Here is a 119,189-nt window from a genome sequence, read left to right as displayed (position 1 = left end):
CGAACACCCTATACGAGACCCTATATAATACTCGATGTGACACGCCAAAACTTTATACCCCGGTATCTAAATACCCCTTAGTTGTTTGCCCTCACGGGTGACGGTAGGTTTGACGGTGTTAACTCTAGCGCGAAAGAACATTTATATTCTTGATTGTTGTTGTATTTTGACCCTATATTTTTCAACCCGTGCAACTTTGCCCCTTCCCTAGATCGCATAGAAGCAATCCCATGACCCTTTCACCCGCCGCTCACCGCAACAAGCCCCACAGTCACCACCTACCATGGCGTGCCTTACCGCCGCTCACCGCACTAGGCGTAGGAAGCCTCACGATTGTCGCAGGCCTCCACGCGCCTGGCCGCTGCCTCCTCTAAGGTTTTTGGGTGGTGACGGACTACAAGTACGAGATTCGATGGTGCTTGGAACTCTATCCATTTACTCAGGGATAACAATGAATCAATATTTCATAAATCATTTTCTTATACTCCCTTCGTTTCAAAATGTTTGACACCGTTGACTTTTTAGCACATATTTGACCGTTCGCCTTATTCAAAAAAATTTGTGAAATATGTAAAACTATATGTATACATGAAAGTATATTTAACAGTAAATCAAATGATATGAAAAGGATAAATAATTACTTAAAATTTTTTTGAATAAGACGAATGGTCAAACACGTACTAAAAAGTCAACGGTGTCAAACATTTTAAAATGGAGGGAGTATTTGTTTGTATTTACTAGGAAAAATGCCCGAACGTTGCAACGGGTGAAGGATATTTTAATCATGTTATTGTTATGCTAGAAAAATACACGTGCTTTGTTACGAGTAAAGGAACAGTTAGATGCTATAAAGTCTAGAGTTAACATGTATATAGTAATATTTCATGATAGATAAATTATTTATTAGGCTAATGATAATCACGATGGATAAAAAAACACACACTCTCTCTCAACCCTTGTGTGACAAACTGTGATATCATTGCACTGGGTAATGGTTAGGTGAATGAAATTTAACCTCAATGATTTATCGAAGCACCTTCATAGTTATCACAAATGCATATTTGTGCTTGGACAATTAATCCGCTCTACGTGTGTAGGATGTGAATGATGTCCCTAACACATGGTCCCAATGATTGTAGCATTGGAGAAACGGACGTCTGAGCAACGCACCTTTACGTATAAGTACAAAATGAATTTTTTGGGAGTTCATTAATTATTTTAAACTACATTTTTTATGACACTTTTATATTCTTTTTTCATAATTGATAATTGCTATAACATTGCATTGATTTATAATCACAATGCAACAGTACACTGCTATGCTCTAACCGGCAAAACCTGAACAGTGCCAGCCGTACCATGCCGTTCCTTTTTCTTTTGTAGAAAACCTCTTAGTGCATGATTAATTGAGTTTTATTATTACAAAAATTAAGAAAAAAATATCTAGTATTTTATATCAATTGTATATAGAAAGTTTTAAAAACGCGCTAACAGAAACCGAGATAGAAGGAACGGAGCCATGGTGTGAAGTTTCACACCATGCACATATTCAATTTTCATGTTTTTAAAAAATACCGGTTGGTTCACGTGTTTATACTGATTTTTTTATATAATATAATTATAAGATTTCAAAATCACTAAAAGTCTGTTGAAGAAAAAGGTGCAGAACTTTTGATTTTTTATTCATCGGATGTGCATGGTCCGTGCTAGTGGTTGAGAGAAAAAAAATTACGCGCAAATATGATTTGACAGAGGGAGGGAAAGTAGACTTATTCTAGGGCCTAGGTAAACATATATTTATATTGATTTTTGTGTACATAATTTAATTATTTTTAATTTTCGAATTAAAAACTGATTCATTATAAGATAAGATTTCATAATAAATTAAAATCTGTTGGAAAAAGAGAAAAAAAATCAAAGTCAAATATAATTTGACATGAGGGAGGCAAAGTAGACGTATTTTAAAGGGACAATTTGAACCATGCCACACAAATTTTGTGATATGCCACCCCGACCGATATGTCATTGACTTATGTGGGTCATACTAATAGGTGTAAAAATGAGAGGAAAGTGGAGTCGAACCAGGGTGGCCAAAATGAAAACGTTCTTCCCTCACCAAGTGGACAGACTACTACATGTGAGAAGTGAATACATGTAAAATATATATACCGTATCAAACGTGGTTGTGGAGTAGATAAAAAAAGCCCGATCGGGCTGTTAACCAGATTAAATCCGGATTTAGCATAGCGCTTGGTAATGACGTACGAAAAAAAACACCCGGAAACCTTACGTATTTTTTAATTAGCTATATATATATATACATATATATATATAGATTTAACTAAAATCCATGGGGCCCATATAACCAGACATCAAAGGTGGAGGCAAACGACTGATTCCTTTTAAAAAATAAAGGCAAAAATACAAACCCTAATAAGAGAGAGAGCAAAACAACAGTTTATGTTAAAAATAAAGGACAAATTTCCCCATCATCCTCCCCATGCGGGTACGGGAAGCGGGGGCACCCGTCAAGTTCCCCACGGCCCGTATCTGGCATCTACAAAGATAGAACCTCCATCAACGAGTGGAAAACTACAGTATTGCAATCAAATAAGGTGGTGGGCGATGGCACACGTTTTCAAACGGCTAAACAATGTGTTTTCTAGAAAGTTTATATTGAAAATACTATATTTTAAAAATTATATTAATTTATTTTTAAGTTTTTTAACTCATACTCTATCCGTAAAAAAAAAGCAACCTAGATGAGAGTTTAATATTACCTAGGACTACGAACCTGGACAACCATATGTCCATATCCAGATTCATTGTTTTAGGTGGTGTCAAATCACCAATTAGATTAGTTGTTTTACAGAGGAAGTACTTAATTAATCACACGTTAATCCATGTCTCGTTTTACGTGTAGGAAGGATTAATTCCAAAACCCACAGTAAAAGAACACAGTCTAATGAGACTCACTATCCTAATGAGGGCTAAAGTAAACCGGGCCAATTGGGCCCTATTGATTGGGCCGTGCCCAACCGTAGCACTAGCAGTAGGCTGCCTGAACCATCATCGCCGTCGTCGGCGACCGCCCGCTCGCTATCGAGGTCGCCGGCTCGCGCCGCCGCCGCCGCCGCCGCCATGCGAGAGCTTCCCTTCGCCGCCCGACGAGATGTATGTACGCTCCGTGAACCCATCCTCCTTCACTAATGCATTCCCCTACTCGATTGCTCTGCTGCATCCTTAGCCGTTGCTTCAGATCTGAAAAGCTAGGTCCATGTGCATTTGGCGTTCGATTCGTTGCATCCAGTCATGTTGGGGATTTGTGCGAGTCGTTTCGAATTCTCTCCTCTTCTCTGAATGCGTGAAGCTGTTGTTCGAAAAAAAAAAAACCCCAATATTTTGCTGGATGAATTGGAAGTTGGAATTGGTGTAGAGAACTATGGAGGCTATCACAAAAAGAAACTGGAATACAATTTTTTTTTTTGTAGTTCATTTTAGCACAGGTGGAAGATGCATGGCTTCTTGGTGAATGAAAGGCCACATAATGCTGACGAGCATCTTTCACCTAATCACCCTTGTTATTCTAAGCTAAGCTCGAATCTGTCGCTAGCACATTGTTGTGTACACCTGAAGCTGTTCAGCATTATTTAGCTACTTTTATTCTGAAATTGGTTAGATGTTATCTAAGCTTCCAGGCTCTTCCACCCTTCATGTTAAACGTTTTAAGCCTCCCGAAAAGCATGACGATGATCAGGATCGCTTTCCCGTTGTCGCTCCATTTCCCCGCAAACCCGTACGAGGCATCCTTGCAGCGTGCATCATGGTTCAGTAGCCTCTTGCAGCTGTAGCCAACCGAGAACCCCACATTTCCATATGCACTGCAACAATCAGAGCAGATGTTCAGTGATGATACTCATGTTAAAAAATAATCATGAGCTTTCTGCAGAATGCAGTGAATTTCAGTGGCTTGCCTGACGACTTCAAACAATATGCTGAAAACATTGAAATTAAGTGGATCTGTAGCCATCGAGTCCCGTTCTGTGATGCAAATTAGCATTACAAAGATAGCCAAATAAGACATATGTGAGAAGATCCAGTTCTCCAATAGCCCTTTTCTTTTGTTTATCTTCTCGGTCTTAGAATCCTCACCATCATGTCTGGGTAAAAACGAAGTGTAACCAGGGAGATACCTACATAAAAATTAGTCAAAGTATGTGTTAAGATTACATATTAAGAACAATTCCTCTCAATGATAACATATACTGGACTAACTGCTTTGTATGTAATATACTGTTGAGCCTGTAAGTGGTTCTTGAACTACTATAGTCCTCAACCAAATCTAGCACTGAGTCTGGCTTGTGGGATTGTGTGATTAAAAAATTCCTTTCTTAATAGGTAGGAGTACTATGGTAGGAAGCTTTCCTGTGTATTCTTAAAGATTATCTGATGTCCTTATGTTCCATTCTACTATATGCGACCTACCTATTAGTGAAGTACAATATATTTGAACGTTGCTGCACATATTCGAGAGAACCACTATAGGGCTATTATAAGTGAAGGAAGGCAAATGTGATGTCCATGATAAGGTAGTTAAATTATATAGTTTACTGACTAGAGCAATAAATACAGGAAGTTTTCTTACTTATGATCATTCTTATTTTGGGGAGAAGGTTTGAGAAGGGACTTACATCATGATGGTGTATAGGACTAGGATTGCTGAAGAGAGGTTTGACAGATCTGTAACAGATTCACCTGCATGCCTAGCATTGACCGACTGAAATAGAGCGGATACTATCTTTTGATAGTTGCTCATTCCATCCAAAGCTACCGAGCTCCACTCCAAAGAGAGGAACAATACGGTTTGCAGAATGATCAAGCTCACAACTGTTAAAGTCAAATAAACACTTTCCCTGGTACTCATAAGATGTTTATATCCAATGGCCTTTGGATATTCAAGAATGTAACGACAATCCTTTTTTCCGGTAATCTTCTCAAGTGACCACACCATTAATCTCAAGCATGGTGCAAATAATGTATTTCCTGCTAGTATCTGAGGAAGAATTAGCAATAGAAGAATGGAGTTCTTCTGAAAGATAATCATATTCTCATTTACTGGAGTGAAGCCACAATTTCCAACTGAGGAGATGGCTGTAAATACTGAGAATACGATGATCCCAATGCCTTTTCTCTTTAGAATTTTATGTGCACTTGGTACCAGGTTAAGGTAGAGGTAAATAAGTAGGGAGCCGCCTAAGTTTGTTATTAGAAGATATCCCATCACTACAAAACCTAAAAATTTAATCGTCTTGGGCTCTACATGTCCTCCATTTTCCATGCGGAGTTCAGAAAATGAAACTGTAACTTTTGTGCCCTGGGTGCTGGGACCAAATTTTGTGGAAGTAATAGACTCAATATCAATGCAAGGTGAGTGATCCCTTGTGCTGACTGACTCTTTTGTACCAAATTCGGCTCTCATAAAGTGAATGCCAAGCATTGAAGTGAATACCTCACCACCAATCAGCATTAAAATAGTCAAAACCCAGAGTTGAGCGCTTGAGAAATCCTCCATTTCAACAGTAGCCATGCTTGAAACAGTTGATGCAGATACGGAAGTAAATAGCACGTCCAAGTCTTTCAGAGTATTTGACTTGTCTCGTGGCTCGAGGACCTTTAGAGATCCATATCCAGCAAAGGAGATCAGGGCAAAGTAAGCTACATGGACAAAGAGTGGATTGTTTTGGTAGATGAACTGGAAGGAGTATTTTATAGACTTCTGTGCAGATTTGGTAAAAGAAGAGAACTTGCTAGCTGCAAATGTGCGGAAAGTTTGGAGTTTTTTGTGGGATACTACAAGACAATGATTCATTTTCTAACTATTTGTGTGGAGCTAAACAGCATGTATTGGGTGCTTCCTTATTTGCATCAATGTACTGATGTTTGTCCATTTATATAGGGAAAAAAATATTCTCCTCTCCAACTTATACTTGTGATGTTTCGTACATATAATCTCTGCTGTAGAACAAAAGCAATCAGCATCAAAGAGTTAGTGGTGAACTTACTGGACAACGATGACAGAAGAATCAAAGAGTGCTTTGGATTCCATATAGCTTATGTGAATGTAAATGAAGTGCTGAAGGATTTATTCTCTACTGCGATTGTGGCAAATAACAGTCTGTTCTGAAAAGATTATACAGGTTAGTGAAAAATGCAGAACAAAGAATTAGCACCCTGAATGCAATGATATTTCAGTATGTGCTTTTCATTAGGCTGCCTTCCGATGAAATATATGCTTTTTTTTTTGAGAATTACACAGTACAACGCTGACACTCACAACGCACGCACACTTATGCTTTCTTTGATCTGTGAGTTTCAGCATGTTGGACATGCACTGCTTTCAAGAGTTCGAATTCAGTTAGAAAGCTAATATGTTCTCAGCAACTGATCACTAGTGATGTACTTTTGCTTGACTACCCTAAAATTGTACCTTGAATATTGCACCTCATGCCATTTCAGGATGTGGGCATTATTGTTGTTAAGCCTCTACTTTAATATATTGTCTTGAATATATGGTTTCGAAGCATGAAATGAAAAGATATGAGTAAAAATTTCAATCAAACTACATTTTAAAATCTCTTTTCAAGTAAACAATTTCAGTGGTCAAAGCGGCATTTGTTGACTTTGAATTGAAAAAATTGACTTGTTTTTGATAGGAGGGAAATAGGGGAATTCTAGAACTGAACAGTCAATACATGAAATATTTTTTGCATAAGTTTTATTGGCGTTAGATCCAATTAGAGCATTAAATTTTACAAAATTGAATCGGTGAGATGATTTGGTCATAAACTCATAATGTACTGCAAGTCTGTTTTAGAGAGATACAATGCTATATGCGAGAAGAGGTTTACCTGTTCCATTTTACTCAGAGTAATTTATTCCATCTTAATATCTGTAACTATGCATATACAGTTGCAAGCGGTTACTCTTATGAAATATGGGTTTGAAAGCCTATTTTTGCTATCCTAATTGATACTCCCTCTGTTCTTTTATGTATGACGTTGGTTAGTTCAATTTTGAAATAATCAATGTCATATATTAAAGGACGGAAGTAGTATTAGAAACTACTAGAATCACGTCTTTGGTTACTAAGTAATATGCTAATATTTGTCTCCCTACAAACAGTGTTTTCTTTCCCTTTTTCTTGAAGGTAAAGTCTGACATTTTGTTCTGGAACACAAAATTAGCCCAATAAGCTTGGTGTATTGAAGAAGTTAAAGACAAGATCTACTGAACATATTTGAGCTATTCTATGATTGCTATTAATCTAGTTGGTTAGTGTTTGGCCAATGGATCATTCCAGATTAAATGCCTAATAAGACTTGTATGGTCCTTCTTATCTTATGCTGTTCTACAAGAGCGGTGCAAATACCAGTTGGCTTGCTTAAATTACTGGCTGAAGTGGTTATGGTCTAGATCTACTCTACGAGAACCTTTGAACTAGATTCTTGAGGCACCTCTTGAGAAAAGACGATGGTGTCTTTCTATTATTAGTCCAACAGAAGAATATTGAGCTTTCTGCATCCTATCTTTAAAGATTGTGAACATATGATCATTGCCATCCTTTAGACGATCATATCATCTTATTTTGTGTTTTATAAACACCATTTTTTGGCCCTTTTAGAAGATGAAAAAGATTCAGCTGGGAATACTTGGATAGGTTCAGAGAGATGTTGTGCATGAGGGTGAGCTCTTGATCCAAAGCCCAACCCCTGGCATAAGAGGGTGAAAAAAACCCTTGTAAAACATATTGAGAAGAACTTATGTCTGTGCCAAAAGTTTTAAAAGATTGATTGAGAGTTAGGTCAGGGTTAGCTGTAGAGTTTGTGCCCACCAAATCTAATACCACTATTTTTGCTAGCACCTTTTTGCTGGAAGTAGTATTCTCAACAGCTTACCCGAGTGCATTAGAACCTTCACCACCCCTCTGTTCCCAAGTACTATTTGTTACCATTGACTGGTTAGGTTATAATGAATGAAAGCTAATGTTTATGTTTAGGATGCAACACAATTTGATAACACAACATCTTTTTGAGTATTTATAATTTTTTTTTCCAAAATACAAGTGATCAAAGTTTAAATATGAATGGTGTCCGCTGACAAGTATTTGGGAACGGAGGGAGTACTATATTTTGGGAACTCTACTAGACCTATCTATGCTAACTTAGGCTCAGCAACGTTAAGCTCAATCTTGCATGGATTTCTAGCCTAGGCTGGACCTGATTCAATAGGACACTTGGACTGCCAGATCAGACCAGAGCTGGCGACCCTTCGGGATACTTTTGGACTGGCTTTCAGACCAGAGATGCGCCCATAGACAGTGGCTGGGATGGCTGGCATGCACCTCATCAGCCCGGGGTACGAGTCTCCTCAAGCACGCTCACCATTTCACCTTGTTTGATATGCTGGGATGAAATATATTGTTGCTTCTTTCTTAAAACCATTGACACCAAGCCCTTCCTTGGTGTCCATCTTTAAGCTGGACCCAAGTCTTGATCTGATCTGGTTACAATACATTGTTAGAACTGAATCCTGGACATCATCCTGGTCTTAGACTTCAGAGCTGAAATTCTTAGGGATAAACTATTCTCAGTAGTTTTGTCCTGGTAATTTTGAATCTATTTTAGTATTATATACTACATCACATAATCTATGAAGGATTCACCTGTATGGGTTCTGCCATCACAAGTACAGTAATTGTTGAAAATTTACTCAGTATGAAACATGGCATATGTTCTTAGACACCTCATTATTTATTTTTAGTAAACCTTGTTTTTGTCCATGAATTAACATTTTTTAGGGGTTGCTTAAATATCAGAGCCTATATTTTGTCAAATATGTAATTGCTTACCGCATTTTAGAGTAAACACAATGAAATAATCTTTGGATTTTCCTATTTACCTAATTCCTTCTTATTTTCTTTTAGATGTACACGATCTTTTCAAATACTGTACTTTATGTGGCTGATGTTATGTTTCCTTACGTGTTTTCATTTCATATGGCAATCATGCGCAGTCCACATGTTGGCACACTAGAATTTCTTTACTTTTCTTAGAACAAAGGACAAAGCATCCAATACGACCAAATCAGACCTTTTGGGGGCAAGAAGACTGATGGAATAGATTTAAGTCTTTAAGCTTCATCTGTTGAATGGATACAGAACAAATTCTTTCAAATGCTTTACACAGATGCTCTATATTGGCATATAGTCTCTATGGACACTAGGTTAAATATGACCAGTAGATTTGCATATCATTTCGTTTTCCATTCTGTGATGAGTGGATATAACAACTTCCCGCAAAACTCTTATCTTCATTATTTGCAGGGTAGCATTTACATTTTGGATATGCACTGCTGATGGACTCATCAATCCTGATGCTACGATATTGTTGATAGGCCTGTTGTTCAAAATACAGTGAATTATTCCACAAAATATTTGTGTTGTAAATCTGTTTCTTAGCTCGACAATGAATATTTTCTGAACAAAGTTACTGTTAGGGGGATGTGCATGCAAAAAAGTAAAATATTCAAACCATCATTCTGTATCATCAAGGTTTGTTCATGGATGAGTAGCTAGAAAGACTCGGTGTATTAGTGAACTTGAATTGTTTGAATGCATTGTTCCTATTAAGAGGCTCATCTTCCTTTATTAGTGTTTTAGTTTTGTACGCCTTCAAATTTTAGACAGGTAGCTATTGCTACTGGGTGACAACTGATGTTCCTTGCAACTGAAGAACAATGGTAGACAGGAACAGGTGTAGATGTTCCTTGCTGCCCCCTTATTGTATCAGCATCACAGAAATGTGAAAGATAAAATAGCTTGTTTCCTATACTATGCCCACCTGAGAGGCGAGTTAATGCGTCCTGGTAGCTCATTTCCTTTATTTTACAGTGTGTGACTAAGAAGATTAACATATCATGTTCTCGTTTTCATGTATAGGTGGTAACCATACAAGCTGTTGTTGAAGCATTTGCTAGTCTGCCTGATAATTCTATTGCCTTCAGAATTGATGATGACCACAAGTACGTCTTTAGATAATTTCCTCTCTGATGTGAATTGTGATGCTCAAGATGCAGAGAAGGCAGATTGTGCCAGACTCTCCTCTTCGGTCCATTCCAGGCTACTGTTTGCTGCTGATCGAGTGAATCAAATGGTGCTCAACGTGGTCTTGATATGGAGTGAATGGCCATAGAATCTAATTCCACAGATGGCAAGATCACATCCAAGCTTCTCGTATTCCACCAAGAAACTATTCCTGGGAGCAAATTCTGTGCCAGGTCAGTATGAAAGCAGCCTACATTGGCACGTGCCTCCCGGACATTTTTAGTACCGCACTGTTGCTACCTTTTTGTGTACACCTGATGACTTACAACCAGGGATTAAAAACTGTTATTTCTGTCAAAAGATGTACAAAAAATTCTACCCCTCTTCAGTTTGTATAAGCATTGGGCGTAGTTGAAAAAAGAACCCCAAAGTCTTCAAGTTTTGGCCAACAATTAGTCAAATTTTATTCCTGTTTAGTCTATAAAATTTATATTAATAAATTCGTATTTGAGAGTGTTTTTACACGATATTGGTTTTGTGGCCATTGAAAATATATTGTAAGAGAAATTAATGGTTAAAGTTTAATTTGAAGACTACACCAAATTAAAAAAAAACGTTCTATAAAATTGGACGGAGGGAGTAGCAAAATAGGGCAATACATTAGTAAGAACAACTGCAGACTTATTATCTTGTTTGTTTGATAAATGGTAAGCTTTCTTGCATGCTCATACCAATACTGCTGTGTAATGGATGGTCCCAACTCCCAAGTGATGTCACTAAGATTCAGGTTTTATGACCTGGTGTTTTCCCGATGCATCAACTACTGGTCTGATACTGGTAGAAGACACTATCTGTGATACTGCCATAGTGTACGTGAGCAAGAATGGTCAAAGTTGCAAGTTGATCTTACCTAGGCACCTAGTACACTCTACGAGATATGAAAATAATGCGCCTGCACATGCATGGACCATATGGTCCACATAGATGCAAGAATGACAATTTTCTAGAGGCAAATTGTGGTTGGGATAGATGAGGCAATGTTTTTTTGTGACAATCTGTAACTTAGATGGATCTCATCTGCAACTCAAAATTTGCCTCTAGAAATCAGATTCTGGTGTTATTTACCAGTGCTTAATTAGAACTGGAAGTTGAAATACTGAAATTCGGTTATTCATTAGAACAAATCTGTCATCTAGACCATAAAACTTTTACCTGAGCCAATTATGCACTTGATATGTACTACACTCTCTCTTACTGAAATTTCAGAAGAGAACATAACATCAAATTCCTTTACTAATTACTTCTGCTCGTACATAATATTGCAAGCACGAAGTTTCCAGCGTCTTGCGGTGAGCATATAATCTCAAAACTTTCTTCATCTGTTTAATCTGTTTCTTTAGTGTGAGAATCCTCTCCATTTTTTTTTATTCAAGCCACAGTTAAGAAGCATTCTAGTGATTACTCTTTATATGTTTCATCCGCTTAATTAAATGATCTCTTTGACCTCTCTATATATATTTCTTTGCTGCTACAGAATTGAAGAGCAGCCTGACGGTGCTACATCATGCAGTCGATTATTCGATCGACTAGGCAGCTGCGACGCTGAGGGAGAAGGGCAATGGCGCAGAGTGCGGCGAGGCCGAGTAGTCGTTGGCCTTGAGGGCTTCAGATCCACAGTTGTCTGCATGGTCGTCCATTAGCATCTGGTGGCACCTGCACTCGGAGCTGCAGAAGGCTTTCTCCCCCCTACAGGTTTGAGACATGCACAATGGCGTAAGTGGTTGCTCTACTTTTTCTCACTTTTGACAATTCCAATGTTTAACGAGTACTAGTAATATTGCAAAGCAATGTGTGACATCTAAAAATGTGATTGGTGAACTTGTTGTTTTAGTGATGATCCCATTCTACATTGAATATGTTTTGAATTGAGTTAGAAAGGGAGAATAAAATATGATCTGTTATTTATTGAAGCAACAGAGAAAAGTCTTCACTTTCACTCTTTAGGCTAGAGATTATCATGCTAATCACAGGAAAAAGAAGAAAACATAAGCACGGTTATGATGGATCCATGTTATATAACATTGTATATTGATCTGGTGTATGTCCACTAGTTATTTCTGATTGACTAGAGACTTATATACTATATACTTTTTACATGTATTGCAAGTTAGCTGTCTTCCATAAACAAAGCAACTTCACTATAATTAAAAAGCTACAAACTACATACTCTATTAATCTTTTAGGAAGACAAAACCGTAACATCCTCTTCAACCAAAAAGCTAGAAATAAAAAAAAATACTAGGTAAAACTTAGAAGGTAAAATGTATCATGTATGATATTTGGCATTTCCAATTGCTTTCTGGAAAGATAATGAACTTCTTATAACTATTTTTGAATTTTTTTCCCACCTATACTAAGGTGCTGTGTGCTTCGCAGTTAATGGCAGGTTCACGTTACCAATAAATACAAAAATATAATTAGAATTCCAAAATGAATGTTATAAGCTCCTGAAAATTTTAAGCAATATATAGAATAGTCCATAAAGTAGACCTTGGGTGCCAATAAGTATAATATTGTCAAAACAATATAGTACTATTTTCATCAAAATTTTGATATTTTTTATGATGCATGAAATTTTATTTACCTGTACATGTAGATGTCGAGCCCATCAAGCCTCTTGTCACACAGGAAGCACCGGCTCAAGAAGTCAGCCGCCGGCGCCGGCTCCTCCTCGTCGGCTTCCACAAGCCAGCCGCCGCCACCGTCGCCGAACCCAAAGTACACCCGCTTCCTCACGCTGCCGCTGGCGCCATCGACGCCGGCGACGTGCGTGATGACGCAAGTGTAGCTCTCAGAGAGCTCGGCCTCCTCTCTCGCGCGGCGCCGAGCCGCCGCGCCGATGGCGATCGGCTCGGCCTCGGTCGTCAGGCAGGCGTGGCTCATGGCCGCGACGATGCCAAGCCCAACGCCGGTGGCGCCGCCGTCGAAGCTGCGCCTCGGCCTCGGCTCGGGGGAGCTCACTGGCCCGAGGAAGGTGGAGAAGAGGTTGGCGAAGGACGACGATGCCGCCGTCAGCTTGGTGATGGAGCCGAGCCTCGCCGGCGGTGGTGCCTTCCGCTCGGTTGCCTGCTCAAGAAAGCTCATCGTGGAATACTAACTTCAGGTAAATTTCTTGTCCAAGTTCAGTTTTGATGAACACTAGCTAGTAATCGCTAAATTGTTCTTGTGTTCTATAGAGAGAGAGAGGAGAGAGAGAGAGATGCTTTAGTTATGTAGTTGTTCTTCACTCTCTCATCTCTCCTCTCCCCTTTGCAATTCTTGGAGCACTTGCTTTCTCACCGATTAAAAGAACACCAATGGTGAGGTTTATGGAGAGAGAGAGAAGAGAGAAGAGAGAGAGAGAGAGAGGAGGGAAGGAGAAGGTGGTGGCAACATTTTAAAGGAGCAAATGGGTGAGTGGGAGCTGGGAATTTGGGTTTGTTAGGGATTAAATTATTTAGTGGTGTTGCACATGTGGGAGCTCTTTCTGTGGAGGTTTTTATTTCTTGATATTTAGTGGAGAATATTCCACAATATTGATTATTTATCTTATGAAAATCAAGGACTTGTCCTTCTTTAAGTGCATCCGAAAATTCTTAAATTTTGCATAGATTAGATATGATCGGTTGATCGTTGTCTCTTTATGAGGTAAGACCGTAAGAGTATAATCCAGCGGTCTCCACCAAAACTTTGTAATGTATAGTTTTATTTTATGATTTTTTTTAAAAAAAACTAATTTATATGATTTGTAGTAGTTGAGTGTTGGTGATCAAATGTGATTGATGTACAAGGAAGGAGTACTGTAGCTTTGTCTGTTGAGCATTTGGATGTTTGTTATGGTAGATTGTCCGTGTACACCTATATATAATAAACATACAAACTTGCTTTTCGGCAGTTTCGCTGAAATTTTGTTTTGTTGCATGTTCATGGAATTTTTAGCTCTGCTATCTTTGCTTGCTTCTCTTGGGATGATACGATGGATATTGCTCATGCATACGGTTACCTGCATAAACTTGTTTGTTTGTTATTCAGATCATCAGATGCACACACGTACACACCCTTAATTTGCGAAATTTTAAGCGATGAAGCAACAAGAAAAGAGTTAGTTTGCAACATGATTATTAAAGCCAGTTTTTCTCTTTCTATTAAAGCATTTCGTTTTTTATTTTACCTGAATATTTCTTTCTTTTGACAAAATGGCTCGTGAACTTTCTAAAAGCACTAGGGCAAATTAGGAAAACATATCTTGGTGTGATCGATCCAATGTGGACGGCTCTCTCTGTTTCTGTGTCACGATCGTCATGAAAAGAATAGAGGAGGAAAGTTTATTGCACATTTGCATGTCACTTGCAAGTGTTGTCATCAAGCAGAAAGAAAAGGTAAATCCTAACGCTGTATATATTACAACCGGAACCCAACGCTTCAAAGTTGTAATCATCATGTATGTGCCAATTAAACAGTATTATACATGCTCCAATTAAACAGTTTAATTAAAGGCACTGATTAGAACCTTAAGATTTTTTTTGACAGATCTATGCAGGTCTTGAATTATTCTCTACAGGAAATTCATGTGTTCCAAACAAACTCTAACAATTAAGGTAGTATTCGATAAATGCGAGTGCTCATATATTTATAAATCAAGTATGGTAAAATTGTTTAGTGCTCATGTCAATTTAATTCTGTCATACTTAACTAGACATATTAGTGAGCCTAATTAAGAAATTATATTGCTTGGTGATATAAAATGTGCCACCCTTTTTTTTTTCGTACTTTTAGCACAACTCATCTGTCAATATCGTCCTCTTTTCTCATGGGCGGCAAGCACAATAAATCCATCCAAGACACGCATCATGCGTTCCCAATATTCCTGAAAACCAATGGTTGAGAAAACTGACCTGTGATATACTCCCTCCTTCCCCCAAATATTTGACGCCGTTGACTTTTCTAAACATGTTTGACCATTCGTCTTATTCAAAAACTTTTGTGAAATGTGTAAAACTATATGTATACATAATAGCATATTTAATAATAAATCAAATGATATGAAAAGAATTAATAATTACTTAATTTTTTTGAATAAGACGAACGGTCAAACATTTTTAAAAAAATCAACGGCGTCAAACATTTTGGGATGGTGTCAAACATTTTGGGATGGTGGGAGTAGTACATACATGGGTCACTGTTAAACCACCTTTAAATGCTTCCTTTCACTGGTGACCATTAGCCATATGGTACGTGAGGTTGATCTGAAAATGCGACATGTGTTTGCCTATATGTAGACAACCAACGACCATAGCTCGACAGAAATCATGGCCAGAGTAATTGATTTAATAAGCACAATCACCAACCCTAATCAGGTACCAAAAGAGACATCTGTGCTAGGATCTGAAGGACTTAAAAATTACTTGTAATGTTAATCAGGAGAAAACAAGTACTATTGTATTACAGCAACTGTTGATTGTGATACATCCACATTATGGGCTATGGCAGTGTAGATCGTATTAACAGTAAGTACAAGAATTGCATAGCATAGGGCAAATCTTTTGAAATAAGATATGTAGCTATAACTGTGTAAGAAATTAAAATTCTATAGAATCAGGTTTTACAAATTCCATATTATACATGAGAACATGATCAATATGTGGTAGTCAGCCAAGGCTGAAAATTAATACAGTATAACATCAATTGAGTTATAAACATTTCCATTTTGTTGGTTTGTTATGCAGTACACGTGCATTCAGGATTCAGCAGCAAAAGAGTGAACCAACATGCGCCTTGTACCACGCTCCAGCAAAGCTAAGACAGGAACAGAATAAAGATCGATGGTATACAACATCACAGAAAAGTTTTAACAAGTTTCGTGTAAACATACATTGCATTTCCACAGGTATTGATTCTTCGTGACCATCTGCCTTTGTTATGTTAGGTCTCATGAACTCGACAATGTAAGGGCCGGAGACCACCAACTGTCCATCACCTACAATATTCCCCTGTTTTTGTGGGGTTCACCTAGCATACAAACTCTAGGATAGCGTTCTTTGAGACCTGAAATTTGAAATTGCTATATACTTTTGTACTTAATTTGCTCCCATGGTGAAATATTTTTTTTCAAGATAAAGGAAGCTTTTATTTATCTTAGACGATTACATAAAGGTGATAGAATCATATTGAGAACACTTCACCTCTGTATAACTAGGATGCGCAAACCAACATGGTCAATAATTGGTTGCAAATATAACGTATTCTGACATAATTAAGCAAGCTGGAGAATTTCTATAAGTATATATGCACACATGATGCGTTTATTGAGAACACTTCACCTCTGTATAACTAAGATGCGCAAACCAACATGGTCAATAATTGGTTGTAAATATAACGTATTCTGACATAATTAAGCAAGCTGGAGAATTTCTATAAGTATATATGCACACATGATGCGTTTAAATGGAACAGAAACATTACAAGTTACTGACCGGCATGTTAAATCTATAAATGATATGCTTCATCAAATTGGCAACTTATCAAATGTGCAAAGCAAATGATTCCAGAAAGAAACAAATATGTTTTACCATCACTTTAATGATCAATGCCACTACTTCTCCCCTTGCTACGATGCTAAGACGATGCGATCAGGCCATAAAGAGGAGACAAATCAATGTCACTCGTTGAGCCAATAAGCACATTCAAATTATTCTTATCACCTTATACTAGTGGTAATAAAGCAGTAGCAAGCAGGAATAAAAAATATATTTCATCATAATATACTAGTGGTAATAAAGCGATAGCAAGCAGGAATAAAAAGATATTTCATTATAAGCTAGCCTAGCTACTCATAAACTAATTGAGGCAGAAATTTATTTAAAACTTATTTTCACCTCTCACCTTTCACTAGTGTGCTCTCTACATGGGAAGAGTTGTAATTTGACTACGTATAAATCTTTTTTCCATTAAATACTTTTTACGTCCGAAATTCTAGCATTATGCAGTCCTTGTCTGCAGGTGATGCACCCTAATTAAACCTAATACATGAGTGATCCCGATTTGTCTGTGAATGATATGTCCGTCCACAATTAAGCCTGCACATGATATGATAACCCTGAAAGCTCAATACATCATAATCTTAAGCGTACGCGTCTCTCCTGATGCAATTATGCTTAACTAACTCCCTAATAGCTGGCTAGGCTTGATCACAATTCTCTCTTTAGTGAGCTATATAGCTGGCAAGCCTGGCATCACAGCCCAATCTGCAGGTGTGCCTACCCTTTCAAAATGAAACGACAGATGCTATTAAATTCAGGCGAATAATCTGTCTCTTATATGCATGGATTGTGCAGCACAGTAGTGCATTATCATAAAAGTGACAGCTCCTGACGATTTTGCATTTGTTCGCCACAATCTTTCTGATGCGACATAAAAATGTACTAATTTGCTCTCCCAAACAAACAGATAAAACTTTCTTGAGACAACTTATTCCATCTGAATACCACTCCTTCATCCATGAATCATAGTGCTAGGGTATATCCAATTCTATACTATATTGCTATATTTTAGAAAGTGCTAGGGTATATCCAATTCTATACTATATTGCTATATTTTAGAACGAAGGGAGTACTTCTTTTGTTGGCTAAACCTGGTTGCAGCTGCACTGTAACTGCAGAGACACTACTGTGTGGTGTACACTGTACAGTGCACCAGTGGTTCAGTCACTGAAGTTCAGTGGAGCACCAACCAACTAACAGTGGCTAAATCTGTGGATGATACAGGTATAGTGCAATAGTACCATGTTAAATCTGCTTAGAAAGTTCAAAAGGATTTTTTTGGGACCTTTTCCACTGAAATGTTATCTGACTACGCGGACTAGGCTATTAGCCTATTAGCACTATCTATTTTGAATTCTTGTACCAACAAAAGTTCGTTAGGAATTTATTCTTCTGAGAGTCCAAAATCATATACTCCTTCCGTTTCTAAATATTTGACACCGTTGACTTTTTAGCACATGTTTGACCGTTCGTCTTATTCAAAACTTTTGTGAAATACGTAAAACTATATGTATACATATAAGTATATTTAACAATGAATCAAATGATAGGAAATAATAATTACTTAAACTTTTTGAATAAGACGAACGGCCAAACATATTTAAAAAAATTAACAGCGTCAAATATTTAGAAACGGAGGGAATATATATATATATTGACAATAATATTTACGGAACTCAAAACTATATGTTCTGTCTGGTTCCTGATTTCACATTTGGCTTTCTCCCAAAAGCCGGGTCAATAGTAATGTTGATCTGCCTCTAAAAAAAAATGTTTTGTCTAGCTACTGCCAAAATTTTGACTGTCTTTTTTATATCAGGTTGAAAGTGAGGTTCCGCTCAAACTGAGTACTCACTATCTGAGTCTTTTATATCAGCAGCTGCCTGATATTCTCCATCAGATATCGGAGAAACCCAAGAAGCGAGGAAAACACAAAACGCAAAATCCTGCACCCAAGTCCGGTGGATAATTTGAAATCCATACCTGATGCTCAGATTGGATGAAGAGGCGATCATGCATACATTCATCCGCGCCACCTTGTGCAGCCTACAGCAAGCAGATCTTTCTATGGCTTCAAGGTCCGGACAGCCAATGAGCAGCCATGGCGAGCGTATGCTGCCTCTGAACCCAGCACAGTATCTGCAGCGCCTGGGCCATTCGATCGAGCTTTCCGCCGCTATGCCGCGGCTTACCGGCGAGGCCCCCCGGAGAAGGACGGAGATTTGCCGGAGACTTGGGCCGGCCACCGGCGTGGCAATCCCTCGAACACCTTGGGTGCGTGCAGCCGTTGCTGTTGGGAATTGGGACTCAGACGACGACACGCCAGTAGGGAATACAGCGGCGGCGGGCTACTGACTACTAGTAGTGTCTCCGGCTAGCGCGGCGGCCGGCGGGCCCGGCGCCGACGACACCTCGCCGGCGGCCGGCCGGCCAACGCCCAGGGCGCATGCGCGAGAGAGAAGCAATTTCTTTAATATTTTCCTTTTTTTTTATTTTTTTTTGCACGCAGCTCGCATTCCCGTTTATGGGCTTCCTCGGCCCACATAATGTGAGGCCCTTGTTCAATGAGGTCGTCATGTTGTGGACCTCATCTCGGCCCATCTCAACCACTTACTACCCAAGCTACTCGTTAGAGACGAACTGGATTGGAAAAGGTGTCTTCGAAGAATATTGGAAGGAACTATGCCAGATTTGAGGCTTCAAATTTTATATATTTTTTAATCAATGGATATAGTCCCTTTTGAGTAAAATAAAAAAGGACAAAATCTAGAGACAAACTGTTGCAAAATTTAATTTTGGTGATTGTAACATAATGTAAATGTTCTGTAACTGAGTGTAAGTATTCTATAACCAAGTATAAATGCTCTCTATTTGAATGTAACTACAAATTGAATCTACAATAATCTTGATGCAAGATCTTACAATGAAAAATCGAAAGACATGAATCTAAAATTCTATCATATAAGTGAAATAGCAAAACCAATATCGGAAAAGGTGAAGTACAAGAGGCAAATCTTCACACGAATCTATGGCAAAAATCTGAGAATTTTATACTTCGAAAGTTTATACAAGGGGCTTAAACTACAAGCTAGCAAGGAGCTTAAACTACGAGCTAGCAACAAATTCCAGTGTAACAACAAATTTGTATGTATATATGAAAGAAGAAAAAAAGGAAAAGAAAAAATATCCCAACATCTTAATTTCCTAACTCTTACACTCTAATCAGTACAGCAAAATAAAAAATTACTAACTTAGCTAGCCATATATATCCCTTCATTAAATTAAGCTAAACCAATTTCTGCCAAAATTAATTCTACACACGCTCGAATTTTCCATGCATGCATCAGTTGGGTTAAATTATAATCTTCATGCTTAGCTCATTAACCACCAATCAATTTCGCCCATGCAATAGCTCACAGTACCATGCCACGTGGCACGCATGCAAGGCGCTGACCGTTGACCAAGAGGCGATCATTGGAGCTGCTTGATTTCGTATACGCGTGTGTATTGGGTTACGTTACGACCGGGTCTCGCCGGAGTTCGTCGTCGTCGTCGTCGACGGCGAGGGCTCGGCGGCGTCAGCGGCGGCGGCGGGGGTGGGGGTGGGGTCCGGAACCCTGATCTCCTCGATGCGCGCGATCGCCGTCTTGAGCTCCCACCTCTGGTCGACGTCGGCGTCGCAGCAGCCGAGGCCGACGTGGAGCAGCTTGAGCATGTCGTCCTCGGCGCCGGCGCCGGCGGCGGCCATGTCCTTGTCGAACACCTCGCCGGTGCGCTCCTCGCTGACGACGGAGCTGACCCAGCCGGCGAGGTCGGCGTTGTCCTGCCGCCCCTGGCGGAGGTAGTTCGCCGGGAACTTGCCGGTGAGCACCTCGAGGATGAGGATCCCGAGGCTCCACACGTCGCTCTTCTTCGACGGCTTGCCGGCCGCCGCCGCCGCGACGCACTCCGGCGCCTTGTACGCCACCATCACCTGCGCCGCCGCGCTCGCCGTGACCACCGGCACCAGCGCGTAGTCCGACAGCACCGCCTCCATGTCGCCGTCGAGCAGCACGTTCGACGACTTGAGGTGGCCGTGCGGCACCGTCAGCATCGGCAGCTCGTCGTACAGGTGCCCCAACCCCCTCGCCGTCCCCCTGATTATCCTCAGCCTCTTCCCCCAATCCAACTCCGATCCCCGATTCCCTGTTACAAAAATCTCACCTCAATTCATTATGCCAAAAAAGAGAAAAAAATCCAAGACAAGCGTTCAATTATAAGAAATGCCATCGATCGTACAAGCTATTTTGTTCCAGAAATACTATTATCACTAGTTATGATAAACGGTGCATTCAACGGTGCGGGATGAACAAAACTCTTACAATGATGATTTTTCTGGAACAAAGTCGCATGTACGATACTCTCTCCATTTCAGGTTATAAGATGTGCTTTAAGTTTAATTAAGTTTATAGAAAAAAGTAGTAGCATTTTCAACCCAAAACAAATTTATTATGAAAATATATTCAATTATTGATTTGATGACACTAATTTAATATTATAAATATTATACTATATTTGTCTATAAACTTAGTCAAACTTAAAATAGTTTGATTTTGACCAAAGTCAAAACGTACTTATCGATTTATGTAACTCGCACTTATCGATGATATTTCTTGGAATTAAATGCTTGTCGGTAAGACGAAATGGTGTTGCGAGATTGAGGAATGAATGGTTGGTTACCGTGGAGGAAATGGGCGAGGCTGCCATTGGTGATGTAGTCGGTGATGAGGAGCTTCTCGTCTTTCTTGTAGAGGTAGGCGACGACGGGGAGGAGGTTGGGGTGGGAGAGGCGGCCGAGGCGGCGCATGTGCTCGGAGAAGTCCTCGCGCCCGACGCCGTTCATGTCCTTGAACCGCTTCACCACCACGGCGGGGCGCTCCTGGAGCGTCGCCTTGTACGACGACCCGAAGTTGCCGCTGCCGAGCACCTCCGCCGACGCACGCAGCAGGTCCTCGATCTCGAACCGCTTCCGGCTCTCCTGGACGAACACCAGCCGCCCGTGCTCGTCCCGTCTCCCCCCTCGCTTCGCCGCCGCGCCGCCGCCGCCGCCAGAGGCCGACGTTCCAGCTGCGGCGGCGGTGGAGGCGGCGGCGGTGGCGGATCCACGGTTGATGTTCACGGCCGGCGCGGTGTGGAGCTTCGGGTTGGAGGGCGTCTGGTCGCCGCCGGGCTCGCCGGGCCCGGGGCGTCGCCGCCGCCGCTTCCGCCTCCTGCGGCCGATGACCCCCGTCGCGATCCCCGCCGCGGCGAGGATCACGCCGACGACGATGAGCACGACGGCGATGGTCATGAACGTCGACATGTTCGACGGCGAGGCGAGCTTGTCGCAGGGCGTGTCGAGCGGCTTGCCGCAGAGATACTCGTTACCTGATCAAACCCAAATCCAAATCCAAGATCAAGAATCGATCAATGGCGTGAATCGGAGGAGGAGGAAGAAGAAGACGTCGTGATCGATCGAGATCTGCGTACCTGAGAACATGCTGGCGTTGAAGCGGCTGAGGCCTTCGGGGATAGGGCCGGAGAGGTTGTTGCTGGAGACGTCGACGTAGCGGAGCTCCGGCTGGGAGAAGTCCGGCAATGGCCCGTTGAACTGGTTGTGCGCGAGCGACAGCTCGAGCAGCCGCGGCGAGGTGATGGAGCTGGGGATCGGGCCGGAGAGCTCGTTGGAGGAGAGGTGGAGCTTGCGGAGGCCGCGCATGGTGTGGAAGGTGCCGTCGGGGACGACGCCGGAGAAGCGGTTGCGGGAGAGGTAGAGCATCTTGAGCATGGCGAGCGCCGACACGTTGGGGAACGCGCCGGCGATGGCGTTGTTGGCGAGGCTGAGCACGCGGAGCCCCGGGAGCGCGGCGAGCAGGCCCAGGTCGGGCGCCGCGCCCGACAAGCCCAGCCGCTCCAGCTGCAGCCCCTGCACGCTGCCGTTCCCGTGGCACGACACGCCGAACCACTGCGACGCCTTGCCGCGGCACGGCACCGCCGGCGTGCCCCACGCTCGCAGCGGCCCCGGCGGCGCGCCGTCCGGCCCCCGCAGCGTCTCCCGGAACGCGATCAGCACGTCGCCCTCGGGCCCAGCGCCGCCGCCGCCGCCGCCGCCCGCCTCGCCACCGGCGGCGCCGGCGGCGGAGGCAGGCCCGCAAAGACACCAGGCGACGAGGGCGGCGGCGGCAGCGACGGCGATGAGGCCGGGCGGCCGAGGCCGCGCCATGGCGCTTCGGCTCGGCTCGGCGGGGCGGGGCGGTGGCCGGCGACGGTGACCGTGGCGCGACGCGGGGTGGGGGGAGAAGGCAGTGGGTGGCTATGCTTTTGCATGTGCATGGCTAGAGAAAGGGAGAGGGAGGGGGGAGAAAACGCGCGATCGCCGAGGGCTAAGAATAGTTTGTGTCACAGCCACTCTGCTCAGCACAGCATGGTGTGGCTAGATTAATTTTGGAGCTACAAACTAACCATTCAAATCTATGAATGGATAGTCTTATATTTTCTTCTTTGGATTACATGTAACACACACCACTGCACTCTCACATATCATACGCTCACGAATACATCCCTTAACACTTGTTTAAATAGAATAAGACCAATGGTAAATCTCTAGACTCACTAAAATCCTACAAAATATTAAAAGCGTAATCATGTCTGTGTGATATCCATAGGCATTAGGATATTAACCCTGGTAGATGAACTCATGTATCCATGGCTCATCACCACGCCATCGGTGTTTCCTCGGAGAGACATAATTTAGCCTTACTAAACTACTTCCTCCGCTTCACAATGTAAGTCATTCTAGCGTTTCTCACATTATGACTTACATTGTGAAGCGGAGGGAGTACTTGTTCAAATGCAGCTCGCAATATGCACATAAGTGTATATGCTAATATTGCAGAGCCCAGATGTAGAGGTACATGCAAAAATGTACCTGCGATTCTGCTGTACAGTGCAGAGAAACGCCCCAGAACAGCAGATTGCCAGACACTGAAGTACACAATGGCGCTGAGAAATGGTGATGCCAATGCAGGTAGCAATGTCTGCCACAAACCTACAGCATTTGATTAGAAAGCATCTTACAGTGCACACATATTTACAAGTACGGGGAAGGAAGAACGCCAAAGATTTTTGGCAGCCTGATTTAACCCTCCCTCACAAAGGGAACCTGCATCCTAGAGAGTTTGTTCATCACAGATCAGCTCATACCGACGACATTCTCGAATCCATTCTCCTTGATCAGATCAGTGAATTGGTTCAGGTAGCTCACAAGCCCACCTAGCGATTTGATCAGCTCATCACCTTTTTGGCGAGTGGTTTCCATAGAATCCGATGAGATAGCAAGGTTATGGTTCTCATTTTCGCCTGCCTCCTCTTTGAGTAGCATATGGATGTGCTGCGCGTTCTCTTGTAACTTGTTGGCCAGTTCACATGCATCGGTTTGGCTTTTCTTGCCCTCGTTGTTTGCTCCCGTTTCGCAGACTTCTAGACAAACATAACACAAAAACGGTGTCATCAAAAGATGTCAGGTGACTTGGAGGAAACATAAATAAACTGAACTAGCTAGCTGATAGTATGAAACAGAATTACACATGTAGCTAAGCATAGTATGGTGCTTTGTACACTCAATGAAGATAAAAGGGTCTTAGAGCAAACTAATACCCACTATTATATCGTAAACAAGGAAGACATTGTACCAAAGCCAAATTTATTGGTGAAGACATTATTATGTAGTCTTTTTACCATCCTTGGAAAGGTACCAATATGCACTAATAATATTTAAACTGGAACTCATATGTTGACCCTGCATAGCTGCATCATTCAGTAATTTGAATATGAAATAGCAGTTCCTGTTCACATACTATATCAAATTGGCTTCACATAGATCCTTTTGCCACAACCGTTTTGAAAATAACTACAAAATTCCAGATTTCAGAAGCTGAAACTAATATAACCAAGTATAGGCTTACTGCATTTTAACAAATCCTGCACCATTTATTTTAGAAAAGTAAACCATGCTCAGTTAAAACTTAAGAATGGGCCCATCGTGGCATTGAATTGAAATAACATCCCAGCACATGAAAATTAAGACTTGACTACCCAAAAAGTGTTTGCTAGCTCTATAAATCATAACGTGGTAAAAAACAATTTCCTGCACACTAGAACTATATTATATCTTAATATGAAACATATAATGTACCAAAGGTGCACTGAATCTGGATTGTGGGTCATCACCATCGAGGATGCATATAATCTCAACTGTCAACCAAGCCCAAGGAACAATAATCGTGCTGGACACGAGGAAATAAGAATGTCATTCTAGTCAGACTAGTGCCTGTAAAAGACTTTGTCATCTGCATTTCGTTAATGAAATGGGAGAGGAACCTCTCTTCCTCCAAAAAAATAAAACTGTATCATGAGATATTTTTGTCTCAATAACCCATAAACCACCTTAATTCCTGATCCTACATTTAGAGAAGTAAACCATATTCACTGGCAAAATTTCCACTGGCCAAATCATCTGATAGAGTATGAAGATGAACTAATCCTCAGTTAGGTATCACCAATTCACCATATCCCCTTATCTCTCCGAATTGCTTTCACATCGTATCCTTGCAATGCCACATGATTGCACTGCACTAAAACAAAATAACCATCTAATATGTGACATAAACCGCAGAGCTTTACTTCTTCACCATCAAGTATCAACAATGTATCGTCATCCGATTCGGCGCACATGGCTAGCATACCGGAATGTCCAGGCAGATGAACATGAAAAGCTAAAGGAGACAAGAAACATACCCAAATCATCAGAAGCAGCAGCATTTCCACCATCTGGTTGCGCGTCTTCGTCGTCGGCGTTGCCATCGTCTTCCACCTCCAACATTTCATTGCCATCCTCCTCCTCACCATCTTCTCCAACCTCACCTTCATCCTCTTCTCCAACCTCGCCGCGATCTCCATTTCCATCCTCTTCCCCAGCCTCAACTTCGTCGCCTTCTCCGACCTCAGCGGCGGCGGCGCTCTTTTCACCAATCTCAGCACCACCAGCACCGGCGGTGGCATCGGCGAGAAGCGCCTCCTCGACGAGGGTGAGAGCCTCCATGGCGCCGTAGACCTCGGCGTCGAAGTCGGCGGGGAGGCCGGCCTTCCTCCTGGCGGCGGCGCTCATCCGCCAGTACCCGCCCGCACCCCGCACCTCCCATCGGCGAACCACCCCGTACTCCGCGGCGAGCGCCTCCCACCGCCGCCTGCACTCGCTCGCCGCCCTCCCCCTCCCCCTCCCCCGCGCCGCCCTCCCCCGCGACGCGGCGAGGTTCTCGGCGACGATGGCCCACTTCTGGAAGGCGGAGACGGAGCGGGACCACCCGTCGTCGACGGCCGCGACCTCGGCCACGAGCGCGAGCGTCTCCGCGGGGGTCCACTCCGGCGCGCCGCCGGAGCGCGTGCGGCGCGGGCTGGGCGGCTCGGCGCCGCGTCTGAGCCTGGCGGCGGCGGCGGCGGCGGGCGGCGGGTCCGTGGCGGCCGGGAGCGCCTGCACCATGGTCGGCAGCCTCGGGACCCCGGTGGACGACGGCGACGGCGGCAACGCCGGGAGCGCCTGGATGATGCACGGCCACTCCGCGGCGTCCGGATCCATGGCCATGGCCGCCAGCTCGGTCGCCGCCGGCGCGCGCACTGACACTCTCCTCACTGGAAGGTAGGAGAAGGGGAGAAAAAAAGAAGATTTTTCCTTTTGCTGTATAAGGGTATTTTTCTGAGGGGAGCGTATCCTATGTACACAGGCCCTCGCGTGTACACACCATGTACACCAACTAAAAATTATCACAAAAAATTCTAGGAAAATTCATACATGTACTTTCAATAGTATTACATCTACGTGCAAAGTCGCATCTTCAAATTCATTCTACATAGAGAATAACAAAAAAGATAAAATTCTGACAAAATTGCAACCTTAAAACTGTCAGATTTTTTGTTTTTTTTGTTACGGCTAAAATATAATGAATTTGACGTTAAGATTTTAACCCTAGGTGTAACACAATTGAAAGTATGTGTATGATTTTTTCTAGATTTTTTGGTGACATTTTTTAGTTGGTGTGCACGTGTGTACACGTGAGGGCATGTGTGCATAGGATATGTTGCCTTTTCTGAGAGGAGGCGTGAGATGTGTCATTAGCGTATAATTAGTTAAATGTTAAATATTTTAATTTAAAAATAATTTAATATGATTTTTAAATAAACTTTTATATATTTTTTTTAAAATTACGGTGTGTGAAAATGAGATAGTTTTTCTTCAAATCAGTTGCTACTGAACGCAGTCTGGATGTGTTCGTTGTCCTTGGTTTCCAACTCCCCACTATACTCTTCTGCGCGCACGCTTTTTAAACTGCTAAACAGTGTATTTTTTTAAAAAAAATTATATACAAAAGTTGTTTAAAAAATTATATTGTTTTAAAAAATAGCTAATACTTAATTAATCACGCGCTACTGGACCGCTCTGTTTTCCATACGCGAGATATGGGTTCTCACCCCAGGCTGCCGCCTTAAGTACATCCTTGATCATGGTTAGCACAAACTGTCACATTATACTCGAGTATTTACATTTAGGGCATGTTTGGATCCCTAGCAAGTTTTTTCATAATGTCGCATCGAATGTTTGATACATGCATGAAGTAATAAATATAGAAAAAACTAATTACACATATTACGTGTAAATTGCAAGATGGATTTTTAAGTCTAATTACTCCATGATTTGATAATTTGGTGTTACAGTAAACATTTGTTAATGATGGATTAATTAGACTTAATAAATTTATCTCGTAGTTTACAGGTGGAATCTATAATTTGTTTTGTTATTAGACTACGTTTAATACTTTAAATGTGTGTCATATATCCGATGTGACACGGCAAAAATTTTTACCCCTATCTAAACACAGCCTTACATAATTTGATGCTTAACAATGATATCTTATTTAATTAGTTACATAATTTGATGCTACAAGAAGTTTTAAACGTGATTAAAAGTAGGACAACTTAATGCTTTAATTGACTAGAGTTCAGTCATGAGCAGTACTAAATAAATACATTTTTGTGGAGGAAAAAACAAAATTGTCATAAGTTTGCACCATACTTCATTAACTTCACCCCCACCATTAAACTCAATAATAACTCCCTAGTGCAAAAATTTATTGTTCCACAAATCATAACTGCGGAAGCAACCATAATTTATTGCCCTGCACAGTTGCATTAACTTCTTCTCCACACCATAATTTATATTTTAAACAAACCGCATTAAAATCGCATCACGATATGACTAAAAAGTCCAAAATTATTTTCTCTCTTATAGCTGCCGTGAAAATGACAGGAGAGGGAGGGCCCAAGGCCAAGCCAAAGCGGTGAAGGGGGGGCAATTTCCTCAATTTCTCGCATGTACGGGGGGCAAAACGGGAAATTTGCCCCCAAAGAGGAAAATGACACTAACGACTTGTTCCTCTCTCTCTTTCTTTTCCCACTTGGGGAGTCGTCGTCTCTGCTCTCCGGTCTCCAGAAAAGCAAAAGGGGAGGCGAAGCCAAGCCAAGCCAACCCAACCACACGCCAATCCACTCGGAATCCGCCTAGGGTTTCCTCCTCTTCCTCTTCCCCTCGCGGCTGCTGCTCGGCGGATTCTGCGGAGGAGGAGGAGGGCGGCGGGGGTTGGGGCTGCAAGCTGGTCCGATCAGCTTTTCCTGCTGCTGAGGTGAGCTTGACTGCATGAAGCTTTGGTGCGAATCGCCCGGGGGGGGGGGGGGGGGGGTTGGTTTGGTTGGAGGGGGGTTTCGGGCGAGGTGGGGGTATGGTTTTAGGGTCGTGAATTTGATGGGGGGTTTTGATGTCTTGGTTGCGGAATTTCATTTGGGAGGGATTGGGGGGGGGGGGGGGGGGGGGGGCGATCGGGTTGGGGAGGGTTTGGATATGAGGTTTCGTGTTGTTGTAGGAAGGAGGGTTAGGTCGTCGGTGTAGATTTTGCGTGGAATTGAGAAAGGTCTAGTAGTTTTTTAGTAGGGATTTTTATCTGTTAATGTCGAACATTTTGGGTTATTTCTCGCGGTCTATGTTACTGTGATTCTAAGCTAGAAGTGCATTTTGTGTTGTTTCTGCCTCAATTCACTAAGTTCAGCTTGTTTTGCAGGTAGCGGGAGCGACAACCAGGGCATTTCTTGTACAAGGATGAACAGCCTGCCCCGGCTCAAATAATATTTGCGGTTGGATTTATTTTTTTTCGACATGAACGGGCAGCCAAGGTTTCACGATATGATAGGCGGTGGTGGCAAGGGAATGCAAGATAATGAGATCAATGGCCTCTTCAACATGCCGTCTTACCATAAGTTTGTGGAGGGCTCCCAGATGTCTGTTGACAGCGCCGACGGCTTCAACATGGCCAACTACGTTGGGGGTTCCGTTGCCATGTCGGTGGACAACAGCAGCGTGGGCTCGAACGAGTCCCGCACGGTTATACTTAAGCACCCAGGCCTCCGTGATGCCCCGACGGCAAGCTATTCGGTTGGCAACAGTGTCTTCCGCCCCAACCGTGTGGCTGCGCACACGCTAAATGAGGATGCGTTAGCTCGTGTTTTGATGGATCCGAGCCATCCGACTGAGATCCTAAGTAATTATGAGGAATGGGCCATTGATTTGGGGAGGTTGGACATGGGGGTTCCTTTTGCCCAAGGGGCCTTTGGGAAGCTATACCGGGGAACATACAATGGAGAAGATGTTGCCATTAAGCTACTGGAGAAGCCTGAGAATGATCCAGAGAGAGCACAAGCATTGGAGCAACAATTTGTGCAAGAAGTTATGATGTTGTCTAGACTGAGGCACCCAAACATTGTGAGGTTTATAGGTGCATGTAGGAAGTCAATTGTGTGGTGCATCATTACTGAGTATGCTAAAGGTGGTTCAGTCCGGCAGTTCCTGGCAAGAAGGCAAAACAAGTCAGTGCCTTTGAGATTGGCTGTAAAACAGGCATTGGATATAGCCAGGGGGATGGCCTATGTACATGCTTTGGGATTTATCCACAGGGATCTGAAGTCAGATAACCTATTAATTGCCGCAGATAAATCCATTAAGATTGCTGACTTTGGAGTGGCTCGCATCGAAGTAAAAACTGAGGGTATGACACCAGAGACAGGAACCTACCGCTGGATGGCACCGTAAGTTATATATTCCCCTGTTTATTTTTTTCTCCCTGTGTTATTTGTATATGCCAACTCATGTATAGCTTATCACTTGCAAGGACTTCACTATAGAATGGTATCTGACTGTCTGTTTGTCAATAATCTGTTGCTGATTTTTTTTCCTGACTACATCTGTTGCTGACTTATTGCGGATGGTTTCACTTATAACTTCAGATATGTAGGATTATTGTATTTTACCAATATACCTGGATACCCCATTGTACACATCAATTTCTGCAATTTTCTGGAGTAGTTGAATTTTATGTAGACCTATTTGTGCATCTCATTCCAGATTTTTAGTGTTTTGTGGCATCCCAAATCAACTGAATCACACCAGAGGATTACACATGGCATAGTGAATTGATTAACCTTGTTACAACATTGATGAAGTAGGTCCGTTGTTTTCAATCTTCTTTCTGTATTTAATATGGCCCCCATTTAGTTCATACTGATGCACTGTTGAATTGGTTATAGTTACTTGCCATTAACAGAAAATAACATTAAGACTTTCCCTTTTTGCTTGAAATTTTCTTTTGTTATATGAAAAGAAAGGAGAGATAAGTGTTTGTCTTGCTGTTGACACACTAGTAGCAAGTTTCTTATGCAATCTTGAATTTCTAAACAAGAACCCAATATCAATATTACTCTACGCATTTAGTTGATGAGCTGGTTGGCTTATTTTGTTTTCAGGGAAATGATCCAGCACAGGCCTTATGATCATAAAGTTGATGTATATAGCTTTGGGATTGTCTTGTGGGAGCTTATAACTGGCATGCTCCCATTCACAAACATGACGGCTGTTCAGGCAGCTTTTGCTGTGGTGAACAAGGGTGCTCGGCCAGTGATCCCGCAGGACTGCCTGCCTGCTCTAAGCCACATCATGACTCTTTGTTGGGATGCGAACCCTGAAGTTCGCCCCGCATTTACTGATATCGTTTGTATGCTTGAGAGTGCAGAGATGGAGATTCTGAGCAATGTCCGTAAAGCACGCTTCCGCTGTTGCATCACTGAGCCCATGACAACCGACTGAAATTAAAGCAATGTAGATGATTACAACATGGATCGAGGGAGGAAGCAAGGGAGGATGAAGAAAGAGGCAATCTCAATGTATTCATTAGTACCAGCTCATAGGGTCTGTGTGCCCACAGAAGTTCCTAGGCTTTGAGCTTCTGTGTTATTCGATTCTATCTTGTGTGAGTTGCACAGCTCAAGTAATCTCTTCTGGAATATAGATGTTGCCTTGTATGTTAACAGGATCTAATGGAGCTTTCCTATGTTAATAACATCTGCTTGTTGGTGTAACCAAGCCTGCTCTGTTGATTTCTGAATGCCCCTGTTCTTGGTGTTGAATTACATATGGTCTTATATTTGTGGTGCAGTGTATGACAGCAACAGAGTTTTCGTCAACAGAGAGGTAATAAAGAAATTAGAAATTTTCATCTGAGCAATTATGTTGGTGGCTTCTGTTGGAAAATCATACAATTGTTGAGCTGTGTAGTGGCTTGTGTTGCTGTTTTTGACAGTAGGCACAAGATTTCAGCCACAAGATCACGAGTCAAGACAGATTTGTACCAACACAACTGTGATGGTGACATGCTGCTGCTTCCATCCCCCGACTCTTGAGCTGTTTGATTTGTTTTCTTTTAGGAGACAAGACTGTTTCATTTACTTTGCAACTATACAATTAAATAGTTCTTTGATTACGTCAATCAACGGGAGATGTTATGCGGATGCACGTTCTATAAAACAAATGCAATTTAAATGGAGGATAAGTCAGATTTTTTTTTTTTTTGGGAAAGGATTGTTCTATTTTCCCCGCACAACGTGGCAAATTGCCAGATCGATTCTGTTTGCACACGTTTATGAAGTTACATTTCTTGGGGAAAAAACAGCACGTTATGGCGCCAAAGCATACCACCACCACTGAAACCACATGCCGCTGCCAAAACAACAATCATACAAGCGAAACCATGTCCCAAATCCATCAAAAACAGTTTCAAAGATACATGACATTTTGACATTAGGTTGTACAAGTATAAATGACAAGACCCACAGTTTGAAAATCGGTACATTGGCAGAAAACAATAGAAAAAAAATGGGACAATCACAGGTTGGAACTGCATAACGATTATCGAAAACACAAGCAAGCCATCACTCCGTTCGATTTTAGTTCAGGGGAGACCAATACCAATATTTATGATGACAACATTAACTGTGACATTGTTTGCACTCTGATAGTTGATAGAAGCAATTCTTGTATCTTCTCAAGGCCACCTTGGTGGATATTGGTCGAAATCGACGACGGGCTTTCAGTCCAGGCCTTTAGTTTATCTGGTTTAAACCGAAGAAATTGGACTGACAAGCATTGCTGCTAGCATCCATGGTAAAACGAACCAGCTGAGCCGGTTGTGCTATAGTTTGTACATTGGCACATGATGCTGAAGCAGAATTCCCTCCATTAAGTGGAGGAAGTTCCCGGTTGTTTTGGCTGGCGCCTGTGAATTGGATGACGCGAGATGCTTGCTGTACAGTATCAGGTAATCCACAAGAACTAGATGACAGAAGAGAGAGAGCACGCTGAAGATCCGGTGCTCCATCAAATTTTGAAGCAGTTAAAGATGCGTCCGGACCTGCAAAATGGAATAATGATCATTCTTCCATCAAAATATGTACATTGTTTTCTCCTTAATGAAATGACATGCAGCTCTCCTGCGCAGTTCGGATAAAAAGGACACCGAAGAACATCCAAATAGTGGCTGCAGAGAAGTCTGCAATGGAAATGGATTGAATGGCTCATATTCATTTGAAATATATTTTGAGAATTTAGCATAAAATTAGCAAGGTTATCCAAGAAATTGCAGTATGTTTGGTAGTATGTAGAATTTTAGCATGGTAACTAGTTCTCCCGCATGCGGAGAGTTTAGGGAACAGGCATAATAAGGTAAATTTAGGGCATTCCTGAGCTGACTTTTGCATATTGTGCTAAGTATCGGAATTCCCTCGTTTTGTCAGAGATAAGAATCACAGCTATCTGGAATCACTTTGCATTTTTTTTCTTGTTATCAAAATCCATAGCATTCCATTATCTAACAAAACATAGCATAAATATAATTACCCCCTCTAGTCAGCACTTCGAAGTCGTTGTAGACTAATAAGCACATAGCATTAAGTTATGGTTTTTGGTACAATACTGCCCCTGTTAAATCCCTGTTGGAATACTATTACATGAAAATAATTGCTGCCGTTACATACAATCTCACACCAAATGAAACAACTAGCTGCGCATTAATGATGCAATGTTGGCACCAAAACCTTGTACAGATACTTGTACCAAACACAAAAACTAACACATCATTGATGCGATATTAGCGCCAAAGCCTCATATGGAAACTTGTGGCATTTGCTATCCATTTTTTGGTGCATGCTCCACTTCCAAGCACATATTAACTGTAGTTAAAAGCATCTAACATAACTAATTTGGGCAAAAGAGAGCAAAGGACCAAAAGAATGCCCAACATCATTCTTTGTTGTATACCTGCAAGTAAATCAAAACAACTTGTATTGCTAACTGGAGAAGTAATTCTCTGCCCAATGACCACAAGAGAACTACTTATATAGTTGAAACTGTAGGATGTTTACTGTCACACAAAACACGGTATTTTTTTTCTTTTCCAGTTAGAAGCTTACTAAAAACTCTGTTGTCTTTTATGTTTGAAACACTTCGTCAACTATAGTGACATAAGCTTAGCAGCACACTGCACACCATCTTATTTTCTAAACCCAAATGTGCTCAAGGGTCTAATTTTTTTTCATGGGTGTGCACAACTCCAGGATACTTTTTTTAACAAACAACAACAATGACAAAACAGCATCTGAATTTGGCATTTGGTACAGTGTATAGGTTGAATTTTTTCAAAGATCTATGCAATGTGCTGAACCATGAAAGTAGTCTTAATTGATGACATTTTTCACGAAAACTTACATCTTTGGAAAATCATACCTTTCATTGGTAAGAGCTCATCTATGTCGGTGTTAAATGCTGGGAGAGATTTGGATATGTGAGATTTATCCAAATAAATATGTCCATCAGTTGTCCCAACTTCAGATGAGCTTTCCCATGGAGAAATTGCGAAAGGCCTTACATGGCTGAGTGGAGCTTTGTTCCAGACAAAACTTATTTGTCGGCTATCATCTGCAGTGGCATTTCAATTTTGGTGTGAAGGAAAATCTTAATTGAAAGGGAAAATAAGGTATAATTATAGAAAACTTGATATAACATCTGATATTGTAGAGTTTCTTTGCGAGTAATCCTGATACTATCAAAATAAATTTAATCAGGGAGTCGAACTTACAACCAAGAATTTTCGAACTGAAAATAATTTTCACATGTAAGCTCAGTCCCATCGATCAAGTAAGAACATGCAAGTGCTTAAGGATAAGGTAGGTGGAGGTTGCCGAGGAGTAACCTTATAAAGATCTTATCACCAACAATTTACCATTTTTCACATACATCATATACATCAAGCTAAATAGTGAAAAGTAACTGCTGTTGCAAATCCATTTAAGGTACAGACAAATTACCAAATAATAATGACGACGGCGGCCTTGCCGATGCATAGGAGAACACGTCGGTCTGGGGCTTCCGCCGACGAGCGTTGTGGTCATACAGGCGTCTCCTGCAGCTCCTCTTCTTCTGATCAAACTCCGAGAGCGCATGGAACCTGATCCCAAACATTCACCAAAACCAAATTAGCACACTGTTGCATAAACTACTCGCAGGATACACAAAAAATCCCACATACAAAAAAAAAAGTACATATACACAGAAGATGATTCTACTCTACACACAGTAATCAGCTGGATATAATCAGGGCGTAGATAGGGGTTTGTCCCATAACCTCGAGTATTTTTATTTATCTTTTCTCGACTCCTTGGCCGTATGCTTGTTGGCAGAGAGACCGGAGGTGTAAATCATTTCCATTATCTTTAAAAAAATATTATATACACAGTAATAATTTTAAAGATTGAAACATAGTAATCACAGGCTCACTGCACAGCAAGGCCCAATCCCAAAAATGAAGGCACAGGACAAGTACCATACTAAAACTGGAAAAAAAAAAAACCCATTGCAGTGTCACTCAGCCATGCAGCAGGATCCACCACTCGCACACACACACAGTACCAATAGTGGAAAGATAGCATCTCTGCTTCCCATATACGGAAATGGAAAATCCGTACGGACACCAGAAAAATTCACCACCCACGTAAAAAAGCACGAGCTTCGCGCAAATTAATCAGCAACCAATCGTGTGATTAGGAAACTGTAAATTGTAATTGTAATTCGAAGAACCAAAGAAGAGAAGGGAATCTTTTTGCAGAAAGTAATCGAGGAGAAGGAAGGCACGCACGAGCTTGGAGATGTGTGCTTCCATTGATTTTTTTTTTTTTTGCAATATAGAGAGAGAGGAAGAGGAAGAGGAGGCGCGACTCCGGCGAGCTCACCGGCTGCACTGCTGGCAGAAGCGGCGCTCCTGGCCGGCGACGACGACGCGGGGGAACTTGGAGTGGGCCTCGCACACGCGGTGCTTCCGGTGGTAGTCCTTGACGCCGACGAGCTCCACCCCGCACCCTTCCACCTGGCACCTCACCTCCCCACCACCACCTCCTCCTTCCTCCGCCCTGCCTCGCTTCTCCTTCCGCCGCCTTCCCGGATGAGCCGCGGCGGCGGCGGCGGCGGCGGCGGATACCTCGCCGGAGGAGGAGCCCGGCATGGCGGCGTCGGCCCAGTCCCAGAGGAGGGGAGGGGAGCGCGGCGAGGTGGGCTTCGGAGGAGGCATCCAATCCATGGATTGGCGCGGATTTGGGTGGTCAATTTTGGGATTTGGGGATCGAATTGGGAGGGAGGGGAGGAGGAGATGAACAGTGTGGACTGTGGAGAGGAGGAGGAAGAAGAAGAAGTCATTGGGGAATAGAAAAAAGCCAAGTCTTTGCTAATTTATTTGGGAGCTCTCTTCTTGTTTTTGCTTAATTTTGGGCTAAACAAAAGTGTTTTTGTTTTTCTGCAAACAGGGTAGCCTTTTTTGTAAGAGGTTTTGAAATCTTTTCAAACAATATTTCACAACTTACATAAAAGAAATGAGCTTTTTTTTTTTGCCTTTTTTCGCATGGTATAGTTTAGGCTAAGGTTAAAATGCTATTACCTCCATTCATATTATAAGTTGTTTTTATTTTTTTTCTAAATTATTAAAGTACTTTAGATTTGATCAATTTTATAAAAAAATATATCAATACTTTCAACACAAAATAAGAAAATTATTAAAATATGTTCAATGATAGATGTAATGAAACTAATTTGATGCTCTAAGTTTTATTATATTTTTTTTCTGTAAACTTGGTCAAACATTCAAAAAGTTTGATATAAAAAAATAAAAATAGCTTATAATATGATGTGGAGAGAGTAGATTTCCTAGGAATTTCACATTAAATAGTTCAGTTCGACAGGAAAACAGACAATATTTCTAGGTTCAAACAGATGCTCGGTGGGTGCAATACCGTATGTCACTGTCACGGCACATACGCACACAGACATGCTTATGCATAAGCACTAACAGTGTAATATACTCCACATAAATACTCCCTCCATTTCAAAATATTTGACACCGTTGACTTTTTAGTACATGTTTGACCATTCGTCTTATTAAAAAAATTTAAGTAATTATTTGTTTTTTTCATATCATTTGATTCATTATTAAATATACTTTCATGCACACATATAGTTTTATATATTTCACAAAATTTTTTGAATAAGACGAACAGTCAAATATGTGCTAAAAAGTTAACGGTGTCAAACATTTTGAAACGGAGGGATAATTGTTTAGAATCCAGCAAGATCACTTTACTAGTGTATTTCTACAAATAAAATAAAGCATATTGTGCTTGCCTAAGTGTGTTCGACTTAGGTGGGTAGAACAAACTCACTTGCTTCGACCAAGTCTCGTAGCTCGTTCTTTCTTGGTTATGCCGTACTTAATTAATTAGTAGCTAGTGTGCCAAGAACTGTCTTGCACAGATTAAATTTCATGAAATTGTCCTTGGTTACCACACTGGTAATCACGGAGAAACACTCGAGTGTCAAATGTTTTCCTTTCCTTGACAATTTAAATATAATTTGATTTTATAACTTCATTAGAGGCATCAAATAATAAAAAGAAATCCAAAACAGAGACACCTGTCCCTGTGATTTTCTTTTGTCAAACATATATATAGAGAAAAATAAATGAAGATAACAGAAAAAATAAATCATACTCCCTCCATCCCCCAAAATGTTTTACACTGTCGACTTTTTTAAAAATGTTTGACCATTCGTCTTATTCAAAAAATTTAAGTAATTATTAATTCTTTTCCTATCATTTGATTTATTGTTAAATATACTTTTATGTATACATATAGTTTTACACATTTCACAAAAATTTTTGAATAAGACGAACGGTCAAACATGTTTAAAAAAGTCAACGGCGTCAAACATTTAGAGAATGAGGGAGTATGTTGATTGCTTATAGACTATCATAGTAACAAGCAAGTTGTTGATTATTGGTCCATCTCTAATCACTAAGTTATAAATCCTAGCTCTTATGATAGATTAAGCATAAGCAAAATAGTTAGTTTTATTTATTTATTTTCCATGGATTTATCTCAAGCCTTCTCCTCTGTTAGAAAGTGTGTATAAGGGGGTGTGCACACTTTACAAAAAGTGTGTCCACATAGCATATGTGCGCTATTGTTTCTTTTAATTGAAAAAAAAATAACATGGGGAGTGTGCATATCCCTCTCTTGAAATTAATTAAAGAATGCCCAATAGGCCAATTGATGTTGTTGATTAAGCTCTCTAGCTTAGCTATAGCTGTTAGTGGGGCACTCTCAAATTTGTTTATAGTTGAGAAGCTGAGCATAGTGAGTGCTGAATCTTTCCCAGCATAAAGAATGGAGGTCAGAGGTCGTTTTCCTGCTCCATTAATTCCTGTTTCGAATTATCTTTTTCTTCACTTTCGATTGATGGAAAGATAGAAAGGTATAGATGATAGTGTTGTGAATGATACGATGTGGAGGTGACCGTGATTCCGACTCGGCCTCCATTATATTCACAAGCTCTGATCATGCCTTATCTTGTTGTTTCTGTAATTATTTTTCATGTAAATTAAGTTTGCAAAATCAAATATTATTAGTATAGTCATGGAACCTTGCTGGGTTCTCGTTCGACATCCATTTTATGATATTGAAATTATAACTTCGAATCTTTGTACCAATTAGATATCGACGCATAGCCATCTTTTTTTTTCATCAAGATCTCAGGACCTTGAATACAGAGTGAGATGCAACCACAATTCCAACACGCTTTTCCCAACATGAAATGAAATTCCTTAACTCATTTTAAGGGGCTTGATGTTTAGACAGTTTGACCTAGTTAAAGCTCAAGTTGTAGTAATTTCTTAATCTGATCACTTGGGGAAAAAATAATCTAATACACACCACACATGCATAATGTCTCCGGAAACAACGGCAACACCACCAAATATTCAGTTTTCTTTTTTTCCAAGTTCAGAGACAATCACATGACACTCTTGTAGTTAAGGTTCAGAATTTGTATATTGCTTAATTATTCGGGTAGCTAGAGAGAAGTAATTAAAGATGGCCTTATTGTTAGGCGTTAACCGGCAAAATGTGCATGTCGACGGAGCAATCACAGCCGTACGATCTCGATGGGGTCAATGATATGATCTCGAAAGATGCAAAAATGGACGCTCAGGATTGAGCCACTGTACCTGCAGTGGCGCCGTCGTTTGGTGCCGGGCCATTTCCCATTATCACATCATGAACAGAGCTCTATCTTAGTCAATTGCGACTGGACTTGTAAGAAGAAAAAAAAAGATATATCACAATAAAAATAGACATTTTGATTTCTCTCCGTTGGTCTCAGGCTGTGCCGCTAACGTCACTATTATATCAACTGCGCGCAACATTAAAAAATCTCTGTCGTAAAAAATATTTGTCGCTTAGGCTTGACGATGTTGTTGACTTTGCCATTGGGTGGCTCTTTTTTTTTTTTGTCATAAGTGATTTTATTTAATCTGTTTGAGCGATAAAAAGAAAATAAAAATATAGTTGTAATGCAAAATGCATAGTAAATAGAAATTTCATTCATAAATTATTTTTTATTTTCTAATAAGTGTTGTGGCTTATAATCCAAAATGATGGTAATGCGAACAAAAGTTGATTAATTCTAAACGATAGAAGGGACACATCATACAGTTTCTTTTTGAGAAATATATAAACGTACATACTCACAACATGTATACAGTCACCCCTATTAAATACACACATACACACCCTACGTCTATAAGTATATTTGGAAAATTGAACTAATATATCTTAAGAATACCCCACTCTCACTTATTTTGGTTGCATTCACGCAGTAACTGACCATCGAGCTTTACTACTCTTATTTGAAACTAGCACGAATTAGCCTCTGTACTGAAACTTTATTATTTTCTTTTCATTATCAAAGTGTGCTGTTTACGTGCACATCGTTTATGCAATTGAAAGAAAAATAGTAGTATCACATTGCGATGCATATACTTACTAGGCCGTAATTAGGCCATCTGTAATAACTTGGCCCAGCCCAATAGATCATGACTACATTTGTTATAGTGCAGCCCATGTAACTGCCTTCACGCCCATGTAAGTGTAACTTTGGATTACTATCAGGCTGGAGCCCAGTTCTCTGGACCTCTTAGTTATTATTAATTACTTCTTAGGAATTTTTTTTCTTGACTAACTGATTGCCCATGTGTTTTTAGTAAGCACAACATATTATTAAGCACTGTACATTTATTTATCGAACTTAGCCAAACCACATTTCCTAATAAAGAGAAAAATGACACGAAAAAATTGCATATGTATATATGTAGTACTATCTAATTACAAGAAATGAATTTACATATACACTCTCTGTCCACAAATATAAATATTACAAACATCTGAAATTTGTTCATTCAGATTATTTCATAATTTAATCCTTTTCTGATCTTACCTTCATCCCACCATCCCATTACAAACTTATGAGTCATTTAACAAGGGACATCAAAATTCTTTTCTTCTCAATTTTAATCTTTACTGAACAACATAAAAACGCTATATTTGTTATTGGAGGTAGTATGTTTTTTTTTCAAGGATGTGTGGGAGTCAAAGAACAATTATAAGTGCATCGTCACTTTCGCAGGGAAATATTTTCAACCATGGAGGCCATTGGTTTGGACTTGGGAGAGAGTTGTAAATTAAAGTGAAAATCAAGCCGACATGGATGGACACTTGAAAGCTCAGAGTCGCTTATTCAGTCGTCAGTCGTCACTCAGTCACAGGCCGGTTGATTATGAGCTTAATTAGCCAGGTAAAAAGTGCAGCAAGAAGGGAGAAAACGATTTGATTAATCCCTCTTGACCGGAGATCCGACAGGCTTGCTCTGAGTTCAAACCGGCCATTTACACCTTGAAATTAGTAACTGACTAATTTTAATCTCGGAGGTCCTGCTAATTATTAGTAATACAGTTGACTACCATTATATTAATTCTGATACATTACTGGTTAATTATATGTTTTGTTAAAGGAAAAAAAATCCTGGCATTTAATTTGTTTCATCAGAAACGACTATAGCCAAATTATTACATAGTTCGCAAGTTAGAAGTACTATAGCCAAATTATTACATATATAGTTCACAATACATTCATCCATCAAATTATATGCATGAAGTATTAAGTATGAAAGAACATGAACACAATCTTAATTGCATTAATTAATCATGTAGAAACCAAAACAAAAATAGCTCATCATATGAACTCCGCTTTGTGCAAACTACAAAAATAACCGAAAAGGGACCCTAATGGCAATCACATCTCCTGTTCAAAGATCACGCAAAAGTAAAAGGAAGGTAAGAAAAAAGGGGAGGATATACATTAGACACTTCCATAGATTTCCTTTAGACCAAAGCTTCGATTGTCTCTTTAATTTCACCACGATAGTAGTATACTGCATTGAGACATTGACAATCAAACCAAGATTGTTCACACGCTAACCTTGCCAAATGTTTAGCCTGGAGAGATAATATGCTACACTATGATTACTAGAACTTAAAGTATTACACATTAAAGTACTCTTAAAGTTGGAAGATGTACTTTATTTTGTATGGGCTTTAATCATGTGAGGCCAAAGATGGACTTTTCTTCATATATGTGCTAATATCTCTAGTGATTAATTTGCATTTGCTTTGCTAAGGTCACAAATAAACTGCAATTTTTTTAGAGATAAAGAAACGCTGTATACACTTCTAACTGATTAGCTGTGCCTAGCTAGATCATCATGGGATGATTAAACATGATCAGTTATTGTTTGCTTCTTAGATACTAGATTTGGTTTGCTTCGTAACTGCACTTACTATAGCTAGGAATCTGTTGTTTCTCAGATCACTAAAATTTAGTATTAGGTTTTGCACATGATGAATACTAGTAAAGGAGAACCTCCCAGATCAATAAGAAAATAACAAAGTTGTCATAGCTAGCTAAGCCATCGGTCTGCAAATGTCTGCTTGAAATGTAAGCTAACTGCTTAATTATGTAGTGGATGTGGATAGGATTATTTTACTCTTTTTAGCTTATATTAATCAATGAGTTGAAGGTTAATACCACTTTTACATAACCTATAGTACCCTCCGGTCACACAACATGTCATGTTAAACACCAATTATAATATGTATGTTCTCTCCAAATACACTACTTATGAGTGTTCATTTCTATTAATTTGTCATATATATATTTGGAAATGAATCTGATATATGAACTTCCGATAGTAAATGAAAAATAATTTTGACAACATTATTCTCCTACATCCCAAACAAGCACAGCTCTCGGACCATGGTTGTTTGCTCGATATGTTTCTAAAAACATAGTATAAAGTATAAATGTAGACGTTCATAAACACGTGCATGCACTCACCGGTATAAACGCACACACATATATCTTAGCTTGGCCTATAAGCACATCTTGTTTGCTTATATATATGTTGTCCAAATGACGCCTAGAAATTTTAATAATTAATTAATAAAATAAAAGTGTACTATGTTATAGTGCATTTTAGTTCCATTAATTAACTGATACATTATAAAATTTTGTTAGCTAGACGATGCATCTATCATTCCTCTGTTTTTTTTCAGTTAATACCTGCTAATTAAGATCTAAGATTCTTGAGAAGAAACTATCTGAAAACTTCTGTTAGCTATTAGTTTGTGTACCTGATGAGATTCTCAGAGAAGTCTAATGGAACCACAGCCGCTTAAGCAGCATATGTATCAGTATAAAGGCTCTGAAATTTATCAGAAATAGCGTCATTAGATTTTGATGCCTGTCTTAAAAGATTAGTTGACTTCGATACGGTAGTGCTGTCTTTTCTCTCTGCATCCATGAAAAAGACAAAACAAGGTTATTTTGGCTACAGGATAAGGACTGTTGGCCATTATCTTTTGCGAGAACAAAACAAGACATCACTGATTAAAAATTGAGTATATGCTCAAATAAGGCTGCTATTATATAGCGTTGTTCTTGAGAATATATCGTCTTTATTCTTCCACTTCCGTGCAGAAAAGAATGCAGAGACCGAGTGATCATGAGAAAGTTACATGCATTTTAAACGATTATTGATGTTGATGTCTATGGTTGTTAATTTTACTTCTTAATTAATTAACGATAGAACAGATTTTTACAGTGTGCATGGATATCCATCAATTCAAATATTCAACCAATGATTATTTTAATTACCTCATATAACTTCGCGCACACAATAATTAAGAACTTGCATGTATTCCGTCCGATTATTGCACATGAGATTGGCATTGTTTGAAACAAGTGAGCAAAAAATACTAATACACACACGCTTAATTAGGCCTAGAAACATACTCCCTCCTCCGTTTTATAATAGATGACGCCGTTGACTTTTTCTCATATGTTTGACCATTCGTCTTATTCAAAAATTTTATGCAAATGTATAAGATATAAATCACACTTAAAGTACTATGAGTGATAAAACAACTCATAACAAAATAAATTATAATTACGTATTTTTTTTTAAATAAGACGAATGGTCAAACATGTGAGAAAAAGTCAATGACGTCATCTATTTAAAAAAACGGAGGTAGTATGAAATATATACATATCAACAGGAATTTCAGAACCTATATATATAAACATGTGTGAAATGAGGGTATGATGAGACTCAAATAAAGTTTTGTTTCATATGTTAGGGAACAAAGGTGGCTAGTTTTAATCATCAAGACAAAGGGTAATTAAACTTGGCCGTTATTTTTTGACCGCAAATAAAATCTGTTGGCCGCCAAGAAAATCCTGGTTTCTTGTAGTGATATTTATCCCAAATATAAGAAAGGCTGTGGTACTACCAATATGGAGTGCTTGAGATATTAGGGAGGATGGGACATCCCTTTCCTCTCTCAACCACTATGTATTTGTACCCTTAGTGTGTCTTAAATTGAACTTGATATGATTTAATTTATCTTCATTAGCTTAGCATAGTAGTCGAGTGGTATAATTTGCTTACTTAATTTGAATTCAATAGGGATATATAAATTTAATTTTAAATTCAATAGAGAGACAAGTATAAATTTAATTTTTATGGACTAAGACTTCTCTCTTGATAATAACCAGTAGCATCGACAACACTCGCTGCGTATGTATTTCTTCGCATGCTCCAGTCCCGTGTTCTCTTGTCGATCGATTTCTTATTGCTTAAGCAAAGGCACAAGGTCTAGTTCTTACAATACTGTTCAAATAAAACCACATTTGAGGAATGTTTGAGAAGAATCTTTGCTTAATTGTCAAAGAAGGAAGCATATATTCCCTTGTAGATAAAGAAAATGGCAGTGAGGCAGCGCACGGGCGCTTTACAATGTTCTTACTCATCCTCTCTACTTTCCCTTCCTAAATGGGACCCCTCCTGGAGGCTTGAAGCTAAACCCTAATTTTTGACCTCTCACAATTTCACTCTCTCTTTCATAATTATTTTCATGCATGGAGTTTGAGGTGTCGTTGGCGAATGCTTTAGTGGTGACGTAAGCATGCAAGCACATGTGGAGGGAGATTGAGGAAGAACATGTGCTCCTTTGATTCCTTTGTAGCATCAATATCTATTAGGCTGATCTTTTGTAGTTTTCTCTTTTAATATATATATATTATGTACACACAAGTTGTCATGTGTCATGTAGCAAGATAAGAGAAAACATAGGTTGATATACCATCAAAATTTTGATATTTACCCTGCAGTAACATATTGATATTTACGAAAAATACCATATCATATCGCGAACGAGCAAGAGGCGGCATTAGGGTTCATTTGTTAACAAGGGCAAAATGTCCTTCTCACACCCTTCCCTATCAGTTTATTTCTTCTCTTGTATTTTACACTCAGTTGGTCTGCAATAGATTTTATATATATATATATATATATATATATATATATATATATATATATATATATATATATATATATATATATATATATATATATGTTTACCTAATTAATATTTTTCTACAAATATAAACGAGATTTCTGAGGTGAACAATTAGGGACTTACATTATATATATGAAACCATGCACCAGCTTCCCTAACTTGTTCTGCTTAATTAATTTGTTGCATGATCAAGGGCTCAAGTGCAACATATATATAAGATAAAATTCTCATTCTAATGCAGAACATATCAATTGTCTGGTCATCTGACACCACATTCAAGATCAGTCAGCAATGGAAAGAAGAGAAAGAGAAAGTTGCATGAATTCTAAGTGCCCCACATGGGCACCAATGGCATGATGAGTGGCTAGCTACAATATTGGAAGACATGGGGACTTTGATTTGATTTCTTTTGGGTGAACATATGTATGTTGCATTGATTGGTGTCTCTTCTTGTCCAAACTTGTCGAGCTCTAGGCTCAACGCATTTGCATCCTTTTTTCCAGTTCCTACAAAATATGTTTTACATTGCAATGATTTACACATGATAAGTTCCTGCAGGCTTGCTGCATGGTCGATGTCTGAATGTTAGATAGTTAAAATATATGTTGTACTAGCTACCTGGTCCTTTTGGGAGTATATATACGTAAGCATGTCTAGCTCCTTTTTTTTTTTCTGAAGGCAAGTCACTAGCTATTTATATATTGTGTAGAGGCCGGGTTTATCCCATTTTCTAAAAAAAAGCTATATATATATTGACCCCAATGTAGTGAAGGTTACGTAGATCAGAAGTGTATATGTAACTTATGCGGAATGTCTGATGATCGATATGTGATATATTGTTTTTTTTCTTTAAACGAGAAAATAGGGGTGATGATGGTTTGTAGTTGCCCCCATTTCCATTGTAGATCTTAATTTTGTGTATGTAAATATGTATGCATGTCTATGTTATTTGAAAGATTTTTTAATAAAAAACACATATTTACATAGTTTTACATGTGAAGAATATTAATTATGTATTTAATTTTGTATTATACTTATAGTATATTCAGTTGGGAACTTGGGATATATTGCAAAGCACGGACATGATGCTAGTATTTCCATAAAAATGTAATTGATTTGGTGAGAAATCAAAGGGCAATTTTTTTTAAAAAAATTAAATTTGTATGGACTTTTTTCATTACTCTATCCCAAAAAAAACGAATTCCTAGCTACGAAGGGGTAGGTAGGGTTAGTCTTTTTTTAGATGGAAGGGTAGGTAGTTATAAGCCTCTCGCCGTCTAATTAATTATTGGCTTGTCAACCAAAATTAAAATTTGTAGTTTTTTTCATAGAGTTTTTTCATCATATTCTATTTTATAGTTTTCCGCTAACAATATAAATATTAAAGTTTTACATATAAATTTCTTTTGGTTGTTTTGTTTATTTTTATAAGGTTTATCAGCTCAAATAATCAAAGGTTAATTAAGTACTCCCTCCGGTTCCATATAAATTGACGATTTTAGACAAAGTTGAGGTCAAACTTTTATAACTTTGACCATCAATAACTTTAAAAATATTTAGTTTAAAGGGACTAGAACAACAAATAAAGATTTTTCTTTCAAAGCACTATAATAAAAGTAAACATACATATATTTATTATATGTATTATAATAAAAATAAGGTCAAAGATATATTTTGTAGACCGTGTCATTGTTCAAAACGTCAATTAAAATGAAACCGGAGTGATCAATAAACACTACCCACATTCCTTGGTAGTTGATGTAGATTTTCTGCTTTAAATGTCATTTTAGGACGCTGTAGAACGACAGTTAAGTCGTCGTGTGTTGAAATAACACGTACTTTCACATCTCATTGTGCTCTTAATAGTTTTTGGTCAAATAATGATCAAAAGTATGTCTAGAACGACAAATCTCGACAACAACATCGACAAATTAATTAATAAAAAAACAACAAATTTAATGTAAAAACACCGATGCTCCCTGGTCAAAAAGGGACCTGGTATGCACACACTATAAGTACAAAATAAAGGTCAGTACGTACTAGCTTACTTGGTTTGTTTTCTAGTGCCAAAGAGGGAAATATAAAAAGCAGAGAGAGTATAGATCCAATGGTGTGGGGGCACGCAAAGACAAAATCATGCATGATCTGTTTAGTGCCGAGCAAAAGGCACAGTTTAATCCAAAACTGATGCTAATTAACTATATATGCTTTCATGCACTAACTGTTACATCCTCTGATTCTGAAAGAGATGGGTGGAAGATTGCAAATATCAGGGGGAGAAGATCCACATAAATGTGTTCCAAACACATGTCACATATATATGTACTTAATTACTTGTGTCCCATCCTTAATGACTAGTTACATTATAGTACATATACTGACAGAAGCATATATAACAGTTGATCCAATTTTAATATCTGTTTATAGGAATCCTTTACGCCAGACCTAAGAACTTCTTTGGATTAAGGCATTTCAACAAAATTATTTTATGTGTAAAAAGAATTGGAAAGACTATGTAATGATCCAAAAAACGGTGCAATGTCCGGTACTGCTTCACGTACTATGGGCCTGTTCAGCAGGCCGACTGCGACGGTTGCGACTGCGCACAGTGAGTGTGGCGCTGTTCGTGCCGGCTGCGGCAGCCTCGGCAGCCAAACAAGCCCTATGAGTAAATTATATCTAGATATGTGTTAGTTACTCTATTTGCACCTACTATCATGATAACTATTGAAGTTTCGAGACCGTACCTTCTCATAATTTTTTTACATTTTTTTTGCTACAACCACTATTTTACATACGATTCTAATTATCCGTCTGATTTATTTTATAACGTTATAAAATTTATAAAAATTTATATACTATACAATTAGCTAGTAATACATATATGTAGCCCTATGTATACTAACCATGTTGTCGAAAGGATATTATATGAGCACACACTACTCAATTAAAACCAAAAGAGAGCCCCTCTCATCTTTTGGCAAATTAAAGGAGGGGTTGAAGGCTTGGAGTTGGGGTCGGCCTTGGTGGCTTTTTCCCGGTCAGGATAGAGAATATCACCCTTGGGCTTTGTAGCAGAAGACTCCTAGCTAGCTAGCTAGCTAGAGAGAGAAACAAAGAAAGAGAAAGTTTGTGTCACACACAGAGAAAAAAAAGGAAGAAGCAGCAAAGCCATCACCCCAAGCAAAAGAGGAGAGAGTGAGAGAGAAACCCATCTAGAGAGAGAGAGAGAGACTAAAGAGCATATGAGCACAAGCTAGAGCTACAAGTGTGATCAAGCCATAGATAGAGAGAGAGAGAGAGAGGAAGAGCGAGCGAACCCTATTCCTTGTTCTTGAATCTGTCGTCTCCAATCGGGCAGGATCAAGGATCGACGAGGTAGAGAGAGTTATTATTATTATAGAGAGAGAGAATTAATTCGAGAGAGATCTAGAGAGAGAAGAAGAAGAGAGGAGATCATAGAAGAATGTTCCCTGGCTCGAAGAAGGGCGGCGGCGGCGGCGCGGCGGTGAGCTCGGGTGACGGCGGCGGCGGCAGGGCGGCGGCGGCGATGTGCGTGCAGGGCGACTCCGGCCTGGTCCTCACCACCGACCCCAAGCCGCGGCTCCGGTGGACGGTGGAGCTCCACGAGCGCTTCGTCGACGCCGTCACCCAGCTCGGCGGCCCCGACAGTACGCATCATCAATCTCTCAATCAATTCTCTCCAAAGAAATCGAAACAAGAATTAATCTCTTCTTTCTTACGATGAATTGATGATCGTCTTGTCGTCGCAGAGGCGACGCCCAAGACGATCATGAGGGTGATGGGAGTGAAGGGCCTCACCCTCTACCACCTCAAGAGCCATCTCCAGGTAACCTAGCTAGCTAACCACACCTTAGCTAGCTAGGGTTTTCTCCTAGCTTAGCTTGTTCCTCGATCTCTTTCTATCTATATGATTCTATATTCTTATGTTGGATGATTAACTAAATCTGTTTTTGGTTTCCTGAATATATCATGAACAGAAATTCAGGTTAGGGAAGCAACCGCACAAGGAGTTCAGCGAGCACTCAGTTAAGGAAGGTAATCAAGATCTTCTAGCATGCAGTGTGATTGATTTCAGTTTTGAATTTGAAGTTATAACTTAATTTCCACCACCAGTGCAACTGATAGTCTGAGGCGACTGATTTGTTCTTGAAATTTTCCACAGCCGCGGCAATGGAGATGCAAAGAAACGCAGCATCTTCTTCAGGCATAATGGGCAGAAGCATGAACCATGAGTAAGTTCTTTTCACAGATCACCTACACTAGTACACTAGTAACAGTACACTAGTACTGTAGAATTAATCCGGTTTAAGATTTTAATTTCTTTCTTAGTCCTTGTTCAGTTACTCTTTTTTTTTGTTCTTTCCTAACTCCATTTTTGTGTTTGCTTGTGTTTGAAATTCTATCTCTCAGCCGCAACGTGAACGATGCCATCAGAATGCAGATGGAGGTGCAAAGAAGGCTACATGAGCAACTAGAGGTAATTAACAAAATAAAAGCGTTGCATCCACATGCATATGCATTCAAATTAAATTGCACCATCAAATTCCCATGAAGTTTCATCAAGTTTCTCCTTTCAAATAAAGCACCAGGGAAGTTTACCTATCCACTTTTCTGCCCTTCATTCCCATGCTGCCATGCATACAAACAGACAGCTTAGCTTCTCATCATGCATACATCAACAACTTAAATTACATACCTCAACATTCTCATGAACCTTTACTTATACTACTTAATTATTACCATAACTACAAGATTAGTTAATTAGGCTAATAATTATGCCCTAATTAGCAAAGCTCATCATCATGCATATATATGGACAATTTGAATTGTCCAACAAATTAAAATTGGGCATGAATTCTAATTGGTGACATGCAGGTGCAGAAGCATCTGCAGATGAGGATCGAAGCGCAGGGGAAGTACATGCAGTCCATCCTGGAGAAAGCCTATCAGACGCTCGCCGCCGGCGATGTCGCGGCGGCGGTGGCGTGCGGCCCGGCGGGGTACAAATCCCTAGGCAACCACCAGGCGGCGGTGCTCGACGTGTGCTCCATGGGCTTCCCTTCCCTGCAAGACCTCCACATGTACGGCGGCGCCGGCGGCGGCCACCTCGACCTGCAGCAGCAGCAGCCGCCGGCGTCGACGATGGAGAGCTTCTTCGCCTGCGGCGACGGCGGCGGCTCGCTGGGGAAGACGGCGGCGAAGACGAGGCATTACGGCGGCGCCGGGAAGAGCCCGATGATGTGGGGCGTCGACGACGACGACGACGACGACCCGGCCGGGAAGTGCGGCGGCGGCGGCCATCATCAGCTGCAGATGGCGCCGCCGCCGATGATGGACGGCGGCATCGACGTCATGGACTCCCTCGCCGCCGACGTCTACGAGACGAAGCCGATCATGTCCGGCGACTCGACGGGGAGCAAGGGCGGCGGCTACGACGTCGCGGCGGCGGCGTCGAAGCTGGAGAGGCCGTCGCCGCGGCGGCCGCCGCAGCTGGGGAGCCCGTCGGTGATGGCCGGAGCTCAGACGAGGAACCTATCCTACGGGTAATCATAATTAGTTAATTAATTAATGAGTTAATTAACTAATTAAACCAGTTAATCACAGCAGAGGAAATTAATTAAATTGGCTCGTGCTCGATCGATCGAACTGTGGCTAAATAAGTTTTACAGCTCGAGTTCATGCATGGATTAATGGATATATAATTGGTAGCAACAGGGGGTAAATTATTATTAATGCGGCATTAATCAGGATGATCTTGTGGTATTGTGGTGCATCGATCATATATATGCTTGATGATGATGCCCAAATGCTAATTAAGATTATCTATTTTGAGGATGCATGTAATATGTTCTGTGTAATTGTGTGTTGTGTTAATTATCAAGATCATGGGTGTAAATGTGTAACTTATATTTGGCATTCTTGCATGCTAAAGAAACAAGCTTTCATTGATATATCTGAGGCTGCATGCGCGTATGTCGGTCGATCAAAAAACACAATGTTAATGGAACTTAATTTCCAGGTTGATACTTGTATTTAATTCACTGATTATGGAAATATGTTGAGATTTATTTCTGAAATATGAAAAACTAAATGCACCTAGTCGTCTATAGACTATAGCTTCGGCTCAAGGTTCATTCATGCGATCATATGATCGAATATATATATGCACATATATGTATGTGTTCATCAAATAAATTAACCATTTATGCATAGTTCACTAGCTAGATGTGTGTATATACATTGATGATTGATCAATATTTGTTCTAGCTCTGTAAAACGTTGCCGCATCAATTAATCTGCAAAATATATATAATGCCACAAGATGGATATATACATTTTCCAAGATAACTATATTAATTAATGAGCACACACATATGGCATCCATCTCTCAATTAATAAGCTGTATTACTAATAAATATAATACAGAAAATTTGTGCTACATATATATCCTCCCATATATGGAATTTTGATATCAATACGAGCTGCGATCGATCGATTAATACGACCATATGTAAAATATAGGTAAATATATATCAGTGGTCCAAGTTAATTATTATATAATATAATATAATAAGTTTTACAGTAGATTAATATTCCCAGATAAAACAATATGTACATTTCTGAATGGGAGCTGGAGTACATACTCCCTCCATATATATCTGATATAAAGTACAAAGCCTTCACTATAGTACATATATACTCCCTCCATATATCTCATCAACCTGCAGAAAATATATATGAATCATCAAAGTAGTCCTGCAAAGCAAAAGCAAAACGAATCTGCCTTATTAATTCTGTATAATTATATGTGTGTGATTAATTATATACTACACATATGGAATCAAGGAAAAAATATATATTACTTCTAGCAAGATAAGTACACACTATAGTACTCCTATCTAGCTGGCTTAGCTTAAGCCAAATTAAGAACGAGCTTATATGCATAATGCATGCATGCATGCATGAAATTAAGCATTATCAAAATGTAATTTTGCAATCAAGCCCCTCATGTGTGGCCGTGTGGGCCTAATCGAAATGATGATGATTCTACAGCCATGTAAAGAGGAAAAGAAGAAAGACAAGGGAGGAAAAAGGAAAATCAAAGCAAGAGTGTATTCGTACTACACGCAAAACGATTCGTATTTCGAATTCGGTTCATGACAACAGCATAATTGAAATGGGGACTTTGAAAACTTGCTAGCTAGATCGTGTCCCTGCAGCTTAGGATTACTCCCTCCGTCCCATAATATAAGAGATTTTAGGTAAATATGACACATCCTAGTACAATGAATCTGGACAGATCGTCTTATATTATAGGACAGAGGGAGTAGTAAGACCCTGTTTAGATGGGACTAAAACTTTTAAGTCCCTATCACATCGGATGTTTAGACACTAATTATAAATATTAAACGTAGACTATTAATAAAACCCATCCATAATCTTGGACTAATTCGTGAGACAAATCTATTGAGCCTAATTAATCCATGATTAGCTTATATGATGCTACAGTAAACATTCTCTAATTATGGATTAATTAGGCTTAAAAAATATATCTCGCAAATTAGTTTTCATTTATATAATTAGTTTTGTAAGTAGTCTATATTTAATACTCCAAATTAGTGTCTAAATACAGAGACTAAATTTAAGTCCCTGGATCTAAACACCACCTAAATTTCACCTACGGCAGTTATTATGATTGGAGTTAACAAAACCATAAGGGTTTTGGCACGTGACAACCCCAGGTATTATGGCTATAATGTTCTACAAAACGATCATTGACTTTGATATATGCTACGTGCATATTTTTTTATTTCTATACAATCATATATCTTAAATTCATGAGTTCTTTATCCATCGTATAAGTGTTACGTCGATGTAAGTACAGCTTTTTAAATTTTGGTACATGAATATGTCAAATCGATAATGGCGTGGTTTTATGAAACATTAGAATCATAATATCTAGATTAATGTATCATCTACCATAATCCCTGTGTTTTTTGCGACTTAGACCATAATAGGTGGGGTTTCATAAAATTTACTTTTAGTTTTAAATTAATCTTAAGAAGCATATATATATATATATATGCGCCTAGTTTCTCAGGGTACAAAATTCACATAGTTAAATTAGGGCACATGGCACAAATGATTTTGGCGGTTTTGAACAAAGTTGTGATCGCAAGATCATCAAAGATCCACAAATTCAATATACGGTGTCCTCAAGCGAGAATGGTCTGCCCAAATACAAGGAATCAAAATGTTTAGGTATGTAGAGTGGGTTTGAGAGTTAAAATTATACTATATCCTAAATTTAGAGATAAATTGATTGTGGCCTTTTACGGAAATTAAAGTACATATATACATGACATTTGTTACATGGAGATTGATCAATGTGGCTCTAATGTCTCATATCAACCCATTTGATCAAATATTCTTGAGGATCGCATGCTTTAGCAGATCCGACGGTCTACATCAACAATTCAACATCGCGAACAGAATAACAAGGCGAGGCACACAGTGGCATGTACATAAGGTGTGTAGTGACAAATTAAAAGGCCCATAAAAAGGGGAAAAAAAGACTTGTTATTTAGTTGGCATTTTGTCCTTGCATTGTATATACCGTTGTTGGAAGCTCTCTGAAAATGCTTCAAGGTATTTATATGTGTACCATAGGGATTGGGTTTATATGCATTGTTATTTCAGATTTTTCTTTTGTAAAGAAGGCCATTTAATCTGTGGATCATCTAGCCTATCCCTCACGAATTAAGGAACAAATCTTCTAGCATATCAGAAATGTGATCAGATTGGCTATATGCCCTCACCTTTGTACTCCATAATTAAGCAACATCAATTAAACAATATCCGGCCAAAGATAGCACAGATAAGGAGGAATGGAAGAAGTTGACACCTATACATAGAAAAAGGAAGAACGATAGAAGTCGACATGCAGATATAGGTGAGCCATGGACCAAAATAGACTCGAAGAACACCACAGAACAAGCATTATATTGAAGCATTGGCGATGCCCGGCACCATACCCTTCCATACCTTGAATGAGGCAGACGCACATTGAGTATCTTTCCATCTTTTTCAACCCCTTTTAGTTTTTTTTTCTCTGGGGAGGGTTAATTGTTCCTTGCAATGCTATCGTATATACTATCAATAGTACCATATAACGTCATGTTGGCTTGCGTAGTAGTTGCCACTTGTCACTACAATGTACACTTGTATATATCTAAGTTTGCGGCTCTGATATTCTTGCTGCTTTGTATATTGTGAATGCATTAAGATAATGCTAGCCTATTTTTTTAGGGGTATAAGAGGAAGATTAGTTTTTTTTAAAAAAAAATCTTATTTAATGCTCCATGCACGTGTCTAAAGATTAGATGTATTGTTTTTTGGGAAATTTTTTTTGAGGAACTAAACCAGGCCTTAGTTCCCAAATAAAATTTTTCACACTGTCACATCATGCATAGAGTACTAAATGTAGAAAAAAATCAATTACATAGTTCGCCAGGAAATTACAAGACGAATCTTTTAAGCCTAATTGCGCCATGATTTGACAATGTGGTGCTATAGTTAACACTTGCTAATGACGGATTAATTAGGCTTAATAAATTCTTCTCGCAGTTTTCTGGCGGAAACTGTAATTTGTTTTGTTATTAGACTACGTTTAATACTTTAAATGTATGTCTGTATATCCGATGTGATATGAAAGGGCAAAATTTTTTACCACCTACACAGGCCCTCAGTAGAAGCACTCTTTATTGGTGCATGGGAAATGCAGAGAGACCAGATAAAGTAGAGAGAGATGCAGAGATTTCAAGGAAGCTTCTTGTTGAACCGAACCCATATGCTCGATCTATGCTACGGACGGGAGAGAACTCCAAAAGCGTCCAACACTGAGAGCACAATTTCCGAGGCAAATCATCCTGGCCTCGGATTCCGGTCTGATCTTCTCTGGCAGGTGGGTCCCACTGGCAAGAGACAGGCAGCCTTTGGGTGAAAGAGAGGAGAGAGAGAGAAGAAGAAGAAGAAGAAGAAAGGCGCCATTGATGCAAGAGGAAGCTTCGTTTACGCTTTGCTAGCTTAGCTGCTGCTGACTGTAGTGGTGGTAGCAGTGCAGTGCAGTGTAGAGTAGTAAGGTTAATATCTTGGCTGTTCTTGTTGCCTCGGTAGGTGCCAAAGAGCGACAGAGGATTATGAATGATGATACTATATTAGAGCAAGTTTAATATAGTATAGCCCACTACTAACTCCAAATCATATATAGCCAATGTAATAGCCAATTCATACAATAGTTGTTTACTATACAATTAATATATGGTCTCATCTGTCATACACACATTACGTTTTGAAGTTCTACGTTTTGAAGTTCGTGCTGCAGCTGACTTATATATCTATAGCCCGCTGCTATTCTCTTTTTTCCTTTATCCTTTTAAAATATGTTTATAGCTCGCTTATAGCCTGTGTTTGAGAACTTGAGACTCGAGAGGATATCCCGGTGACCGGCCGGATCTACATTTTTATTTCATGTGCTTTTTCCTCCTCCAAATACTACCACGACATGATGTATAGGAGTATATATAAGTAAAACTGGCTTTGATGGAGTTCATGCAAAATGGTATTGGTAATTTGGTACCACGCCATATTTGGTGGGAGATTCAACAATCACTCGTCCTAAAATATAAAACCATGTTTCATATTATAAATCACTGTGGCTTTGAGTTTAATCAAGTATTATAAAAGAAAGCTGATAGATATATCTATAGCATCAAATTAGTTTGAGTAAGAAACAAATCAAAAACCCCTCCGTCAATACAAAAATATATAACAACCTCTAGTCTTCAAAATTTATCCCAAAATATAACTTCACCTACATTTTTTTTCTCATCTAATCACAACCATCCCACATTTAACTCCACCAATTTTCTCAATATCCATGTTTAACCCTAAATTTGAGACAAAAGTAGTAAAACGGAGGGAGTTTAAATGTTATCACAATTCCTTTTACCAGAATCAGCTTAACCTTTTTTTTCTCAGATAACAGGAGATTTATTGAACTCAACAAATTGCACGAGGTCATAATACACTTATCCCGAGAATCAACTGAGCTGGCTACCGGGTGCACTGATAAGTCTGAAATTTCACAAACTGAAATGAAATCTTAAACCTTGGGGCCTCACCTCAAAAGGAAGGACGTGAAAAGGTTGGCAGAACATTGCGGGTATCCTCCAAATTCTCTAGAAAGCCCACATTTTGCACCAACGAATCGATGTCTAAATGCGATACAATAAAACGGAGGCGTGTAGCGAATCCCGCAATTATGGTAAGATTCAATCAGACCACATGCATATGAGTTCAGAAAAGTTCTTGAACCGCAACTCAATTCAATACATCAAGAGATCATGCAAAATGGACCCAAAGGGGCAAGGCCTGATTTTCATGCAGCTCATGGTCGAGCCCATTGGATACTTTTGCTTTGTTTTTGTTGCTTGACTAGAGGCTTTCCATTTTTTTTATTTCCTAGTAGTAGAATTAAAGTTGTTGTCTTTGGACATGGACACTACTGATATGAGTAGCGTGATGATTTCTCAGGTAGTACTAGTACCAAACAAAGCTCGGAGATGAAGCCGTGCTTTACGGTTCACATCATGTACAACTCATTGGGGAACTTTTTATTCCGGCTCCCTGGCTTAGCTTACTCCACTTTATTTTTATTATTTCTTCTTATTATTATTCTAAGTTTCTAACCTGTCCTGCAGGTGCCAGTAGCCTCAGTACTCTTCAGTTCTTGCAGCTACTCTTGCCCCCGGCTTCGATTCATCACCAGCCAGGTGCTTCGGTTTTAAGACGCACGGTACTCTCAAGTGGATCAGTTCAGGTTTCCCATGCAAATGTACTTGAGCTGCAATTGCAAACCGAGCAATGTGATCAAGAACAGGATAAGCGTAAAACCAGAGAGGTGTTTGCAATTTGCATGTCTAATGGCAATGCTAACCTCCAGGTACTCGTCCATGCCGTATTTTGATCCTTCTCTCCCAAGGCCAGATTGCTTGACGCCGCCAAACGGCGCAACCTGAAGAAAAAACAAGTTAGAACAGCATTTATAAAGTGGACCATAAGGAGAAGGGAGTTGCTTAGCTTTTGTTATCTGGGACGGTGCTTGCTTCTTACCTCTGTTGAGATGATCCCCTCGTTCACACCGACTAGTCCATATTCAAGAGCTTCCGAAACGCGCCATGAACGAGGTATGCTCTTTGTGAAGATATATGCAGCTAAGCCTGCAATTAATCATTGAAGAAGATAATTCTTGAGGGATTGGAAGGAACAAGGGAAACAGGTCAAGTTTGTACAGCTAGCAATAGGGGATGCATTTCTACAGGTTAGCAGTATGGACATCGTTTCTCATCATATTTCAACCTTAAAGCAAAACAAGGACATGACTGGATAAATAACTGTCAGGAATTCTTAAGGTAAATAGGCCTACATGGTTAAAATTCTATATTGCTACATCCATGTTAGTTGCCTTGTCTCTCACTACAGAAATACCCTGACTTGCTACAATGCAGTTTCTTCTTCTTTTTTTCTTTAAAGGACTAGGCATATCACGGAAGAGCAAATTTTAAGGAAACAGTCTTAAATAGTTAAGAATATACTGTACTCTAGTAACGAACCTGCGTTGGTATCATTGGCCATACGGATTGCATCTTCCTCAGTTTTGAATGGTACAAGTGGTGCAACTGGACCAAAGACTTCTTCCCTGAAGCCAAATGTGATTGTTAGAAACTAGAACAAGGATGTCAAAGAATTTCTCAATGATTGAACATTTCTTCGCATGAAGGTAAAGCATATGCACTAAAATAAGGTCAAATCACAATTTTTGAACCCTACCTGAAAAGAAGCATATCATTGCTGACGTTCCCTACTACAGTTGGCTCATAGAATGACATCCCAAGACTGTGCCTTTTACCACCAAGCATGATGTTTGCTCCCTGCAAAAGGATGATGGGGGTATCTTACGTGTAGTTGCAAAGATAAGCAGACAAAAGAAAACAAACAAGGTCCCAGTCTTTAACTGAAGCAGGCAAACAACATAAGTACTAGCCAAAGCTGATTTATATACCCTTACAGGCCAAGTTAATGTTTTCCAAGAGAAATCCAGCAAACAGCCTATCGACCAACAAACCAGATGGGGCCGGGGGCAGCAATCAGTGCAGTTTTACATTTTTGAACCCTACCCTCTAATTTCAAAGGGGGGAATGAACATCCTTGTGATGATTTCAGATTACCTTTGAAGTGGCGTCATTTATGAACTTCTCTACCTGGAGGAAACAGATTGCAGATGGAACATTTGAGGAACTATTACTTAACATTAACAATATGGGAAATTACTGGAAGTCTGCAGAATTTATACCTTCTGAACAGCAGCTTCATTGATCAGAGGGCCCTGCATATTAAAGGAAATGGAAATCCTAAGTTGGGAATAGATAAATTCTAAAATGTATGTCATATAGGTATAACAAAGTGCACAGAGCAGAGAAGCAAAATTGGTCCATATGAATTCATCCAGAAGGTGAACGGTTTTAATTTTAAGTGCTGTAACATTAGGTATACTTACAACGCTAATAAATAAGCATTCCATAAAATTTGTCTAGGCAATGAATATAAGAATCATATTGCCAAAAGTTATTAGTTCTATAATTTTAATGGCGATGGAGACACAGTTATGTACCTGTGATGTACTCTCTTCAAGCCCATTACCAACCTTCAAACTCTGAACAGCCTTGATAAACGCACTTGCAAATTTTTCATAAATACCTACAGATGAGACAAACACTATTGTAACAGAGCAAAATAGGCCCTAACAACATAAACATGTCATAGATGAAAAATTTACCTTCTTGCACCAATATCCTGTTTGCACATACACATGTCTGTCCGCTGTTACGGAACTTAGCAGCAAGCTGAACAGAAGTAGTGTTGATAAACATGCATCATAATAGAATGTAAAATGCAATTAAAGATGATGTATGTTGGTCAGTATATCAATGAGAAACAAAGTACACCACAAAAAAAAAAATGTTGAAATGGTAGATAAGTCTTTTTTTTTTTTTGCTTACACTGCCTTTAATGGCAACATCAATGTCTGCATCATCAAAAACAATGCAAGGTGCATTGCCACCAAGCTCCAAAGAAACCTGTAAAATAACTTATCAGCATGAACACCAGAAATGTTTTTTTTGAAAAGCTTCACTAAAAACATATAATTTACATAAAGTGAAATGACCTTACTCACTGACAATATGGTGCAACTGCGACCAATATGCCACCAAAAAGGTCAAAAGCAGAAATGTCAAAGCTATTATTGACATGATATAATATTACTAGCCAAAATACTGCTCAAAATTTAGAACTCTATATCAACACATCTAAGAACAACACACCATTTAGGAACCTTGCAGGCTAAGTGCATTAGCATGCTTTGACAAGTTTAGCCCAAAAACACACCATCAGGGGGTTCCAAAATGCAGGCATTTCCACCAGCTTCTGCCAAATGGCAAATTTGGGGCTGCTTTTCCAAGATTTGATGCTTTCAGCACATCTAATTAGTGATATAGACGTTGTGGGGGAATACATGCTTTATGGGGTTTTTAGTGACTAGGCCGAAAGAAATAAAAAGTGTTAGGGGTGAGTTTGCAAAAACCGAGAGTACTGTCCAGTTTCCATTCACATGTAATTTCTTCATTGTACATAACCTTTGTGGATTTAAAAAAAAAAATAATATACCATAGCCACCCCCACCCCCCACCACATGTTTCAAGGTTGAAAGAAAAAACTGTCCAGTTAGCATTAGTTTTTTGAAACCTTCTTCCCAGATTCCTTGCACACTCATACAGACATGTGGCAATCAAGTGTATTCTAAAGGAGAATCAGCATTCATAATATATTTTATTGTCCAAACATCAGAACTTCTCGGTTATACCTTCTTCACAGTATTTGCTGATCCAGCCATCAGTTTTTTGCCAACAGCTGTTGACCCTGTGAATGTAATCTTTCTGACCTATTAAAAGCATATTATCTTGTCAAAAAAAATTGTTCTTACTTATCCTATTAACTCAGAAGAATCTAATATTGCAGATATGATGAAGAATGGGAGGAAATAGAACCTGTGTACTCTGGAGTAGAGCATCACCTATCTCAGGAGCATTACCCATCACAACATTTATTGCGCCCTGGATAAAAGAATATGTTCAAGATAGCGACCATGAATGGAATCATGAGAAGAAGAAAAAAACCACTGGATGAATGAACAGATAATGGAAAAACAACTTCTTCATTTGCGAATAACAGAGAGGAATTTAGATTTCTCTACTACTTGAAAGGGGTTGGTGGTGAACTGGTGATAATGTGCTCAAAACCCCCCATCCCTTCTCACACCAATCCTGATGGATCTACATAGACATCTGTCTTGTTTGTAGTAGTATTTTATCCTCTTCACATGTGTATATCATCCACTGGGTGATTGTTCTGATGTGAATAACATGTTTTTTTCAGATTTGAGAACGATTATATTTGTACTGTGAAATTTATCACTACAATACACATTTTTTTTATATCCTTGCATTGCATGTGAACTATGCTAGTAATAGTAAATACTTGAACATAAGTGGAGTTGCAGATAACTTGAGAGAATTACAGCTGGTATTCCAGCTTGAAGAGCAAGATCTGCTGCAGCAAGTGCTGTCAAAGGTGTGAACTCTGATGGCTTGACAACGACAGTGCAGCCACAAGCCAATGCTGGTCCAACCTGCACAAAAGTACAAAACCACATATAAGAGAATAACATGTACTACCTTAGCTATTTCTCCCTTTTGAACAGTTTAGAAGAACAGAAGTGTAGTGCATTGCTCGAGACCTTTCTGGTTATCATCGCTAAAGGAAAATTCCATGGTGTAACAGCTCCAACTACTCCAACAGGCTGTAACAAAAGAAACACTAAGATATATAATATGTAGTTTATATGTAAATTTTCACATGGTAGGGATTAAATAGTAAAGATAAAGATAAGCTACAGCAGGTCAAGAAAACTATTTATTAGTTCGTGCTACACTTCAGTAATGGAGTGTTCAAACCTTATGCAAAATCAGATAGTAACCAATACTCATTTCTGATTATATCACTCTTCCTCTTTCATAAAAATGTATAAGCTCAGCAAAGATAGTAAAGTAGATCGTACAAGTACTCTACTACTATATATGTTACAGATAGAAATTGACAATGGCTCAAGACAAACTGGTGAATATGCAATAAAAACAGGCCGGTTAAGTGATTGGGGTTAAAGTTATTTTGAGCATAATTAATAAAGTTACAATGTTTTAGCATATTACCTGCTTCAAAACCAATAATCTACGATCAGATAGAGTTGGGGGAATAATATCACCATATATACGCTTTGCTTCTTCAGCAAAGTATTCAATAAAACTTGCACCATATGTGACCTGAATATTTATAGCAACCAATGAGTCTCCAGTAAGGCTTTAGAATCACATATTCCAACTAACGAATATCAGCGCAGTATTTTAGAAAGTACCTCACCAAGAGCCTCTTTCATAGGTTTCCCTTGCTCCAGTGTCATGAGAAGTGCAAGTTCTTCCTTGTGTGAGATAATTAAATCATGCCTTCGTGCAATATGATAAGTCAGAAAAAGCATCTAAGTAATACTACATAAAAATCGTTGTTATCACTAAATCTTTAAAATATGTGCTCATAAAAATTACCATTTTCTTAGAGCCTTGCTCCTCTCATTTGCAGTGAGTTTGCTCCAAGCTAAAAAAAGAAAAGGATTGATATTCAAACAGAAGGAGTATAAGTAGTGAATATGATCAACAAACAAAAGCAAATCAATTTATCCTAATTACTGCAAATAGTTATTTTAGATGGAATGCAATTTTCATTACCCAGCTTTTGGGAGAAAGCCAAAATACAGAGTCTGAAAACAGTAAAAAGAAAGAAACAGAAACTGCAGTGCTATTACAAAAGGCACCAAAGCGCTGGGTGGGGAGACCGGCTTAACATCCAAGATCACAAACAAGGGAACATCTCTCCCCCACAACCTCTGAACATTGCAAATAGTTATATAGAGAGCAAAATTGTATCCAAACAGACCTCTAATTATTGTATAGGAATGTGGAATAAAATGTTGTACAAGGCAAAGAATAAACATGACAAGTTTGATACAGATAAGAATAAACAAATATCAAAGGAGAGATGATTCTTTGAAATTCTAACTTCACTTTGCTAATAGTGTACTCTTTTTTTGTCTAATAGTTTGAGTTCCACCTTAGCATTTGGATAGAGTAAAGGTTATTCCATTGAGTACAGACTGTCTTCTAAATCTTTTACATAATTTTCCAGTGCTACATTTCGAAAGGCTTGCAACAAAAGAAGAATTTGATAGATATTCACCTTGTAAGGCTACATTGCAGTAGTTATTGATCCTATGACTTACTTATGAATTGCTCTAAGTACCAAACTTGACATTAGTAAGGGTTATTGTTGAGCTATATGATATCTAAGCAAACTAGAAGCATTTTTGAGATATAACTAGATATTTGTGGTGAATAAAAATATCGGTCACATGTGAAAACTAGTGCTCTTTATTGCCAAGAAGAATAAACAGAACTGAGATAAACTAAATTTCATTCGATTCAAAATATCCAGTATATGTATTGAATTCTCGAAGAAATTTAATCAAATAACATTAAAAAGATCAGGCCTACTAAAGCAACTCTGAAGCATAAAAATTGAATGTAGTTTATACTTCTGACGTACAATAGAATGTACTGTGAGCTGAAGCTATTGCATCAGATGTTTCTTTGCTGCCCATACAGGACACATTGGCAAGAGTCTCTCCAGTTGCTGGATTTTGAACCTAAGAGAGGAAAAGAATGGTGTTTTAATCATCAACAACTAACACTGTCATAAACTAGAGATATAAACACTGGATAAAGTTCTTTCCAATAGCAACGTGTTCTTATTGTCCAGTCCAATTGACAAAATTAACCTAAGCAGAAAAATCAAAAGCCACAATATGAGCTTAAATTGCAACGCTACATTCCTCATTCATGACTATTAACTCTGTAACAGCGATGGCAAATATGCTCTAACAAAAATATAAAGGTATAGAGCTAGTTTATGTTTGCAAGTAAGTGTATGACATTCTCCAGCGATCTAGACTCAGTAATCCCCTCACAAAGATTTCCAAAACGAACAGCACTAGACAGTGTGATCTTTCATTCAATACAAAGATTTTCCCATTACAACACCTAGACACCCCAGTGTTACAAGTGCCCCTCTCGAAATCACCTAGCAATGTGAAACAAAACCACCAGGTACAAAGCATCTTGCAGAAAATAAATTAGCTCAACGAACTGCTCACAGGGATTTCCAAGAGCAAATTGCATGTTCACAACCTATACATTAAATTCACCAATTAATCTACAGTCCAACAGAGTTTCACCCCCACAATTCCAATCTGCATGTTCTGTACTAATCCATAAATCGACTGAAATTAATTCTATGCACGACGCATCAATCCACAGGCATCGAAACGAACAAGCGTAACAGTGAGTTTCGGTCCCAAGTTAGTGACTTCTCTAATTTTATTTTTTTTGACAAGTCGCCACACCAGAGCAGAGAAAGCGATGCAAGAGCAACCGGAGCTATGCCTGCCTGAGACGCGCGATGGGGACGGGTAACTAGGGCAAAAATTACCTCGATGGTCTTGCCGTCGTAGGCGTCCACCCATTTGCCGCCGATGAGCCCCTGCGTCCGGAGCAGCCCCGCCGCCCGTACCTTCTCCATCGCCGCCCCCGCGTCCACGCTCATCTGCACAAACCTCCCAATTCACAGCAAGCGCCCTAAACCCACATCCCACATATCACATATGAAGAGGGGGGGGGGGGGGGGGGGCAGAGGGGGAGAGTACGTGGCGGCGGAGGAGGACGCCGGAGGAGGAGGTGGACGAGGCGGCGAGGATGTGGCGCGCGCCGAGCGCCGCCGCGCGTCGCATCGCCATCGCCATCGCCATGGTGGTGGGGGTGGAGAGTTCGCGAGGAAGACGACGAGGCGGGTGGCGATCGGGCCACCTGTTCTGTTCGGATCAGTGGCGCTTTGTGCCGTAGTATTAAATTATTATAAGGGGGAGATTTTGTAAAACTTTTTGTATAAAGTTTGAGTTTTTGAGCTGGTAAATTTTGGAATTATTTAGTACTCCACGTCATTCAAATTTCAAGTGATCAAATAATTTGGGAAATTGGAAGATGATGGAAAGATTTACTCCTATTTATGTTGTTAGGTTCTCTCTCTCTCTCTCTCTCTCTCTCTCGCTCGTTTGAAGCAGTATGAACTTGGAGAAATTTTGCTCTGTTTCATTTGACCAAAGCTTTATACTCGAAATTGATTGATCTTTGGAAGAAGTTTAGTACGACACGAGGTGACGAGGGAGGAAATAAATTTGGGCCATCCTTTAGTGGGCTTCATGGATTAGAAGAGTTGGGCCGAAAAAAAACGGGGCCAAGATATACCGAACATGACAATATGGGCCTTTGGTATGTCCAGTCCACAATATCAGATCCATGGACTTTTGGGCTGATTGTGCGGGTTGTCCTTACTTTCTTTGGAATGGAATCAATATCATTTTCCTTCAATATCGTCTTTTCTCTACTATTATAAAAATTGAAGATGTTTTCGTCGGTATTTTGGTACGTCATCCGTATATGAGTCGGTTTTTAAGTTTGTTTGTTTTTGAAAATACATATCCATATTTGAGTCGTTTTTAAGATCGTTCACTTTTGGTAATACAGAAGGAATCATATAAGAATCTCGCATGCTAACTTGAAACGATCGGACTCCTAACTGCAGCTCATAATTTTCTAAAAATATATAACAATAATACGATTAAAATAGACTTTACCCATTGCAATGCACGGGCATTTTTTTTAGTAACTTAAAACATAAAAAAGAGAAGATCGAACATATAATGTACAGAGATAATAAATTAACTAAGTATAATATGTCTATTTATGTCTATGCAAATTCCCGAGACACAATATCAATGTCAGGTTAGGCACTGGTATACCCACTAAGGCTGTGTTCGCTGGAGCGGGTTCCTAACTGGAACAGTGCGCACGAAAAACGGAACGGTCTATTAGCACATGATTAATTAAGTATTAGCTATTTTTTTCAAAAATGGATTAATATGATTTTTTTAAGCAACTTTCGTATAGAAACTTTTTTTGCAAAAAAATGCATCGTTTAGCAGTTTGAAAAGCGTGCGCGCGGAAAACGAGGGAGATAGTTGAGAAACCTGGGGTAAAAACACAGTCTAACTCTACAAATTTATGTGTTAAATATTATGTAGTATGTTTGCAAACAACTTTTTAAGAATAAAGATATTCTCAAGTCTATAACTGAAAAAAATTATAAGAAAGTCCATTGAAAAGTATAAGCCACGTAGTTGTCAATTTATAATCTGTAAAATACTTGGTCATTGAGGGCCTCCGGATCAACTAAATTCATGTTTGGCGTCACTTTAACCCACCTAAATGTGCATTCTTCTTATGCCAGCTCTCTCTCACTATTTTATCTTCTCAATTTTTCTTTCTTTCTTGCCACCGGTCCACCAATTGAAACGTACTACATTAGAAAAGTAATTTAGATCCATCATATTTGTCTAAACGTGTACTAAGTCGATGTTGACAACTCCACTTCATTTCAGGTTTCACCGCACTTGCTTTTGTTTATCATGTCGGTACATGTTACATCTATTTAAAGCACTACTTCCTCCATTTCATAATTCCTCCATTTCATAATGTAAGTCATTCTAGCATTTACCAGACAGATTCATTAATATCAATATGAACGTGGAAAATGCTCGAATAACTTACATGGTGAAACGGAGGGAGTACATTAAAATAAATGGCTAGTATAAACTATTGTGCTAGAAAAACATAATATAAGTAAAAAAGGGCTTTTACAGAGAAAGTGATAATTACTATTTACCCAAAATTATTTCATGAAATTCTAATTCACAGAGGATGCAATTAGGAAAAAAAAGGTTTTGCTAGTCTTTTAGTTAGGAAACTTTTAGACTTTATATGCAGTGAAATAAAAATCTAAGAATTCACGCGTGTGGGATGCAGCCATGGGTCAACCTTCATCTTCGATTGGAAAAGAAGCAAAAAAAAAAAAAACCAGATTGAAAGTTAAATTTTAAAATAGAGTCAAATAAACAATTACCTCAATTATTTGAAGGTTTTCAAAAGAAATAAGTACTCCCTATAAAAAATCCAAAACAATGCAACTACTCTACCTAACACAACCGCCCAATCCAATTTTAGGGCTGAAAAGAATGCGATTAGAATTTAGAAACTTCTAAAGGAAAAAAAATCTCATCTCATCTCATCTCAAGAAGAAAAATAATTAATTACTCGCAGCAAAGGACGGACAGTTTCCTGCGCAAATTCCACGTTCCACCTTCCTCTTCGGTCGTCTCCGCCGGCTTGGAGTTGGGAGAAGAAGCTCAAACGCGGAGGCCACCACGACCACCACAACACCACCACCTCTTCTCCTAGTCAAACCCACCCTTCCCTTGTAATCTTCGCAACAACAGCAGGACGGCAAGTTCGTAGCTTTCCCCTCCGCTTTATACACCCGCATCTCCAAATCTGAGGAGAGAGGGGAGAAGAAAAAGAAAGAAAAGCGCGCATTTTGGTGTCCGGGGAAGGGAAAAGGGCGGTTCTTGGCGTCGGTGGCGGGTTTTGTTTTTTGGGGGTGGAAGCGGTTGGTTTGGGGATGAGCAGCGGCCAGGAAGCCGGATCGAGCTCCGGTGGATCCGGCGATGGCGGCGCGGCGGCGCCCAGGAGGAACACCAGGAAGCCCAAGTGTGAGATCTTGCTGCGATTATCTTTGTTGTTGCTTCTCGTTTTTTCTTATTTTTATTTTGTTCCCCTTTTGATCGGGGGTTTGGAGTAATAATTTCCGGTTTTTTTTTCATCCTTTGTGATATACTAGTACTAGTAGATTATATGAGTTTGAAGAGGTTTAGATGTTTTATGTGTAAGGTTTAATTTGGCTGAAGTACTGAAAGTTGTGATGCTATAATTTAGATTTCAATTCGAGACTGGGACATTATTGTTATAGGATTTTTTTTTTAAAAAAAAGTTCTTGTTCTTCCTATCTGCAATAGTAGCAGTTGGCTTTGACTTTAGAACTGGAGTTTTGAGTCATCGACGAAGCCTTTGCAATTTAGAATGGTCTGCCATCTTTTCAGATGGTGGGATGATTGTTTTGGTGGAATTGTTAAATTCGCTATGAAATTTACTTTATTTACCCTCTTTTATGTGCAGATTCCAAGTTTACTCAGCAGGAGCTCCCAGCTTGCAAGCCGATTCTTACTCCAAAATGGGTAAGCTGATACTAGCCCAAAAAAAGTGCCTGCTGTTAGTTATATTTAGCTTGAGTGAGATGGCATGTTTAATCACCTGACGGATGCTTGTGCTTATCTTACGCAGGTCATTTCAGTTTTCATTCTTGTCGGAGTCATTTTTGTCCCAATCGGGCTTGTTTCGTTGAAGGCTTCACGAAAGGTATGCTGTATTTTTTATTCGAACTTCAAAATATGTTTGGCCAAGCGTGAATATCATTTTTTGCTAACATTTTTCCTTTGCTGTAGGTTGTTGAGATTGTTGATCGATACGATGATGCATGTGTCCCAGCTAATACAACTGACAAGCTTGCTTACATCCAGAACCCAACAATAAGCAAAAACTGCAGAAGGACTCTTAAGGTAAATGAGCCTAGCTACATGCATATTCTTCTATACCCTGAAATTATGCATCTTGCCTTAAGTATCGAAAGAATCCTTGGCTGAAATATTTGGTCGAATTTTGGTCTCCACTCCAGGTTCCAAAGGATATGGATGCACCGATCTTTGTGTATTACCAGCTGGATAACTTTTATCAGAATCATAGGAGGTATGCAAATATACTTTCTGATGTCACAAGTATTTCAACTATCAGTACAAATAAACCCTTGGATGGGATATATGTCCAGTTTATGCAGCAGTTCTGTTGAAATGGTTAAGTCAGAATGAATTGTTGTGAGTGCTGGTTCACACGAGGTAGCTGCCTGCTACCATGCAGAGGAAGGGTTGAACAATGTCTTGAAGGATATTATTATTTTAGAAAAGAGGAGTGCAGAGAGATTGAATTAGTGACTGAAATGATAAAACCTTATGAATTCATTATTTTTTCTTGGCAAGACTTGTCTTGACCCTAAGAAAATTTTATGTAAGCTGTATCTCTAATACACGGACTATACCTATAAGGAAATAAATTCAACTATCTAAAAAACTAATCATTCTTATGTTTAATTACAACTAGTGCCGCGCCAGCAGGTCCTCCTTGAATAGTTTGCTGTTGGTACAGTAAATACAGTAGTGCACGAACAGTACCAAGCCAGTACAATGGCTACATGATATACACAATATATTTTGGTTAGGCCGGTATATTGCTCAACCTCAATATGATGTATCTTCTAAGTCAGTTTCTCAAAGAAAAGGATATCTTATGCATGGTAGAAGTGGGAAAATCTATCTCTGGTAGAAGCCATGAAATTATGAATGCACTATTGACATCTGCCTCTACTGTACAGATGGCAAGAAACTATTGATTTTGGAAATAGTTCATTTTGATTTGCTCGCCCTTTTGTTTTGCGTTTAGGAAATGATAATTCTTCTTGCCTTGCATGACATTTTTCTTGCTGAATTATATTTTTCATATAGATATGTCAAGAGCCGGAGTGATGCACAGCTAAGAGATCCCAAAAAGGCAAATGACACCTCCACTTGTGATCCCGAGGGTACAGCAAATGGAATGGCAATTGTTCCTTGTGGTCTGATTGCATGGAGCATATTCAATGATACATATGGCTTTGTTCGCAACAGTAAGAACCTGCCAGTGGACAAGAAAGGCATCTCTTGGAAGAGTGACAGGGAGCACAAATTTGGACGTGATGTCTTTCCAAAGAACTTCCAGAATGGTTCTCTTATAGGTGGAAAAACACTTGATCCAAATAAATCGGTATGTTCTCTGTTCTGGTAGATTATCACATACATATTGGACATGCAATTATGCTTTTAGTACTTTTGTGTAATCCCATTTAAAGATCAAGAAAATTCTCTGAGCAGTTAGAATAATAGTATTTACCTGAAGTACTCATTTATTTACTTTCTATGCAGTTGAGTGAACAAGAAGACCTTATTGTTTGGATGAGAACTGCTGCACTTCCAACATTCAGAAAGCTGTATGGTAGGATACACAATGACCTCAAGAAAGGTGACACCATTACGGTGACATTGGAGAACAACTACAACACATATAGCTTTAGTGGCAAAAAGAAGTTGGTACTTTCTACCTCGACATGGCTCGGTGGAAAGAATGATTTTCTTGGTCTAGCATATCTCAGTGTTGGTGGACTCTGCTTCTTCCTGGCATTTGCATTCACCTTGCTGTACTTGATAAAACCAAGGTGAGTAACTTCTCAATTCTCATGTAATGCAATCATTTGAAGAAGCGCATGTACCCTGGGGATAATTGAGGCATTGTTAGGCCTTGTTTGGTGACCAGCTACTTTGGAGTTGAACTAAATTCTTCTTAGTTGATCCTCATCCAACCAACCAAAGGAGCCCTTTCTAGGCTACAAATCCTCATCAGTGCTTCATGTGCTCAATGTGTCTTCAAACTGAACTTAGCCTTTTTTTGGTTGTCTCAGAACACGCAGGAGTCCTGCACATCATTTCATTTAGAACCCCCCCCCCCCCCCCCCCCCAAAAAAAAAAAAAAAAAAAAAAAAAAACACACACACACACACACACACACTAATGCGTGGAAATGAGTTCGATTTGTTGTTTTGTTCATTGAACTCTTATTAAAGCTAATGTGATGGCCTTTGAGAACTGCTTCATTTCACTTATATGAATTGCATCTCTAATTTTCCTCTTTTTTTTTCAGGAAAATGGGTGACAACAACTACTTGTCATGGAACAGAAACCCTGCAGGCCGTTAATAAGCTCTTCAAACTTTAAGTTGCAAATTCAACATGAAGCAAGTTGGATTATGGATTCAAATGTATCTTGTACTAGATAGCGGTTTTATTTGTTAGCCGTGCTGGAGTGCCAATACGGCTTATACCAATTAGGGCAGCGTTTATGAGCAACACTGATGTACATTATGTTGCAAAGAAAATATATATATATATATACAGCCTTCTTTTGTTGAAAATTTTAAATATCCCAGAAGTTAAATGGAATGATTTTTATATTGTTGCAGTGTGATTCCATTGTTACCTCAATTGCACTGGTGTCACCATGTGAATGATTTACACATCTTCCATATTCCATATATAAAAAAGTGTTAAAAACGTTAATCTCAACAAGGGTAAATAATGATCTGCGCTAGAAATTAACAAATAATCTTCAAAATCTATATCATCATACATCTTTCCTTCGGAAAGTTTCTTGATCTAACAAGTATGACTTAAAAAATGAAATGAAACTGAACTATAACTTCAAAGCATCAGCTCTTAGGAAAATGTTGTGCGGTAATTGGTCAGTAGAAGGCTTCTAAGCCTTTTTTTTTTTTCCTTCAGGTCACTCGGAGCAAGTAATTGCTGAGATATTGGCCTTCAGGGTATGCAGGATCTACGGGATGATCACAGGCTGCCCCTGCTTGGCGTAGAACTGTAACCTTTCGGCCGGTCATTGATGCAGCACCCTTGAAATTAAAAACAAAAGAGATAATGTTATCATCGATGTGCATAACTTGATGGCAATTTCCGATGTAAAACACTATTATTGAATCCAATATGTATCATTACAAAAAAAAAAACAATTTTACCACCTTGGACCTGTAGCCAATATGACGGCTGGAATGGGGCATGAATTTACATTGCAAACCTTCTACCCAAAAAAAGGGAAATCTTGAGTTGGAAGCTAGATATGGGCATTGTGTTTTGTCCAATTTTTTTTCTGTTGAATGTTTACAGTTTGTCAAGCTGGAAATAATTAGATTGGACCATTATTGGATGTTCCTTTCAATTGATGTTATTGTTACTATAAGGTGTTAGTTGCTTGGATACATATGGGTGACAAGGTGTATGCTGATTACTTGGTTATGCAACATGATCAAAAGACATACCTGAATGGTTCTGAGGAAGAGGCCGCTTTGGGTCATAGCTCCAGAGCATGAGCATGTCATGAGTAACCCCCCTGGCTTTACCACTTGCATCGCAAGAGCGTTCAAGCTTCTGTACATACCCGAGGCACTTTGTAGCACCTAAATACAACAGGACAGATAATAATCGAAGCAGTTACTAAAAGTAGAGCACTAGCAAGCTCAAGTTTCAGAAAACCAATGGTTTTTTGCTTCTGGTAAACACCTGGTAAACTGGAACCAGATCCTCCGTCTGGTCTTATAAAGAGGTTCTATTTGATTCCGTCTGGTCTTATAAAGAGGTTCTATTTGACTTGTTCACCCATCTAAAGTTTTAAGTACCCATAAAGCGCATGACTTCCTCTAAAATAGGTATATCTAAGACATGCTCCTTACTTAATTTCTTTATTTCTTTTGAAGCAAAATACTATGATTCAAAATTCTGCTGCACACTTTCCATTTTATTGATTGGAAACCCTCAATGAACTTATACAGATGCTTCAACAGACATGATTATATAGGGCCAAATGGATTATGTACTAACAGTAAACTAGGGTCAACCAGCCAAAGAAGCTAACTGATGTTCATATGCTAAAGGGTACTTTGGGTGTCTTCTGATAAGAAATCGAAGATTCGCGAACTGCTGGATATGTAACATTCTTAGCCACTTCAGATCCATGGATGAAAAGATATCTCATTTGAAGTCAAATTAGAGACTAATGGTAAATGCTCTATTGTATGCTTACCTTTTTTCGAGGTGCCAACTTTGGAGGATCAAGGATTACCAAGTCCCAGACCTCATTTCTTGAGATAGCACCTTTCATGAATGCAGTCGCATCTTCTTTTACAAACGAAATCCTTTGGGTGTCAAGCTTATTCAGGATAATATTCTTATTGGCAAGGTCTAGTGCTGATGCTGATGAATCAATGCCTGAAAAAGGATACACTAGTTATATTTTCCTTAGCAGCCAAACATGTATAATGTTATACTCTTTTGTGGGTTTCATGATCAATGATTCAATTGAACAATTGACGCATATGAAAAGATCAACAAAGGACTAAAAGGTTCGGTAGCATATGGTATTATACCAATGACATTATTAGCACCACCCTTTGCTGCATTTAGAGCAAAACCACCACTATAGCAGCACAGATCAAGAACCCTTTGGTCCTTTGAGAGTGTTGATATGAAATGACGGTTCTCACGTTGATCTGCATAAAACCCTGTTTTCTGCCCCTCCAATGAGACTAGATAGAGAACATCATTCTCCATGACCTGAAAGTAAGAGCAGCAATTGAGAGGTGTTGGAACAACAGGCAACATAACATAGGAAGAAGAAAAGATTGTCAAATCTGAAAAACCAAGCTGATTGATGTGCTGAATAGAGTGCATGAATGCCATCTCTCTCTTGAAATTAGTAATAAAGGTAAACCAAATTTAATGGCTTTGTTTCAACAATTACTAAGTTGGTTCACCTCCACTGTTCCACAGTGTGAAGACGATTCAGGATCCTTTTGTTCTGATACATCTAATCCTTCTTCTTTTAGAATATCTGTTGACGATCTCCACTTTATATGGTTCACATCACTGACTTTGTTAACAAGGAACTGGATTTCATGCCTATATTTCTCAACCCAAGCAGCAGATGAAGCAACTACAGCAACATCAGCAAAGATATCCACTATTAGACCAGACAATCTGCATTTCAAAACAATAATAAAAATTATTCTTCGTGCGAAGACATTGGAACAATGCAATTTGGATTTTGTAGGTCAAATATACTCTAGAACTAGAAGTCCAAATAGTTCTGCACTGATTACACTTCTTGTGATGATTGATCTTGACATGGTACCTTTGGTGACCTTGACCATATAACATAAGTCGAGACTCAAGAATAATATATACCTGTCCCCTTCACTGTTGATGAGACGATAAGCATTTGTGTGAACTGAAGGGAGACCTAAACTGCGCCGTAAATCCACAGCAGATAAAATCCTTGCCTCAAGCAGTCTTTCCATATTTAGTGCACATGTTGGATCCCTGTAAACAAAAAAAATAGGGAAAATATTAGGCCATGTTCTCAAATTGTCTGTAAACAGAGAACTTCAACTTGTGACCTTGTCACCTTTTTGCCTCTTCTTCTAGTTGCATCAGCCGAACACAAAACATGGACACAGAGTTATAGAGACCCCATCCAATAGGTTTCTCTGCCCCATCAGCTACAAGAACAACATCACCAGTTTTTGGAGGAGGTCGACCAATTATTCTATCAACAGCACCACTATACACCATCGGACTCCCATCTCGAAATATTTGGGTCTTTCCTTTCTTTAATACTACTCTTGCCAAACCTAAAAAAAATGTTTGAAGTTAGTCTTTATGTCAACTCAAGTGAAAGAAAAAAAAAAAGATTCCAGCCTCCAAGTCTAGTAGCTCCTAACCATAGCCTATTATTAACCCAAAAAAGGAAGAATCAGCTATGCTTTATTTCCAGTTTGACAATACAAGAGAGATCTAGACAACAAATAGACAATGCATTCCAATTGGAAAATTCAACTCCACTTTGTGCTTAGGCATTATAATGATTTAAAACTTCCAAAACTAATTATGAGCCATCTCTAGGAGACATAAAACTATTTTTGACATAAGAGGACTATCACCACTTCATAATACTTACTGTACAGAACGGTATAATTATGGATAATGCAACACCAGAGTACTCTGCATTATGCCGAAAGGAAAAAAAACTCTAGAGAATTGCTAACCCCTGACTCTAGAGGGTTAATGAGGACCAACCTATTAGCTCTATAGAGCAATGATTAGGCACATCTCTACACAAAACCTCGCTTCTCATACAATTAGTTTCAACAAAGCAAATATGCTTCTGGAAGTCAGCTACAATTAACAATAGATATTAATGATTACTGGTTACAGTTACAGGTGAATCAAACGATGAGTGGATCGATGTCAGCCACTCAACAAGAACGAACTGCAGCGTCGCAGGTAAATGCAGCCACAATCCACTTGAGCATTTCCGCAAGCCCAAGCAACCGCCATGGCGCGAGCGGTTTCGCCGCGTAATCAGAAGAAGCAAGATGGGAGAGGACACTTTCGCGGCGCGACCGACAGCCGTTCGGCAAAATGCCGCAGAGACTAGACTAGACCTTTGCGCCCGGCGGCGACCTCTCCCAGCGCGGAGAGGGAGGAGGAAGCGGAGGCGGTGGCGGTGGCGGCCGCGTGGGCTGCGGAGGAGGCCTGCTTCGCGAGGCGCGCCCTGACGAGCGCGGGCACCGCCGCCGCCGCCGCCGGCGACGCGCCGCCGCAAGCGCGCAGCATCGCTCGCCTTCTCCAACTCGGCTCGGCGAAGGCTCGTGGATGGATATTTCGACTTGCAATTGCATATCGCGGTGTCACTGTAATGTGGGCCCATCCTAATGGTTACTCTTTTTTTTATTAAGAAATTCGGAGTATCGGAGCCTTATTTGAAAGAAATTTTCGTGAATTCGAAATTTACTACTCGTGATTTTGACAACGAATTTGGAAAGAAAAAGGAAGATAACCATCCTTGGTGTAGTTTTCCCTAACTTTTTGCTGATAAAAGCCATGTTCTTTTTCTGATTGAGAAAAAAATTATTTTAAATTTTATTAGGATGTTTTTTAAATTGCTAAATGTTGTATTCCGTATAAAAACTTTTTATAAAAGCTGTTTTAAAATATTAAATAAATCTAAATTTTTAATTTTATAATAATTAAACTCAATTAATCCTACACTAATATATTTTTTTTATTTTCGTGTCCTAACTAATCTTTATTTTCAGTAGAAACCGAACACCACAAAAGTGACAACAGAGAATTTGAAGTCTTCGACACAGATTTTGGCAAACCAAATTCGATTTGCCGTGAAATTCTCTCGATTTGCATCCAAACTTGCCGTGAAATTCCACATGTTTTTTTCCACCGCATTCTTGGTCGCTGCGTTACAATTTATTCAGACGTCTCAGCGGTCAGCTGCGACGACGGGCTCCTCCTCCACGCCGCCGTCGCCGGCGGCGCCGCGGCGGCGGTGAGCCACTCCCGGGCGGCGGCGAGGTCGGGGAGCACGGCGGCGCCGGACCGCCGCTAGCCCTCCGCCTCGGCCGTGCGGAACCTGTCCAGCAGCAGCGCGTGCATCCCGGCCCGCCGCGCCGGCGCGTAGTCCTTGCGCATGCTGTCGCCGATGTGCAGCGCCTCCGCCGCCGCCACGCCGCCGGCCATCTCCAGCGCCGCCTCGTACATCCTCCTGTCCGGCTTCTCCACGCCCACGATCCCCGAGAACACCCCGAAATCCCACTCCGACCCCTTCAGAGTTCAAACACACCCAAATCAGCATCAGAATGAGCAATTCAAATTCACTGAATTTTCTTAATATAATGGAAGTTTTATTGAACTTGAGAAAATTTTAAGTATACTCTCGACCTCTACACCACGAAAGTGCACACATACAGCTAAAAACGAAAACAAGAACGGCAAATGCCATGCCACCTATGTGTCGGAGTAATTGTGAATTTTGTGGTTCGATTAATCAGCTGATAAAATCTGCAGAAAAATTTGCAGAATTTACCTCATTGAGACCAAGTGCAGGTAGGACGACGTCCTTGTACCGGTACTCGGCGTTGCTGACGATACCGACGGTGCAGCCATTGTTGCGCAGCCATCTCAGGAATTGTTGAGCATCAGGGAACACCGAGTAGGGTGCAGAGGAACCGAAAGTGGAGTAAATCCGTCTGAATATTTTCTCAAATGTGGCATCATCATACTCATACCCAGCCTGCACCATGTCAAACAATAGACAAGATTACAACATTTTCATCAGTTCTTAAGCTAGAAAAGTATACTACCCTTGGCTGCTCTTGAAGCAACAAAAATTAATTTGCGAGTAAAACTCTTATATCTGTATTATTCGCAGAGTAAAGAAAAACAATGCTAGAGAATAAACCACGAATCAACTTTGAAATTGAGCTCCAAAATTCAATTTGGCTGTGGCTGATAAGCCAACAGGCAGAAGATGAGAGAATTGCAGCAATGCATCTAAAAGAAAGTTCTTTTTTTCCCCCTGAAAAAAGTCATTTCTTTGGAAGATTACAAGAAGTGTTTACCCTGATGAAAGAGTCCTTGACACACATCTTCCACCAATCGATGTTGGGCATGTTGGAAGCATGGCCAAAGCAAGGGTGTTTGACAGTCATCTCGGTGTATGCAGCCTTGAAGCCTTCATGCATCCGCTTGTAATCAGGGCATGGCATCCCTGCAGATTTGGCTGCCATGCAGTAGTAATCACCAAGCTGCCCCTTGTATGCTATCAGGGTTCCTGTCACATCCACCGTGACCAATCTCAGCTTCGATAGCAGCGACATTTTTTGGTGATGATCAAGAATTCAGACTGCTGCTTATGACAAATTGTATCTGCTTGTTCATCCAGAATTGTCACAAAGGATTAATTGTCTTCTGCACTGCAGAAAATGGATTACATACTGTCAATGTATTCACCAGTATAAGCCACAAAGATTTTGTAGGTATGGGAAATCAGATTGCAAATATCAAGCATAAAGAACTGCAGAATGCAGAACTAAATTAATATATAGGAGCAACCTGCAATTGGCTATTTGCATATCCACTGTAAACTGAAAATAGCTGACATAATCGAGGATCTGCACAGATTGAGAATTACTTTGACAGGGGGGAATAATGAAGAATGGGACCTGACCAACTATTTTCAGAACTGAATAACTAAAAAAAAAGAAAATCAAAGATCGGCTCCGCGACCTAGAACTAGGAGTTCAATCATACCATACCTCTGACAACCAAATCTCATTGCAAATGAAATAATAAGAGCAGCATATAGTAATGAGAGAAGATCAAGACCATATAATAATTCATGGCTAACTTATAACATCAGTGACTTGAACTACAGGGCAAAACAAAAGCAAGAAAGAAGTTACCACCACTATGAAAGCAACCCATAAATCTGTAAATCTCCGAATTGAGGCAACCATTCCCAGAAAGGAAGAGCAAACTCTTTCAAGCAATCCAAGCAAGAATATTTAAAGACCCCAATTTTTTCTCAAGAAAATAGGAGTAAGTCAAATCTAATGTATCTGTCTACTTGCTTCACAAGAAAAATGAGGGGTGTGTTGAACTATTGGACAACATCCACTATTTAAGACCAGCATTAAAGAGCACAAAGCGTAAATCACGTCTCATTACCTCAAAGTATTAAAACACAAGGATTGGAAATATCCATCAGAATGGTACCAGATATTTCTGTTTGCTCCTAAGGATGCCTGCAAGAACAGAAACAAATGTAAAGTCCGAGAAAAAGATCACAAAGAAAGCGCCAAACAAATCGATGAAACTAAGCATGTATCAGAACCTCCTCAAGTCCTCAGACAAGAAAGAGACAGACATTTCCTTTCGCCTCTAAATAATGGCCGCCTGCGTCAGCAAGAACACAAAAACAAACGTAGGAGCCATGAAAGAATCAGAATAAGGCACCAGAAAGAGATACCAAAATTCCTGGCACAAGGAAATGGCAAGAAACAAATCAATTTACCTCAATTCCAGATGGCCCCAGCACACACCTGAACTTGTGTGGCCTCGCTCACTTTCTTGGCTGAAACTTCAAGAAAAGAGTCTGAAGAAGGCAACAAGCTGCTCCAATGGCAATGCGGTGTCGATGAATTTGCAGCCAATAGGAAAGGAACCCAAGAAGAAGGCTTTGGTTTTTTGAACCCTTGGAAGCTCCAAGATTTCATCTTGGAGTTTGGGACTGCTTGGCCAAATAAATCTTGGGAATTTGGCCAAACTGGGGGTGGGGTTGGTGGTGGGGAACAGTGGAATTCGATACCGGTGGTTTTAGTCCATGGTTTTCGGTTTCATAATAATCTCATAATAATCAGAAAAAAAAAGAAAAGGGATAAATTTGAGACGTGATTACCACTTGATCGATGGTCCGCATGCGTGCGCGGCCGCCGCCGTCAGTCGCCGGAGATGGACGACGGCGAGTTGGAAGGTCGAGGTATCCTGAAGTGGAATCAATCATCGATAAGTCACGGACTCGCGAGATGCAGAGATGCCGCTCCGTCGCCGACGGCGGCGGGCGCAGGCGGCGTCGGCGTCGGCGTCGGCGTCGGCGTCGGGCTCGTCGGGCCGGCTCCGGCCGCCGGACATGGGGGAGAAGCAGGCCCGAGTGGGCCTGCGGTTTTGTGGCCCGTGCAGCATTTTAGGCCCAAGCCCACTAAGGCCCGACTGTCACGTGCGGCCCGCGAGATGGTATTTTTGTATAAAGGCCCCGGTTGGTACCATCCAAAATTTTGCAAAATGGCCCTTGTATAGGGACGATATCAATGTGGCAACTCGCATGCGAGATGAAGGCAGAGAATTTGCAGTGACCGTTTAATTTGCAGCTGCGTTCGGCAGTGCATGGGAACCCATCCCTCCTACACATAAAACGGAACCATCTTTTAACACTTGATTAATTAAGTATTAGCTTTTTAAAAAAATAGATCAGTACAATTTTTTAAAGTAACTTTCGTATATAATTTTTTTATAAAAAAGTTACATTTAATAGTTTAAAAAGCATGCGCGCAGAAAACGATATAGATGGGTAGGAAAGAGTGCCGAAATAGTCTCGACGATTGTCAATTTAGCTTATGTTTATAATAAATGGTCTATGGCCCGATGACCTTGGCCTGATTTTACCCTCTAAATAGTCTCGAATCGAAAATTGTCAATTTTGCTTGCGTCTATGAACTTGTATACTGGTATCTGTCGTTTGCCTTGTCTAAGCTAACGAGAATTTCTGGATCTTATTTGTTTTTAAAATGAACTCTATGTAGGATCAGCATCGTTGATAGCGACACACCTTTTCTGCATTGAATATTGATGAATGACGAATGGGCCTTCACGTATGATCGCCACTATCGGTAGCGACCCTGGATTTTGCAAATTGGTCCCTGCATTAATTGCAAATCACAATCGTGTTTTTCACATCAATGTTAAATAGTCCAGCAGACAAAAATATAATGAAAATAATAACAAATGCAGTTAAGAATATATACAAGTATTACACGTACAAAAAGCGGCAAAGGTAATCAACCAAAACTTAAAACTTATACGTATGAAGATTGTTCTTTCTTTTTTTCCCCTGGAAGAACTATGGGGAAAAACCACCATGTAGGGACCTAGGAAACTTAATTATGTTCAAAAAGTATGAAAGATAGTCGATTGAAATATAGTAGATAGTCAATTGAAATATAGTAGATAGTCAATTGAAATATAGTGTTCTTGTGTGCTAAACAAAAATATAATTGAACATATCTGTATCTTCCAGATAACCATTCAGGCCATCGACTAGGGGATTTTACAGGCTTACTTTGCGTCTTAGCCTAAACAAAACACCTGCTATTGCTACAACACAGCACCAAAATCTAACCTGGGGGGCACAAGTTCACCATTCCTGAAGAGAGAGGGGTGCATGACATGCCCAAGGATTGAAGATCTGCTACATGCAGCGCATGTACATATATTATACTTGACGTATATTCACAGTGGTGGCATTATTCTCTGACATCTTCGTCGTCGTCCTCATCCTCGTCAACATCCTCGCCATCATACTGTAGAAGGCTGAAATCCCTGGATTGCGCCTTGAGCCTCTCTTGGATCCGCTCTTTGATGGCAGTTCCCTGAGGAATTTTTTTAAAGCAAGTTGAAGTGAGCAATGAATTCCTTGAATCATATGCTAAGTTCTAGTCTACTAAGTGGCAGGGAGTGATTAACCATTGAGTGGCAGCCTTCTTCAAACTTCTCCAGAAAACCAGCAACCCATCGATCTGCATTTTCCACCCACTCTTCCTGGAGTTTCGCCACTGTATTCCACTGCGAATAACCAATTTATTTCAAAACATTTGGACAGGTTAATTTCAGAGGGAATGCTAGGTTTGTAGGACCAAAATATTATTAGGGGGGCCCAAATATTAATTAGCAACTTTAGTAGGAGAAATTAGAATCTTTGTTTGAAGTACGAGAGTGTACTAGATACAGATATCAGATTTGGACTCTAGGTCTTGACCAACAAAACACTAGTTGAACTAGAAAAGATTAGGGGGGACCCAAATATTAATTAGCAACTTTAGTAGGAGAAATTAGTATCTTTGTTTGAAGTACGAGAGTGTACAAGATACAGATATCAGATTTGGACTCTAGGTCTTTGACTACCAAAAGATTAGTTGAACTAGAAAACAGAAAAGTCTTGACCACCAAACGATTAATTTTGAACTAGAAAAGAGAAAGTACATCAAACTGAAGATATGGACATGTAGCATCATCATCATGGTAAGCTTGAGAACGTATTTTTAGCTTCCAATAAAAGTCTACCAATTGAATCAACAAAACACTATCCAGAAAAGATTATACTTTACATGCCATACATGTCACATTCAGAATTATGTTTATCAAAGTAAAATGACACAAGGAAAGTATCCCTGCATTAACCAACCAGTGATCAACACAGAGAGATACGAAGATGGCAAAACTGTCAGTTAATCAATTGTTAAACCCTACTTTGAAATAAATTAGGAAGATAGTGAATAATACCTTCTCCCCTACTTTTTCTTGGTGCTGCTTCACTTTGTCACGCAGGTTTTTTAATCCCATGTTAACTCTCAGTCTTTTTTCCTGATAAGATGTATCAAAGATCAGGTGGCCAGCTCAAAACATTACCGCAGCACTGTTAAAATATAAAGACAACCTATTCAAGCTGGAATTGAGGTGAAAGTGTCAGGTTAATATCACATGCCTTAACGTAACTGACACCAAGATCCTTTCTGGTGTACCCCCTGGCCAGGTTCCGCATAACATACTCATTATAATCCTTAACAATCCGCATTATAATATCTGACGTCGATATCCCATCTGTGCGCTGGGTTTCCTTAAATTTACCAAGTTTTTTGACCTGATAGACACAACGAGATTAGTCTCTGTCAGAAATATGCCAGTCTACACAAATAATAACTGTTACTAGATACGACAAACAAAATTTTAATCAATAATTGTAATTGAAGAAAACAGTCGTGAAATTAGGGCTCACAAATTCATAGACATCGTTACCAGCTCCACTAGCATCAGCATACCTGTATATTCAAATAGGAAAAATAAGGTGAATATATTAATTAAAGATAATGATATTTGAATTTCAGATCCATCACTGTGAAGGCCCAAAGGCTCTGTATATATTATGTAAAGAAAGAAAAGACCAGCATATGTATTATCACAACAAGTACATCAGAAATGATTACTATGTTATAAACATCGAGATCTGTTAAGAACACTTACGGCAGAGAATCATGTGCAACAAAATCAATGTTATGTTTATTCAAGAATTCTTCCGTTACCACCCATGGAGCATCAGGAATGACTTCATCCACCCACCTAGGAAAAGAAGAGCATATGTATTATTATAGTATAGTAACTAAAAGAACTAAAGAAAGATATAATATTGGTGGCTTATTGACTAGAACAAAGCATAAGACAAGATTACTTGCAGTGACGAAGTGATTCATATCGCTCATCCTCTGTCATAACAGTTCTCCCTTTGTACTTATGTGTCAACTCATCATTGCAGCATCCGACAAGGAGATATGTGTTAGGAAACCTAAATTATTGAAGGCAGTTCGGTTAAACAACATCTTTGTTGTATTGCAATAGATCCAGTAAATAAATTTCTATATAGTAGTTGAATACAAATTTTAACAAGGCTGCAACTATTCAGAACATACATGAAAAAGGTGGCTCTAAGTATGCACAAAATCTATGGAACATATAGGGAAAAAGACGTGTCTCCAAGTAGGAGAGTATACAATTGGAGTTTTTTTTATGAGGTGTACAATTGGATAAAAAAAATAATCTTTCACAAGATCATGCAGGATAGCCTTTAAAGATAGAAACACGGCTTCATTCTTAAGAAACAGAGCATGACTGCAAATGCAAGGTTCCTTGTAAAAGTTAAAAGATGCCACAGAAAAGTCATGCACTGCACTTTCCCCATTAGTACCCAAAAGCATTTTCGTGTAAACAAGTAACTATCCCACAACACGAAAGGTCTTCTGTGAATGATATATGTGTGAGGAACTTCGTAATGGGCAAAAAATCACAGACTAGTTTGGAACAGATAAGCACATTTCCTTAGAGCAGACTGATTTGACCGCATCCAACCAATAAACCCGGTTAGTCCACAAATAAAAGGAAACAAGGCAAGATTACCGTACAGATTAAACAGAGAGTGGCAAATAATGCCAAACCAAACCGCATTATTTGAAAAGGAATCTGTGAACAGTTTATCTTTCCCTCTGAATGATCCAACATAGGGCAAACAAGAAAGGACATCCGAGAGTGATATCACGTTAAGTAAAACATACCGAGATTGCTCAAGCATGTCCCTCACATGACAAAAGCACGAAAACACCAGCAATTAACATCCATCCATTTTTCTCAGAGAGGATTATCTACAGCAAGATTCATCATCAGACTACTTCCAAATCGGCAGCGCGACAGTAAAAACACTTTTTACACCAAAATCAACGAAACGATCTACTAAGAATCAACGAAACGATCTACTAAGATGAAGCATCGCAACAAACGATAGCAAATCGCTGCAGGACGTGGTTGAACTGCTAATAATGGCGTCAGATTCCCCACCCTAACTAAAAGAAGCTAACCTTTCTCGCTCAAATCTCACGCCGAACCAGACCAAAAACAAAAACTGCCTCTGATTACTCCATACAAAATACTTCAAATCATGATGACATCATCATGACGGCGAGAAGCAGATCGAATCGAGTGAGCGAGGCTACGACGAGAGAGAAGGGGAGGGGGAGGGGGTTTCTCACAGCCTCTTGGCCTGCTCGAGCGACTTGGCGTGGCCGAAGTGGAAGAGATCGTAGATTCCGTCCGCGTAGACCCGGATCGGCCTCCCCTCCGGGATTCCCCCATTGGCGGCGCCGCCTCCGCCGCCCCTGTCCGCCACCTCGACGTCCCCGTCTCCCCCCTCGGCCTCCTTCCAGTCCTCCTCCTCCTCCTGCGACGACTGCGGCGCCGCCTCCACCGCGGCGTGGTCGGCCATGGCGAGAAGGTTCGGGAGAGAGAGAGAGAGAGAGAGAGAGAGAGAGAAGGGAGAAGGCGAGGAGGAAAGGCTTCGAGAGGAGACGGCGAGATTTCACATGGGAAGGGAAGGGAGAAGAGGAGAGGCTACGTCTCGTGATGTCATGATGATGGAGTGTCACTGTCGGGTGGGCCCGGATTGGTGATGCTATGACTGGTGGGGCCAGGTTTTGTTTTCTTGTTTTTTGGCTAATATAACCGAATTCACAAGTGTTTTGCTTTGCTTATGAAAAAGGTGAAAGATGGTGCAAAAAGTAGGGATGTAAGCAGGCTGATCTGCGAGCTCACTTATAGGTCAAATTTGTGATAATCCGTGGGTTTTCGTGTCGTGGCCCGGTTTGCTGCATCTAAAGATGCGGGTGGGTCAACCCATAAACTCGTTTATAGGTTAAATTAGTAGGTAACCCGCGAGTTACCTGCTAAATTTTGTCTATAAACAGACCCGCGGGTTGACCCGCTTGCATCCGTAGTTAAAAGTACTCCCTCCGTTTCATACTGTGTCAGATATTTTTAAGTTTAACCAAGATTATAGAAAAATATAGTAATATTTCCAAGACAAAATAAACGTATTATCAAAATATATTCAATGTTAAAACTAACTTCTTGTTGTATATATTGCTAGTTTTACCATAAATGTGATCAAATTTGAAAAAGTTTAACTAGAAAAAAGTCAAAACAATTTAAATATGAAACGGATGGATTAGAAAAGATGAGAAATAAAGGGAAGTACAACGACTTAACTCCCCTTCTTCTTTTTTTTTGCGTGTTTCTTTTAGAATAGAAAAATGATTTGAATACTAATTGAATTGTTTCGTGCGAAATTCTCGTTGGAGCTAATAATTAGTTGAATGACAATTCCGGAATTCTAGATTGGTTTTCTTCCTGAAAATTAGTTTTGAAAAATTCAGAGACTGGGCAGTTTGCACGCGTCATCATCCATCTGTGAGGCCGAAATGGGCCGGGCCAGGAAAGCTACTATCCGGGCCCATCATTAATGCAGGCTTAGCATGGAGGAATAAGTCCACTTTGAGTCCCTTAAAAGAGATCCGAATCTAATCCATGACCCTCAACCGCAAAACCGGATAGAACGACTCCCCAAACTAATGAAACCGGTGCAATTTGACTCTTCTAGTGGTTTTAGAGGGCGGTTTTGCTGATGTGGCGCTGACGTGGCGATGTTGACCTAGTATTTGTCCCACGTAGCGCTTACGTGGCATTAGAATTAAAAAAAATATGTGGGACCCACTTGTGATTCACACATAAAAATATATTGTGGACCACACGTCATTCACACTCTCTCTTCTTCCCCCTCCCTCTCTCTCTCTCCCTTCTCTCTCTTTATCTCCCCGTTTCTCTTCACCTTGTCTCTCATAGCGCAATCTGCGGGCAGGGGCGGCGACGGCAAGCGGGAGTCGGAGCGGCGGCGGGCGATGGCCAACGTGGCAGCAGCGGGCGGGAGCCGGCTTCCCCATCGTGATAGACCTTAACCTCACCGTATCCGCATGCCTGATGGTGGCGGTCCCCGAGGATGCAGTCCACGAACCTAGCCCGACCAACCCCCACAATGCTCCGGCAAAGGTGTATGGAGCGGAGCCGGCAGAGTCGAGCAGCAGTACAACAAACACAAACACACCAATGTAGCATCACAGGAGAAGACGAGCAAGCAAGAGGATGTGTACACCAATGTAGCTCGATTACTAATTCCCAAGGCAGGAGTTGCTACATGCATACCATCATGGCCAAAGTCGAGGATGGAGCTCGGCCTCCTCCTGGCGCCTAGCCCGGGGGCTCCCACCTCCATGGCTGGGCGTACAGTGAGGAACTCCATCGACGCCACGGGGGGTACTCTTCGGCAGGTGCACTCGTTCCGCTAGGGAGGAGCAGGTCGCCCGCCTCGTCAGCGCCATCGCCGCCGCCACCGGCACTGAACGTGAGCAGGCAAATCACCGGGACGCTAACCGACTTGACGTTGTGTGCCATCATAGGGGAGTGCGGCTTCCGGTGGCGTGAGCAGTTCCTGAATACGTTGGGCGAGGCGCAGAAGAAGGTGACCTGGTTCGGCGTCGTCGGGAGCCGGAGCTAGCTGGAGCAGCGGTGGCAGTGGGCTGGAGCTTACGGAGGCTGGGGATAATCCAGCGCACTTGTCGGAGGCAGCCGCAGCCGCCTCGTTGGAGGTCTATGGCGTGGGGCGGTTTCCATCACCGCCGCCTCCTTCTCCTACCGCCTCCACCCGCGTTAGCTCTAGCCCGCTACCGCCACCGCCGCTTCAGCTCCCACCGGTCACCACCACTCCAGCCCCCGCCCCGTCGCCGCTTCAACCCGTGCTCCCCGCGGACGGTGGAAGGGGAGAGAAAGAGAAATAAAGAGAGAAGGGAGAAAGAGGGGGATGAGAAGAAAGAGAGAGGATGACAAATTTTTTTTTGTGTATGACAAACGGGTCCCACATATATGTTTCTTATTGAAATGCCACCTAAGCGCCACGTCAACACCACAAACTAGATCAACACCGCCATGTAAGCGTTATGTCAGCGAAACCGCCATCCAAAACCGCTAAAGGAGTCAAATTGCACCGGTTTCAATAGTTTGGGGAGTCGTTCTATCCAGTTTTGCGGTTGAGGGTCACGGATTAGATTCGGGTCACTTTTAAGGGAGTCAAAGTGGACTTATTCCTAGCATGGAAGCAAATTAATCTGTGTGATGGGCTGATGGCCTGATGATATATAAGCCCTTTTCAGCCTCTCAGTGGTCAGAGCGATGTGCATTATGTGCATGTCCCCTAATAAAAAAATTGCATATCAAGAATCAATATAACATCAACTTGGGTACTATATGGTTTTGAACTGTTGATAATCAGCTAGAAACTGAGTCCTGTTCGATGTGTGATTCTAGGTTTCTGAACTAACACTCTGACATGCATAATTATGTTCAGTTAATTAAAAAAAATCCATGCATGGTTTATCAGATTCAGGGAGCAAGAGCTTTAATCTCCATTTACATCTTTGATTATACTAATTAAGTCATAAAGAACAATGCAAATGGCCAAATGGGGGTTTCTTCTTTTCATCATCAAGATGGATTATTGCCTTCTTAGACTGAAAATGAAAAAGACTGTCAAATGGAGTGACCCGGACTTCAGTATTGATCTACAAGTCAGAACTCAGCAGCTATCCATGGCGATTTCACTGATTTGATCATTGCCATCGTCTCAAAATTGACCCTCTTTTTCATTGACTCAACCAATCGAATGTTTGCTATGATCGATTTTGGGAGCTTGGTTTTATCTTCAATGGCTCAACTTAAAGCTGCCTGTGTTTGACCGGGCATAACTGTACTAACTTGCAGGAAGCAAACAAAGTACAAACTGTTTGGAGTTAATCATCGGTTTAACTTATTTGATTAAAAATGATATAGTTTGATACATTACCAATTTACCATCGTATCCCTCAAATTAAGGCCCTGTTTGGCACAAATCAAAATCCCAGATCCACATTCTAGAATTTGTAGAGTTATTCCCTTCGGCTTCGGTTTTATAACTATTGATGTCTTCAACAACGACACATGTCCTTCAAAACATACCAACCTACCTTTGATTATAATTTTTCATTACAATATATATATATAAGTAGATATTTAATTTTAATAAAATACTTTTTAATGATTTTCTATACATCTTGTTCCAGTGTTTTCAAACTAAATATTTTGAATATCATTAATGGTTAAAGCTCTAATAGTTTGACTTTAACTTTGGTCAACAATCTTGTCCAAAGTTAAAAGTTATGAAACCTGAGGGAGTAAATCAGTTTAAAATTTTGTGTTTCCTCTAAAATAGGAATTAAATGATTCCTTCTAGTAATTATGATTCCAGATTTTTATAGATTTCTAGAGCTAGTAATGCCTAAGCTCTTAAAAATTCCAGATCTTGAGTTGTGAAACCTTGTGCGAAATAGGACCTAAATAAAATGAGAAACTGAATATTTCCATCAAATTTTATAACATAATTCCACGATATACAATAGACCACTCAACCATTTTCACTGCGCTTTGATTTCTCAAATTGGTCATCAAACAAGCCAGCCAGCCAGCCAGCTAGAGCTAGCTTGACAGTCTTGTACTGTTGTACAAATAAGCATACACATATACATGTACAAATACGGTTAGAAATACACGTCTTCATCTGAAAAATACATGTCACTGTCCGAGTGTAAAAAGGGCAGAGGCTAATTAGGCGCGAAGCAAGAGAATTAAGCAAGCAGCTAGCTAGTCGATGATCAGTGCAAAGACAAGACAAATAATATTGAATGTTTGGAATTAAGTTACTGCATCGGCCGTCGACGATCTTTCAAACATGCACACGTGTTTCTGGAGCTTTGACACGTCAGATCTCCACCATCCACAAGTTATCCTTAACCTTAGCTGATTAGGCATGCAAGGTTTTATTTTATATTGACTACTTCTCCCTGCATTTACAACCATGCAATGCAACTGTGTGTTTTCAATTAAGGAGCATCAACTAGCTAGAACGAGCGTATGTTCAGTCTTTCTTTTTTCTTGAGTAAATTTCACAAAATTTGTACTCGAAAATAATCGCTTTACTACAACTTTAACCATCGGGATTCCATAAAAACAGAACTTTAGCAAACGATATTATCAATAAGCTGTAACTTTAACATAAGGTTCTGATGACCGTGTGAGTTTTGCATCTGTGCCTGACTAGTGCTTGGGTTTAGACTCACGGCAAGCGTATAAAGTTGCAATTTTATGATGAAGTAATCAATTATTGTTGCAGTGCAGTTTTCTGAAATATCTGACTAAAATGTATTAAATTGATGTAGTTTTGATTAAAAAAACTTTAGCGAAATGTCTTTGGAATTTATAGGTATGGGCGATTGGGCATAAAATAGCATTAACATGGTGTTTTTGAACGATGCCTCTGTGATATATTGGCAAATTTTGTATTACTCATTTGGTAAAAATTTGCTATATAACACTTAAAAATCGTGGTGTTTGCTGGTAGACATTATAAAAGTGTATGGATTTGCTAAAAGATATGGAAATTTTGTGGTATTTTACTGGTGGACACTAAAATCACTAAAATATTACTTTTCAATTAAGTTTGAGAGAGAATTTTACATAAATGATTTTGCTACCTTGCTTACAAACTGGCCCACTTGTCAGTATATTCAGTTTTAGAATTTCCAACTCTTCTCCAAATATTAGGCTTTGATAATCTTGAGGGCGATGTTCACCCCTCCTCCCCTTTTATGATCTTCAAATCGGACAATCTTAAGGTAGTATATATTTGAAATAGATTATTCATAGGATTAGCCACGAATTATCTACTTTGAGTATAGGGGTAAATTAAATATTTTAATAAATAAACTTACATATGTAACTTCAAATAATGCGGTAGAATTTTTTTTATTTTTGAATAATCCTATTTTTTAGAAGCGTGAAGTAAATAATCAGCAATAATAATATGATGAATAAGCTGAAAATAATGAAATCGTTGTAATTAACCATGGAATAGCACCATCATTTTAAAGGATGCATATCCTCTGCAGTATTGCTCATGCAGTACCAGGGCTGCAGACAATCCCCATTGCATTTTAAACACACCTATGTGCAGATTTGTGTGAACAAACCTAGCTACAAGAACTTGTATTCGAAACTAGAGGGAGAATATCTAACAGCGGACCCCAACAGTCACAAACATGTCAATTGCTAAACGACGACGCCTATTAATTAATTATTTGATATATATAAGCATCTACTTGCTCTTATAACAAAAGGATGCGTAATATGCTAATCTAATACCCCGTGTGAATGCTTGACCTTAAGCATCATGGATTGATAAAAAAAAAAAGTTGATGAGTTGCACAACAAACCAAATCTCTGAAAGTGAAATTAAAGAAATCACAAAGGCATATTCATCATGCACACATATATGTGTAGAAAGAAACAAAAAATGGAGGCTAGCTAACTTCCATCCTGCACACCATGCATATGGTTAACTGAGCCCAAGTTCAGCTCAATTAAACTACTATTAGTGGTTGTGTGAGACTATTCTAAACCTTAATTTAGAGGGACACAGCACAACAGTTATGACTTTGACTTGGCATCATCATCATCAGATCGTCATGAGATCAATCGAGTTGCAGATTATTCTTGTGGGACCCATTAAAATTTCCCTAGCACATAGACCCATTAATCCATCGACCACCTAACAAAGAGAGCATGTGTAGCTAGAAATGAACCATTCACACCCAGTCGTCAGCGGCCAAGAGACATATGCAAAATATATACTCCCTTCGTCGTCCTAAAATATAAATTTTTTTTTGACGGATTGGACAGTTTAATATTACGGAACTGAATTCTCCTAATTAATACTACGAATCTAGATAGGGAGTTTAGTTTTGTAGTAAATATCCCATCCGTCCAAAATCTCTTATATCTTGGGATGGGTGGAGTATATTACACATATATGATGGCTCAACGGTTAAGATGTAGCTTATTTATATGATGGATCAAGACATAGCTTAAAAAATGTATTGTTATATATGTGATGATTCAGCGACTAAGATATAACTCGGAAAAGAATATATTTATATAGAAGAGAACAAAATATCGATCAAACCCAATGGGTTGGGTTGGTAGGCAGAAAGAAAAGCACATTTTTATTCGAGAAAACAACATGTGATTAATTCGCGTCGCGACTTGATTAGGAGAGGATATAGTAGCATCCTCAAACTTTGCTTCCAAAGCAAGGCAATCTAGAAAGGGAGAAAGATTCCTCACTAAATATCAAGTTTTTGCACTAGTGGTGATCACCAAAAGTGCTCTTGCTACACACCAAAATTAACCAAAGTACTGTGTTGAGAAAATATTTACATGCTTTTCATTCCATTTCACATCTAGCTAAGCTACCACTAATTACTGTATTAATAAAGAACTTAATCAGCCTTGCTAATCTGGGTATATCTCTCTACAGCAAAGGCCAACAAAAATAAAACCTTAAAAATTAAAATTAAAACAACATCATGGTGCAGACAACAAGAGGAGAAATAATCAAGCAATCCATATGAAGCTTGGTTGATCATGTAATTAAAGAGCCTTAACTAATGGCATCTTTAATTCAATTTCTCTCTCTCTCTCTAATTAGCACTTGATGCTTACCTTAATTACCCAAACTAATCAAGTGCGAGGTTGGCTAATTACTCATCCGAAGTTGTAGCCATTAGCGTTGTTAGCCGAGGTGGTCGTCGGCCTCGCCGCCGGCAGCATCTGCGCCGCCTGGATGCTCTGCAGCAGCAGCCTCTCCTCCGCCGACGACGACTCGAACCCGTGGAGGAACATGTCGCCGCCGCCGCCGCCGTACCCGACGTCGCCGCCGCCGCCGCCGCCGCCGCCGTACTGGTGGTGGTGCTGGTGCTGTGGCCGGAACAGCTGGCTCTGCAGCGACGACGCCGCCTGGCGGTGGTGTTGGCCGAGGTGGTCGAACGACATGACGGACGCCGGTGTCGGGGACGGGCGGACGGGCATGGCGCCGCCGCCGTACTCGCCGGCGCCGAAGCTGATGACCGGGCCGGCGGCGGCGGCGGTGGCGTAGGGCGGGGTGGGGATGCCGGTGAACTGCTGCACCATGGCGCGGAAGTTGGAGGTGTCGGTGTTGAGCAGCGTGACGGGCGCGCGCCGCGACGCCCTGGAGCGCCGCCGCGCGGGCTTCGCGACGCGCCCGCCCTCGATCCCCGGCAGCGCCGCCGCGCCCCCCCTCGTCGGGCTCCCCCCCGCCACCGGCGAGCCCCCGGAGGTCGGGCTCGACACCGTGCCCTCCGCCCCCGCCGCCGCGCCACCATTAACTCCGCCGCCGTAGAGCGCCGCCCAGTGCGCCGCCATGCCGCCGCCGGCGTCGCCCATGGCTGGAGTGTGGAGAGTTCTCGAGGCGGTGGAGGAGGGCGGCTACTTATAGGGTAGGCGGCGACGGGTCAAACGGGTGGGGGAGGGGACATCTCAGCCGTCGGATGGGATTGGGGGTGGAGATCGGACGGTCGGGATTGGCGCGTGGTCGCCTTCTGGAAGCGGGGGGTTGGCTGACCAAAGGAGGAGAGAGAAGTAGAAGAAGAAGCGGGGTTTCCTCGAAAGGTCGAGGGGTGGGGCCCACCCACTGAGGAGAGGAGATGGCGCCGTTGGCTTGAGGCAGCTTCTCTCCTTCCTCTTTTCACATCTTTTTACTGCATAAGCATTTTTAACTATAAATCTAGTTGTTCTAAAATATAAACATTTTTAATTATAAATCTAGATTAAATGTCGGTTTAAATTTATAGCTAGAAATTGTTATATTTTAAAATAAAGATAGTAAGATATAAGAGATTTTAGATTGATTAGACATATTAATATTATAATACTATGAATCTGAATAGGTTTGATTTATAATAATATCTATTCAAAATTTTATATATTTTGGAATAAAGGGAGTATTTATTTTTTATTTCTTTTTCCGAAAGAGATTAATTTGGTTCACATTTGTGCTAATCTTTTTAACATTTTTTTGGGTGGGGTTTTGGTTGATTTGGTTGTCGTCATCGTCGGCTGTCGGCTCGGCTGCATAGTGTGATGTCGCCCGTTGATGGCGCCGGCGACCAGCGTGCGATAACTACTAGTAGTACTATAACCATGTACGGGCACACCGGTGCAGGATGCAGTACATGTGTACGTTGGCTTCACTTGAACTGGAGTAGAGTTGCTTGGATCTCATTCTCACACCACTGTTGAACGATTTGGGCTGCCTTCTACCCTCCTATTTCCTCTTTTTCCGAAAGCACATTGGTACGTTTTTTTTTAAAAAAAACAAGAAATTTACTCTGAAAACCATATTTTGATTTTTCAATTTTTTAGCTAATCTTTCGAAATAAGAAACAAAATTCACACCTCTCTCTAGCACAACCTTCAAGGGAAAATGGTTTTGGTAAAAAGATAAAATAAAATTATGGCTGATTTTTGGACCTTTTTGGTACAAGTTTAAGTTTATAAAATGGATTTTTTTTATCTCTATTCTATTATTTCGTATATACTCGGAATGCAGTATAATAATTTGTTGGTAACTGAAGAAATCAAAAGAAATGGAAGTAGCTAGTGGTGCGCAGTGGCGTAATACCTAAATGCGCATCTTCCCGGGTGCACATGATTCCAGTTATATTGATCATCCATATCCAATTTATATCATGTTAATTGCTATATTAGTCAACACCGTACAAAAATCAGCTAATACCGTTCGGCTTCCACGAACCGTGTACCAACGGTTTCACAGAAACTGGTTGGTTTTCGCGCAAACTGATTGGTTTTGTGAACCTTGCACATGACTTCAGCTAGATTGATCATCTATATCCAATTTATACCATGTTAATTGCTATATTAGTTAATAATTATATCATTGTGTGTATAACATCTTCGGTAATTTTTGTTTTAGGTTCAGCACTGTTGTGCGTGGGTTATGATAGATGCACGATAGATCGAGATCTTGCGATGGCAACGATGATGATAACTCAGAAATAGCAGCTAGATCAATCATGTTAAAAACACGCGTATGAATAGACCCCGATCCGCATCACAAGTTAGCTATTACTCCGATCCCTCCGTCCCATAATATAAGGGATTTTGGATGGATATGACATATTATAGTACAGATTCATTGTACTGAGATGTATCACATTCATCCAAAATCCCTTATATTATGGGACGGAGGGTGTATATTCTTGCTATCTTGAGAGAGAGCTGAACATGAAAAATGCATATCAGCATATGTGCAAGCAGCCAGTGATCGGAGACGGCCGGCGAATAATTTCTTTAATTTGGTCGTCGGTCACCAAATAGAGCGCTGTCTACCCTTTACACAGCAAGCATTTTACATGTGAATTCGACAAAGGAGATCGACGACGAGATCGATCACAAATTCAGAGCAACTTTTGCAAGCTATAGCCACGAAGCTTCAGTGCCAAAAAGACCAAAAACGACGTCTTCTCGTCGGTATATTAACCCTTTTTATTTTTTTTCCTTTTTACCGTATTCTCTTCTTCTTCTTCGTCTTCGTCATCAGCGTCGTCCTCTCCCTCTTTCCCGCCCAGATGAAAGAGTAGCTAAGATGGGGACGTGGATGAGCTAGGTGAGCTGAATCTCTTCACCACGTGCCCCTTTGAAGCCTAATTTGACACTAGCCATATGTTTGTGAAACTTTCAGAAGATTTATGGAAGTTCCATTGAAAAGACGTGTGAATTACAAAACATGTATACCGTCGTATGTGAGAAATGACAACTCATTGTGTAGATAAACAAATGCGCAAATATATATCGACACGCGGATTGATATAAGATTTAATGTTTTTTTTTCTTTTTTTTACAAAGGAAGTATAACCTCCATCCTTGACACCGCGAGGATATACACACACAATTTTCAAAAGACTTACAAAAATTCCATCTGAAAGATATGCAAGTGAGAATGACAAGTGATTGTGAAAATATTTATACACATAAGCACGAACTCTACTATACATGTGGATTTCGATCTAAAAATGTTGCTGCTTGTTTGTCTTGGTCAAAAGAAGATTAATTTGGTGTGTCAAAACGGCAGCCAAGCAAAGCACTTACCAGTTGTCTTGTCTCCTTCCGTCTTAGCTACCCGATCACCAAGAGAGATATGTATATTAGTATTAATTTGTTTGTTTGAGTTTGCACGTCTCTGACTAATTGAAGGTCAAATGCGACTGGACTGTGCTGTTTGGTGGTTTTCAACATGATCGTGACTGCACCTGGGATTAAAACTCATGTAGTACAAATTGTATTCAAACTTTTATTGAGTTGACAACATAAAGCATCTTGTGTACGGCGTACTTACTACAACGATGTGTGGCTACGAATTGTTTCATCAGTTCTCTCCAGTATATACGTATCACAAATTATTGTTGATACCTTTTAATTCCTTCTTTTTTTTGCGAGAAATTAGAATATATCCACAAATTTATTCGAGTATAAATTTTGTACTACATGCGAATGGCTCGGCTCGGCTCGAGCCAGCAAGAGCAGCTGAGCCGAGCACTGGAGTGGGGGCCCAGCTGACGTATGCGGACGAGGGGTGACGTGTGAGCTTACGTGATGACATGGGTCAAAGAGTTGACTTGATATTCTCTTCTTCCACTCCGTCGTCACATACCCACATGCTCCCTGATAATTAACATATCTACCACACACTCTCTGCTACCTAAGCTACCTCCTTTTTCTAATGAAGCATTATGAGATAGTGAGAGAGAGGGGAGGGGCTCTTGTTTTGATTGAACACCTGTTGCTTGCCTAAGATTGCTGTTTCATTTGTGATCTACAGTATTTAGATTACAATGAAATCAACCTTAACTTGCTTCAAAGCTTGGCAAAACTCAGTAAGAATTTTACTGTGTTGCATAGTTTAGCTTGCTCAACGACATGTCTTTGGGGGACAATTTTAATTTGATGAAAGGCAATTCATGGAAGGTTTACTTTTTTTTTTTTTACCTCCATGGATATCGATTTTCTTTTTTCTTTTTTATTACAGAGAAGATGCACAAGCATACACACTCAAAAAAATGTTTCAAAAGAATACTATAATAGAATATTGATGTGGCATGTTCTTTCATCAGCAAATAGTAATGCGTTACTCTATTATTATTATATAATGAAAAAAATATTGGCCCTGATCGGCTACACTTGTTCGGTTGTGGCGCAGCCAGCATGCATAGTACTTTGTGTCAGCGGCTGCACCTTGCAGCTGAACAAGGCCATTGTATTTGCAAACTCTACGTAGTGAGAACAGCTTTGTTAGCCTAAGAAAATGACCTATTGGTCTTGGCATTAGAGTATTTACCTATCAGTTTCATGTCACTATTTTACCACATGTGAATATAGGATAATACAAAATAGAAATGGATGGAAAGAGGATAGGGTTTGGTTGGGATTTGGTGAGTACTGGGCCCCATCAATAATCTTGACCTTTCAACATTGGATTGGTGGGAAGGAAGCAGGGATTTTTAGTCTAAGATGCCTAACTAGTACTAGTAACTACCCAATTTGTATGTTCAAAGAGTATCCAAGGAACAAGAAAATAGCAGCCTCATTTTTTGTTTATGCTTTATGCTTATAAGCCAAAATTTAAATTTTCAACCTTAAATTTGGAGTTGATATTGAGATTTTTTTTATCGTAGTTTATTTTTTCAGCCTTTGTTTTTAGATCGCTAAGAACACGTAAAGTTTTATTTACAAATTATTTTTTGTTTGTAAATATGTCTTTTCACTTAGTCCTAGTGTTGTTACTAGAGGATACACCAGTACAGGGTTCTAATAAGGCCATGTTTGGAGCTTCGGAAAAATTTCCAAATTCTTGTGGAAATTAGATTGTTTCTTCCGAATTAACGTAATTCATGTGTTCCAAACGAGACCTACGAGGTAAAAGTTTCATGTCTCTAATGATCATGAGAACTATCCTCTGTAGATTTCACATAACACTAAATGCCTTGTCTAGAACCCGATAATTGACAGCTAATTTATAAGCACCACATATATTAGCTTTGCTAAATGGAGTATGGTTTTACTTTTATGAAGTCCATACATCTCGCCTCCAAGTCAAAGGTTTGCTAGGAATTTTCCCGGTGCTTTCGCCTTTGTTAGGTTGCACCCTTTGTCCTTGGACGTCAATTCTTTCTTTGAAAGCTCCTAGTCACTTCATCAATTGAAACCACTTAGGCCCAGTTTAGTTTCCCAAAATTTTTTCCCAAAAACATCACATCGAATCTTTGGACACATGCATTTATGCATTAAATATAGATAAATGAAAAAACTAATTGCACAGTTAGGGAGGAAATCGCGACACGAATCTTTTGAGTCTAATTAGTCCATGATTAGCCATAAGTGCTACAGTAACCCACATGTGCTAATGACGGGTTAATTAGGCTCAAAAGATTCGTCACGCGGTTTCCAGGCGAGTTATGAAATTAGTTTTTTCATTCGTGTCCGAAAAGCCATTCCGACATCCGGTCAAACATCTGATGTGACACCCAAAAATTTTCTTTTCGCGAACTAAACAAACCATATATGCCTTGCTATATCAGTCCATCCGCTTGTTTTTTGTTAGAAAAAAAGAGATGAGAACTCCTTTTGTCCTAATTTCTTTTTGGTCTACGGAACAAAACTAAGTGCACCTTTGAAATACAGGATTGAGAAAATGCTAGAATAAGAAAAAAAATCATAGGACCTAGATATAGGGATGCAAATATAAAACAAATGATTACAATATATATATATATATATATATATATATATATATATATATATATATATATATATATATATATATATATATACACACACACACACACACACACACACACACGCACACAGAGACGACCTGGATAGACCATAAAAAAACACTAGAGGAGAGATGAGACTCGAATGAAAGTCTCTCTAAGGTTGAACCTTAAGTTAACTTTCCCAATAAAATCTCTTTATCTTGAGCCATTCTGTAGGAATTACGTGATTGTTGTATTCTTAATATTTTGTTCCAAATGACCAAATCAAAAATTTTCCTGTGAATCAAATCCTACAAATTTCCTCAGTTTTTCATACAAATCAAAAGGGTCCTAAATATTTATCCGTAGAGGTTTAGGCCTATATGGAACCTACAAATTTCACTGGAAATAATTCAATCCATGTAGGAACGGGGATTTTTCCCGTATTCCAAAAAAGCCTAGATGGTCTAATCTGGGTTATCCAAACAAATCTTAAAATCCCGTTAGACTGCAATTCAAACAAGAATATATAAATTTTCTTCGCTCCAAACAAGCCTAAAAGCTCTCTTACTGACAACTGACAAAAAACGTGCATGCTCCTCCCGAAATATATTCACATATATACCCTACTACAAGTCCAAAGTGTGCCGTTGAATATTCAAGTCATAGTTGTCCGGCACAAGTATTTTCCACAATACCATCATACATATAGTGTTGAGATCGGTCTATGCACCTTCTAGAACCTTCGTTCTCTAAGGTACAAGGACCCTTAATTAGGTGTCAACTTGTTGCATGGGGAGTCATTAGACGTGGTCAAAGGAACAAAAAGAAAGTTGCTTTGCTTAACTACGGTCCACTTCGGGTTACTATCGAGGGTGCTTAGGCTCCAAGCATCCCATTGATGTATGATGTATGATTAACACGGTAAATGATGTCACACCAGTGTACTACTAGTTGCTACTTTCCATGCTGTGACTCGGACACAGTATGAAGTAACAGTAAAACTATTATGTATCTGAAGGCAGATAAAATAGTCACCACACTAAATATAAGCAGTGTTTTTTGCTTAAAACATGTAAAAGTAACTAGCTTTCATTGTCTGTGCAGATTTGATTAAAATGGACTGGATCATCCATACTATTCATACAGCTTGGCCGACAGCGAATTTGCTGACCACAAAAAGGTCGCAAAAACGTGCTGTTTCAGCCTGAGAGTAACAACTCAGCACAATTTCCAGTTCAACTCCAACGATTTTTCGCCGTCAAAGAGGCACGCACAGATGCGTATGCATCGTACAAATAATCGAATAGTATATACTTCTATACTCCATCACATCATGAGCGAAAAAAGAACTAAGGAGTAGGAGTAGCTGGCTTTACTTACCCGTGTATTGGTTGTTGTCTGCATCGATGCATTTATTCCAGTGTGCTTCTTGTTTCCTGCACTGCATGCATCCCGCTGCGGCACGGCACAAGCACAGCTGCACAAAACGAACACCTCAATATGATAAACCAGAGGTCCATGTTTTGCACAGCCTAACTTTAATTTGATCCACGTCATAATGCTGTGGCTACCTGACAAGAAAGCACGAGACTGAAACCTAACTTGCTTCCATTCTCTGGACTTGCTACTACCGAATGGCATGCTGCCACAGCCTAGATCAGGTTATCTGAGTTTAGAAGAAACCGGACACCTCAGGTGAGACATGAAGCATGAGTTGCTGGGTGCAATGATCGGCTTAGATTAGATCTACCAACATCATCATCATCTAGTCAGTTTGGCATTAAGTGTGTGTACTATTGTTTTAGGTGCAGAATTTGAGCCCATGTGTCGAACAGAGATAGCACTGATGCATGAAATGCTGTCCCTACTGCTACGGGAGATGTTGTCACGAACTTAGTATTGTTTCTGTTCATAGAACTGCTTTAAGTACTTGATTAAGGCATATGCTATGAGAAGTCAAGCGATACCTTTTGGTGCCAACTGGTGGATGATCAGGTCCTTCTCCTCACTCTGCACCATAACCCGCTCTTCGTGTGAATTGTTGCGCCTGTCACCATCTCCACTTCATCGGGTGATCCTCGCAGCTCCACATCAAACTTTTGCAATAGCAGGGCCAGGGCTACTGTTGACTCGAGGAGTGCAAACTGGTCTCCCACGCATTTGCGGGGTCCTCCGCCAAAAGGAAGGAAAGCAAAGTCTGCTATAATCTGGTAACAGCAGGTTTGTTATGTTGTCAATTTGTTAGTAAACGGACATCTAAAAGGTAGTAGAGAAAAAAAGGAGACTAGCCAACCTCGTTAGGATACATAGCACCAGGACTCCGGTCAGGATCAAAACCAGCCCACCCTTCTATGCTCTCATCCTTTTTTGGTACTGAAAATCTCTCTGGTTCAAACTCATCTGGCCGATCCCAAAAGTATGGAGATCTATGGAGGTTGTATATCTACAGAACAAACAATTTCCGTAAGTCGTGGAACAGACTCAAATAGGAGACAAGTATAGCTTTAATTACTATCCTAAATCTAACAACTGTCCATCTTACCGAAAGAAATATATCGGTTCCAGCTGGTATTTCATATCCTTCTTTTGCACCATTGTACCCACCTGGACAAAGGGGCATGAGATAATCAGTAGGAAATTACAATGTTCATAGTTTATTTAGGACACTACGGGATTGAAGGATCCAGGGAAGCATGTTCATGGATTTAACAAAGTTGGAAAGCAAGATACTCTTCCTGTTACTCCCGTTTTTTTTTTTTTTTTTTTTTTGAAACAGAGAGAGATCTCTCCCATTTCATTAACGAAATGTAACGATTACTAAACATAATTCATCACTACAAATGATAGGAACTAAAGAACACAGAAAAATCCTGCATTGTAAAGCAATGTGGCTGAACCAATGTAGTAATAGCACCATGCTAATTGTAAATAAACTATAAATTCCACACAAGTAAATATAGGAAAAACATCCAGCCTATGAATTATGTGCATGAAATTTTCATAGGCAAACTGGGGACATGAGTACACGACACACTACAAACATTTAGGACTTGCTCAAGACACTGCAAATTGTGGCTCAGTATGAGAACATTGCCAAATGGCAGCTTTGCCATAACAAAACGAACCCACCATATTAAGATACCACATGTTGATCAGCGACAATTTCGCTAATCACGATAAAATGAAGATTAACAAATACGTTCGTTTTATGAGTATGCAATATCATCCTTCCATTCATACTTTCTTTGAGAAAAAGAAGATTAGAAGCATATGTTAATATGTATCCCTTTCCAATAAATAGAATTTTAATCATCACATCACATGCCCTTCAATATCCGGCATGTGTCTACCTAACTAACTTGTGACTTTAACATAACTACCTGGCAATTTATCTGGCCGCAGAGCACGCCTGATTAACAATGGTGGCTGGGGATACAAGCGAAGAGCTTCAACAATTATCAGTCTTATGTACCTAAGCACATTCAAGTGAAAGCGCAAAGCCAATTTATTTCTCAAAAAATATTTGTATAGAACAACTAAAATACAGTTCAATTCACAGGAATGGCACTATGAAAGGTAACATACTCCAATTTCTTGAGCTGGTCCACATTAATTGTCTCATTGCTGAGTACAGAATCAACCTCTGCCTGTGCTTTTCTCATCTTGGAGGGATTCTGCACCATATTAGAATATGATTGGTACATACATACAGTGATACCCAACCCAACTAGTAAACCATAACTAGTGAACTATGCATGGTACAAAAAGGACTTATATACCTGGGCTAGTAGAAAAACAGACCATGTCAAAACAGCAGCAGTTGTTTCATGCCCAGCAATAAGCATTGTCATAAGGTCATCTCGAAGCTAGCACAAAACATGTATTGTTGTCAACTTATTTGCCACGTGTGGGAAGAAATAGGCGTTATAGTATACCAAGTTCACAACAATATTGATGACTACCTGGCGATCGTCAACATCAGCTCCCCGCATATCAACAAGGAACCTCAGCAAGCTGGCATCCTACAAGCATGATGGAAAACAAACCTATTGGTCATAAGTCATAACAACGAAATGTGGTGCTCGCCAATGAACAAACACAGTAAGGTATCACCACAGCCAACCTTCAATGATGAGTAATCTCTTTGCTGGAGCTTTTCGACATCAGCTTCCTACATTTCATGTTTGTGAAACATCAAAACCAGTACTAGATCTAAAACATGCACTATGTATGAATAGAACAGCAGTTCAAACAAACCTGTCTTGTCTCTTTTGCATTTTTTATGAGACTATCAAGGCAATCATTAATAACCTTGAGGTCACTGTGGAACTTGCGTTGCCTTGGAACTATCCATCTAGTTAAAGGAAGATTCCAATAGGGAATGTAAAAAGTGGATCTGTGCTCAGCTTCAAAAAGAGTTCCGTATACTGCCTGCAGGAAAAAGAAATTAAAATCCCATAAATAAGGGAAGAGAAAATAGCAGAAAGGCATGCCATGTGATCATGTCTACTAACAATAGACGTCCGACATAAACATTGCTCCATAACATACTCAAATGTTCCAGACTATTACCACGCATGCAATTCTTGTGAAGAAATAACCATCATATATTAGAGGTTTAGAACTATAGGTATTATATGATGCTCACCTTGATCACAGGAGATTCTTTGGTAACCGAATCAAAATCAAAATTGAACACGCCCAAGCCAATTATGTCGAGAGCCAAATTAGAAAACTCAGCTTCAAGGTCCACTATGGTATACTTTTCCCCATGTTCGCCCCTTTCAATAAGCTCTTCAAGCTTAAATATTGTTCTCTCTGAACACTTAGTAAATACTCCCACCATAGCTTCTATGAATAAGGCATGGAACCCGGGGGTTATAACTGCACAACAAAGAAATTGGAAAAGGTGCACCATGAGCATGCCATTGAGTGAAATACAAACATAAAGTCCGCAATAGGCTATGAAACAGTTTGGTTCATAAAAAGGCAGGAAATAGTTTAATTATATCAGTCAATTGTCTGATAAATAGGCCCATTACTATTGGCAACCGCAATTTTTATACCTTTAAAAAGTCAAACAGTATGGCCTTAGATGAGCACACAGAAACATGCAACATTTCACTCAGAACAAACCCAAAAGTGCACAAACTAAGATTCAATATCCAACCTTTCTAACCTTTTCTCCTTTGCTTCCAGGTATCAAGGTCAGCAGGTATAAGACCCTTCCCCATTATTGGTTTTAAAATTTCAGCAAGAACTCCCTGGTTTCAAGTACATAAATATGTAAGAAAGAAACCTAACAAACTAAACAGTAGTCTAGTAGCAACATTAGTTATCCATGATATATATTAATACAGGTAAAATTCAGTTGCTACAACAGGGCACATGCTATAAATCAGCTGACACCTGACAGCCATCATGGTAAAAAAAAAATTATGATCCAATACCACCTACAGTTGAGCCAACAAAGGATATTCATAAAATGTGCATTAGAAGAATACCTTATCATAACAGAAAGCATTTTCTCGCAGGATATGTCTAGCAACAATTGGATCGGAGACAACAACAAATGCCTTGGGTCCAAAAGCGAGTTTGTACACAGAGCCATGCTGCAAACAAATCATGATAGGTTAGCATCGTTGCAGGGGCGAAGCTACAGCCATTCATAGCGGTCAGTTGACCCTGACGACGTTTTGCGAACCTCTCATACCCTCTTTATTTTACCATCTATGACCCCAGCGAAGAGAAAAACTAGACCCCAGTGATATTGCTGATTGTTCCGTCAAAACCAAACTAGTGACTAGGAACGATACTAACAAACAACAAATAGAAAATTAGCTAGCACTTATGATTTATACGTCAGCCCAATATACATATACGATTGTGATTTGGGTCCAAAAATAACTCCACAAATTCTCTTGTTGCGTCATCGTATTCCTTCGAGCACTTTGTCCCGCACCAGCGTTGCACATCTTGACATCTTATATCATCTTATTTCTAGCAGAACGGAAGGCAATAAATTAGTGGTTTTGATAATCTTTGGTGCATTTGGTGTGTTTTACAAATTAATAATGTATAGTTTTTAACAAATTTGTAGACATTTCATTTTATCATATTGTCATTAATTTTGTCTTGTATTATGTATAGTCTTAGATCATTAATTACAAACTAGATGACATTTCCGATTTAATGTTGGATTACAATGTAGCGATATGACATTTTTCACCAAATTTTAATAAGTTTTGATATAGTTTTGCCGTGAATTCTCCAAAAACATTCAAAATTTCACTCAGAATATACTTTTCGTCCCACGTCGAAACATCAAAATTACATGATTTTTGGTCGGTTTTGGTCGAAAACATAAACCCTGGTTAACACTGACCCCGGTGACCATTTATCCTGGCTTTGCCCCTGCATTGTTGCACAACTTGTCCACATATCTACTTGATTATGAACCTAATGGTAAATTGGTAATGTAAGTCACTAATGAGAATCAAAAGAAATAATGCATAAACCTGAACAGCAGGGACGCAAGTCAACTATTGGCATATATCTTCACTGTTTTTATGAATGGTGAAATGTACATTTAGCAATGCATTTATGAAGTTGCAAACAAAAAAAAACTTGAAGGCGTGCTAATTAAAAAAAAAGGTGTGAAGTTTGTGATGTGGAGTTAAAAAAATCGCTAGAATTGCAAAACAACTTTAAGGCAATAAGGCATGCTAACTAAACAAACAGTCAAGTTTGAACATGGAGTTCAAAAATGGCGTTGAACCATAAAATTCAGACAGTCAATAATAAAATGTACATAGCATTAAAATTTGTGTAATCATGTAATGTAGTTTGGAGATGAAATAGTGGACAAGCATGCTTTTGATCATAAGAGAACGAAACGTATGTGTGATTGCAGTAAGTGGAAAAAAAAATTAGCAAGTGCAACGAAGTAGCGCAGTAGCGATGAAATGTGCGTGGGATATTGCAAATACTAATGCAAGAGCCACAGATTGATTGGGGTGATCACCTCGAGGAACCAGTCGTAGAGCGAGAAGAAGAGTGGCCGGCCGAAGAGGTCGGTGACGGCGCCCTCGGCGACGGGCATCGCGCCGAGGCTCCCGCCGCTGAGCAGGTTGGTGAGCAGGTTGCTGGCGTTGTCGAGCAGGCCCCGCTTGGACTTGGGCTTGTCGTCGACGCTGGACGACTGGCACCTTCAACAACAACAACAACAACCACAACATTACCCCCCCAAACACCACAGCTCAGCCACCCGCGCACAGAGAGGCAATCGGTCGAGCACCTGGCGTGCGCGCTCGCGCCCCCCAAGGCCGCAGAAGGCAACGTAATACGTACCTGACGACGGGGAGGCGCCTCCTCCCGCGGAGAGCGGGGCACGCGGCGTGGCGACGCGGCGAGGCGTCGGCCTGCCACGGGTGGGGCGTGGCGGCGGCGGCGGCGGTGGCCGCGGTGATCGCCATGGAAGCGAAGCCGAAGTGAAGCGAAGTGAAGCGCGGGGTGGTCACTGGCCAGAGATGGATAAGGCCGGCTCGGTGCGCACCTGGGCGTGATATTGTGGTGCGGTCGCGCTCGGTCGGAAAGCGCGGCAGCCACCGACACCGACCGCACAACGTGTCCCGGTCGGCGCGGCATGTGAGTCACGGCACGATGAAATCTGTGGGCGATGCACCAGACCAGCCCACTGCATTAGGTAATTTATTATTTTATCTCGTTATTAGGTAGGGGCAAAGGTTGGTTGGTTAGGTAGGAGTATAGTATTATTGTTTTAGTTTAGGACTTGTTCAGATTATAGTCAAAATAAATCTTACTAAATTTTGATAATGCTAAAATTTTAGCAACAAACTAAACGTAGATATTTTTTTTTGACAACTTTATTAAAAAATAGTATGGTTGAAGATGGCATCAAAGTGATCCGGCTCTTAAAGTTGGATCTGACGAGGTATTATGATAATTTTTAAGTTTAATTTAATATTTATGTTAATTATATATAGCTAATTATGATAATAGAGTTATAATAATATAGTATAAAAAAGATTTGTAAAGAGAAAACCACTCACTAGTGCTAATTGTTTTATTTAACATTGATTTTGAAGATACGTGAAACAAATGCATTTAGATAATTTTTATTTTTGAATTCAAATGAAATCTAGTTTGCAACCGTTAGTACCCGATCCTAGAGCGATTCTAATAATTATATGCTTTGTATCTGTGAGCGTAGCTCAATTGATTATATTCTTGTGGTGGAATTAACCCACTTGGGTTCAAGTCCTAATGCCCGTATTTACGGCTAATTATTCTTTCAGTGATACACGACGTATTCGTCGACAGCGAGATGCTTATAGTGACTTATTAATCTCAAAGATAATCCGATACAATCTTGTAGAGTTGCTCCGCGCATATGAAGTCCAAAAATTTGTACTACGTTTCTTAAAATAAAATGCACTGTATCAAGATACCACCAAAAACGATTTTAGAACCGATGCATATCATTTCATTCTTGGGTAGGACCAGTCGATCTCGCCTTGGGTCCAGTAGAATAATTGCCCAATATTGAATTACACAGGTGCACTTGCCCCATCCCAGCCCAAGCCCACACGTGACGTAGTGGGCCGTGCTATTATCTTATATCGGGAAAAAAAGAGAGGAAGAAAGCGTGGTTGACCTCTCGTTATCGTGGACTTCATTCTAAAAAAAAAGAAAAAAGAAAGAAAGAAAGAGCATGGAGGCGGAGGCGGCAATGGCGCCGGCGGCGGCGGCGGCGGCGACAGGGGCGGTGCGGGTGGAGAAGGTGAGGGGGAGGTCAGCGGTGACCAGGTGCTTCGCCAAGTACCCGCTCAAGCTCATCGCCCCCTCCAAGGTTCCACCACCTCCTCCATCCATTATATAGATTGCCTTCGCTTGTTTGCTGCGATGAGCCACTGACCTCACCTCGTCGGCGATCCTCTGGCAGGCCGGGCGCGCGTCCTCCGGCGCCGCGTGGCTCTACGCCATCACCTACGGCGGCGGCATCGTCTCCGTGAGCCGCCGCATCGCCTCCTCTTCCTCCCCCGGATTGCAATCAACCAACCAACCAACAGTTTGCCTCCTTTCTCGAGAGAGAGGCAATCGTGAGTGCGAGTGTCTGATGCGTTTTTGTTCTTCTTTTTTGGGGGCTGTGCTTGTAGGGGGACATCATCTCCTGCACGGTGGCCGTCGGCGACGGGTGCGCGGCGGCGATGACCACGCAGGCCTCCACTAAGGTCCTTTTTTCTTTCAATTGTTCTCATGCGATTGGCCGAGTAAATATTGTTTACATTTCCTTAGTTGGAGAAAATGACATAGGTTAGTGAACGAATGTTTCTCATAAATGCTTACAGCTAGAACACTTTTAGGGCCCCCCCCGTATTTTTTTTTCCTTTTTGAAAGAAGGGCAAAATCTTTGCCAACTTTAGGGTCCCTTTTGAAATGATGGATTGTCATAAGAATTTTGAAGGATTTAATCTTCTAAATGATTTTTTATTTCTATCGAGCCAAGGATAGAGAATATTCCATATGAAGTAAGCAAGAGGCCCAACCTCTTGGAAACTTTCCTTTGCTTTGTTAGTTTCCTATGATGCTATCAAAGGGCTCCTCTTCATCTTTCCTGTGTTTTTCATTCCTGTAGGATTAGAGAAACATGCAACTTCAATTCCTGCGTTTTTCCTATCCCGCGTTTCAAAGGGGCCCTTAGATAATGTTACAGCTAGAGCTAGAGGGGTCTTGATGTCAATTCCATATAAGTGTAGGGCATGCTACTAGAATTACCAAATGCAACCTAGGACTTAAACTAGCCTATTGTAATAACATGATATTGGGCTTTGTGCGTCTTTGACACAGCAGCTGGGTTATAGCAATGCACCCGTAGTCAAGTGTAATAACATACTTCATTATTGAAATTTTAACTGAAAAAAGTTAGTTCTTGAGGAATATATTGATTTTTTTTAACGAACCATATATATTGATTGTTTTATGTTTGTCAATGGCCAAGTGCTTGTTTAGGTGTACAAGGCCGTGGATTCAAAATGTTCTGAGCAGGTGCTAGAGGTAATGCTCCTTCGAAATTTCGATACTCCTCAGAATTTCTTACTAGGGAACTTCAACTTTTTTTTTTAAGAAAATAGCAATTATAATGATTCTTCATTATATGCAGTAGGCAAGAGTTGGAGAAGATGCACTCTTTGCACTTATTCCAGATCCTGTAACCTGCTTCTCAATGGCTCGATACCACCAGAAGCAAGTGTTTCATGTCTTTCCCAATTCAAACTTAGTCGTTGTAGACTGGTTTACAAGTGGTCGTTACGAGAGTGGAGAAAAATGGAATTTCAGCTTCTACAAGAGCATCAACCATATTCTTTTGGAAGATCAGCCTCTATTTATTGACTCGGTAAGAGCTCACCTTTCAGCTTCTCCTAACATTTGCCTGATTAATCTTGTTCATCCCCACTCTAATCATCGGTTGTGCTTAATGCCATGCCACATAACCTCTTCTAATGTCTGAGCAGGTTTTATTGGAACAGAGCTCAAATTTTAGTATTGCTGACCGAATGCAGGAATACAATGTGGTTGCAATGGTTATTTTGCTGGGGTAAGGCCATCAAACACTGAAATTTGCCTTCTGCACAGGTCTTCTCGACCTTTGCAGATATGACTTTGGCTACTGCCTATGTGCTGCTTCGGTTTTCACATAATCAACCGTGTTCTTTTGTCTTTGGTAGTTACTACAATTATGCTAGTTGAGGATCTTTCAGAATTTCTAGAAAATTGTAGGGAATCAGAGGAATCCATGGACCATAGTTTACTTCAGATTTCGAAGAAAATTGTTGGGAATCAGGAACTATGGACTATGGTTCACTCAGTCTAACAAGTTACTAGTGGAATCCCAGATGGCTAGATCTGGATTACTTACAGACAATGGTTCAGTGAATCAGTGGCATACTTTCCCTTGCAGACCAAAGTTAAAGCACATACAAGATCAGATGCAAGATGAGGTAAAAAAGATGATGTCTGTACAACTGCGCCCTCCCACTTCTGCCGGAGGTCGCTACTCGACAAGATCACAACCCCTACATCCCCAGAGGCCTCCAATCATCGCCTCCTGTAGTCCATTCGGTCGCATGGTTTGTTACTTCCCCAGCTTTCCTGACACCACCACGACAATTTTCTAGAAACATGTGATAACATCTTTTTTTCTTCCTCTTGCTGAAGGGCACTGGGATGGTTGCTCGGATAACCGCAGTGAGCACAGAATCTGTGTACAGCTTCCTGAGACATCATCTGGCAGCACTGGAACCATTCCTTGGCGCTTGCCCATATCCTGCATCATGAAGCTAGCGGCCATCTGACTGTTGATGGATCATCATGAAATCTTCACTTCCGACGAAGAATGAAGATGTAAAAATTGTCTTCGCATACGCCTTCTCCTCGTAGTTGATTGAGCATGCTTTGATTTTGGTTGTACAGGTTATAGTTCTTTGTGAATTTCTGAGTAAAAGAAGATACTCTGGGAATTGGGCAGCTGATGATCATGACCCTCTTTCTGTACTTCACAATAAATCCTCCTTCCTAGTCTTGGTGGGCCAGGCTGAAATGTTGGATTCGTTGGGCTGGACCCAACTTATGTTAGTTGGACCAGATAATTAATTCATCAGCAATGCAAAGATTGTTGTACACTGCTGCAGAGATTCCACAGGCCCACACGCTGACAAATTGCAATGCACTGGAGGCACTTGAAACCACATAATCCTCTGCTGCTTGCACGTGCCAAGAAGCACACATGTGAGCTTTTTATGGTGGTACAGCACGTCACTAACCACGTTTTCTGTATATGGATTTTGAACTACTGTTGGATCGAAAAATAGATGTTTGAGATTTGTTCACATCATCATGAGTAAAAATTTTACTCGCAGATTTACTCATAAGTAAAAATTTTACTGGGTGGACGAATCTAGAATGTCCATTTTTCGATTTAACGGTAGTTTCTAGTTTTCCATTATATATGGTTTACACTACATATTTCCTCTAGAAAGACAATGGTGAACGCATGACTAAAATTTAGATATTATAGCCGGTGTTAGAACAATAATTGTCAGGGGTCCAATTGTCATAGATAGTTAATTAGCAGATGTGTACGTAGAGCGATAGTAGTATCACACGTAGACACTCCATGATTGCGGAGAGAGGATGAGGAAGAGGAAGAGGAAGAGGACGAGGAAGGAGACCAATGGTCAAAGTGATTGTACAATAATGGTGGGAGTGGTGGGGTTTCTGAAATCTGAATTTTTGAAGGGGGCTCTGAGAGAAGGTACAGATGGGGAAATGGGGGCTGCCTCCCTTTCTCCTGCAGCCTCAAGGGTGGGGGCCCATCTCAAAGCCCACTGCCATTTAGAACCCCACCCCTTTTGTTCCCCAGCTTTCTTCCCTCCATCATTGGGCCTTTTACTGCACCATCACTAACAACATGACACAAAACACATCACTTCATATCTACTATCTTTTTTTCTGTCCCCTTCCCTATGTCTATCTCCTACAAAATTTCAAACCCTAGGCTATGTGAGACTCCAAGATTTTACACGTACATCTTGCGGCAATCCAACCCTTTCCTACGACACTATTCCAAGAGCCGTGAACCAAGAATTTTGTTGAAAATAGTATAGTTACAAAAATAGTACAGTTAAGAAATTAACCTCATGTAAAATTTCTCGCATTCAAAACAAGGACTTCCAATTTGCGTAGTGGATATTTTTGCTTGATGAAAAGCAATCAATATATGGGCAGGCATTGTTGGTGGTGACCAATTAACTCCAAGTGCATGGGACATGGGAGACATGGTTGTGCACTGCTCCAAAAACCACCACCAGTTTGGGATGGTCCATGCTTCCAGGGCCAATTATTTCTATCATCTTATCTATCAAGCATTCTAGCTAGCTATCTATCTAGATCTTCTTCCATTGATCTCTTCTCATCCAGTCATCCTCCTCTTAAACCTAGTCTTCCTCACTTGTGGATTGTGGTGGTCCTCTCCTCTCCTCACTTGGCAATGCATGCCATGGAAAAAGCCTGCTTACAAAGACCTGCTTCTTTGGACTGGTCCCACTTCTTCAATTATAGGGGGGCATCAGATCACTGTGAGAAAATTGAACCCCCAACCAGCTCTTGAAGTTGTAGAGGTTTCTTGATTCTCTTTTTCTATTTTAATCGCTTTATACAGTGACATATTTTTAGGCATTTAGTGTTAATGAAATATCCAACTCTTCGAAAACCTCCCCTATGATATGCTACCATTATGCTTTCTCATGTTAAAGTTTTTGAAATTTCCTACATGAATTAGATATATGGTAATTCATAAAAATTGATAAATTACATTGCTGCGTGATTGTTATTCGGGGCATCGGGCTTAGGCCCTACATGTCATCCACACATTTAATACTCCTCCGTCCCACAAAGACTTCATTTTTGGGTTTCTGCGTCCAACGTTCGACTGTCCATTTTATTTGAAAGATTTACGAGAAAAAAATAGTCACGCATAAAGTACTATTCATGTTTTATCATCTATCAAAAAATACTAATTATAAATTTTTTTAAATAAGACAAAGCGTTAAACGTTGTATCCAAAAAAATGAAAAATGGAGTCTTTGTGGGACGGAGGGAATACTATCTTATTACCTCCGTCCTAAAATATAAAGAAGTTTAGCCATATATTTGTCTTGCCAAAATCCGTATTTTAGGACAGGGGTAGCATACTACTACTAACGTACACATAGTTATTGTGTTAACAAATTATCTGCAAAGTAGAAAACAAAAATTCGAGGTACATACGTGCAATTTTATAAGATAATGGTATGTGTGCAGTTTAGAAGCAGCGGAAATGTTCAGTAGCCAGCAGCGGTGAAAATCACTGTTTTCTGTCATACAGAAACTGTTTGTGAGAGAGAGATACTCCATCCCTTCAAAAAAAAAAAAAAAGACAAACTCTATGTTTTCGTGTCCAACGTTTGACCGTCCGTCTTATTTAAAAAAATTATAAAAAAAATTAAAAAGATAAATCACGCATAAAGTATTAATCATGTTTTATCATCTAATGTTGGACACGGACAGTCAAAATACTAATTATAAAAAAATTTCATATAAGACGGACAGTCAAACGTTTGGACACGGAAACCTAAGGTTTGTCTTTTTTTTTTTTTAGGACGGAGGAAGTAAGCTATAAGCCTGTGATTGGTACGTGTTGCAACAACAACTTGCAAGTGGTAAAGCTGCCATTTATTGAGAGATGAGAGAAAGATCTATTGGAAGGGATGATCAAATAATACTAGCAGACGATGGACAAGACCATGCATCAGATTGGAGACCGATCGACCGACCGACCGGCCCGGATGAATTCATCGTGCCAAACATGTTAGATTCTGCAGGTTTTTCAGAGAGGCGTTGCACGGCATTACAAACCATGTCAATCATTGGCCCCCCTGGACGGCTAGCTGCAAAATAAATCGGTACTAGCTACTGTACTACCACTTACATATTATTGCTGCCGTTGGTTATTGCTCTAGTTACTGCTGCTTCTCCAAGATTGGCAAAGAACACACTCTCTTTGCATCACCGTAACTACACCTACCCAAATTCCAGACCCAACTTCAGCTTTGTACATCCATTAGGATAATATATAGGTTAGAATGAACTCAGGGGTAGATCCAGAAAATAAATATCGACGGGGTTGCTCTTCAAATATAATGAACTCGGTATCTAATTGTATATGAGTAGTTTTGTAGCTCTGAAAAGTAATTTCATCTACGATAAAAAAATGTCTTTTTTTTCGTTGTAATACCACCCTATGTAACTAGTCTAAATGTACAAGTATTCTTTATATTAATAAGAAAACATGGCTTCATGTGTATATTCTTAACTCTCCTTTGATCCCTTTTTTTTTGAAAAGTGAACAGTAGAGGAAGCCCCTACGGTATATATTATAAAAGAGATAGATAAGAGTACAAAGTTACAAAGAAATTACAATAGAGACATCCATGATTGAGCAAAAAGAATTTGGTCATCTCTAAGTCTAAGTAAATGTAGACTTAGGTCCTCTTTAAGAGCAGATTTCCAGCTTGAGGTCGAGGGCACGATAGAATTGAAAACCAAATTATTCCTGTGCTTCCAAATATTCCAAGCAGCTAAGAGGAAGATTTCCATGAAACACAGAGTTCCAAAATTAGCTCTTTGGTGAATAATTATATAATGAAAACTGAGATTGAAGTTCTAATGAAAACCAATAGAATTTCAACAGCCCGTGCTAAATTGAAGTTCCTTTGATCCTTTTTATCAATGGGAAGACATGTCGTTGTGTTTATATTCTTAGAAAGGATGTTTGTTTGTTGGTTCGGTCTTGATTCAATCATGTGTTTTGACCATTGCGTTTTATATATAGCTAGTTATTATTAAATATAAATATAGGGACCAAAGTTTTAAATTTTTTATTGCTACCTAGTGTCCTAGACTACGTTGTATATTGAGTTGTCGGAGGTAGTATCATCATGCATGCCTATTCAATATTCATCCAATAAATAAAGTGATGGTGGGTAGAGGCGGGCCCATCATATGTTTTGTCCCTATTTTGCATATCCGACGGTTATCCAACGTCATTGATTCGATACATTATGCCATGTTTCTAGGTACGGTCTTTTGCAGTAAAGACAACGACGTCTGTAGCACATTCATACATTCTACTTGTCGGCGTTACAATGTCAATGTAGCACCCCCTATAATCTGGCGACCGTGTCCTGACACAGATCTGGATTCCCGCACGTGTGCGTTATGTCAAAGTACAACGGTGGATCTAACGGTTTCCTAAACACAACAGCACTGTTCGACTCGTCCGCACAACACAGTAGCCGGCACGAAAAGGAAACAAAGCCCTAGCTAGGAGGGCCACATGCACTATGTTGAAAGGAAGAAAACATGAGGCCATGTTTGGGCACAGGGGAGGTGTGGGCACCCGTTACATGAATGAATGCATGATTCGACCAATTCATAGATCGGGGATGGGCCACAACGATCTCTATTGTTTGGACTTTGGAGGGGATGGATGGATGGATGGATGCTCATACTATTACTGTGCAGTAGCAGCCAATAGTAGCTAGCCAGGATAGGCACCCTTGATGAGACTCAACATGCATGGAGAAATTGGCTCAGGCTCTCTTTAAATTCGTACAACTGTGTGAAGATCAATACTTTTATGTGTTTCTCTACACAAATGTGCCATGCATGCATCTAGATATGCCTTGCACACAAAAGAAATTAAATTGACCAATTGGTGTTCTTTAGGTCTTGCAGGGTTAGATGTGTGAGAATCATCAAATAAACACCATTAAGAGGACGAAGTCACCACAGGCGCCTCGCTGTCGACGGGTACGTTGCCTACCACTGAAAGCGCAATGCCGATAAATCTGGGAGTGAACCCAGGACGTCAGGTGCTACTGAGGCTCTTGTAACCACTAGGCTACAGGCCCTTTCTCTATTAGTTGATATTCTCGTTATTGACTTATTATTTATCCTGCATGTACTCCCTCAATTTACAAATAGATTTTATTTGAAGGTATCCTTGATCAAACCTTGAAATCTTAAATGGGTATATACATTTGCATAAGTACTATATTTGACATGTAAAACTGACACCCCACATATATTTGTTTACAAAAATATTTTCATGTAGTTATATTTTAAACATTTTTTATTAATATGTAGGTTTAGAAAGGGAAAAAAATATGCCCTAGATTTCAGGTTGAAAAAAATCAAGGAAATATACTTTGTCGATTTTGAAATACTAACAGGGTACACATATGCAAGCATAAGTGTGTCGATGTACTTCATTCCCCAAATATTTGATAATGTTTAGTTCAATTTTGACTAAGCAACATCAATAAAAAAAATAGGGATAGCATATATATATATGACAGGGATGGAGCTACAGTACAATCGGGGGATAGTATATATGCAGAAAAGGGTACACATTGTATTGTAGCCTACAATACAATCGCCTTGGTTAGCTGACCCTGACAACTTTCGGTGAAATCCATGTTATATTATTTAGGCAATAAAGATAGGGACATTTAAGATAACACTAAGAATTGAATAATATTAGTGTATTATAATACCCGTGAACCAATTTTCTTGCTCCGCCTATTATGTAGAGAGAATATATATAGTGGCAAAGAGACATGGCCACAGCTCTTGTCAGCCTCTCACGCATGCATTATATATATTGCATGCAACACATGCATATAGGAGAAAGGTCTCCATGCAGATGCAGGGGCATGCATGTGTGCACACAATGCCTGGATCAGTCGTGTCGCCGGTATGTCGGCCCCCACACAAACACTGGATTTTCATATTTTGGTCCTTTTAAAAAACTTATTTCACAAATAGACCCTAAAAAAACTTATCCTAGAAATGGTCCTTTTTAGGGCGCCAGAGTGGCTGGCGCCGTCATCCAACGGGACGGCGCCAGCCTCTCTGGCGCCGTCCTCCTGCCACCGTGACGCACGCGAACCGACGTGGCAGGAGGAGGGCGCCAGCCATGCTAGCGCCGCCCCAGCTAGGAGGCGCCGCCCCAGGGAGGAGGCGCCGCCGCCTCCATTCCTGTTTTTCTGTATGGAGTTGTAACGGTGTCATTTTTATTTTATTTTGTCGGATGTTTTTTCACACTCAGGATCACGATACAACCATCCACAAAAAAAATTTAAACTCGAACTATCACTTAGCTAAATCTGAAAATAGCTAGCATACCACTTAGTCTACTTTGCACCTTCACTAAAATTAGACCATAACTCCTTTAGTAAAACCCTTTGCTCAGCATATTAAACATAATGCACTCTACCACTATATGAAATTACTTAATCTAATTCAAAATATAACCACATGAAATGACATATATAAGTTAAACAGTACATAGAGATGCAATATTTTTATTTTTATTTCATTTTTTTGATATTTTTTTCACACTTAGGAGAACATAGAAACTAACCGTATAAAAAATAAACTCAAACGGACAAAATATGTGACATGTAGAATTTTCCAAAACTCTATCGAAACGGACAAAATATGTCATCTATTAAAACAGGCATAACTTTATCTTACGGACTCGGAATCAGGCAAATAATATATGCACGGACATCTACAAAAAAAGTTACATCCGATTCTCCCCTGCTTCGCCGAGTTCGGCGATATTAAAACCTCCAAATTCCGCTTGCAAGATTGTGTTTTCGAGGAGAGAAGTTTTTCGGTGGAGCTTTGGAAAATTCCACATGCCACATATTTCGTCCGTTTGAGTTTATTTTTTACATGGTTGGTTCCTGTGAGTTCCTAAGTGTGAAAAAAATATCAAAAAAATAAAATAAAAATAAAAAAGTTGCACATCTCTCTCCTCTGCACTAGTTCGGAGAGAGAGGAGAGGAGAGGAGAGGAGAGGAAAAATTCTACATGTCACATATTACGTCCATTTGAGTTCAATTTTTCTATGGTTGGTTCTTGTGTGTCCCTAAGCATGAAAAAAATATCAAACAAATAAAACAAAAATAAAAAATTTCGGGGGGGGGGGGGGGGGGGCCCCAGCCACTCTGGCGCATTCCCCCTAGCCAGCTTAGACCATTTTTGGGATAAGTTTTTCTAGGGGTTTATTTGCGAAATAAGTTTTTCAAAAGGACCAAAATGTGAAAAATCACACACAAACACGTACACACCACCAGCTTTAATTTCGATCGATCGATCATCTAAGCTGGAGTCTTAGTAGCATGATGAATGCTTACGAGACATATGTCAAGTAAGTATGATATGTGGTGCGAAAGGGTCCGTAGCCTAGTAGCTAGCATCTTAGGTCCTGGGTTTGACTCCCCATGTACTTTTATTCGTCGACAGCGAGGCGTCTGTAATGACTTCGTCAATCTTCAAGATGGATTTGCCGGCTTAGTCTTCGAAGATGCTCATAGGGGTGTGCCTGCGTTGTGAGTGTCTGTGTTGTAGGAGTTTTTGGTTTTGTGATTCTATTGGTGAAAATTTTTTTGATACCCCTCTGTTAACCATCTCTCCCCGTTCTTTTAGTGTATCTCAAGTGTCCTTTAAGGTAGTTGTGTTTCTCTCTTTTTTTAAACCCCACGGGGTGTATTTGTATTAAAGTAGGGAGAAACACTATACAATAGCCCAAAGGCTAGAGATTACAAAAGAAAAACGAGAGAGGTAGGGTGGGACTGCTAGAGGGAAGGGATTAGGAGTACATGTCACGATCTACAAATTGCCGATTGTACTTCCACGGGTGTCCGGAAGCAGGGATTGAATGCCCGTGGTCCACATGCACGCCATAGCCATACTTCATCGATCGCCCGATTAATGGTTACTTGTAATGAAGCTTCGATGTTGTGGAAAACCCTGCTATTCCTTTCTTTCCATATTTCCCAGGAAAGTATAATAAGGATCGATTTGACCCTATTTATTTTTTCCTTAGCCATGGCGTGGATGGTCTGGATCCACCAATCCTTAAGGGAAGATGTGTTGGGCTAATTCGGCGGTCGTAACTAAGGAATCCTCAACCTTGTCACTACAGTGTCCTAGATTGTCCTCGTGCTTGGACATTCGTAGAAGAGGGGTGGGCCGTCTCGAGGTTTCTGAAGCAGAGTTGACAGAAATAGTTGTTTGGCCACTCCCTCTGTTGAAGTCTATCGGCCGTCCAGATTCTGTTTTGGAGGAGGAGCCAGGTGAAGAATTCGCACTTGGACGGCGCCCAGCATTTCCAGACCGCGTTTGCTGAAGCTGACTATGTGCTACCCAGGAATTGCATCTGGTAAGCTGATTTAGCAGTGTAGGTTCCCGGCGGTGTCCATTTCCAGCGAATATTGTCCTCCACTCCTTGGGTTAGGGTAGTGTCCAAGGACTAGATCAGCTCGAAGACTTGGAAGAATTTAGTCAGTAGTGATGTGGTAAGGTTGTGCCTGATGTCATTGATCCACTTATTGCCATCTAAGGCCTTGACAACCGTTCTTTTCTTTCTCTTAGAGTGGCAGTAGAGGTTAGGTGCCATAGCCTTTAGCTTGCTGTAGGATGCCCATGGAGATTCCCAGAAGAATGCTTTCTTTCATCTCCAATGAACACTGTTGTTGATGCAGCAAAGAGTTCCTTGTCTTGGTCGTCACAGGGCGTTGGCATACCGATCCATGGCTTGTCAGTGAAAGTTCCATTCATACCAAAGCCATCGTAGTCGGAGCGCCTTTCCTATTATGCGGAGGTTTGATACTCCCAAGCCACCGTATTTTATCGGTCTGCAGACTCGCTTCCAATTCACCTTACATCGTAGTTGTGTTTCTCTTCCTTGTAATTCTCTATGTATTCTCTCTTATCTATAGGCTTCCGTGCTTACGCGGCCAAAGCTTTGTTCTATGTGATATCGGTTTAATATATTCATGTGAACATTTTGCCCCATTCACCCATCTAAATAAAGTAAGGTGTCCTCTAGCCAATTAAAATGGATTTTTTTTACCTGAAATGGTGCCATTTAAATAGAAAATCGTAGAAATAATATCGGGTTTCGGAAAGTTACTATAATATCACTCTGCCGGCGTGTGTTTTTAATATTACGTGCATGTTATATTGTAATAGCAATTTCCTTGTACGCTTGTACTATAAAGTTTTCCATAAAGAAAACTTGCACAATTTTTTTTAAAGACGTACGATAGTCCCAAAAGTTAGAAAATGGAAATTACGTATCAAATATTTTTTGTTTGTTTGATTTTTTTTCCCCACGGTGTAGCTGACACGACCAGAGCCGGTGGCGAATCGAAATCGGGGTGGATTTTGGCAGGGGTGGCTGGGTGACTGGGTCGGTCGGTCGGTCGGCCGGTCGCACTGGACCATATATATGTACGTTAGCTGTTGCATGATTTCTGGTCCTCACCGTGCACGTACGGTTGGTTTGGTTGTACACATGCATGCTAGCTGGCACAAAGAATAAGTAGCTACTTCCTCCGTTTCACAATGTAAGTCATTCTAGCATTTTCTACATTAATATCGATGCTAATGAATCTAGATAAATATATATATCTAGATTCATTAGCATCGATATGAATGTGGAAAATGTTAGAATAACTTACATTATGAAACGGAGGGAGTACGTCACTGTCACGATCTATCGACCACGTATCAATCTCTTACAGTGATCTAAGGGCCTGTTTGGAGGAGTTTCTAACAGCTGCAGCTTCTCCTAGAATCTCCAGTTGCCAGAAGCTCCCCCAAACAGTCCAGCTTTTTACCCAAATTCTAATAATCTGTAGTTATAGAATCTGAGAAATGAACTGAAGCTAGCTAGTTCATCAGCAGCTGCTTCTCAGAATCTTAAGCTCCTCCAAACAGGAGGTAAGTAGCATTCCAAGATTCTTGATGAGTTCAAATCTCCATAAGAATGAATTTTAAATTGGTTGTTTGAGAAGCTAAGTTCCCAATTTAAAATACCTTTAGTTTAATACATATTCTTCTGGTCGTAAATAAACGCTTGTTTTGGGAGCTTAAAATTCTGATAAGTAGCTAGTTAGTAGCCAGTTTATGATAAAATGGAGAAGCTGGGTTTTTCTAGAATCTATTTTCTAGTTCATTTTTTCTATTCTACGACTACAGTATATTAGAATTTGAATGAAAATTTGAATGAAAAGTTAAATTGTTCGGGAGAATTTCTGATTCTAGGATAAACTGCACCTGGCAGAAAACATGCTCTAAGCGTAATTTTGCATATCTCCACGACCATGAAGAATTGTTTTTTATGTAACACGGTAGATTATATTATGTAATATAAGGGGTTATAGTAGTTTCTACATTTGTGGAAATGAAAGATAAGAGATTTGTGGAAATGAGTATCTTGTATCGTCCCAAGAGATATGAGTAGACACTACTACAAAAGTGATTTTTCTGTACGAGGCCCCATCATTTTTCCATGCGGACCGTAACTAGTGGCGTCTGCAAAAATCGAGGGTCATTTTCCCATACGGCTGCTTAAGTGACCCGTATGGAAAAATCGATTTTCCCATACGGGCCTCTTAAGAGGGCCGCATGCAAAAATGAGCTTATTTTTGCATGCAGCTCACTTAAGTGCCCGCATGGAAAAATCGATTTTTCCATGCGGGCCACTTAAGAAGCCGTATGCGAAAATAAAATTTGAAAAATTTAAAACTAGTGTATCTCACCCATATGAACTCCAAATTGGATGATTTTTTTCCTAAATGTTTCTAAAATCATGCTCTATCATGTTATTGTGTTTTTACTGGTATTATTTTTGCTATTTTTTCTTGTGACTTTGTTTTATCAATTAAAAATTTGAATTTCAAAACTTCAAATAATATTTTGAAGTAGTAAATGATTTCAACTGAAAAAGTCATCAATAACAAGGTTGTATAACTCATCAAGATCTATAACTTCTATTTTGGTCATTTCTTCATCCAACAAAGTGATTTGTAAGACTGTTCATAAAATGCACATCTTATATAAGAGATGTGCATTTTGTGAACAGTCTTACAAATCACTTTGTTGGATGAAGAAATGACCAAAATAGAAGTTATAGATCTTGATGAGTTATACAAGCTTGTTATTGATGACTTTTTCAATTGAAATCATTTTGTATTTGAAAATATTATTTGAAGTTGTCATATTTTGAAATTCAAATTCAAACGGTCCAAACAAAGTCGTATAGAAAAATGACCAATACAAAAGTTGAAGATCTTGATAAGTTATACAACTTTATTGTTGACAACTTTTCTATTTGAAATCATTTACTGCGTGAAAAAATTATTTGAATTTCTTATATTATAAAGTTCAAATTTTATATAGTTCAATCAAATTCGGATGGAGAAATGACCAAAAGAAAATTGGT

General features: G+C 40.0%; 15 protein-coding genes and 2 long non-coding RNA genes across 26 annotated transcripts; 6 read left to right on the top strand and 11 right to left on the bottom strand.

Moving 5' to 3' along the window:
* Positions 1-2,810: 2,810 nt before the first annotated feature.
* On the top strand, positions 2,811-12,890 carry LOC127761593 (uncharacterized). 4 transcript variants are annotated; one of them, XR_008015273.1, is made up of 5 exons: positions 2,811-3,174; positions 6,022-6,197; positions 9,998-10,335; positions 11,637-11,875; positions 12,759-12,890. It is a non-coding gene; the product is annotated as an uncharacterized LOC127761593 (long non-coding RNA). The 4 variants fall into 4 exon arrangements; XR_008015275.1 differs by lacking the exon at positions 6,022-6,197 and having other exon boundaries at positions 2,996-3,178; XR_008015274.1 differs by lacking the exon at positions 6,022-6,197 and having other exon boundaries at positions 2,997-3,174.
* LOC127761590 (cation transporter HKT1;3) lies at positions 3,467-5,869 on the bottom strand. 2 transcript variants are annotated; one of them, XM_052285902.1, is made up of 5 exons: positions 5,510-5,615; positions 4,692-5,053; positions 4,153-4,193; positions 3,975-4,041; positions 3,467-3,881 (listed from the first exon to the last, which is right to left on the bottom strand). In XM_052285902.1, exons 1-5 carry the CDS (start codon positions 5,585-5,587, stop codon positions 3,683-3,685), a joined length of 747 nt encoding a protein of 248 aa, XP_052141862.1. In that variant the 5' UTR covers positions 5,588-5,615; the 3' UTR covers positions 3,467-3,682. The 2 variants fall into 2 exon arrangements, with proteins under 2 accessions (XP_052141862.1, XP_052141861.1); XM_052285901.1 differs by having other exon boundaries at positions 3,975-4,193; positions 4,692-5,869.
* On the bottom strand, positions 11,251-13,514 carry LOC127761592 (FCS-Like Zinc finger 12-like). The gene is made up of 2 exons (XM_052285903.1): positions 12,747-13,514; positions 11,251-11,848 (listed from the first exon to the last, which is right to left on the bottom strand). The coding sequence occupies exons 1-2, from the start codon at positions 13,244-13,246 to the stop codon at positions 11,689-11,691; spliced, it is 660 nt and encodes a 219-aa protein (XP_052141863.1). The 5' UTR covers positions 13,247-13,514; the 3' UTR covers positions 11,251-11,688.
* Positions 13,515-13,687: 173 nt separating this feature from the next.
* Positions 13,688-16,215, top strand: LOC127761594 (uncharacterized). The gene is made up of 3 exons (XR_008015276.1): positions 13,688-14,739; positions 15,868-15,966; positions 16,068-16,215. It is a non-coding gene; the product is annotated as an uncharacterized LOC127761594 (long non-coding RNA).
* A 3,500-nt stretch (positions 16,216-19,715) lies between these two features.
* LOC127761634 (pollen receptor-like kinase 4) lies at positions 19,716-22,783 on the bottom strand (the record flags this gene model as incomplete). The annotated part of the gene is made up of 3 exons (XM_052285959.1): positions 19,716-20,865; positions 21,400-22,086; positions 22,189-22,783. Coding segments are annotated over 3 exons (1,950 nt in total), but the record flags the coding sequence as incomplete, so codon positions are not given.
* A 928-nt stretch (positions 22,784-23,711) lies between these two features.
* Positions 23,712-26,412, bottom strand: LOC127764744 (trihelix transcription factor ASR3). Of its 2 annotated transcripts, none has more exons than XM_052289659.1 (2): positions 25,495-26,412; positions 23,712-24,174 (listed from the first exon to the last, which is right to left on the bottom strand). In XM_052289659.1, the coding sequence occupies exons 1-2, from the start codon at positions 26,336-26,338 to the stop codon at positions 23,891-23,893; spliced, it is 1,128 nt and encodes a 375-aa protein (XP_052145619.1). In that variant the 5' UTR covers positions 26,339-26,412; the 3' UTR covers positions 23,712-23,890. The 2 variants fall into 2 exon arrangements, with proteins under 2 accessions (XP_052145619.1, XP_052145618.1); XM_052289658.1 differs by having other exon boundaries at positions 23,712-24,177; positions 25,495-26,411.
* Positions 26,413-28,203: 1,791 nt separating this feature from the next.
* LOC127762295 (serine/threonine-protein kinase STY13-like) lies at positions 28,204-31,209 on the top strand. Its single transcript, XM_052286741.1, has 3 exons — positions 28,204-28,430; positions 28,863-29,883; positions 30,598-31,209. Exons 2-3 carry the CDS (start codon positions 28,958-28,960, stop codon positions 30,935-30,937), a joined length of 1,266 nt encoding a protein of 421 aa, XP_052142701.1. The 5' UTR covers positions 28,204-28,430; positions 28,863-28,957; the 3' UTR covers positions 30,938-31,209.
* Positions 31,210-31,826: 617 nt separating this feature from the next.
* LOC127762296 (squamosa promoter-binding-like protein 4) lies at positions 31,827-35,891 on the bottom strand. Its single transcript, XM_052286742.1, is given in 5 exon segments — positions 31,827-32,259; positions 32,262-32,537; positions 33,908-34,099; positions 34,489-34,628; positions 35,410-35,891. Coding segments are annotated over 5 exon segments (1,110 nt in total). The 5' UTR covers positions 35,754-35,891; the 3' UTR covers positions 31,827-32,101.
* An 11,610-nt stretch (positions 35,892-47,501) lies between these two features.
* On the top strand, positions 47,502-50,492 carry LOC127761630 (myb family transcription factor IPN2). 2 transcript variants are annotated; one of them, XM_052285949.1, is made up of 6 exons: positions 47,502-48,142; positions 48,245-48,321; positions 48,473-48,530; positions 48,658-48,727; positions 48,906-48,972; positions 49,377-50,492. In XM_052285949.1, exons 1-6 carry the CDS (start codon positions 47,938-47,940, stop codon positions 50,040-50,042), a joined length of 1,143 nt encoding a protein of 380 aa, XP_052141909.1. In that variant the 5' UTR covers positions 47,502-47,937; the 3' UTR covers positions 50,043-50,492. The 2 variants fall into 2 exon arrangements, with proteins under 2 accessions (XP_052141909.1, XP_052141908.1); XM_052285948.1 differs by having other exon boundaries at positions 47,506-48,142; positions 49,371-50,491.
* Positions 50,493-55,824: 5,332 nt separating this feature from the next.
* Positions 55,825-63,676, bottom strand: LOC127763406 (succinate-semialdehyde dehydrogenase, mitochondrial). The gene is made up of 20 exons (XM_052288093.1): positions 63,484-63,676; positions 63,270-63,383; positions 62,328-62,427; positions 61,274-61,322; positions 61,087-61,174; positions 60,884-60,994; positions 60,412-60,474; positions 60,193-60,303; positions 59,663-59,728; positions 59,479-59,556; positions 58,616-58,693; positions 58,393-58,459; positions 58,228-58,313; positions 57,910-57,942; positions 57,785-57,817; positions 57,387-57,487; positions 57,170-57,255; positions 56,670-56,776; positions 56,494-56,571; positions 55,825-56,400 (listed from the first exon to the last, which is right to left on the bottom strand). Exons 1-20 carry the CDS (start codon positions 63,583-63,585, stop codon positions 56,368-56,370), a joined length of 1,584 nt encoding a protein of 527 aa, XP_052144053.1. The 5' UTR covers positions 63,586-63,676; the 3' UTR covers positions 55,825-56,367.
* A 2,313-nt stretch (positions 63,677-65,989) lies between these two features.
* On the top strand, positions 65,990-69,891 carry LOC127762829 (ALA-interacting subunit 1-like). The gene is made up of 8 exons (XM_052287335.1): positions 65,990-66,441; positions 66,905-66,963; positions 67,070-67,144; positions 67,231-67,344; positions 67,461-67,531; positions 68,341-68,638; positions 68,797-69,086; positions 69,569-69,891. Exons 1-8 carry the CDS (start codon positions 66,351-66,353, stop codon positions 69,621-69,623), a joined length of 1,053 nt encoding a protein of 350 aa, XP_052143295.1. The 5' UTR covers positions 65,990-66,350; the 3' UTR covers positions 69,624-69,891.
* A 116-nt stretch (positions 69,892-70,007) lies between these two features.
* On the bottom strand, positions 70,008-74,135 carry LOC127762828 (uncharacterized). Its single transcript, XM_052287334.1, has 8 exons — positions 73,934-74,135; positions 72,895-73,120; positions 72,675-72,809; positions 72,245-72,467; positions 71,858-72,044; positions 71,515-71,699; positions 70,754-70,891; positions 70,008-70,330 (listed from the first exon to the last, which is right to left on the bottom strand). Exons 1-8 carry the CDS (start codon positions 74,103-74,105, stop codon positions 70,202-70,204), a joined length of 1,395 nt encoding a protein of 464 aa, XP_052143294.1. The 5' UTR covers positions 74,106-74,135; the 3' UTR covers positions 70,008-70,201.
* A 434-nt stretch (positions 74,136-74,569) lies between these two features.
* Positions 74,570-78,919, bottom strand: LOC127762910 (uncharacterized). The gene is made up of 6 exons (XM_052287443.1): positions 77,359-78,919; positions 77,179-77,240; positions 77,013-77,089; positions 75,905-76,258; positions 75,370-75,576; positions 74,570-75,107 (listed from the first exon to the last, which is right to left on the bottom strand). The coding sequence occupies exons 4-6, from the start codon at positions 76,160-76,162 to the stop codon at positions 74,889-74,891; spliced, it is 684 nt and encodes a 227-aa protein (XP_052143403.1). The 5' UTR covers positions 76,163-76,258; positions 77,013-77,089; positions 77,179-77,240; positions 77,359-78,919; the 3' UTR covers positions 74,570-74,888.
* Positions 78,920-79,031: 112 nt separating this feature from the next.
* LOC127762909 (choline-phosphate cytidylyltransferase 1-like) lies at positions 79,032-83,025 on the bottom strand. 2 transcript variants are annotated; one of them, XM_052287441.1, is made up of 8 exons: positions 82,691-83,025; positions 81,343-81,456; positions 81,138-81,233; positions 80,893-80,935; positions 80,602-80,757; positions 80,400-80,480; positions 79,584-79,682; positions 79,032-79,489 (listed from the first exon to the last, which is right to left on the bottom strand). In XM_052287441.1, exons 1-8 carry the CDS (start codon positions 82,921-82,923, stop codon positions 79,364-79,366), a joined length of 948 nt encoding a protein of 315 aa, XP_052143401.1. In that variant the 5' UTR covers positions 82,924-83,025; the 3' UTR covers positions 79,032-79,363. The 2 variants fall into 2 exon arrangements, with proteins under 2 accessions (XP_052143401.1, XP_052143402.1); XM_052287442.1 differs by lacking the exon at positions 82,691-83,025 and adding an exon at positions 82,220-82,644.
* Positions 83,026-89,732: 6,707 nt separating this feature from the next.
* On the bottom strand, positions 89,733-90,897 carry LOC127761917 (uncharacterized). Its single transcript, XM_052286248.1, has one exon. The coding sequence runs from the start codon at positions 90,873-90,875 to the stop codon at positions 90,177-90,179; it is 699 nt and encodes a 232-aa protein (XP_052142208.1). The 5' UTR covers positions 90,876-90,897; the 3' UTR covers positions 89,733-90,176.
* A 1,891-nt stretch (positions 90,898-92,788) lies between these two features.
* On the bottom strand, positions 92,789-103,790 carry LOC127763086 (cytochrome P450 97B2, chloroplastic). 3 transcript variants are annotated; one of them, XR_008015671.1, is made up of 16 exons: positions 103,616-103,790; positions 103,290-103,473; positions 101,770-101,877; positions 101,445-101,529; positions 100,914-101,149; positions 100,523-100,696; positions 100,389-100,436; positions 100,228-100,287; positions 100,045-100,131; positions 99,851-99,939; positions 99,646-99,737; positions 98,808-98,869; positions 98,559-98,708; positions 98,233-98,472; positions 97,646-97,742; positions 92,789-93,165 (listed from the first exon to the last, which is right to left on the bottom strand). XR_008015671.1 is itself a non-coding variant. In XM_052287676.1 (15 exons), exons 1-14 carry the CDS (start codon positions 103,738-103,740, stop codon positions 98,257-98,259), a joined length of 1,716 nt encoding a protein of 571 aa, XP_052143636.1. In that variant the 5' UTR covers positions 103,741-103,790; the 3' UTR covers positions 97,339-97,742; positions 98,233-98,256. The 3 variants fall into 3 exon arrangements, 1 of the variants encoding a protein (XP_052143636.1); XR_008015672.1 differs by having other exon boundaries at positions 92,789-93,154; XM_052287676.1 differs by lacking the exon at positions 92,789-93,165 and having other exon boundaries at positions 97,339-97,742.
* A 1,158-nt stretch (positions 103,791-104,948) lies between these two features.
* Positions 104,949-107,885, top strand: LOC127761426 (urease accessory protein D). The gene is made up of 8 exons (XM_052285718.1): positions 104,949-105,137; positions 105,231-105,296; positions 105,445-105,519; positions 106,298-106,342; positions 106,452-106,682; positions 106,801-106,883; positions 107,247-107,415; positions 107,504-107,885. Exons 1-8 carry the CDS (start codon positions 105,000-105,002, stop codon positions 107,621-107,623), a joined length of 927 nt encoding a protein of 308 aa, XP_052141678.1. The 5' UTR covers positions 104,949-104,999; the 3' UTR covers positions 107,624-107,885.
* The last annotated feature ends 11,304 nt before the right edge of the window (positions 107,886-119,189 follow it).

Source organism: Oryza glaberrima, chromosome 2 (genome assembly GCF_000147395.1).
Source record: "Oryza glaberrima chromosome 2, OglaRS2, whole genome shotgun sequence".
NCBI classification, from domain to species: domain Eukaryota; kingdom Viridiplantae; phylum Streptophyta; class Magnoliopsida; order Poales; family Poaceae; genus Oryza; species Oryza glaberrima.
This window is presented reverse-complemented; position numbering and strand designations above follow the sequence as displayed.

Bases quoted from the DNA above. Each gene is read 5' to 3' on its own strand.
- LOC127761590 (XM_052285901.1), bottom strand. From the start codon at position 5,869: ATGAATCATTGTCTTGTAGTATCCCACAAAAAACTCCAAACTTTCCGC. The intron at 4,194-4,691 runs GTAAGTCCCTTC...ATTTTTATGTAG, and splicing joins GTCCTATACACCATCATGAT to GTATCTCCCTGGTTACACTT. The intron at 3,882-3,974 runs GCAAGCCACTGA...TGATTGTTGCAG, and splicing joins ATATTGTTTGAAGTCGTCAG to TGCATATGGAAATGTGGGGT.
- LOC127761592 (XM_052285903.1), bottom strand. From the start codon at position 13,246: ATGAGCTTTCTTGAGCAGGCAACCGAGCGGAAGGCACCACCGCCGGCG. The intron at 11,849-12,746 runs GTAAATAAAATT...TCAAACCTGTAG, and splicing joins CTCGACATCTACATGTACAG to GGGGGAGAAAGCCTTCTGCA.
- LOC127764744 (XM_052289658.1), bottom strand. From the start codon at position 26,338: ATGGCCATGGATCCGGACGCCGCGGAGTGGCCGTGCATCATCCAGGCG. The intron at 24,178-25,494 runs GTATGTTTCTTG...ATGTTTGTCTAG, and splicing joins TGCTGCTTCTGATGATTTGG to AAGTCTGCGAAACGGGAGCA.
- LOC127762295 (XM_052286741.1), top strand. From the start codon at position 28,958: ATGAACGGGCAGCCAAGGTTTCACGATATGATAGGCGGTGGTGGCAAG. The intron at 29,884-30,597 runs GTAAGTTATATA...TTTTGTTTTCAG, and splicing joins ACCTACCGCTGGATGGCACC to GGAAATGATCCAGCACAGGC.
- LOC127761630 (XM_052285948.1), top strand. From the start codon at position 47,938: ATGTTCCCTGGCTCGAAGAAGGGCGGCGGCGGCGGCGCGGCGGTGAGC. The intron at 48,143-48,244 runs GTACGCATCATC...TTGTCGTCGCAG, and splicing joins CCAGCTCGGCGGCCCCGACA to AGGCGACGCCCAAGACGATC. The intron at 48,973-49,370 runs GTAATTAACAAA...GGTGACATGCAG, and splicing joins GGCTACATGAGCAACTAGAG to GTGCAGAAGCATCTGCAGAT.
- LOC127763406 (XM_052288093.1), bottom strand. From the start codon at position 63,585: ATGGCGATGGCGATGGCGATGCGACGCGCGGCGGCGCTCGGCGCGCGC. The intron at 58,460-58,615 runs GTAAGCAAAAAA...ACTTCTGTTCAG, and splicing joins ATGTTGCCATTAAAGGCAGT to CTTGCTGCTAAGTTCCGTAA. The intron at 56,401-56,493 runs GTTAGCATTGCC...TTGCAATTGCAG, and splicing joins GCATGGACGAGTACCTGGAG to CTCAAGTACATTTGCATGGG.
- LOC127762829 (XM_052287335.1), top strand. From the start codon at position 66,351: ATGAGCAGCGGCCAGGAAGCCGGATCGAGCTCCGGTGGATCCGGCGAT. The intron at 66,964-67,069 runs GTAAGCTGATAC...TATCTTACGCAG, and splicing joins CGATTCTTACTCCAAAATGG to GTCATTTCAGTTTTCATTCT. The intron at 69,087-69,568 runs GTGAGTAACTTC...TTTTTTTTTCAG, and splicing joins CTGTACTTGATAAAACCAAG to GAAAATGGGTGACAACAACT.
- LOC127762828 (XM_052287334.1), bottom strand. From the start codon at position 74,105: ATGCTGCGCGCTTGCGGCGGCGCGTCGCCGGCGGCGGCGGCGGCGGTG. The intron at 72,810-72,894 runs GTGACAAGGTCA...TTTTGTTTACAG, and splicing joins CTAGAAGAAGAGGCAAAAAG to GGATCCAACATGTGCACTAA. The intron at 71,700-71,857 runs GTATAATACCAT...ATCCTTTTTCAG, and splicing joins TGGTGCTAATAATGTCATTG to GCATTGATTCATCAGCATCA.
- LOC127762910 (XM_052287443.1), bottom strand. From the start codon at position 76,162: ATGTCGCTGCTATCGAAGCTGAGATTGGTCACGGTGGATGTGACAGGA. The intron at 75,577-75,904 runs GTAAACACTTCT...GACATGGTGCAG, and splicing joins TCAAGGACTCTTTCATCAGG to GCTGGGTATGAGTATGATGA. The intron at 75,108-75,369 runs GTAAATTCTGCA...TGAACTCTGAAG, and splicing joins CTGCACTTGGTCTCAATGAG to GGGTCGGAGTGGGATTTCGG.
- LOC127762909 (XM_052287441.1), bottom strand. From the start codon at position 82,923: ATGGCCGACCACGCCGCGGTGGAGGCGGCGCCGCAGTCGTCGCAGGAG. The intron at 80,481-80,601 runs GCATGTGATATT...ACATCTTATCAG, and splicing joins TTGGTGTCAGTTACGTTAAG to GAAAAAAGACTGAGAGTTAA. The intron at 79,490-79,583 runs GTTAATCACTCC...AAAATTCCTCAG, and splicing joins AAGAAGGCTGCCACTCAATG to GGAACTGCCATCAAAGAGCG.
- LOC127761917 (XM_052286248.1), bottom strand. From the start codon at position 90,875: ATGGGCGACGCCGGCGGCGGCATGGCGGCGCACTGGGCGGCGCTCTAC.
- LOC127763086 (XM_052287676.1), bottom strand. From the start codon at position 103,740: ATGGCGATCACCGCGGCCACCGCCGCCGCCGCCGCCACGCCCCACCCG. The intron at 100,132-100,227 runs GTAGTCATCAAT...GTTTTGTGCTAG, and splicing joins CTGATGTTGACGATCGCCAG to CTTCGAGATGACCTTATGAC. The intron at 98,473-98,558 runs GTTGGCTAGTCT...TGCTGTTACCAG, and splicing joins GTGCTATGTATCCTAACGAG to ATTATAGCAGACTTTGCTTT.
- LOC127761426 (XM_052285718.1), top strand. From the start codon at position 105,000: ATGGAGGCGGAGGCGGCAATGGCGCCGGCGGCGGCGGCGGCGGCGACA. The intron at 105,138-105,230 runs GTTCCACCACCT...ATCCTCTGGCAG, and splicing joins AGCTCATCGCCCCCTCCAAG to GCCGGGCGCGCGTCCTCCGG. The intron at 105,520-106,297 runs GTCCTTTTTTCT...GTGCTTGTTTAG, and splicing joins CCACGCAGGCCTCCACTAAG to GTGTACAAGGCCGTGGATTC.